At 34.2% G+C, this 129,639-nt stretch overlaps 16 protein-coding genes, 1 long non-coding RNA gene and 1 pseudogene across 44 annotated transcripts; 12 read left to right on the top strand and 6 right to left on the bottom strand.

Annotated features, from left to right (window-relative positions):
* Window positions 1–3,573: 3,573 nt before the first annotated feature.
* LOC108225529 (uncharacterized) lies at window positions 3,574–7,622 on the top strand. Of its 5 annotated transcripts, none has more exons than XM_064081081.1 (6): window positions 3,574–3,725; window positions 3,842–3,901; window positions 4,002–4,085; window positions 4,194–4,343; window positions 4,427–4,621; window positions 4,823–7,622. In XM_064081081.1, the coding sequence occupies exons 2-6, from the start codon at window positions 3,859–3,861 to the stop codon at window positions 7,309–7,311; spliced, it is 2,961 nt and encodes a 986-aa protein (XP_063937151.1). In that variant the 5' UTR covers window positions 3,574–3,725; window positions 3,842–3,858; the 3' UTR covers window positions 7,312–7,622. The 5 variants fall into 5 exon arrangements, with proteins under 5 accessions (XP_063937151.1, XP_017255932.1, XP_017255925.1 ...); XM_017400443.2 differs by having other exon boundaries at window positions 4,002–4,127; window positions 4,239–4,343; XM_017400436.2 differs by having other exon boundaries at window positions 4,002–4,127; window positions 4,215–4,343.
* A 1,332-nt stretch (window positions 7,623–8,954) lies between these two features.
* LOC108225764 (protein LIKE EARLY STARVATION, chloroplastic) lies at window positions 8,955–12,922 on the top strand. Its single transcript, XM_017400718.2, has 4 exons — window positions 8,955–9,466; window positions 10,538–11,190; window positions 11,905–12,095; window positions 12,320–12,922. Exons 1-4 carry the CDS (start codon window positions 9,004–9,006, stop codon window positions 12,693–12,695), a joined length of 1,683 nt encoding a protein of 560 aa, XP_017256207.1. The 5' UTR covers window positions 8,955–9,003; the 3' UTR covers window positions 12,696–12,922.
* Window positions 12,923–14,075: 1,153 nt separating this feature from the next.
* Window positions 14,076–14,612, top strand: LOC135149938 (uncharacterized). The gene has a single exon (XM_064086158.1). The coding sequence runs from the start codon at window positions 14,076–14,078 to the stop codon at window positions 14,610–14,612; it is 537 nt and encodes a 178-aa protein (XP_063942228.1).
* A 6,915-nt stretch (window positions 14,613–21,527) lies between these two features.
* On the bottom strand, window positions 21,528–21,998 carry LOC108221503 (uncharacterized). The gene has a single exon (XM_017395378.1). The coding sequence runs from the start codon at window positions 21,996–21,998 to the stop codon at window positions 21,528–21,530; it is 471 nt and encodes a 156-aa protein (XP_017250867.1).
* Window positions 21,999–24,177: 2,179 nt separating this feature from the next.
* On the top strand, window positions 24,178–29,011 carry LOC108226660 (guanine nucleotide-binding protein subunit gamma 2). 4 transcript variants are annotated; one of them, XR_001807692.2, is made up of 6 exons: window positions 24,182–24,340; window positions 24,427–24,591; window positions 28,155–28,207; window positions 28,304–28,348; window positions 28,483–28,630; window positions 28,741–29,011. XR_001807692.2 is itself a non-coding variant. In XM_017401665.2 (5 exons), the coding sequence occupies exons 2-5, from the start codon at window positions 24,481–24,483 to the stop codon at window positions 28,565–28,567; spliced, it is 294 nt and encodes a 97-aa protein (XP_017257154.1). In that variant the 5' UTR covers window positions 24,178–24,317; window positions 24,427–24,480; the 3' UTR covers window positions 28,568–29,011. The 4 variants fall into 4 exon arrangements, 3 of the variants coding, with proteins under 3 accessions (XP_017257154.1, XP_017257145.1, XP_017257162.1); XM_017401665.2 differs by having other exon boundaries at window positions 24,178–24,317; window positions 28,483–29,011; XM_017401656.2 differs by having other exon boundaries at window positions 28,483–29,011.
* A 6,637-nt stretch (window positions 29,012–35,648) lies between these two features.
* On the top strand, window positions 35,649–37,304 carry LOC108225918 (CBL-interacting serine/threonine-protein kinase 4). Its single transcript, XM_017400874.2, has one exon. It carries the CDS (start codon window positions 35,775–35,777, stop codon window positions 37,077–37,079), a length of 1,305 nt encoding a protein of 434 aa, XP_017256363.1. The 5' UTR covers window positions 35,649–35,774; the 3' UTR covers window positions 37,080–37,304.
* A 2,667-nt stretch (window positions 37,305–39,971) lies between these two features.
* On the top strand, window positions 39,972–42,921 carry LOC108225724 (serine/threonine receptor-like kinase NFP). Its single transcript, XM_017400663.2, has 2 exons — window positions 39,972–41,288; window positions 41,943–42,921. The coding sequence occupies exons 1-2, from the start codon at window positions 40,191–40,193 to the stop codon at window positions 42,675–42,677; spliced, it is 1,833 nt and encodes a 610-aa protein (XP_017256152.1). The 5' UTR covers window positions 39,972–40,190; the 3' UTR covers window positions 42,678–42,921.
* An 893-nt stretch (window positions 42,922–43,814) lies between these two features.
* Window positions 43,815–48,120, top strand: LOC108226726 (uncharacterized; annotated as a pseudogene).
* A 374-nt stretch (window positions 48,121–48,494) lies between these two features.
* Window positions 48,495–52,263, top strand: LOC108221494 (transcription factor UNE12). 2 transcript variants are annotated; one of them, XM_064081046.1, is made up of 8 exons: window positions 48,495–49,014; window positions 49,138–49,230; window positions 50,146–50,265; window positions 50,396–50,461; window positions 51,081–51,146; window positions 51,372–51,449; window positions 51,603–51,840; window positions 52,026–52,263. In XM_064081046.1, the coding sequence occupies exons 1-7, from the start codon at window positions 48,811–48,813 to the stop codon at window positions 51,831–51,833; spliced, it is 858 nt and encodes a 285-aa protein (XP_063937116.1). In that variant the 5' UTR covers window positions 48,495–48,810; the 3' UTR covers window positions 51,834–51,840; window positions 52,026–52,263. The 2 variants fall into 2 exon arrangements, with proteins under 2 accessions (XP_063937116.1, XP_063937114.1); XM_064081044.1 differs by having other exon boundaries at window positions 48,499–49,014; window positions 51,603–52,263.
* A 4,083-nt stretch (window positions 52,264–56,346) lies between these two features.
* Window positions 56,347–73,521, top strand: LOC108225567 (putative ion channel POLLUX-like 2). 7 transcript variants are annotated; one of them, XM_064081022.1, is made up of 25 exons: window positions 56,347–56,578; window positions 57,737–57,789; window positions 58,685–58,770; window positions 60,437–60,729; window positions 61,797–61,868; window positions 62,941–63,016; window positions 63,134–63,232; window positions 63,307–63,461; window positions 63,541–63,645; window positions 64,527–64,613; window positions 65,980–66,064; window positions 66,156–66,303; window positions 67,211–67,287; window positions 68,371–68,451; window positions 69,113–69,307; window positions 69,426–69,539; window positions 70,235–70,327; window positions 70,446–70,572; window positions 70,640–70,716; window positions 71,600–71,647; window positions 71,730–71,799; window positions 71,889–71,962; window positions 72,794–72,904; window positions 72,977–73,090; window positions 73,177–73,521. In XM_064081022.1, the coding sequence occupies exons 1-24, from the start codon at window positions 56,508–56,510 to the stop codon at window positions 73,088–73,090; spliced, it is 2,511 nt and encodes an 836-aa protein (XP_063937092.1). In that variant the 5' UTR covers window positions 56,347–56,507; the 3' UTR covers window positions 73,177–73,521. The 7 variants fall into 7 exon arrangements, with proteins under 7 accessions (XP_063937092.1, XP_063937096.1, XP_017255961.1 ...); XM_064081026.1 differs by having other exon boundaries at window positions 60,446–60,729; window positions 72,977–73,521; XM_017400472.2 differs by having other exon boundaries at window positions 64,533–64,613; window positions 72,977–73,521.
* Window positions 73,522–76,080: 2,559 nt separating this feature from the next.
* LOC108226394 (auxin-responsive protein IAA4) lies at window positions 76,081–77,576 on the bottom strand. Its single transcript, XM_017401346.2, has 4 exons — window positions 77,164–77,576; window positions 76,865–77,064; window positions 76,684–76,783; window positions 76,081–76,568 (listed from the first exon to the last, which is right to left on the bottom strand). Exons 1-4 carry the CDS (start codon window positions 77,370–77,372, stop codon window positions 76,493–76,495), a joined length of 585 nt encoding a protein of 194 aa, XP_017256835.1. The 5' UTR covers window positions 77,373–77,576; the 3' UTR covers window positions 76,081–76,492.
* A 12,541-nt stretch (window positions 77,577–90,117) lies between these two features.
* On the top strand, window positions 90,118–92,526 carry LOC108212357 (auxin-responsive protein IAA7). The gene is made up of 5 exons (XM_017384084.2): window positions 90,118–90,454; window positions 90,826–91,076; window positions 91,870–92,005; window positions 92,105–92,166; window positions 92,269–92,526. The coding sequence occupies exons 1-5, from the start codon at window positions 90,246–90,248 to the stop codon at window positions 92,304–92,306; spliced, it is 696 nt and encodes a 231-aa protein (XP_017239573.1). The 5' UTR covers window positions 90,118–90,245; the 3' UTR covers window positions 92,307–92,526.
* Window positions 92,527–94,100: 1,574 nt separating this feature from the next.
* Window positions 94,101–95,238, top strand: LOC135150864 (uncharacterized). The gene is made up of 2 exons (XR_010289295.1): window positions 94,101–94,258; window positions 94,430–95,238. It is a non-coding gene; the product is annotated as an uncharacterized LOC135150864 (long non-coding RNA).
* A 4,715-nt stretch (window positions 95,239–99,953) lies between these two features.
* LOC108209393 (histone H1) lies at window positions 99,954–100,892 on the top strand. The gene is made up of 2 exons (XM_017380273.2): window positions 99,954–100,145; window positions 100,233–100,892. The coding sequence occupies exons 1-2, from the start codon at window positions 100,044–100,046 to the stop codon at window positions 100,722–100,724; spliced, it is 594 nt and encodes a 197-aa protein (XP_017235762.1). The 5' UTR covers window positions 99,954–100,043; the 3' UTR covers window positions 100,725–100,892.
* A 452-nt stretch (window positions 100,893–101,344) lies between these two features.
* LOC108204764 (uncharacterized) lies at window positions 101,345–108,692 on the bottom strand. 5 transcript variants are annotated; one of them, XM_017374365.2, is made up of 7 exons: window positions 108,442–108,692; window positions 106,402–106,811; window positions 106,106–106,255; window positions 103,219–105,283; window positions 102,378–102,490; window positions 102,161–102,273; window positions 101,345–101,781 (listed from the first exon to the last, which is right to left on the bottom strand). In XM_017374365.2, exons 2-7 carry the CDS (start codon window positions 106,736–106,738, stop codon window positions 101,677–101,679), a joined length of 2,883 nt encoding a protein of 960 aa, XP_017229854.1. In that variant the 5' UTR covers window positions 106,739–106,811; window positions 108,442–108,692; the 3' UTR covers window positions 101,345–101,676. The 5 variants fall into 5 exon arrangements, with proteins under 5 accessions (XP_017229854.1, XP_017229856.1, XP_017229857.1 ...); XM_017374367.2 differs by having other exon boundaries at window positions 103,219–105,271; window positions 108,442–108,691; XM_017374368.2 differs by having other exon boundaries at window positions 106,121–106,255; window positions 108,442–108,691.
* A 3,348-nt stretch (window positions 108,693–112,040) lies between these two features.
* LOC108196689 (uncharacterized) lies at window positions 112,041–116,202 on the bottom strand. The gene is made up of 6 exons (XM_017364093.2): window positions 115,743–116,202; window positions 114,818–114,983; window positions 113,993–114,169; window positions 113,801–113,884; window positions 112,782–112,863; window positions 112,041–112,680 (listed from the first exon to the last, which is right to left on the bottom strand). The coding sequence occupies exons 1-6, from the start codon at window positions 116,117–116,119 to the stop codon at window positions 112,247–112,249; spliced, it is 1,320 nt and encodes a 439-aa protein (XP_017219582.1). The 5' UTR covers window positions 116,120–116,202; the 3' UTR covers window positions 112,041–112,246.
* Window positions 116,203–119,498: 3,296 nt separating this feature from the next.
* On the bottom strand, window positions 119,499–126,004 carry LOC108204790 (hypothetical protein). Of its 10 annotated transcripts, none has more exons than XM_064080969.1 (8): window positions 123,591–126,004; window positions 123,422–123,478; window positions 122,773–123,275; window positions 122,544–122,650; window positions 121,491–121,665; window positions 121,031–121,264; window positions 120,702–120,902; window positions 119,499–120,519 (listed from the first exon to the last, which is right to left on the bottom strand). In XM_064080969.1, the coding sequence occupies exon 1, from the start codon at window positions 125,853–125,855 to the stop codon at window positions 123,999–124,001; it is 1,857 nt and encodes a 618-aa protein (XP_063937039.1). In that variant the 5' UTR covers window positions 125,856–126,004; the 3' UTR covers window positions 119,499–120,519; window positions 120,702–120,902; window positions 121,031–121,264; window positions 121,491–121,665; window positions 122,544–122,650; window positions 122,773–123,275; window positions 123,422–123,478; window positions 123,591–123,998. The 10 variants fall into 10 exon arrangements, with proteins under 10 accessions (XP_063937039.1, XP_063937045.1, XP_017229892.1 ...); XM_064080975.1 differs by having other exon boundaries at window positions 120,793–120,902; XM_017374403.2 differs by having other exon boundaries at window positions 119,499–120,902; window positions 122,773–122,918; window positions 123,243–123,275.
* Window positions 126,005–126,692: 688 nt separating this feature from the next.
* Window positions 126,693–128,337, bottom strand: LOC108197289 (uncharacterized). Its single transcript, XM_017364870.2, has 2 exons — window positions 126,990–128,337; window positions 126,693–126,915 (listed from the first exon to the last, which is right to left on the bottom strand). The coding sequence occupies exons 1-2, from the start codon at window positions 128,268–128,270 to the stop codon at window positions 126,802–126,804; spliced, it is 1,395 nt and encodes a 464-aa protein (XP_017220359.1). The 5' UTR covers window positions 128,271–128,337; the 3' UTR covers window positions 126,693–126,801.
* Window positions 128,338–129,639: the final 1,302 nt, after the last annotated feature.

Genomic DNA, 129,639 nt, shown 5'->3' with positions numbered 1-129,639 from the left:
TTTTTTTCTGAATAAAAATATTATATCAATACTTTTATTCATAAAAAGAAATATTTGAAAGTAACATGTCTAGCTATGTCGTCAAAGTATTTTAAAATGTGTGCGAAAAAGTCATAAGGGCAGATATTGAGTGAGTAACATGTATTAAAAATATATTTTAACATTCTCATTTAAAAATATATATTTGACCTGATTATAAATTAGCTATTTGAAAGATTTAACTATTAAAAATTTATTCAGCTGTTAAATAAAAAGTTTTTCTAATCACATTATTCTATCACCATTTTACTTTCAATAAAATTCGTTAAATCTAAAATATATAAAATAAAATAACAAATATTATAACCGTCCGTGCATTGCAGGGGTTTTAAGCTAGTATACTATTAAAGCCGAACCATTAAAAATTTGGTCAAAACTTGTGCCGAATTATATAATCAATTATCTTTTTTACCTAAAATTATTATATTTTTTATATTTTCTAACTAAAAAAACACAATTTTCTATAAATAATTTTGGACAACATATCAACTACCCTTTTTAACTAAAACACTTTACATTTTTCAGATTTCTAACTAAAAAACCGATTTTCTAAAAATAACCCTGCAACATACATATGAAAAGGATAATATTATTATCATTATTATTCTATTAAAATTGGAATATTAATAATTTTATTGGCCAGTCGAGTTTTATCAGCAGATCAGTATTATTCTACGGGTCTTCTAAATATATAACGTGTTCTAATAAATCTTTTTATTATCAATTAAGTCAAAACATTTAAAAATTCGGTTAATATGATCGGTTTGTATTTTAATTATATACGATAAATTACAAATATTATAAATCACTCGTGCATGGCAAGGGTTTTTATATAAGCAAGTGACCAAATACAAACCAACTCTTAAATACAAATAAAAACTAGTTTCCCTACCACTATTTGTAATCTAATTTATAGTACACTAATCACTGTCTTATACAGTATATAAACAGCGATTTTATTATTCAAAATTGAGAAAATCTACGTATCTAAACTATTGATGATTGATCATAGATGATCAGTTTTAATCTTATGAAGATTTTATACGGTAACAAGCTGTAAGAGAAGTTGTATGATGGTGACCAGTAGTCGTTAGTTTTGGTAAGTTATGATAGCAAGTGTCCATAATTATTGATGATAGTAAGCAATGGTGGTAAGTCATAAAAACGGCTGATAATTGATGATAAGAGGTCCATTATTACGATTCAGGTGAAGGTCATATACGTTGCATATATTCGAGTAGGGTAAATTTTTCTGTACCTATTCGAGATTCGAGAAGGTCTGTCCAGGGTTGGGCCCTGGGATTTGACGGCTCTATTTTCTTTTGAACAACTTATTTATTTTACTATCTTTACAAAATTAATTTCATCACTCAAATAACTAAAATATCAAATTTATTTTTTTTCATATTTGTATTAAATTATAAGTCCCCTATATATAAAATAACTAATAAAAAATTTAAGTTACACATTTATCACAATAAGTCAATATAAATCGATAAATGTTGGACCGTTCCAAAATGATAATATATTTTTCTTGAAAAAATGATCATATTTTATTAGTTACTTTCTTATAAATATAATGAGTTTACAATATACACAATCTTCGTACATACACATTATTATATTAATTAAAATATGTTAAGTATTTTTTGAAAATTATTTTGATAGTTATACTTATTCAAGTATCCCTCGTCTTACTCCAAAACTTATTATCTTTCCCAAAGCTGGTCATTAATCATCGATATCCTTGTACAAAGACAATTTCCGGAGTATTCTCTAGTCCTCTGCATTTTTTTTAAATTTTTTTTTTTGTAAGTAGTCCTCTGCATTTTATTGAATTACATATGTCTTTTTCTCTAGAGAATTTTTAATATAAATATTAAAAATTAAATTTTCGTTTCTAATGATCCTATACTCTGGCTTTATAGCAATGTGGGGTTCAACTTGTCATCGCAATGTATGGCTAAACTTGTGAGTCATTTTCTTAACAATTTATATATTCATTTCTATGTGGGCACTATATGTTGAAAGAAGTGTGGGTGCGGGGACTTCCACCAACTATCATATATTAAATATTTTATGCCCGTTTAAAGATTAAAAAGTATCATGATCATCTGTGATGGTCTTCTTAAAAATATCGGTTGAATCGGACCTGAAATACGTTAAGTCGTGAGATATTTTGTTTAGATGGAATTGTTATATTTGATTGGCTATAGCTTAAAAATAATATATTTTATTACTCTATTATTATTTCAAAATTATCATACATAAGATATATGATTTTAATATGATGTTAAATCTTGTCATAGTCAAATATGATCAGGTTGATTATAATTATAAAAGAATTTTGTACTACTGAAAATATAAAATTTATAAATATTATCTACACATTTTATTTTTACCTTGACATGTCAGATTTTCAGCCGAAGATTTTATAAAATTGTACATGCTCTAAGGGTCCAATTACTTGGCCTTAAAACATGTGTTCTTAGATACCAAATCTTAATTAAAGTTCACTCATATGATGACTAATCCACTCTGCAATAGTTTTATTTTAATAAAAAAAACATGTGTTAACACCACCTTTAGCTCCATGAAATGTTGGATCAAAAACCCATTAAAACTATATCATATTCTTTAAGCATGACACAACTTGGAATTTCAAGAACAACTGTTCCACCTTATTCCCAAAATTAAGGATCAAAAGTAATTGTTTTCTAGCATTGTTGAATAAATCTGCATGCAATTTTTAAGATATAGTTAAAAGATTGTGCTTTTTTCTTTTTGACAAGAAAAAAACTGTGCATTAGATTCCAGTCATTCCACATTTTTATTTGATAAGTTCCTTATGAAGTCATGGTTCCCAAGTCAGTCTTTCCACAATCCAACCTCTAGTCTCTAGACTCTATACTATCTGATATGATCATATCGTTTAACGAAGAACACATGTAAAATATTAAAACTAAAGTCTCATCTTTTTGGAGTGTTTGTGAATGTAGGGGACTTGGTTGTTTGGTTTGGATGTTCTCTTTTGTTTCTGATATTGCATTTTGATACTCCCATGCATCACTGCAACAAAACTTAACTTAGTTGACACTCTCAGTTTTTGCAAGTGAAACACTAAGCTTTATCATCACTTATGTTGGAATTTAGAGTTGTAAAACAAGGTCTAGTATGGCATTGTTACAAAACTTCATAGCCAGAAGGCAAGTGTTCCTGAAAAACGCGACAAGAAGCCGCTTATGTACTCTGTGCAGTTTTAACAAACTTGATCTACTCATTACATAACTAGGAAGCTTAAAAGCAGAATGTTATAAAATGAGCAGTGCAACATAATTATATCAACAGCCTGCATATGGGCTATTTAAATGAACCTGTGTCTCCCACAAGAACACCTTTATTCACTTAGCCACATCTTATCAAGACTCTCATGATCAGCTCATAATAAAGTTCTGATTTTATAAAATTTTTAAAAAGATTAGTTAAAAAAGCTCCATGACCATGAACATACTTTATGGAAAGTGCATTTATTTGTGGCCTGAAATTGAGGATTAGAGTATAAGCACAAGTAAAACCAGGACTCCTATATTAGTCTAGTACTTAATACTCTGGCAATCACATTGAGCTGAAGCTGTATCCAGAAAGTTACATCTACTAGCATGTGTCATGTGTGTATCATCATCATGGTATGGTGCTCCAACTCATTGGCTCATTTTAGTTCCCTAGCTTGTACTGCTTCATATACTCGTGTTTCGTGCGCTCTTAACATAACTTCTGCTTTCACATTTTTTGTTATTTGTAGGATTTGAGTAGTTGAACATGGGAAATGAGATGGGAAACAATAACGTATCAGGGTTGCAAGGTAAGGTTTTGCCAAAATTTTGTTACCAAGTTGAGATGCTGTTTTATCTGAAAATGATCAGAATCGGGTTCTTAACTAATTCGTACTTTGTTGATTGCAGAAGAAGAGAAGGCAAGAACTGAAGAAGATCAAGGGAAGTTTTTGCAGGACGACAATCATGCAGATGAACTCAAGGGAGAAAATGGTACAAAACCAGAGGCTCAAGAAAAAGATCTTCATGGAAATGGTTGGTACATCTACTAATTTAAGCTGGCTTAATATTCTTCTGAATTTATGTATGCATGATATTTAGTTTCTGTGGAGGACACTAAAGGAGAAGACAATACATATCTAATAGGGGAAAGTACAAATTTTCATGGAGTACTTAGTCCTTCTAAGACCCCTTTGGAAGATTTGGCGGTTGAAAAACCATTGGAGGGAAATGAGACTTCAAATGGAAATGGTGAGTAACAGTTATTGTTGCAAAATGCATGGTATTTTAACAGTTTTCTTTGTTCGAATGATGACATCAACTTTTTCAAGCAGAAGAACATGATACAGAGTTCAAGCCTGTTTTTGTGCCTGTGGAAATTCCACCGGATTCAAATGATGCTGATCTTAGGAGTGAAGACCAAGAGTTTGTTTCTTCTGAAATAGCTGATTTTTTGGAGAAGACAAACTTGGATGATAATTTGCTAACAGCTGAGCATGGTAGTAAGAAAGAAATGCTGATTGAAGGAGGTTTGTCAAATAACTTTTTATCTTTGCTGATTCAATCTAATCCAGCAATACCTTAAAACAAGCTAAATTAGATTGGACTCTTTCAGGGCATGCTCAAATAATTAGTATGAAGCATTAATGTGTTGGTCATTATAGTTGCACAAAGTTATCGTAGACCTTAGAATAATATTAGCTTCTTATAATCTGATAAACTTGAAACAGAAGATATTGAGGCAAAGAATCAAATCATAGACTCAAAAGCTGGATCAGGCGAATGGGATCCAAATTCTGATCAACAGGAAGTTGTTCAATCTGAACAAGTGGCAGAGGGCATCACTATACCAGAGTCAGAGAATGGTCACTTTGCAAGCAACAAAGTTACTGACGATATGTATCTGTGTGTTAAACTGGAGAATGGAGATCAAAATGTAGCCACTATAATGGACACGTCGCTAGTGAAAGCCAAGGGAGATGAAGATGAGTTTCAGACGCTACCTTGCAAAGATAAAATTGATGTTATTAATCCTGACGAGATTAATTCTCAAAATGAGCATAATGTTGACCAGTCACCGTTAAACGCATTGCAACCACCACACGAGGCACATGAGTCAACAGCAGAAGCTTCATATCAACAACAAGAGGCCTTGAATTTACCAGTAGAAGGGTCAGATGCACCAATAGACACCATGAACTCCCCACTGGAGACCTTACAGCCACCACTAGAGGCCTTGGAATTACCACAAGAAGCATCACATCCTCAACCACTGGCCTTACCACTACTAATGAAAGCCTCAGACTCGCCACTAGAAGAGTCAGAGGCACCACTAGATGCCTTAAACCCAACAATCAAGACCTTAGAGATACCGCTAGAGGCCTCGGAATCACCACTAGAAGCTTCAGATCCGGAACCACTGGCCTTGGTGTTACTAGTAAAACCCTCAGATCCACTGCTAGAAGCATCAAACTTGCCATCAGAGGCCTCAGAACCACCAAGAGAGACCTCAGAGTCATCAGAAGCCTTGGAGCCTCCAGAAGAGGCCGTAGAATCAAGACTAGAGATTCAAATAGAAGGCTCAAAGTTGCCACTTGAAACTATGGCCACTCCATTAGAAGCCTCAGACACACATCTGGAAGCTTTTCCACAGGCCAGTTTGATAAACTCTTCTCAAGAAGTTTATGAACCGAATAACAAAACAGTAAATGTTACAGAAGCTATACTGATAACTAGTGAGAGGCAAAATGAAGAAACCAAACTTGCTAACAACCAAGCCCAAATTTCTGAAGAGAATGACCAGAAGTTTGAGACTATTGAGTCCGAGACATCTCAATCTGAACAAATGTGTTTTGGGTCTGATTGCGCTGGATATGATAGTGGGAATGCACTTGTTTCAAGTGTTGAGAAGGCTTGTGTACTCATTGAATCTGATGTGCACAATGACGAGCCTCAAGTTGCTCTTCATAATCAGACCCTTAAACCATGTCTCAAAGAACAAGCGGCGATGGAGGAAAGCATGCCTCTCCCTGAAGATAGCATAATAGGGAGCGAGGTAGAAAGTAAAGAAAACCAAGGTGATCATTCTAAAACTGAGTTTTGTGATCAGGAATTGAAAGATTTAAAAACAGATGACTCTCTTGCTTCTGAATTAGAGTTTCTAGCTACTGAGACTGATTCTAAGAAGAGTGCAGAACAAAGCATGCATGAGGCTAATTTTACTAATGGCATTAGGGAGAATTGTCAGCTTGAGGACCTTGATGGAAAATGTAGTGATTATCAAGTTACTTCTGCTGATAAGAGCCTGCAGCTAATATCCAGTGAAGTTGGTGATATAATGTCTGAAATCAAAGCAGTCTCAACTGAATCAAATGCAACAGAGTACAAGCATCATGAAGAACTACCAAGAGAAGAGACTGGTGACGAAGAAAAAGAATCTATAGGAAAGTCTATGTCACCTACCCAGGATTTGCCCCCATATTATCCTGATTCTGAAGCTCTTGAAGACAAAAATGAGTTGATAGTAGACTCAAAATCTGAGATTTCTATCACTGGGGAAAGTTTTCATGCAAGCCCAATTGTTGCAATTATGCAAACTATGACGCCAACTCCTGAACAAGACGCTGAGCAGAATATTCAAGAAACTTCAGTGATGGCAGAAACATCATTACTATTTGATGAGAAAAATATGGGTCAAGTAACAGTTGAAAAGCTCATGACAGAACCAAGTTTAGATAATGCAAGTAACCATGTTGAGTTCAGAAAGTCCCCAAGCTTCCATTTTAATCTCTCAGATGAATCAAAGTGCGAAGAATCTGATCAGACTCCACTACTAAGCAATGACAGTAGTACAGGCAGAAGCTTGAAAACTCGAGATGAAGCCATGATGCATAAGCACAACGCGCAAAGTGGTCACAATGCAGCTGAAGATGAGGTTGCATTAGTTGAAGAGAAGACAATAAGGATGGAAAGAAGCGACTCTGAGAGGCCAAGTGCTCCATTTCTAAGTTTCTTACAAAAACAAGAGAGTGCAGAAATTGTGGTTCCACCAGAAGAAGAGGAGAAGAGGGGTGCAAATAGAAAGACAAAGAAGGATCCCTGGACAGTGATACACAAGACTTTTGCTTTAACTTCACCGCGAGAGAGTAATGGGAAACGCAAGGCTAAGTCTTCTTCAATCTTTTCTACTTGCATTTGCTGTGCAAGTAAAATCACATGAAAGACTTGTGGTTTGGAATATGTGTTTGGGGTTTGGTTCTTGTGAATTCTGTGGTTTGGTTTTGTGTTTGATGAGGGGAGATGGGGTGGTAGAGTAGCAGATTGAGCAGTTCCGGAAAAGAGTCTGATGCTTGTTACCAGTTAAGATTATTCATGTTTGTATTCAGTTTGGTCTATGATTTTGGTCCCCGTACTGTAATCTTATGTTTTCCAAGAAATTGCTACGAGAGAAAATTTGTAATTCGTGATTCAAGAAGTGCTGATTCTTTACTGTATACAGACGAAATTGAAATTTTTTTGGCGCCTCAGTAATTTATTCATCTTATAGCATGATATACTGTAATTAAAATTTGCTTGCATACATATTTCTTTTCTCCCACAAAAAATTGCATGATCCCACGTTACAATTATTATATTGTTGTCCCAGAATACATACTCTCCCCGGCACCTCAATTTTTCACATTGGGACACGGGTCTCGGCACATGGCAAGACTTTCATAAAACTTAAATTATTTTGAATTTTTTATTCTAAACAAAAATTTAATATTTAAACTTTTGTAAAAAAATTTAAAAAAAATTATGAACTTTATAATTTATATGCATCTTAAAATACGTGCCGAGTAGTTGAAAACAAAGGGTTAATTATCAACTGGAACACTTATTCCAGTCCAATGTATCATCCGCATCACTACAAATTTTTTGGTCTCACATAAACCACTCATCAGACTAACGGTTGCATGCCGTTAAATCAAATCAAAATAGATGTTAAATTTAATTTTTTTTTCGTTAAGTTCAAGTTAACCATGATGTTTAACATTACTCCTTTGCTTGTTCTTTTGAAACTTAAGTATTTATGCTTGTCTTTAAATTTTATTTAAATTTTTCAGCTCTTGATTTTTTCAATTCCAATAAAACTAGAAAGTAAATAAATCAAATACAAAAAATAGATTTTCTATTAATAAAACTCGAAAGTAAATATATCAAATACAAAAAAATATGACAAAAATTTTTATATTAATAACACTAGAAAGTAGTATTAAGCTTTTAATTTCAGTACAAGTCCAAAACGGGGAATGAAGTGAAGTGGAATACACAGCCAGCAAAAATAGCTGTTATTTTTTCAACTCAGTTGCTACCGTTAGCTTTTTTAATTTGATTCAACGGAATGCAACTGTTAGTCTGTTGAGTGATTTACATGAGACCAAAATTTTCGCAGTGATGCAGATGATACATTGAGCTGGAATAAGTGATCCAGTTGATAATTAACCCTGAAAACAAATATAAATAAATGAGAGAGACAGTATTATTTTTCACTTTTAATTAGTTAGATTGACTGTACTTGTATGAAATTTAAAAGAATATATATTTAAATGATGGAATCACTTTTATTATAAAAATTCGAAAATGCTTTTTTAATTATTTCAAATATCTAACTTATTCGACACTTCAATTCCTTACTACCTTACCCCAGTATTGACGTGAAAAACCTAACCGTAAATCAATGAACCTAAATTATTTAAACGAATTAATAATAGCGAGATTAATAAGAGTGGCGGAGAAATGAGGTTAGTATGCCGACTTGCAAAAAGTACACCGTCCACGTATGTATGAACCCCATGTGTGGCCCCTGAACACTTTCACTTCTGTAATATTTACTTCACTTGACACAAACTCATAACCTCAAATTACAGAAATGAAAGTTCACATGACAACCCCTCACCCACGCGCCGCCTTCCCTCTCCCACTCGCGCCTCCCCACACGCTCCTTCACTCCAAAACTGCATCAACGTCTTCTTCATGGAGAATCAGGGTCTCCAACGGCAGCGAATCGTATCTCGACATGTGGCGAAAGGCGGTGGAGCGGGAGAGACTGGCCATAAAGTTCAACCACATCAAAACGGCGTCGGATGCGGATGAACAGACGCAGCCGGATGAGGAGGTGTTGGAGAAGAAGAGCAGTGAGTTCGAGAAGCTTCTAGAGGTTTCTAGTGAGGAGAGAGATAGGGTGCAGAGAATGCAGGTGATTGATCGGGCTGCCGCGGCTATTGCGGCTGCTCGGGCTTTACTCAAGGACAATTCTCCACACAAGACGACGTCGTATGGGACTAATGATTTGGAGGATGGGAGTGAGGATCCAATTGGGGATGATCCGGGAGGTATTCACTCTTTCGTACAAGCTTGTTTGTGAAGTTTTGAAGTATTCTTTAAGAGAAAAAATTTGATTCTTTTCTAGGATTTTAATATCATCTATTAATCGTGGTGTTGTTTAAGTGATGACATGATTGTTTTTATGCTTATGAGCCACAAGGGCATTAGAAATTACGAATTGGGGAGGGTGAATCGAAATTGTGACTTATTGTACACATTTCCTCATTCTGTGCTACAAGGGAAGGATCTCGTCAATATTATCATGATTTAATAGCATATGATGTTATTTATACATATATTCCCCATTTATAAAGCTATGCGCAATATATGCATTACGAGTTGTTTGGTTAGATAGTGTCACTTCAGGCAGCTCAGCAGTTGCACATAATTCTGCCTGTTAATTAGTTTCTTATAAGCTTGTCGCTTTTGATAGGTATAGAGTATAGACTATAGAGTGGAAGCAAGTGCCCTGTCAAAAAAATAAGTGATTGTGAGAGTACTAAGAACATTGTTCTTGCTAACTATATTCCAAAAGTTAAGTGATGTACCTTCTGCACATCTGTTGGACAAACATATTTAGTGATACTTAAAAAGCTAGCAAATGTTCGGAACCCTGTTTTGCTAACTTAAATACGGAATATCTCAAATAAAACTACTACCTTTTCCTTCTTTTTTTTTTTGAATTATAATTGGTAAATTACAAGGGGTCAAAACTTGGAAGATGCCGTAGAGGCAGCCAGTATTTATTGTCTTTTAAGACTGTATCTGTGTATATGGTCATAAGATAGGAAGACAAGGTAAAGAATGTGTGTATTTACACCCGTCATTTACGACCAAATTGCAGTTAATAAGAATGATATTCTCTAGTATATAATTTCCTCAGTGTTTACTAGAACTAAGGCCACTGTCATGTCATGTCATGTCAATTATGGTTTTCTGGTGTTACCTATGTTATGCTGGTTGCTGGATAGCGTGACCTGCAGGAACTGAAGATGATTGTTTACCTCTTCCTTTACAGTTCATATATATTATTGTCTCTCTGTAAATAAATTAGTGCCTGATAAATATTACTTTATTAGGTGACCAGAACACAGGCACATTCTTCTCTTCGGGAAATGATGAAAACAGAACGCCAGGTCCAACTTTCTGGTCCTGGATACCTCCAGCTGATGAAGATAGGACTTCTGATGATGAAGGTGATTTGAAGTTGGGTATGAAATCTTCTTCATCTACTAGTCAGGCTAGGCCTGTAATGGAGTTGGAAAGAAGTGCTGATATTCTGTCAATCCCATTTGAAAGTAAACACGAAAACGAACACAACCCTCCCCTTCCTCCTCTTCAGTCACTTATGGAGGTTGAAAAGGTAGAATTTTCTAGCTCAACGCCGGAGACACCTCACTTGGAAGAGGAACGTGAACTGGGTGTTTTCTTTTCAGTACATGCAGCTGAAGCAGCTAAGGCTCTTCATAAGGTGGATGATAAATCACCCCATGGAATTTATCCAGATGGATCAAGGTGGTGGAAAGAGACAGGTACTGAGGTAAGACCTGACGGGGTTGTCTGCAGGTGGACGCTGACTAGGGGAGTCAGTGCTGATAAAGCTGTTGAATGGGAAGAGAAATATTGGGAGGCTGCTGATGATTTTGATTATAAAGAACTTGGGTCAGAGAAATCAGGGCGCGATTCTTCTGGAAATGTTTGGCGTGAATTCTGGAAAGAGACCATGTACAAGGTAGTATGCATTTTTCATAAGCCTAAAGATATTTTTGGACCTTAATGTTTACATGTTTGTACATATAAATTTTAATGTATAATATATATAGGAATTTGAATCATAAGTGATGCTAAATACTCAACACAAGTTGCTCAAGTAAAAGGCTTAAAGTTTGTGTTTTTTGGAAATCTTTTACATGTAAAGATTAAGGCCCATCAGGTCAATAAGCAACGTTAGTTTTTTTTTTTTTGCTAATTCAATAAGCCTCACTAGTGATACTTAAGAAGTTCAAATTTTTTAGTTGCTAAAGTACGAGGCTTAAAGTTTACGTTTTTGGGCATGGGGATTTACATGTACAAAATTACTAATATGTGAGATTAAGGTACATCATTTCGATAAGCTTTTCAGTAAAATTTAGTTGACTAGAGAATGGTATTTGATTAATTGCTTATCCGTATGATGACTATCGCATTCTGAGAAATAGGAATCATGTAAGCATTGAGTATACAGTTCCTCGCCAGTAATTGTGCTAGGACATGTTTTTGACTATTTCAATTCTTCCCAGCAGTGTTTTTAGGGCAGAATTCAATTTCTATAACTGTACATTGCGCTTGTCTTGGGAAAGCATTATAGCAGACTCAGTAAAGGCCTAAAACTTAAGTTCTAAGTTGCAGTTTGATTAGTTATGACTGACGATTTTGCTTATCTGGGTTATCGTTGTTGCTTCTGCAGAAAGATGGATCTGTGCATCTTGAGAAAACTGCCGACAAATGGGGAAAGAATGGTGAAGGGAATGAATGGCAAGAGAAATGGTCTGAATTTTATGGTCCCGCTGGATTAACAGATAAATGGGCCCATAAGTGGTGCAGCATTGACCCAAACACACCACTTGAGGCTGGCCATGCTCATGTTTGGCATGAAAGGTACTTAAAAACCTGCGTGCGGTCACATTCAGTACAACTTGTAACCTTTCATATATTCAGCAAAAAAAAGAGAGAAGAAAGTGCAAATGTGCAATAGTGCAACTGCTAAACCTGCGATAGGTTGCAGCTTCTCAGATGTTGATCAGCAAATTATATTTATTAATATCTAGCATTATCTTTGGTAACTAATTCTTAACAGAAGTGCATGAACCATTTCTTGGCAGGTGGGGGGAGCGATATGATGGACAAGGGGGTAGCATAAAGTACACAGACAAATGGGCTGAAAGATCCGAGGGAGATGGCTGGACAAAGTGGGGTGACAAATGGGATGAACACTTTGATCCAAACGGCCATGGAGTGAAACAGGGAGAGACGTGGTGGGAGGGGAAGTATGGTGAACGCTGGAACCGGACTTGGGGTGAAGGCCATAATGGCTCTGGATGGGTACACAAGTATGGTAAGAGTAGTAGTGGCGAACACTGGGACACTCACGAGCAGCAAGACACATGGTATGAAAGATACCCACATTATGGATTCTACCATTGCTTTGAGAATGCTGTTCAGCTTCGCCAAGTGAGGAAGCCATCTGACTTGCCGTAAGATGTCGTTGCTTGCATGTCCTAGTTAGTGGATCCATCATATGAAATAATGCACTAGTTGTATTCTACATTATAGAAGTATATATACACAGGGAAGGGAATTGCTGGAATGAAATGCCATTGTTCAAGAGTATAGGAGTAGAATGCAGCTTTGCATCTCTTTACATGTGTAATATTACTTGCATAATGGTGTTTATATCAAATAAAAAAATTATATATTCAAAACAAGTGTGCGCCAGTTAAAGTAGGAAGCTACAAAGCTCCCCATCTGTTTGGCTAACAGCGAAGCGGAGTTTTTTTCACCAAAAGTAGGTTTCTACTTTCCTTCAAGTTTGTGCGAAAGATAAAAATATTCTGGGTGGAAGTTTAAAAGGTTAGTTTCTTTTTAACTTGTACTTTTCTAGTTTTCTATCTTCTTTCTTTTGATAACAATCTACTTCTCTGACTATCACCACCCGAAAAATTGTATTAGGAAAAATTGTAAAAAACAGATACACAAGTGTAACACATGTAAGTTTAAATATTTTAAAAAAAAACGTCATTCAAAACATTGAAAAAAATATAAATCATATACAATTTATATCATTTATAATCTATTTTACTTCATTACTTTAAGTCATAAATAACCTTAAAAATATTATAAGTTTGATTATTATTTTTTTTTAGTTTTAAATTAATTTGTTGGACTAAAACTAGTTTAGGTTCTTCTAAAACTTGGCATAGGCCATTCTTTTGTACTGAATCTTCTATACCGATGCCATTCAGAAATTCTGAATCCCTCCCGGGAGTAGCTGCAGACAGTGTGCTAAAACAGTCCACTACACTATCATACCATAAATCCATAATGCATATTGATTAGACATTGTCGCACCATAAAATACTGACAATGCGCCCCGAAAGTCTACATAAAGTATTCGAATTTTTGCCCCGGCCGGCCCATAGTAACTTCTATGATTTAAGTTGTTTATCACGAGCTCAACATTTATCATCAAATGCAAATACTATAACGGTGTACATAGTGCCAAAAATTATATAATATTCAAGTGTCTTAGTCTTACAATGTGGCTTATTGAATCTTTTTTCTTCTCGATTCTCCATTATCTCTTTCACTTGGTCAAACAAGCGATGAAAACCTTGAAATTTTCTATTTTCTCCATAAAGGAAACTTAGTAATTATTATTTCAACAAATGATGATGCAATGATTACAGTAATCCACAAGCTGAAGATGATACAATTGCAATGCAAATATAATGGCAGCTGCAAATATAATGCACACGAGGCAAAAGCCACGTAATAGAAATTAAAGGAAAGGAAATTAAGATTTATTTTTATGAGCATTGGAAATTCGGTGGAGTCCTCATTTCACAAACGTTAAGAACCATGCTGATTGCGACTGGAATATTGAGATTGAATCCCAGAAAGTTGGCTTTTATTGCAGTGCAGAGACAAACAGCTGCCTCTGCCTCCACAAGGCCTCCAAAGAGACTACAGCATGGCTGTTTCGGAGCTTTTCCCACTTCACCGCCCACTAGGCCACCAAGCACCTTGGCGCATGCCCCGAATCTGAATGCATCTCTCGGGCAAGTCTCTGTTTTTGGGGAGCCTGGTAATGGGGGGCTTATTCGGGGCAGTGGAAAGCCTGGGACTCGTGGAGTCCGGGGAGGGAACGCGAAAGGGGGGCTTGTAGGCAGGGGAAAGCCTGGGACTGGAGGAGTCCCCGGGGGAAAGGCGAAAGGGGGGCTTGAAGGCAGGGGAAAGCCTGGGAGTCTTGGAGTCCCCGGGAATGCATATGGAGGACTTGAAGGCAGTGGAAAGGCTGGAGGTAGTCTCGGAGTCCCGGGAAAAACAGGGGGCAGCTTAGGACTCTCTGGGGCAGGGGGAGTAGGAGAGGAAGGCGAGCTTGACTTGTGTTTATGATGCTTATGTTTATGTTTATGTTTATGGTCTGGAGGATTGTTACAATTGCGAGTGCAATTGACTACTAGTGCAAGAAAGAGAAGGTTAAGAAATATGAAAAGAACTTGTGAAAGACTCGGCTTTGAACTCATCTTTCAAAGCCTGTGGATCTGTGATGAGGCGTTTGACAACAAAAATAACCAGAACAGAGGAAGGGGTTAATTATATGGTGATTTTAGCAGAGGTCATGCATGGATATTTATAGCGTGGCTAGGAAAATATAGCGTTAGAAATGCTAAAAAGTTTAAATACAGTAGTGTTGCACTATTATTGCTTAGGGATTTGAGTTGGGATATAAGAATGCATGCATGATAGGGTGTGAGAAGATGAGAGCCGCTTATGTTGATTTATGGTATGTCGTATATTAATGGGGGTTGATTATGTGTTGATAACACAACATATTCAATTTGCCTTCTTTGAAAACTTTTTCTTTTTTTTGAATATCTTGAAATCTAAAAATCTGATCAAATTTAAATATGAAATATGAAATAAAGTATTATTCAAATATAATTATTATGCAAAGATTCCCTCCATCTTAACCACATATTTACATCCTCGGTACCGCTCGACGAATAAATAATGAGTACGGATGACAGGATTTGAACCCATGTCTCGTAAAAGAACTTGGATGTTGATGAATCCTAATTATGGCACCATAGAAATCTATCCAATCGCCATCTTAGGCAGATAGCAGGTTTCGAACCTGCATTACGGATGACAGGATTTGAACCCGTGCCTCGTAAAAGAACTTGGATGTTGATGAATCCTAATTATGGCACCGTAGAAGTCTATCCAATCGCCATCTTAGCGGCATTTCTCTTGAGCAGAAATTAAAAAGAGATGATAGTAAGATCTTTGACGCAAGAAGGAGTTGATGAAATTTATTGAGTATATATCTATCAGAGAAATAAAAAGATTTTTCGATTGTATACAAAGTTTTAAAACAATAAATAGAATAAAATGAAAAATATGAAAAGTGAAAAGAATTTTAAAATATATATTAGAACATATATCGTGAAAAGAAAAGGGTAAAAAAATGACGAATGCGGAGAAGGGAGTAACTACTCTTTGGTTGCTGAATGAAAATAAAATAAAATATACTCCTGTCTTTCCAATCATTGTGTAACTTTACAGGTTATATATATGTCATTAATAAAAAAAATTATCACAGTATTGAATATTTAATTTAATATCAGAAAAGACAGAAGTGTATGGTCGGTATTTACTTGCTGGTAAAGTTCTAACACGTTATATTCCATCAACATTCACAAAACATGGTTATCGTTGAATATTATTTCTTTCTCAAACAATCGTTCAAAACAATATGATCTTTCTGATGTGTGTCCGAAGACACATAATAAGCATCAATTTTTATAATAATAACTTAATTTTAGGAATGATTTTTAATTTTCAGAGCAAAAAAGACATGAAAAGATGAAATTATCCCTCACTGTTTTTTCTTCTTCTGCTGTTGTGTGTATGCACCGGGTCAGTTTTGGATATAGCATTTTCCTAAATTAAACTCTTTCTACCCTAAAATACTTAAAGGAATTTTTTTATTCTATGATAGTTGTCCGTCCCTCAAACTATCATAGCTATAGCTTCCGTTCCCTGACTTTTACTTTTTACCAAACACTTTCATCACTTATAACTTTTAACTAATTTCGAACTTCTACTTAATCTTTTTACTTTAAGCAAAAAAACATTTATTTTAAATTCACCTAAACGGACTCATAATTTTCACTAAAAGATTAGAATATATACAACATCCATGATTTAAATGCCCGAAATTGAAGAAAGATGAATTTGGTTGGTGGCATTGCTTTATTTATTCTATGTAGAAACCTGTGGGCTAGGTGTGACCCTCGGTCCTTTTTCGTGCTAACATCTGCGCTTCTTTCTGTCGCTTTAACTTTTTACATTTGAGATGCAAAAAAATATAAATTTACATATTATTTTTCGAATTTTCTTTTTCCAAATAAAAATATAAATTTTAAATTTTTATTCAGAAAAAAATATTTTAAAAATAATATGTAGGATTATGAATTTTTTACGCCTCAAATTACGTGTAGAAAATCAAAGCGACTCTTATTATGAGATACTAGTTGAGAACCCGCGCGTTGCGGCGGCCTATAAAAAATATATTAATGATTCAAAATTAATATTTATAGAATAAAATAAACTTTCGACGACCTATAAAAATTAAATTATTGATTCAAAATTAATATTTGTAGACTAAATAAATTTTTATGTTATAAGCATCTCGATGCAATACCAATATTAATATTTAAAATTGCAAAATTGGACTATAATTCATGAGTGAAAAAATAAAATAAATTTTTACATGTAATTAACGATATAAAGCACAACAAATCTTAATTTTAGTTATGGTCTTTTATGAAAAGTAATCATGTTCTTCACTGACATTGGCATTAACCTTTCCAAACACGACTTTTTAGACATATACATCACCCCTGCATATACATCGATTGGTTAATAAAACATATAGTAAATCTTACAAGAACATGGGTGTGTAAAAGTTTAAAAGATATTGAAATGCAAGCGGTCTATAACTAATTAACCGCCCTTACTTGCAACAACTTTTTTTTTAATATTGTATAAACAGCCTTCACCTAAAAGGTTTTTGAACCGAGCAAATAGATACTGTGGAAGTGTTGCATTAATAATATTTTCCTGTATACAAAGTAAATCATATAAAAATTAACAACAAACATGTCCGATGAACAAAACAAATATTATAAAAAGATAACCAACAAACATACTTCACTGATAGTTAATTTATTGATATCATCCATCAAGACTATATTCTTCTCTCGTGTTTGGATTTGTCGACTCCCACATAGCGGTCTATAACTACCTTTAATTTTGTGTAAATAACCTTCACTTATCATTGCAGCAGAAGAACGACACCACCGAGTTAGAAATCAAGCAAGAGAACTATCAACAGAGAGAGAGGTAGGATTGTGGTATTGAGAGAGAATATGTTGTGTTTAGATGATCCAAAACCCTACAACCTATAGTGGTATTTATAGGTGCAGAGAGACTTGTGTGCTATTCTTTCCCATAATTAAATAATCTGAAACAAAATCAGATTTAAACTTTCAAGCTGCTATATTCAATAAATAATCTAAAACAAAATCAGATTCTGAAACTTGCTTCTAATATATCTGAAATTAAAAAAGGTAGTTTTAATTTTTGATATTTTTCATCCGAAAATTCCAAAAAATTAGAAAAATAGAGCAGAGCGATGTGAGAGGCGCCACCTATACGCCCCTCGCTTCTCGTTTATATAAGTATATTGATTGATTGATTGACAGGGAGAAGTGTTTTGCTTGGTTTCATCACAACTGTATTTGCTAGAGCGGCCATATATAATGTTTCTTTTTCATTTCCACAAAGATATTACTAACATTTTCTATATAGAAATATTTCTTCCATCTAATATAATTTTACATAATATTTTTTATATTTAATGGGTCGTATTTTCTATATTAATATAATAATATAGATTTTATATGAACATTATTCTTTTTGAACGTCTCAAAAAAATTGAACCTATCATATTTACTATTTTTGAACACTACTTTTCACTATTACATTCACCAACTCTATATTTCATACTCGCTTTTTATTTAATAAACACTATTACACCCACTACCCACTATTTTTCTCCACTATTTTAAATGTATTACTCCCTTCGTCTCAATTTATAAATCCATTTTGTTTTTTCAGAATCAAATTGATTAATTTTTGACCTAACTACTAAAAAATATTTATTTGTTGTTTTACAAAATAAAAATTAAATATTAAAATAGACTTCATTTATCTTTTGATAATATTTTATAATTTTTTTTTCATTATATAATATTCATAAATTTCAGTTAAAATAGAGTCATTTTTATCGATCGAGACTTATATATTGAGATGGATGGAGTATTAAATATTAATAAAACCCATCAACTTTTTCTTAATATCCATGAAAGTCAAACAATCATCATTTTTAGTATCACCAGTTTCGGTGAAAGTCAAACAATCGATATGAGACGAAGGGAGTACTTCATTTATTTTTTGAAACCAAAACAGTTCCATCCCTTTTTCTGCCAGCACAAATACTCCATCCATCTTTTAATTTGCAACTTCTGCTTTTTGACACAGTTTTAAATTTTTTGACCTTAAAAACATCATTTTTAAATTTCCTTTTCCTCAATGAAATTACTCCCTCCGTCCCACCCAATTGTTTACGTTGGGTTTAGGCACGGAGGTTAAGAAATATGTATAAAGTAGTGAAAAAGAGAAAGAAAAGTGGATGAAGTGGTGGGACCTATTGATTTTTAACATATAAAAAAGAGATAGTGGGAGTAAAAGTAGTGTGAAAAGGAAGAAAAAGTGGAAAAGTGGTGGGACCCATTAACTATTTTATGAAAGTTTTGTAATGTAAAGAAATGGATGGGACGTCTAAAAATGGAAACGATAAAGAATCTGATGGGACGGAGGGAGTACAATTTATTTCACAAAAACAATTCAAGCGAAAATAATAATTTTTAGGGAAAATAGATTTTTTTGCCACCTAACTTATTATTTGTTTAGAAACCTACCACTGAACTATAATTTTTTTCTTTTTTGCCACTAATGTTAGGTTCGGATTTTTTTTTGTCACTAACGTTAGGTTTGGATTTGATTATTAACACTATGTTATTCTTTTTAGATTTAATTGCATTTGGCACCCCTTTGATTTCAATATGTTGCACATTGCACCTAATAGTTTTGGAATAAACACTATGCAGCCCCTTACTTTTAACCCGTAGACACTTTGCACCCTTTCCGTTATCTTCTGCCGTTCCCGTTAACTTTTAAAGGGGCATTTTGGGAAATTTTATTATATTTAATTAAAATCAGACTTTTATTAAATTTTCCGACCATCTAAACGATATTTTTCGGAAATCTATTTTTCAGTAGTCTGCAATATAATAGTGATCTGTGTCTATATCTTTATATGTAGTACTCCATATGTGTCCTAGATAGTCTATCTTAGAGGACGAGAGTACAGATTTTTTTTACTCAGAAAGGAAATCTCAAAATTAACTTATGGAACTATATTTATAAAAAGTGGAAACCTTAAAATACGTGACCAGTAGTTGTAAAGAACTATAAAGTCAAGTGATACTATATTTTTGTGGAGTCTTAAAATAATTCATAAAACAAAATTTTTTAGGTTCTTGAAATGCATGTTAAACTCTCGTACTTCAAGGTAAACTAGCTAAGGGACATATAGATGACTGTATATAATGTTATAGACACATATCATATTACCATAATATTGCAGACTATCACTATGTTTTTATAATGCTAAAAAAATAACATATTGTTAATAATCAAATCAAAACATAACGACAAAAAAAATCCAACGTTTTTTTAAAGAAAAAAAACCAACATTAAATTTTAGAGCTTATTGCAGTTTGTAACCCTACACTTTGGCCAATTAGCAAATCAGACCCCACACTTTGAAACGTGACACATTGTAACCCTACACTTTATTTTCCTTTCGGTTTGTAACCCGGACCCACTGTTCCGTTAAAAAACCACGTTACCGTTAAGTGATTAAGGGTTAACAGCTGCAATTTCAGTTTGTAACCCCCTATTACCCCTGTAATTGATGTAGGCCTGATAATTTAACACGTAACACGCTAACACGAAACGAAACGACACGAAAAAAATGGATATGAGTTTTGATTTTTAATACACGAAACACGAAAGTACACGAACATGAAATTACACGATAGATTTCGTGTCGGATATGGGTTTTCATTTTGGGTACACGAAATACACGAAAGTACACGAAATATTTGTATAGAATTTTTAATATATATATGTTATGATATATTATATAAAAAATTGTGTAAAATATATATATATATATATATATATATATATATATATATATATATGTAAATATATATTAGAGATTCGTTAACAAATTTGTAGAAAATTGTATGCAAGCATAAATATATCATTCATATTTAATAAAATTATATAGGAAAATATATATTAAAACTATTTATTGATTAAAATTATATTAATATTTTTATATATAATATACACGAAAAGTACACGAAACGTTTCGGATCGGATACGGGTTTCAGATTAGGTATACGAAATCAATAACGAGCGGATACAGGTATAATAGGGGGTTATAAACTGAAATTGCAGCTGTTAACCCTTAATCACTTAAGGGTAACGTGATTTCCGGGTTACAAACCGAAAGGAAAATAAAGTGTAGGGTTACAATGTGTCACGTTTCAAAGTGTGAGGTCTGATTTGCTAATTGGCCAAAGTGTAGGGTTACAAAGTGCAATAAGGTCTAAATTTTATTCAGAAAAAATAAAATAAAATAATTTTTGAAATTTTTTGGAGTATCAAAATGCGTGTCCAACTCTCGTATTCCAAGGTAAACTACCTAGGACACTACATAAAGATATAAACATATAAACACATATCAGATCGCCATTATATTGCAGACTAACACTATATTTTAATAATACTAAAAAAATAACATAGTGTTAGTAATCAAATCCGAACCTAACGTTAGTGACAAAAAAAAATCCGAACCTAACATTAGTGACAAAAAGGAAAAAAATTATAGTTCAGTGGTAGGTATCTAAACAAATAATAAGTTGGATGGCAAAAAAATCTATTTTCCCTATTTTTTATTAACTTTACAGTCCAGCCAACTCACCTAAATGTATATTTAATTGTTAAAACGGCATTAGAATAAAACACTGGACATCTCCCCGAACTTCTAATTATCAGTACATAGACCTGACTAATGTGCAGCAGTATAACACCAATAAAACGCCATCACATCGTGGGCGTCGGAATATCCGGCGGAGTTCTCTGCGGAGGCTCTACTTCTGGCGGTCCCATTGGAATAACATCCGGATCATTAGGCGGAAAAACATTCGGCGGCGGCGGTCCCAGCGGAATATCAGGTCCAGGAGGCGACGGCATAGGCGGCTTGGGTGCATCAGGGACAGGCGGAGATGGCGTGGGAGGAACTGGAAAATCAGGGCCCGATGGCTCGAGACTTGGCTTGGGAAACTCCTCGGGTGGCACTGGACCGAAGTCTGGGTAGTTTGGAGTTACTGGAAGCTCTGTCGGTGTGTGGGGCTTTATTTCAGGCTTTTTGGGGAACTCTGGTGGTGAGCCTGATTGAATCATCCTGGCTGATGAGGCCATGGGTGCTGTGCGAGCTGTGATGTTTTTGAGGGTGATTTTCGGGGTGTAGGAAGTGAGCTTTACTATGGCGCTTGACATGGCTAGTGTGGACATCTCGAACTTGTGGTAGAGCGCATGTATTTATTATATGGTTTTTGAGGGAATTAAAATGAGAGGAAATGATAGACGAGATAACGAGATAGCGAGATAGGTATCAAATGTTTGCAGGAGCATGCATCGTGACACGTTGCGTTTTGGAGTGGACACCTGTCGGACGTGCATGTAAGGTCTTTTCCTGCTGGCAGGTTTACTCTATTTTTTGAATATAAGACAGTTTTGCTCTCTTATTTTTTATTTTAGCCTGGTTGCAGATACTTGCAATATAATTTTATGGAAGAAAATATTTTTGGTAAATAAATAATTTTATTAATGGAGATCATTGATAGGAATCCAGTCAGAACAAAATTTTCAATTGTCAACGACAATCTAATTATGAAACTGAAAATGAAGTAAAAAATTGTTATTTTGTTTTCAGATCGCTTGATACATAGATCATAATGATATATCAAACAATTGACCTTCACATAAACATCATCGGTTGTCTAACAGAATTACCAATGACATGAACTAATATCACAGTAACAAATGTCTCCTAAATATAAACAACTTTTGTTACGAAACGTGACCTCCATCCCAGAATCAACGCGAGTTTTATATATTTCCAAAGTATTAAATTCTTGTTAGAGTCCAAGAGAAACCACAAACAACCGTAACTAGGGATGGCAGTTTCGGGTAACGGTTCGTATTCGTGTCAGCAATTGGGTCGATTTCGGGTCAAGCTAAAATCACTTAAAATTGAAATTATTAGAAATGAAATTCTAGTTTCGGGTCATGTCGGGTCCAGTTCGTGTCAAAACGAGTGAGTTTCGGATCACTTTCGGGTTCTATCTCAGTAAATCGGGTTACGGGTTCGTGTCAAAAATAAGTGATTTTTGCTTAAAATTAAAAATTGAAATAGATTTTAGATGCAAGTTAAAACTTATAAGTGATTAAAATGTTTATCAATTTTATTCTTCACTACTTCTCTCTTAATTTATTAATTTGTCTTATATGCTCTATTCATTTTATTTCATTCGTTTTCTCTAACTAAATACAATATTAAAATATAAAATTTAAGAGACTGTATGGGTAAGGTTAAAATAAGCGATTTTTGCTTAAAATTAAAAATTGAAATAGATTTTAGATGCAAGTTAAAACTTATAAGTGATTAAAGTGTTTGAGAAAGCAGTAGAATAATATAATCAACTTTTTACGAAAATTTTCATAACTTTTTACACAAAAAATACAAATGAGTAATTTTGACTTTTAAACCTACAAGCGAGGCTTCTAAACTTCTGTCAAACACCTCCTAAGTTTGTCTGATGAGCTCGTCGAAAATACTTCGAGAAGCTGTTCGACTTGCTCAAAGAGTTGTTCTGAAAAATATAATCATAGCCAGAAGAAAAAGGTAGTACAAATATACGTAGACAATGCGCAGGGGCTGTTGGAAGTACCGAAAGCATTACCAAACAATTTGCGTTTGTGTAGCAGGCTGAGGCTACCAGCACCAACTCATGTTCTCCTTGAGTTCACCAGTACCGCGTGCGTGTAACGCGCTACGTTAAAGTATCTGCCGTCCCCTGCTTCCTGACTCAATCCTCCGTATGTCTCGGTCCATTGACTACAACAGTGCAGAGACCAAGCATCTACTACCTACGCGCTCCTTGTTCATTGCTTTTCACGCTACATAAGTCCGAGCAAGTTGGTTGATTATGCGGTGGTTAAGATTTATTTTTAAATTCGGAACACAATTTTTGTGCATAATGCCCAAATTATAAGTTTTTTTTGTGTGAGAACAATTATGAGCCCTTCATATATCCCACAATTATGAGCCCTTCGTATATCCCACATGTGCGATTAAAGATTCAAATAACACTATTTTTTACTGGTACAAAAGCTCACTTTTACGGAATTCCATAAAGTTTACATTGTTTAATAGTTGATGGAAATATCGAAATATTAGGTGAATACTTTTCACTTTTTAGATAAGTATTTCTTTAATTTTTTTATATTTCAAATTTCCAAAAGTAATTTTAAAAATTCCATTTGATATTCTACAGTTATGATTTTATCCATATTTATTTTCTGCCTATTATATTTTAATTTTCTTAAACCTTATATTTTCTGTATATATAAAATATTTGAAAACTAGAAAAACGATTTAAAAACCTTGTACAAAGATCCGGTCCATGCTTGCATCAGTAATTTAGCAGCACTTTTTAATCCTTCTTTCGATTCTCCCACCAAACCAAAGCATAACCAAAGGGGCTTTGAGTAGAAACAAAAGGAATTAGTAGTTAAAGTGGACTTCTCAGCACCAGAACTACTCTCCCGGTGATTACACACACACATTTTATGTACATTTCTCTTCTCCTTTGAGCTCAACTTTATTAATTTCCACTCCGTCCATTCACAATCCTAATTTATTATTATTGTTATTTAGGGTTTCAAAGTAATTGGGGTGAATTAATCTTTGAAATATCTTAGATTTTTACAAATGGATTCTGATGATTCGGAGCAGATGCGATCGGTTGTTACAGATACTAGAGGCAAACATAGAATTCTAGCCGAATTGAAGCGTCTCGAGCAAGAAGCTCGATTTCTTCAGGTCAGTTCATGTTATATTTATACAATTGTAGCAATTGTGTTGTTGCCTGGATGATTTGCTCATGTTTTGTTTACTATTTGGTGATTTCAATTGCTTGTGTTTCGCAATTTGTTGTGATTTTACTGTTTCATTAATTACGGAAGGGTATTGATTTGTAGTAGCTGTTTTCGTGTAAGTTAAAATTGGTGTGTAAGGCTTTGAGATGTTTAGAGGATATTTAGGGGTCGTGGGGAGGTTTAAAATGCTCTGACTAATTCAAAGGCTTCAACTTTTTGTAATTTTCTGTTGTATATGGGGGTGCCCTATTTGGTTTTTAAGTTATGGAATTGAGACTATATATCAGTTACGTGCTTTTCGTGGAAAGAAATGTTAATTTGTTTGGAATTCATTTCTTGCGTTAAAACATGTATTGAATGTTAAACCTAGTCAACAATTACTCGTAGAAAGAGATTATACTGATAACATAGTGATGATACATTGAACTCTCAAGTATTTGATTCTGCTTTTCTTCACTAGTAAATTTAGGCTTACCATAACTTTTGATCATAAGACATTATTAATAGTAGAGAATATGGCTGTAACTAGTAGGGCAAGTCCAATAGTCTGTTATATCCTGTTCTATGTCTATATTACGGAACATAAACTAAACTTCACCACTCCAATGTTTTCTATATCATGTGCTAAAATAGAACAATGTTATAATTTGTGTTGTATTTAGAACAAAAGATAGATGGAGCTATAATTGCTAAGATCATATTACAAAAAGTGAGATGTTTTTTAAATTGACTGGCTTCCATAGATGAGTTTGATCTGATGTGTGATCAGTGTTATCAAAAGCGGGCTTTAAGCGCAGCGAAGCGAAGCGCACCTGTTGGGCTTCGCTTATAAAAAGCCCAGAGCAAATTTAAAAGCCCTGTTTAAGCGCGCTTTTGCTGAAGCGAGAAGCTCATAAAAGCTGTGAAAAAGTGGGCTTTTGTTTAGATATGTATTTTTATTAGATCTGATATGATTTAAACAGCTGGGCTGGTATTTAACCTACTAGGCCTTTTATAACGCCCATTATAAAACAAAATTTTAGATCAAAACCTAGCCGCCTCGTCAAAATCTTCAACATATCCTCAAGAAGACCCTTTCTACTCCTCTCAGAGACACCATTGGTTCTATATTGTTAACTGATATTGATGAAAGTAATGAATGGCTAACCAGAAGGCTGAGAAGAATCTGAGAATGACTACTTATTCGATGAAGAAGATGGCTTAACATATAATGATGTTTATAATTCTTCTGGTGTTAGAGAGCCACTATATACATCAAGGTCACAATCAAGAGCTAAAAATGCAAACAGGAATTCTGGATCTACTTCTAGGCATCTAATTGATGAGATCGAGGATGAGGATGTTCAATATGAGAATGAAGAAGAGGAGATTGAGTTTGCACAGAACAGGAGTGTCGATCTTAGTTCTGATGAGGAGTGGGAGTATATGAGCGAGGAACAAGATGATGGACAAATATAAATTTTATTCCCCGCTTCATATCTTTTAGTAGTATGAAACAATGGTCTAGTTCAATATTTTAGGGCTATAAATATTAAATAGCATGTCTAGTGTTTACACATATGTTAATATATACATATATATTATTTTATATTGTGCGCTTCGTTTACAAAAGCCCGCACTTCGCTTTGCGCTTCGCACTTAAGCTATAGGAGACCCCTCGCGATTCGCTGCACTTTTTGCCTTTGATAACATTGTGTGTGATATAATACTCAATTAAGTTGTTAATCCAATTATGATTGCAAGAATAAAAAGCGATTCAATATAATATCTAAATTAAGGGCTCTTATAAAGGACTTGATTTTATATTTACTTGTGATACTCCTTTGTCACTATAACAAGGCATTACTTGAGAGTAATCTCTCTCTCTCTACATGTGTTTGTGCTGAGCTTGTTATGTAAGAAGCACATACAAATAAGTGTGGGAACTAAGAAAGCTAAAGGGTTTACTAGCTAGTTAGAGAGTTTTGTCATGATTAGGGGTGTCCTTGTACAATGTCCTTTTTTTTTATTAATTAATTAAATGTCCTGGTACAATTTCCCAAAATTATGACATTATTGTATTGCTATCTTGTGGATATTGTGAATATTTGCTTTATTAATCATACAGCCTTGTTATAAGTCACTATTTTTGAAAATACAGGCTATGAAACTTGAAAAGTGCATTGTGTGAGATATCTTACATTATATGGCCTTCCAGTAAGAAGTCTGATTTCACAATCTATTGTTGTTATAAACTTGAAGCTCAAATATAAAAAGCTCAGACAAATTATTAAACACAAAATAAGTTGATTTCCAACGCTATCCACCAAATTATGTTCCTTGCCATGAAGGAAATTTCACACATGCAATTTTCCTGGATTGCATTTTCTGGCTGTAATAGATGGAACATCCCTCTACCAACCACAAAAGGATTCCATAGCTTTAATAAAAACGAAGGTGCCTTGAACCTTTCACAATATTAATCTTATGCCTTTCAGTCTGTGATGTGTCTTTCATAAACAACTAAGAGTCCCCGTGCCTTTGTAACTGAGAGCAGGTTCCTTGAATATGTTATTCAAACAATAAGACCAGTTTCTAATTATCTTGTGTGTCACAACAAAAAAATCCACGCCGACGTTATAATTGAGCACAGCGCTATATATGACAGGTTTGTGAGAAATTAATTGGTTGATCGCATATTAATCCTAAATAAACTTGTCTATTGAAAGTAAATGCTTAAAGCACAAGTGCGTCTTGCATCTATGATCATCCTGAATATAACTACATGGCTGAAGTGAATTAATAATGCCTTATAATGACTTCTACATCTTATAAAGAAGTAGAGGCAAACCAAATACGCGCTGTATTGTTTACTAGAGAGTAGGTAATGGGGAGGGTGAATTTGCTTTCTAAGCCCGCCAGAAATTAGGAGAAATTTAGGAAAGTTTGGAAAATTTTGAGATCAACAAAAAATATAGCATTTTATTATTTTACTAGGTTATATTCCTGTGCTTCTTAAATGATGTTGATTATAGTATTTTTATTTTTGAATTTGATTGATACAGTGAATATGAATCGTAACGTAGAAGTGCATGTAGTGCAGTTCAATTTGTTGGCCTGGAATGGGTATTCTTTTCTTTGTAGACATGAACAACTCATCTATTGCCTTGGGGAACACTATTACTCTTGTTTTAGGCATCGGGTATATAATCCTTAGCTAATACATGTTCAACAATGTGATTATTTTCTCCACAGGCCCTATAATTTCATAATATTAGATAAAATGTCTTTGAATACTTTGAACTGAATGTGTTTTTCCTTTGTTCATTGCCACGAACCGGCAGAAAGCTGAAGCGCAGATTTTTGGATTACTTTACTTTCTTTTTTCCCATTTAATAATTATTCTGCCTTGATTATATCTTCTCTGAAAAGAAGCGGAATTGTTGAAAGTTGTCTCTCAAGTTGTTCTCAAATGGAATTCTGTGCTTATTAGTTTTTTTTGTAACCATTTTTCTTCTGATTAATCAGGAAGAGCTAGATCAGCTTGAGAAGTTGGAGAAAGCCTCTGCTGCATGCAACGAGTAAGTATTAGAAGATTATTACCTTGAAAATTATTTTCTTTATTGTATGATTATATTTCTTAACCTTACTCTGATTTTATTCTGTTTTGGCCTTAGACTGCTGACTATTGTGGAAACAAGCCCTGACCCGTTGCTGCCATTGTAATACTCCACGTGCTTTTATTAATATTTTTGTTTAATATTATAGTCTTGCTTTTTTATCTGTTAGACTTTGCAAATTATACCTGCTCTCTGCTCTTGTTTGTACTGTGTACTAAGTTTTTTTCTTTTTGCAGAACGAAAGGTCCCACTAATCCAACATGGGATCGTTGGTTTGAAAGGCCTCACGATCCATCAGGCTGCAGATGTTGGATATTGTGACTATCTTCTTAATATTAAGTGTGTTGCGTTGGAAGAGGTTTCGGAAATCGGTGTATACAGCATGTGAGTTACACAACCTCTTTTGGCAAAGTTCAAACAGGCTGTTCTACTTGTGCAGAATTTATTTCCTTTTATCATTAGCTAGATCAAGTTTCTCTCTGATTGAAATGCAGAGTTGTGCAGATATGATAACATTCTCCCAGTACATTGACATCCCCTGGTAAATCTCTAGATTATCGAACATTTGAACTTGTGTTGCAGCCTATCAAGTCAATACAAAAATTTAAGTTGGTTACTTTCTTCCTAAAGACCTGGATGATATAGGCAATTTGGTAGAAGTGCATTTTATGATTTGATTTGACTTCAATGTTGGTCTTCCAAGTTCCAAGCTTGTGCCGGCTGGTGTTACATAGCAGAAATTTTTATACTTGTTTGATTATTGCATATTTCCATCAAAACAAAGAAATGTTGCTATTTTGGAATTCTGCGTCTCGTACAAAAGTGCTTACAGGAATCCATACATCTAACATCAAAGCCTACTTGTTTTCCATCTTATTATAATTTTAGTTTCAAACTGGCTCTTTTTTTATGTATTTTTTATTTTTTTAACTCTAGATGAAATATGTCTGCAATTGCCAAAAAGTAGTGATTACTCACTTTAATAATTTAGGTAGTGTATTTTTTTTTGTTTGGTTGATTGTCAAGTCGTGTCTTGTAATCTCATGGAAGCTTAAACGTCTTTATTAAGAACAAAAGGTTAGGGTTTAGGAGATTTAAGAGTACATGATTATGTTTCAAGCTTAGGCCTAACAAGTCACCCCTGGTACGAATTATAATTATAATAAAAATAGAATTTGTACGACTTTCGGCACATCTACCGGGCTATGACTATCACAGCAGGATTATTGGACTTCAATGCAGGCCAAGCTGCATTATTACGCTGAAAACCCAGACCAGATGCAATCTGCCTTGTTTAGTTGCCTTCTCAGATTCTCCCTTCGGCCTTGGAACAGTCCAATTCATACCATAACGAGCTAGTAAAAGTGTTGCCAAATCTACAGATGTTGTGTTCACTTGAACGGAGATGAAATGATATGAGAATTGAATGAAATTTGTATTCTTAAGTGAACGGAATGGAAATGGAATAATCAGGTAATTAAATGAAATTTGTATTCTAAATTAAAATATTTTAAAAAATATATATAATTTTCAGTGCTTTTTTCATTTGGTCTTCAATACAAAAAATTTAAACTATTTTCATAAACTTTCTTTTTTCTCTATTAAATTTACTTATAATTTATCATTCCCATTCCATGTAGCTTTATAATTTTTGCTTCTAACTTCTAAAGATCTTTTTTTAACCCATCGAACTAAGCTGCCCCGCTCCCATCTATGAGTCTATCTCATCAACCCATCAAAACAAGCTGCCCCCGCTCCATATCTATGAGTCATCTCATAGCTTCATACTTTCGATTCTTAAGTCATTATTCATAGCTTAACAAAGATCAAACTCAGAACCCAATACGATACAGTAAAAGACATAGATTATACGTTACCCTGATAAAATGACAAATTAACGACAAAGTCCACTTGCTTAAATATATGAGTAGTTACATTTCACGTCACTGTTTCGATGATATAATGTAGGGGTGTACACAATTTGGTAAAACCGACCAAACCAATCCGAACCGATCATTTTTCGACCAAACCAACCCGAATTTTTTGAACCTGATATGTATTTGATTTAAAAAAATATAAACCCGATTTAATTGGGTTGGTTACGGGTTTGAGTTTTTTTTGCCCGAACCAAACCAACCCGAATAAAAAATAGAATATTTTAAATATTATATATATGCATAGCCCAGCACCTCGAATATATTTTTTTATAAACAAAATTTATTTATTAAAACCATCTCTTAGAAGGGAGTAGCTACGTCAATGACCAAACAACATAGGAACCATTACTGTAACCTATTAGTTTATTACACAGACCCTGCATATTACTACCAGAACAACCTAAGACACATACTGAAACATCCAAGGGGACATCCAAAGATAAAGTTTCTTAACCTGTATATATCATAAAATTTATTATGAAATATTTAAATTATTAGTCGTATATGTTTCAGTTTTACCTAGTAGTCTGATATGATTATACTGGTATGCATAGGAGAGTTGAGCATCTGTTCAAATTTTTTTATATATATTAATAAACCGACTAACCGATCCAAACCGAAACACTACAAATCGGTTTGGTTTTAGGGTTTACACGGTTCGGGTTGGTTTTAAATTTTGATAACCCGATTTAATTGGGTTGGGTTGTTAAATTCCGGTAAACCGGCCAACCCGAACCGTGTACACCCCTAATATAATGGTTAAAAATGCAAAATATCTACGTACATAGCTACTCCCGAGTTTTTAACTAGAGAATAGAATAGAACTCAAAAGAGGATAAAAAAGAGAGGTGATATAAAAATTCAACCGAGATCTTTTATGTGCTCCGGAATTTTTAATTTGGAAGAAATTTTTTTTTCTTTAAGAAAAGATGTATATTGAAATCATAAAACATTGGCTGAATTTTACATCAAATATAAAAAAGTGGTCAAATCATAAATTATAAATCATAAAAGTGGTAAATATAAATTTTACCCTGAATTTTAGTGGCTTATAGGGGTTTTGAGTGTTATGGTGTTATGCTTTTAGGACAAGACTCAGGTGCAACAGTTCAGATCATCCATGGACAGATGCATTGCCGATAGAGGTGAGTCCCATGTGTTAGAAATCATGGGCCAAGGTACAATTTACTTATAGTTCACACAAAATTTTGTCATACACTAAGTCGAGGGTCTCACGGAAACAGCCTCCTTACTCTAAATGAGTAGGAGCATGATCTGCATACATTTTACCTTCCCCAGACCCTGGTCTAAGCGAAATATACCGGGTTTGTTTGGTTTGATTTTATAAAAAAGTGGTCAAATTTTCAAGTTCGTAGATTAATGCTCAGTTTTAATTTTATGAATTTGAAATTATCGTAATCTGATCATTACGATAGCTGATTCACGACGAGGCACAGAGAGATTTGAGATAATTCGAACGTCGTGCAGCATGACTTTAGGATAATTAGATGGGTACGAACACGTATTAAATCCTTCCACTTATCCACTACCTGATATATATATTATCAAAACATCAATATTTTCACATAATAAATATATTTAATATAATTATATATCTAGGACAAAAGATTCGCTGCTCATAATGTCTGCATCTCGTACTGTAATATCCAATTTTCCGATTGCGAGATATAGGAGGGGACCAGAACACTGGCTGGTTTATTTCTTAGTTTTCTTTATTTTGACAAAACTGACAATTTAAATTTTTAGTTGGAAACAAACCCTGGCTATAAACGTACAAATCAATCGCAAGTCATTTTAAAAGCAAGAAATAGTGGGCGAAAGTGACTATATATCTTAATTTGCGGTCCAGAGCACTTGAAAATCTATTAGTGTCTTGTTATTCATCCAATTTGGGGTGAACAATGATGAGGACAGATAAGGAATATACATCATATAAAATTATGGGTTATTATTGGTTGTAAGTTTATCATATGTCATTTTGCATGAAGTATATACTATTCTACCTCATCTTCTCTTATTAATAATACATTTTGTAGAAGGTAAAGTATTATTTCAAGTTACATCATGTCTATTTTTCTAAAGGCTAGATTATAGTTGGCTACTACCCACTGGTTGGTGAAGTTAAAATGAGTGTTGAGGTTGATTAAATATCTTGGATTTTTTGGGGCTCCTTGGGGACCCGTTGATGTCATATTGTGAAGTTTAGAAGGTTTTGTAGCGTTGTCCCGTTGAGATCCGTAGTAGAAAATTTTGATAAATGGTCAGGTTAGTATTAATTAAGTATGAAAATATAACCTTTTTTTAAAAAATTCTCTTATATATTATTCTTAGCTTTTTTTTATATTTAACAAAATACTTAATTTATCAATGAAAACCCTACGGTGGCAAGCGTTACGATTAAGACACGTAAAATTAGGTGTCCAAATATCATATATTAAAATAGAGTAAATTATAAAGTGGTGGGCGTAGCTTTCTAAATATTACACGATGTTGGTTGGAATTTAAAAACTACGTAATGGCGGCCAAAGTTTACTTTCATCTTTTAATAAGGTTTTAATTTTCCTCCGTTAACTTCAAAAAATAAAAGAGCAAACGGCAAAATGGTGGTTGTAGTTTTACAAATTTCGCAAAAATATTGATGGGATTTCCACCACTTTATCATTTATTCTTTTTTTTTTTCTAGAGTTAATGGAGGAAAATTAACGGAAGTTCAAAGCCACCACCATCTTGTAAAAATTTAGAACACTACGGCAACTATTTTATTGTTTAGTCATTAAAATACTGAAAAAGTTGAAAGACGACAATGTGCCTGTTTGGCTTCTGATTTTAAGTATTTCTTTTCTCGAGAAGCCAGCTTCTGCTTTTCTTGACCTATTTGTGTAAAAAGTTCAGAAACACTTAAAATAAGTTGAAAATGTTAGCTTTTATTTCAAGACTTCTATTAATTTTCAAACAATTTAATCACTTATAAGTCTTAATTTGCTTCCAACTTTTACTTATTTTTTTTACTTTAAACAAGAAGAACTTCTTTTAAACTCACTTAAACAGTCTCACTGTCGAGATCATTTTTCGGCTGGCTACTAGCTAGGCTGCTGCCTGGTTGGGTCGAAAATATGTACTCCCTCCGTCTCCCTGAGTAGTATGCATTGAGGGACGGAGACGCGGCACAGACTTTAATGCTCCTATAAAGTGTAGTTGTGTAATTTATTTTTAAAATTTTCTTTTTTTGAATTAAAGTTTGGATGTTATATTTTTATACAGAAAAAGATTCTCTCAAAAATAAGTTACAGAACTATATTTTATAAGAGCATTGAAATGTGTATCGAACAGTTAAAAAGAAACGTGTACAATTAAATGGGACAGAGGAAGTAAGCGAGATGCATGCATCAAATTAGTCGAATAAAAATTACTATTGTAATACGATCCATAACAAATGAGCAAAATGAGCGCAGTACCTTCGGATACTGCGGAAAAGTGAAAACTCACGAATAAATCAGTGTCGACCGAGTATTCTGTCGTGTGAAATCCGTGAATAGAAACAGGAAAAGGCAAGTTAAAATATGTTATCTCATCTAGTTGATGATTATCAAGAGGCGACTAAGTTTGGGTGGCCAACTTGAACAAATATCTTTTTTTGATTTTATGATTACAAATTTCACATCTCTGTTGCTGGTGGACTCATGTTAACTGCTAGCCACTGTTTTCGCCTTTACTGTATTCAACTTTTGTCAATTTTCACGTGTATAAACCCGCATGTCTTTGTCATTATTCTACGTATCTTTTTATCTAGATTCGAATTTTATATATCTCATCACTTATCAGCTAACCCACTGCAAATTAGAATCGTTAGAGCAAGTCCAACAATGTCCTAGTTAGAGCCCCAAATATAATATAAAATATGATGTCCTAGTGATTTAGGACATGGTTATGTAAGTTCAACTCCAACAATGTGCCTTATTTTCAATATATGTTTAATATTTTATTATTAAAGTCTTCCTTTCATCATTAAAACACAATATAAAGTAGAGAGAGAAAGAGGATGGATATAAAATTTTATATTAAAATATTGGATAGGGCAAGGAGAGAGGTGCCTTATTAATAGGGCTTGAAGAGATTGTCCTAGTGATATAAGGCATCACTAGGACACTCTTGGATCAACATTTTTCATCAAGTGCCTTAAATTATAACTTAAGACAAGTTATAGGGCTTCTCTTGGACTTGCTCTTAGTTCTAATATTCCCAAACTACTTTGAGTATAAACTAGAGTAAGTGATAAAGTGATGATCATAAATTTTTCAAAATTTACAAGATGGAGGCTGGTGTTTAAAAATTACATAATGGTGGTCGGAGTTTACTTCTGCCTTTTAATAAGGCGGCGACCGTGAACCTTCGTTAATATTTTCCCGTTAACTCTAAAAAATAAAAGAGTAAATGATAAAATGATGATCGTAGTTTTTTAAATTTTACAAAATGTTGGCCGGATTTTCATTACTTTGTCGTTTATTCTTTTAGTTTTTGGAGTTAACGGAGGAAACTTAACAAAAGTTGACGGCCGCTACCTTATTAAAAGGGTGGAAGTAAACTCCGGATAATTTTTACAGTACAGCCACCATCTTATAAATTTTTGTAAAACAACAGACTTCCTTTTGTCATTTACTCCATAAATTATAAGCAAAAATTAATATCAGTTTTTTTAATTAAACGAGAGAATCCAACTCGAGATCACCTATAGGAGCTGCATACATGACATTTAGATTAAGTTGTAATTACATTTAGATCACGTGAATTGAAACAGAAGCAGCGCCGAAATACGTGAAAGCTGGAGTGTGCATGACTGAAATCAAAATTGTGCACCAAGGAAGCTTCTTGCGGTGATGCAGATAGTGCAGTGTAATGAAATCTTCTTTAATCCGTCTCATTTAATTAATTAACTACCGACTTTACGCTTTACGTGATTAACAAAATATATACATTGATAATAATATATTATAAAATTGGTTGATTAACAATTTACAACGAAACTCCAAAACTCACATTTATACGTATTATATAAGTTAATATTATTATTTTTACCAAGTGCATTGCGTTCATACTTTCCCACACATACGTGATATAATAATAAATTAGAGGCTTTTAATGAATACATGAATATTTTATTTTATTTTGTACGGATACAATTAATTCGGTTTTAAACAAAACGCCTTAGTTACGACAAGTATACATGCGTAACCACGATCATACAAATAATGAAAACGAATTATAGTCCTAGGTTGATTTCAACCGCTAAACAGCAATTAATGATGATACAAAACTAAACTAATTTAAATTAGTCGGTCCGAAAATATAAACTAAGTTTACACCAACACAAAACGAGTAACAAACGTTAGACGACAGTTCGAATCCAACTGGGTCACTGCTATATTCCCCCTTATAAAAACAAACTCACCAGCTTCACATTCTATATTCCATGCACTCCCCCTCCTGTCACTGTATGCATTCATAGAAATATCAGCCTTGTATTATTTACACTACATCGTCAAACTGTTCGCGAACTGCTCGACTCGTAAATCATGAACCGGACTTCTAGTTCTCTTCGAAGAACTAGCAGTAGCAGCGGAAGTGGAGGGATAATTCTCGAAAAATATCAGCTAGGCCAAATTCTCGGACGTGGCAGCTTTGCGAAAGTCTATAGAGCTCAAAATTTGGGAGATAATTCGTCGGTTGCGATTAAAATTATCGAAAAACCGGCGAAATCTGATCCTACCATGGAGAATTTGTTGGTCCGTGAAGTTGCGGCGATGCGGAAGCTTAATGATCATCCAAATATATTAAATCTTCACGAAGTCATGGCTACGAAGTCGAAGATTTATCTGGTGATGGAGCTGGCCGAAGGCGGTGAGCTTTTTGCGCAGATAAGTCGTCGCGGTAAGATGAATGAGAGCGTGGCGCGGAGGTATTTTCAGCAGCTGATATCGGCGTTACGTTTTTGTCATGCTAATGGTGTTGCGCATAGAGATTTGAAGCCGCAGAATTTGTTGCTTGATAAGCAAGGAACGTTGAAGGTTTCGGATTTCGGGCTTTCGGCCTTGCCTGATCAGGCTAAGAATGGATTGTTGTACACGGCTTGTGGGACTCCGGCTTATACAGCTCCTGAGGTTGTTAGGAGAAGCGGTTATGATGGTGCCAAAGCGGATGCTTTTTCGTGTGGGGTAATTTTGTTTGTGTTTTTGTCAGGGTTTTTGCCTTTTGATGATGCTAATTTGGGGAATATGTATAAGAGGATTTATAAGAGGGAGGTTGTGTTTCCTAATTGGATTTCAAAGGGCGCGAGGAACGTGATTTATAAGTTGCTTGATCCGAATCCTAATACGAGGATGACAATGGAGGGGGTGATGAGTACTAATTGGTTTAGCAAGTCGTTGAAGGTGGAGACAGAGGTGGATAAATTGGGGGTTTTGTTGGGTAAGGATTGTAAGAATGATGGGAGTGTTAATGCGTTTGATATAATTATGATGTCGTCGGGGTTGGATTTGTCAGGTCTTTTTGAAGCGGATTTGAGTAAGAAGGAGAGGAGGTTTACTTCTAGAGGTTCGATGAAGGAAATTGAGGAAAGAGTTGGGAGAGTTAGTGAGGAATTGGGGTATAAAATGGAGAAAGGAAAGGGTAGAGAGATGGGGTTGGTGAAAGGGAAGATTATTCTTCTGGTAAGGATTTTGGAGCTGGTAACAAAAATGGGGCTTTTGATGGTGGAAATGGAAGTTATTAGCGACGGTGATGAGGTTGAGAAGGGTTGTGATCAGTTGGAACAGTTTAAGGTCGGACTTGGAGACATAGTTGTTTCTTGGCATAATAATGATGTTGTTGTTAACGGATGAGATATTGCAAGATTAACGTGCTGGAATAGAGGGATCTTGTTAGGGCGGTGACAAATTGGCAGTGATGGTGAGCTCCTGATCTGCATAATTTGACATGTACATATCTTGGTAGCGATGATCAAAGATCTTATCAGTTTTGTGAGCTTAGTTTGATGGTGTAACGCCACATATAGTTTCATGTTGTACATTAAAATTTGTTTATAGTTCAATTCTCTTTGTCTAGAACTGATTGATCTAAATTACTATACGCCATCTATTTCTTACAAGTTTCTGATATTCTGGGTTGCATATATATGAAAAACCGAAGATCTTGGCCTCTTAAGCTTGACAATTTCCATCTTAAATTCATTCAAAAGCTTGCGTGTTACTAAGCCTAAAAACCGAATAACTTTTTTCTGGGCAGAAAGCTATAAACTGGTAAACTGCCAGAGTTTTCTTGCACAAGTTCTAAATTCTGCAGCCTTTGATTACTCTGAAAGGCCAACTTAAGCCAGGAATTTGCTCTTTTCTGCCTAGTGCCTTCGTGTTAAGACTCAAAAAACTGATACCTACAGTTGCTTGTAAAGCACAATTATTATTTTCATTTTCTGGGACAGACTCACAACTTGAAGTTGGACTCCAGTGAACTTGATTCCAGGGGATGCCTCTTTACCAGTGGGCTAAACCAGGAGCAAAATGAAACTGAGTGCCAATAATTTTCAATTGCTCTGAATTATTATTAAAATAGATAATCAGAGAGAATTTAACAGCCTGCCTGCCCACCTCAGCAACAAAATTGCTAACCTACCCAAGTTCAATGATATATGGTTACAAAAATCATAATGCACAACTGGGCATGCACATGCTGGTTTGCTAAGCAAGTCTGTTTTTCATTATACGCAGGAAGATGACCCATGTTGCAGGATTGTCATACCAAGATGCTAATAATGTATAGAGGTCCCTTAGTAAAATATGATAACAGTTTACGAGCAGCATTTTCTCTAACAACTGATGCCACAAAATCTGTATACATTCCTGAATTCAGATTTTAACTTCGACATCATCCTTTCAACAGTTTCCCCTTCGTACGCAGAGCACACTAGACCTCTAGACCCCTTTTTTAGTAATTATTTTGAAATCAGAAGAGGTTTTTACCTGCAAACATGAAAATTCTAATTTGGTCATATGCCTAGTGGGAAACACACACGGCCCAGTAGTGCTGGATGATCAACTCTCTCTGACTATACAATGAATTACAACTTACAAGAGGCTAGTTTAACAAACATTAATCACAGCCTGGGTATGAAATGAAATTCTGATATTAGAAGTTCAGTTATCTCAATAGAACTCAGAAGATCCCGGTGCCAGTATTGGCATTACCCCAGTAATTAGTAATGTGGTTTTCCAGAGAGGCGATATGAGAGATCTTATTCATGAAGAAAGTAGTGTTTGTTTTGTATCCCTCTTCCATTCGCGAGATCATAGACCACAATAATTTCTGTTAATTTTTTCTAGAGAAGCTACAAGCATCTGCAAAAATATCTTGTGATCCGGGAATTGAGGAGGGAAATTGGCAAAGCAATTCCACTGAGTGTAACAGCCCCACCAGCCACTAGTATTGACCCTCCCTTGTGAAAAACTTAATCACACAGTTTCACATGTTTACTTGCCTGTGCTTAACGAATTTGACATGACCAACATGTTTAATAGCCCAGCAGATTGTACTAATCAAACACTATCTTGTGCTTTTCAATAGATTTCAAATGCTTTTAGTCAACAAGTGTAGCTTCTAATGTCGGCTCTGTGTACTGTGATGAAAAAAACTGATCTGTTTTCTAAACTTCACATATGAACTATATGAGCCAAGTGTAAGCCTTGATCAGTCATCCCGTAAAAATACATAGTGTTTTAAGAATGTATTTCGCTGTAGTCAGATTAGACATAAACAAAAATGTGAATATGTGATTCTGCATATTTACAAAAATATATAAATAAATCTCCAGCAGTAGGGCTTCGGTTAGGCTTCAACACAGTATTGCAGGAGGAAAGTTCAGGTTTCGGTCCTCAGTGCTGTTTCAATTTTTATTTCTCCCTTGCAAGGCTTGTAATTTTCTATTGTGATAGTTTTTGTTATTGTCGTTCACTTATGTAAATTACATAACTATGGATCTTAATCACATCTTAGATATTCCTCTGAAGGCCAAGCTCTTAGAAAATCTCAATTGTTCATTTAAGGAATCACACACCTGCTGTGTTTTGGACCTTTTGGTATAGGTTGCAGTATGATGATTAGAAGTCTCTTAAAATATAAATACTTTGATATCTTCAGTTTTACAGAAGATTGAGTTGCACAAAACAATCCTAACAATACTGTGATGTATCCACAGATCTAGTCACCTCTGTAAAGATGTCCCTGACCTTCTCTAGCAAAAAGACCTGCATTTTTAGTCGTCTGTGCAATTCTAATTGGATAATATCACCATTCACGTCCCAGAAATGCAAACCATTGACCAGCAAGATACGACTAAACTGCCAAGAACAAGGTCCCAGCTAGCTTTACATTTCTACCCTATTGCAAGAAAATGACTGCTACTTAGTTGACATAAATAAGTCCTTAAGTAGGGCAGAGGAATATAGCATCACAATTCACAGATATACTCAAATTATAAGGGTGGTCATGAAAAATTATAAGGGACCACCTTTCTTTTTCTTTATAGAAGTTCAACTATTTACACCATACAGCTAATGCATTCATTCATATTATAAGAGCAATGATACAAAGCCTTTAAACTTAAAAGTATGTATGGACGGAAAGGAGTTGATGACTAGTATATATTATGGGGTTTGACTAAGAGCTTGATTTTTTAATGAACAGGTTCCTTTAAACCTCATTTATCATGTCTGAATAAAACCAAGTAAAGATTGGTTCCTTAATGTCAAAAGTTCAGAGCAAAAACGCAGAACATGCAATTCGAAAGCAGCTCCTGAGGTCTAAAGGACACACCTAAACTTCAAATTTCAGAAGTACCTTCATAGGAGGCCTGATACACCAGCTTGATTTACAAATTCATTGATCAAATAGCCTTGTAGGCAGCTCTCAGAGTACTTTCAAGGAACAGAGAGGCGCGAAAAATGAAGAACAGAGTACTCTGCATCTGCCTCACTCTGCTTCTCTTCTTCTGCTGCTGTGATTCGCAGGCTAAAATCGAACCAACCACTTCAGGATACACATGCAATACAAACCAAACTGTTAGTCCATGCCAAACATATGTATATTATCAAGCTATTTCTCCTGATTTTCTTGATTTAGCTTCAATTGCTGATCTTTTCTCCGTAAGCCGGCTAATGATATCAAATCCAAGTAATATATCTTCCCCTTCTTCCCCTTTAATCCCATTCCAGTCACTCTTTATTCCAATTCAGTGTTCTTGTAACACGATTAACACTAGCATGTCCATTTCTTATGCTGGCCTTAGTTATACCATCAAGAAAGGTGACACTTATTACTTAGTTTCAACTAAGAAATTTCAAAATCTCACTGATTACCAATCTGTTGAAGTTGTTAATCCAAGTCTCATCCCAACCAATCTTTCTATTGGTGAAAATGTGATCTTTCCAATCTTCTGCAAGTGTCCGAGAAAAGGCCAATTAGGCAACCAAACAAAATATCTGATCAGCTATGTTTTTCAGCCTTCTGATAACTTTACATCAATAGCTACAAAGTTTGGATCAGACACACAGTCCATAATTGAATTGAATGGCAATAAAATCAAGGTTTTCGACACTGTTTTTGTTCCGGTCTCGCGGCTTCCAATCCTCACACAGCCTGTTGTTGCACCTGTCTCGCCAAGGAATAATGAAAGAAAAGGAAAGGTTAGAGGATTGTCAATAGGGCTAGCAGTTTGTGGCATTTTGCTAATTTTAGTCTGTGGCTTGTGGGGTTATAGAGAGATTTTGATCAGAAAAAACAGAGGAAACTACAATGATGCAGAGAAGTCAAAAATTGGCCAGAAGAAAAAAGCAGTAAAGGTAAATATTATGGCTGATGTTTCAGATTGTCTAGATAAATACAGAGTATTTGGGATTGATGAATTGGTAGAAGCAACTGATGGATTTGATGACAAATGGGTTATTCAAGGATCTGTGTATAAAGGGTGCATCAATGGTGAGTTGTATGCAATCAAGAAGATGAAATGGAATGCTTGTGAAGAACTCAAGATTTTACAGAAGGTAAATCTTTAATACTGCATCAAATGCTAGTAGTTAAACATTTTGGTTCAAGAGATTTCAACCATGTTAACAGGGAGGAGAATCAAATTCTTTTTACTACAAATTGTATTAAAATTTCATTCTCATTCTCGTTTATCGGGTTGAAATCCTATCATCTAAAAAGCGCCGAAGAAATACGCAGATTTTGAAAATTTTATATTTTTAAAGAAAGAAATGTCAGGTAAAAAGTAGTGATGTCTCATACTTGCATAATTTTCAATAATTTAACACATAAAAAAGTGTTTGGCGTGAATGGTGTCAGTCAACCCCCTTAGTATGATATCTATGAATTATTTGTATTTTTCTGCATAAAAAGTTGGGGGTTTACTTTGTTTATTCAATCATAGGCGGCTTCAGATAAAGTAGATAGACACATAATGCATTATTTTTTGATTGTTTGTTTAATTGTTTATGTTTATATAAAGATGAATTCACTAGTGTTGCATAATATCTCAATCACTAATTTGTACTTTAGTACTGGAGTTTAGTTGAGGGAATATTCTCTGGAAACAACTTTGTATATTAAAAGAAGTTGGTTTTGGCATAATGACACTGACCTTAAATTATTGATGGATTTCATATTATACTAAATTGATTGTTGTTCTGATTTTGAAGGTTAATCATGGGAATTTAGTGAAGCTAGAGGGTTTTTGCATAGACCCTGAAGATGCAAATTGTTATTTGATCTATGAATATATTGAAAATGGTTCTCTTCGTTCTTGGTTACACAGCAGCCGCAGCAAAGAACTGAGTTGGAAAATGAGGTTGAGAATCGCGATAGATGTGGCGAATGGACTGCAATACATTCATGAGCATACGCGACCACGGGTTGTGCATAAGGACATCAAAAGTGGTAACATTCTGCTAGATGGAAACATGAGAGGCAAAATCGCGAATTTTGGACTGGCAAAATCCGGGTGCAATGCCATAACAATGCACATTGTGGGCACTCAGGGCTACATTGCACCTGAGTATCTGACAGATGGTGTGGTTTCGACAAAAATGGATGTTTTTTCCTTTGGCGTCGTGTTACTGGAGCTTGTCTCGGGCAGGGAGGCTGTGAATGAAGAAGGGAAGGTTCTGTGGTCGACGATAGATGGTATATTGGAAAGGAGAGGAGGAAAAACAGAGAGATTAAGAGAGTGGATGGATGAGAGTCTTCGTATTGAGGAATCATACACGATGGATAGCGTGGTGAATGTTGTGTCTGTGGCGATTGCTTGTTTGCATAGGGATCCCACGCGGAGGCCTAGCATGGTGGACATTGTTTATGCTTTGTGCAAGAGTGATGATCTGTTTTCGGATCTTTCACAAGATGGATTATCGCCAAGGCTAATTGTTGCTAGATGAGTACTGAAATGAGTTCTGGTGTCGGTATCGAGATCCTTGTCAATAAGGGTTATGTAGGTTGTTAGTATGTAAATTGTAATGGAAACCGAAATGCTGTCAAGTGCATAAAAGAATCCTGTAGGTTTTGATCTTGGTCCTTAAATTTCTTTAAGATTCATGCATGTTGGATTGTTTTATTGTTCAGTTGTACAGATTAGGGGTGTATTGGACTGAGATTTTAAAGCATTTTTTTGCATTCATGAAATCCGAGGGTATTCGATTGAGATTGTTTGAAATCCATTAAAATCCTAAAGGTATTCAATTGGGATTTTAAATTATGCTACAAAATCTGGTGTTATTCAATTGGGATTTTAAATTATGCTTTAAAATCCGATGGTATTCAATTGAGATTTTTTAAAATCCATTAAAATCTGATGGTATTCAAATGCTGATGGATTTTTTTTGCATTTCATAAAATGATGGATTTTATGGCATTCTTCAGTGTATTTTAAGTTTTTTGAAATCCCATCAAAATCAATGGGATTTTGAAGCATTGTTCTTAAATCCTATCAACTCTGCGACATTTTATCAAGAATCCGTACAAAATCAAAATCACATACAATCCATTAAAATCCATAAACTAAAAACAATGCATTAAAATCACAATCGAATACACCCTCGTAATCATTTTAAAATGCAGCAACTAGCAAGTTCTGTTATGAGTGTGATATATTGATAGCTTTTTATTTATAAGCAAATTTCGTACAGAGTAGAGGAGATACGCATATGATGCAGCAGGGAAATAGGCAATAAACATCTTGTTTTTGATGCTCTACTTGACAAGAATTTATTCTCAACCTCTAAATATATATAGCAATCTAACATTATAAAGTCATGTTTGAAATCATATTTCCCGAACAAATATTTAATACATTATTATTTGAAATTGTGATAAAAAAAAAAAAAGCGCGGATCATCCCACAGAACAGACCCGCTGATCCTGGAAATTAACGGCTAGACGCCAGCAAAATTTAAAAGACACCCATGTGAAAATACTGTTTTACCCTTTAGTTCAAAAACCGGCCGTTCCTTGTCTTCCTCGTTTTGAAATTGAAGAAATTAGGTTAAAAGCGGTAGAGGCGATTTGGGTGAGCTTTCTTAATCATCAAGTCCGTTAATGAATACTCTAATAGGATGCTATTCAATGCCCATTTATACACTAATTTCTGTTTGTAAACTGCCCAGTTTCTGCACTTTTCATTTATCTATATATTATTTTTTGCTGAAACATTTTTGATTATACAGATGAGGCTCAAGAGGCAAAAGCGTCACGGCAGGACTCTGAGATTTTTCACTGCTTGTTTTGGATTTGGAGACCCTTTTAAGGTTCTTTGTGATTGCACTTTTATTCATCATCTTGTAGCTCATGATATTAATCCTGTTCATACTGCTCTTTCTAATGTTCTTGGCACTCAAGTTAAGCTTTTTACTACTATTCTGCCTTTTTTTTAATGTTTGAATGTTGGGTTGGTTTTAAATTTTGAGTTTTAGCAATACCCTTTTGTTGGTGATTCGATTTCAGTTGTTTGTCGTTTGATGTGTTCTTGCGGAATTGGGTGGTCTTGGTAATGCTTATAGTAATTCTCTTAGTGCAGCTCGTAATCTTATGCCTGCAAGGTTAGAGCTTAAATTTTATGATATTGCTGTTTTTGCGCGGAAGTGTGCCTTGAAGATGATGGGAAAATACTAGTATTGAGATACAAAGTAATTAATTAATAAATAATTTGTGTATTGGCATTATTGAAGAATGTTTTTGTTGGTTTTACTTGATATTGAAGTTTATATCTAGATGTGACCATGATAAGAGTAAGAGTGCAGTGGATTGCATTACAGAAATTATTGGTGAAATAATGCAGATCACTTCTTTGTTGCTACACAGGATGCTGATATGCGTAATGAACTACAGGAGGTTTGTGCATTTACATTTACATTCTTTCCAAAATGTATGTTGATGATGTTACATGTGAAGCATAGATAGTACCTGGGAACTTGATGATTAAAGGCTGTCATTCCTTTTTTTTTTTTGGAACTGAGCTAGATTTAACAGGGTAAAACAAGTATTCAAAGGTTCTGTTGTTAATTGATATCTCAGTCAACATCTATCTTGGACTGTTATAGATTTTTATTTAAGATAGCCCATAGATCTGATTGCTATACAGTAGACCTGGCAATTTGTGTTGTGTACCGGGACGAACTACGAAGCCAGGACTCAATCTCGAAGGGGGCCAACTCAAAATAATATTAAAACAAATTTTATACAAAAATGAAAATGTAAAGTAACCTACATATAAATCAAAACAACTACCTACCTTCTTTTAAATCCTAAAATTCATATGTTATAGTATCAGTATTAAAAAAAAAGTGCACCAAATCCTATATGTGATAAATTCAATGGTCTGGGGGCCAAATTTTAAATTATATAATTTTAAACAAAAAAATACATATAAAATATAAATATAATAATATTTTGGGTATCAGGGGTGGCCATGACCCCCTTTGGCCCCTGATATGCTCCGTCCCTGTTGTGTACTGTCATGTACTTTTGTGAACGCATCTATGACACAGAATGGGTTCGGGTCCTTCCAAGTCGGTGTTTTTTGTGACACTGAATAGAAAGAATTAGTATATGATTAAACAAATAGATGTATGAAATTAATATATTTATAGATTTATAGATATGTATTTACTATCAAAAATTCATTTGATTTACATATAATTCGTTATATCTTAATAAACATTATTATAAACATATAAATATGTTTATTTCGTGTACTTTGTTGTCCTGTCCTCAGAATAAACCCAAATACATAATAAATTTGGCCATGTACTATCATGTCCATGAAAGGTAAACACAAACACTAGATTATCGTATCACACCATTGTTGGTCTCATATCCAAGGTTATTGTTTCAAGAAAATCATTGCTCGACTAAGACGAATATCGAGAGATATTTGAGTAATACTTGGATAGTGCTCCGTTAGTAAATATATGTCTATTCACTATGGTTGGGAAGATTGATATCAGTCTCTTCATTGTTGTAGTTAATGACAAGTTACTATCTTGTTTGCACTTGTAATATGGGCTACATCACATCTGATATGTTAAACAAAGCTTCCTGCCTATAAGCTATGGATTCCTCAATAGAAAGCAACTAACTGTTTTTTTACATAAAAATTAGTAATAATTATTAACTACAAAGAAGAAAACTTGATTAAAATTATAGTACGATTAGCATTTGCAAGTTTATAGTAAAGGGAATTTAAGTCTATACTCTGTAGGTTTTGGCAACTCGTTTAGTTGGCTAATACATTCTGTTATTTAATAATATTGCTCAAACATTTCTATATCCAGTAACATATACCCGCCTGTATTTTATTCTCTTTCCTGTTCAAATGTAATTATTTTCTCTAACAGGGTAATGCACTTTCAGTGCTGAAACTATCATCTCTTATGTAGTTCAGTGTGCATTCTGAAACTATCACCTCTTATGTAGTTCAGTGCGCATTCTGAATCTGATTTTGTTGAATCTTTTCTGATTGCAGATACCTGGTTTGCCATGATTTCTTGGCCTGCAGAACTTCCTACTCGTTGAGCCATTGTCAAATTCTCAACGCCATTTTGCAAAATCTGCTGAAGAGGAACATTTGCATCTAAAGGACTTGGAGTTGAAAATGTTAAACATGAAAGGGTATAGTAGACTGGTTGCAAAAGAAGAGGATTCCTCTGATATACATTAAGGCATGGACCGTAATTGTATGGGGTCCGAACCAGTTAAGTTATTTGGCGAGAAAAAGAAAGCAGACTTGAGGGATAAAGTTCAGTTCAAGAGAAAAAAAAGCCAAGGTTACATCCTGTTTTTAAATCTGGCCTTGCTTTTACTCTATTATTTTTTGTTTTGAATTTTGATTGTTGTTTACTCTGGTCATAGTTCATTTGACATATGTAAATAACCCACTGTTATTCGAAATTCCAAATAACCTCCTAATATGACACTTCATGTCTTCACCAGTGTGATACCTGGTTTGTTGACAGTGAAGTACATTGTATACTCTGCCCAAAAGAGTGAACATACTTGGTGATTAGTATACTCAGGGATCTACATCTTTATATCTTCCTTTGCAAGTGCTAGCTGATAACTCCACAATTTGATTAAGATATTGTTTTCAATTTGATCATTTTTCTGATTACTTTCTTGTACTTGCCAGGGTCCTAACCCACTCTCATGTAAGAAAAAGAAGACTAAAGGGAACCAGAATAATGCTCCAAAAAAGGTGAATGTTTATGAATTTGTAAAGTGCATAATAGAAACTTTGTTGCTCAGAATATAAAATTATATTGGTTATATAGGAGACTAAAATAATATTCCTTTAGAACAAATAAAAATAATCTGTCTGTGGTGGTTCAGTTTTTGCCCATTGGGGCGTTGGTTATCATCTGGCTAAGACTCATTGGACTGGTGTCTCTTATAATCTCTACAAAGTAACAACCCCCCCCCCCCCCCCCCCCACCCCCCACCCCCCCCCCAATCATATTATAAATGTGTGTTTTGTTAAAGTTTTTTTCAGAAACGAATTAAAGTATCAATGTTGATATATGGGATTGAGGTATATTATTCTATAGTTGGCTACAGTTTGATTCTTAGGTTTAAGTGTGTGTGTGTGTGTGTGTGTGTATTTTTGTGTGTTGGGGGTTTAAAGGATTAGTTTTACTTTATGTTTTCGGGATCAGGGTGGTAATTCATCTTGTTACATTCTTAATTTTTCAAAATTTTAGACTATCAATATGTAGCTCTCTTTGTTGATAAAAAGGTCATGTTCCGGAACAGTCATATAACAATTAGTTTGAGTCGTCAGATTGAGAATTCAACAGCCATAATTATATAAAAAAAAATTCAAATTTACCAGCACTAGTTAATCGGTGGAACATGGGCTGTGCTTTATTCTGCTTATAGGATGAAATTACCAAAATTTCATTAAAATACTAGTTTATGTTTCACTGTTTTCTGCAAATGGTATCACAATGTCTCTTTTTGCCCTTCATGGATACTGACTGTAAATCTTGTTTAAATTGTTTTCTTCTTTCACAGTTTGAATAACTTGTATTTCAAGTTGCTTAATAGGAATGTGACGCATTAGATTATGTATTTAGAAGAGTCTTAGCAACCACCAAGTATGAAGATTGTGGAGCTGGAGATAGGTCTGGCTATCTTGAAGAGGGGCTTGCAAGCTAAAGAGAATCCTGCTAGTACAGTATTGTAATTTCTGAAATTGCTTTATTTTATTTACATGGTATCACAACCGTTCCATTAGTCTAGTATACTAATCACATTTTGATAATTTCATCATGTATTGATAGCAAGTGCTACCGTGATTTTTTTTAATTCTATTACAAATTTGATTTCTAATTACGGTCGATAATTGATTTAAGATTTATTATTAGTTTTTTGATTAAGCTTATTGGAAGATCGATCCAATGATTTAGAAATTAATTGTCAATTTGTGACAATCAATTGTCAGATAAATTCTCATTTTCTGACAGTCAGTTGTATGATAAAATTGTAATCGAGTACACATGAATTTATGATATTATATACTATGTTTGTCCTGTGTCTAATAATAAATTGGTGCAGGGAAAGTTGATGAAAAATAATGTGAAAAACCTGTGTTATTCTGTCTTATCAACAAAGTAGTCCCAAAAAGCAATCTTTCATAGAAAATGAATAAAACTTTAAAGCAACCACTAGAAATTCAACTCAACAACTTCTTCTTCATCTGTGTTCAAATGTCTTGTTCCATAACAAAGTAGAATAAACAACTTGAAAAAGTCAAGCAAAATGACAAAACATGACTATACTATGATACTATCATAACTCTCTTTTTCATTTTCATACTCCCAACCAAATCATCACCTTCTTGAAATTACATTCTTTTTTGTAACGCACGCCTGTAACTAATCAACTCACATAATCATATATACTAACACTTTATCTTTCCTCATTCTTCAAGATTTTCAAAACCCACCAAAACCCATTTGCAATTTCTCTGTTGGGTAAGTTTTATTTTCCGGCGAGTTGCCGGAATAAGTGAATTCCGGCATGGCAAATAATCCGGCAGAAGGGTACCCGGATGATTTTCTTGAGCAAATTCTTGCGATTCCGGCGTATAGTGGCTTGGCCGGAAATGATGGGAGTTCGTCGGATAATTCTCAGTTGACTGCCGCCGGTCAGCTTGGCTCCGGCGCCGGTGTGATACAGCAGCCGTTTTTTCCATTGGGTTTGAGCTTGGATAATGGCCAGCATGTTAGTTTGTTTTAATTTATTACTTGACATTTTTGCCCTTGAGGTTTTTATAGATTTTGGTTTTTCTTTATTAGTTGAATTTTTTGATAAAACAGGGCTTATGAATTTTGTTTGATTATGCAGGAAAGAGTGTCAGTAAACATGGGGAGTTTGTTTCCGGCGTTTGAACATTTACAGCCTCAGTCTATTCGTCATACGGTTCCTCAGATACATCAGGTTAATGCGAAAAAAGTTTAATGAGATAAATTTAGAAGAGGTTTATGCATGTTCAGTTCGAGTTTGGTCATTGTTACATTTCATAATATATAAGATTTTTAAGTAATTCCCGGGAGCAGGAATGAATTCGAACCAATGACCTTGTCATGGGGTAAGAGGGAGGGAAGGGAAATAGTAACTGGGTCTTCGTTGTCCCTCATGCTTGAAGGTTATACTTATGCTCTTATGGTGAATTCTCAAATAAGTTAGTATTTGTTGTTGGAATTTATCTTAGTTAGATTAGTATAGTTTACTTTCTCCCTTGATGCCAAAAAACATCGTTGCATCAACGTTTGCGAGGTTCTCTGCTAAGCAACCTTAACTCTTTACGAGGTGTGTCTCAATGCACAACGTTATAGTTGGGAAGAGTCTGTGCATATTTGCATAATTTCAGGTACCTTAGAATTAAAGATGCTAGTTATTGATATCCAGTGGACTCGCTCTGGCGCTCCATGATTTTCATGCTAAATAGTTCGAAAGTAAAGTGCAAAAGGTCCAACTCTCTGCTTAAAGCAATTAATAGTGCAACTTTGACACAAATCAATAGTTGATTTGGAGCATACATCCCAACTAAATAGACATGTGGCAAAGAAGTATAATGGAAAATATATAGTTTGAACAGACCTGGGCTTATGTGTTCATTTTCTCAGATCTTGGTTCAAAAACATGTGTGAGCATTTTGTATTTTTGCAGCACAAATATTTGGAGAATATTTCAAAATTGAGTGCTACTCTGATGTTGTTGCATCTCAAATTCAATTTGGTAGTTGTAAACAAAAATGAAACACAAGGAAACATGTACCCAAGGGATCATAGTGTTTCATTTCATTGGTTTTACTGAGGCCATTTCTAATTCGGTAGCAATTAATCTATGCAGGCTTTTCAAGGCCAAACAACGACAAGCACAGCAGTCACTGTGCCACACCCTCCCAACATGCGTCCAAGAGTACGTGCTCGGCGAGGACAAGCGACGGATCCCCATAGTATTGCTGAACGGGTACTCTTGAGTAAATATAAGCAATCAATTCATAACTCAGAATTTCTATCTTTTTCACTTTAGATAGACCTGCAAAAACCTCTTGTTTAAATTACCACGGTATAGTAAAATCTGAATTGTTCTCCCCCAGTTACGTAGAGAAAGAATTGCAGAGCGGATGAGGGCCTTGCAGGATCTTGTTCCCAGCTGTAACAAGGTACACACCTGTTACTTTTTTTTTTCCTGTTGATATGTTTGCGAGCATTTTTGAATGGTTCTGCACCTTCACTGTATTACTTCATGCACGTGCCAGTATATGAGATCATACTTCATTTTTTCCGCAAAAGGTAACAGTCTTCATTATTATTATTTCCACATTGATGCAACTCAGATACTGTCTTCTATAATATTTTTTCTTAATACCTCCAAACTTGAAATATGGGATCTGATAATCTTCGTTAGGATGATGTAATAATCTTAAGCAAGAAGCATGACATTCAGATCCTTGACATCTAATCTATATCGACTAAATTTGGTTACGGAAAGGCTGCAAAACTGCCATGCTGGTCTATAAAATTGAGTAACTAAATACATGCTTCTACCTCACGGATACAAATCATACATTGATTTTATTAACTTGGCGGAAGCTGTTGGCCTTGGTTTATCTAGTTTTCATCTCACAAGCTTTAAGTTGTTATATGCTGAATACATAATTTTGCTAATAGCATCCTTATTTTTGTTCTTTTGGAAGTGACTAAAAAATAAGTAGAATTGAATCGCAGCTGTTTTCAGACTCCATTTTGTATATGTTGCTGACTCATTAATTATATTCCCAGACTGATAAGGCTGCAATGCTTGATGAAATTTTGGACTATGTAAAGTTCTTGAGACTTCAAGTGAAGGTAAAATACTTTTTCGATCTTATTAAAACAAATTAAGTATATTATGAATGTGACTGTAGTCATCATCAATCACCAAACACCCAAGTCTTGTAAATTGTTGTTTTTGTTTTGTATATGGAACTCTTTCTTATTTTGCGCCACCTTTAGTTGTTTTTTAGCATCTTTTTTTACCTAAGATGTTAAGCTGTGGTTTGAAGGCTGAATATATATGTTCTTACCGGACAGGTTCTGAGCATGAGTAGGTTGGGTGGAGCTGGTGCTGTGGCACAACTTGTAGCTGACATTCCACTGCAGTCAGTAGAGGTAACATCTTTTTACATTTTTCAGCTAAGTTGAGCAGCTAAGATATCTTGTTAAACACTCCATACAACAAATAGCTTTATATCCGTCATAAAGTTATGTCCGTCAGAAAGTTATTTCTCCTATATGTATACTCTCTTCTTTTTACATGTAAAGGGAGGCATAACTGAAACTGGAAGGAACCAGCCTATCTGGGAGAACTGGTCGAACGACGACACAGAACAAGAAGTAGCTAAGCTCATGGAGGAAGATGTTGGGGCAGCCATGCAATTTCTCCAATCAAAAGCATTGTGTATTATGCCTATATCACTTGCTGCACTAATATATCCTACAAACCAACCAGACATCTCAACACTTGTGAAACCTGAACCACCTGCACCGTCATAGACATCAAGTAAGTTGCACGTGCCTATGACAACTCCCAGAACCCTTGCATCTCTCACTTTCTCATATAATCATATTCTTAAGCAGTATCTGTCTTTCCTCATCGAAGTGCGTCAGTCAAACTAAACGCCATGGTTTTTTTTACTTTTCCTGTTTGTTTTAACTGTGCGATCTTTTTAATTTCTATAAAACAAGCCCTGATGTCATATCTTGAAGAACCAAAATTTATGCATGATACTACCTCAACACTGCTCTACTCTCAAGGGACTGATATGTTCAAGTCTTCAAGATGTGCAATGCTGCCTCCTTTGTTAGGTGAATCTTTGTAATTTGTCTTCTGGGATACTGTAATCTAGATGGAACAATATATGTGTGTAAAGTTATTATAGTAAAATGCTTTAAATGGATAATGAAAGGTGTCTTTTTCGACAAAGTAGCTACAGGAAGATGTTTGTGCTTTAATTGTAGCAGTAGTTAGTGGGATATGTTTGTTGAAAGTAACTTGTGATTTGCTTATGAATAATGATGGATTATCCGATCGAAAGTCCTTCTGCCGAGTAGTAAAGCACTATCCCTTTGGCGGAATTTGGAGGTGTTTAAAACTTGTGGAAGTGTGTACTGAGGCAGACCCTAAAAACTTCCTCCCAGGGAATGCTATATAAATTGTAAAATAAGCCTCAATCCAGAATACAAGGGTTTAAACACCTCTAAGACACTGCAAATAATAAGAAATGGAAAAGAAGATTAGACAATATAAATCTACACTTCATTGTTTTTGTCTACACTTCCACAACAGCACAGGCTTGGCAAAGGTGTAGTAAAATCAATACAATTTTGGATCTAGTTTCAACTGGATTACCTTACTGTCCTTTGTTTCACCAAACGATACCTGGAGTTGTAGTGCTCAGCGAAGGATAGTTCATACACGGGCTATGTTACTGAAATTCAGCTGAACACTTTATGTTACTTAAACTCGTGTTCAACACAGGTATTGGACTTGTCAATATTTCAAAAATACATATATTTAGTTTGAAATAAGTGTCCATGTTCAGAGACGGAGCTAGAGTGGGGCAATGGGATACTTGTCCCCACTTATTTCTATATATGTAGTATTTTCATCAATTTCAATAATTTTACAGTTGACGTGTCTAATTTTTTTTCCCCCTTACAGGCTACAATCACTAATTTCTAGCTCCTTTTTTGTCCATACTCATATCCAAATGGTGATTGTTCGACACAGGAACCAAATATCGATGTCCCACACAGGAAGTCGAAACAATTTGAACTCATAATAATAAGAAAAAAAGATCTTCAGTTTCATGATGACATGCAGTTGCATGAGCTTTCACAATTTCACAATTTCACAATTCATCAACAAATATTTTTAATTTTCATATATTTGCATCCATCTTTTTTTAATTATAAGTGATGCAGTATTTGTATGTATCTCTCAAAGGAGATAAACTAATGGCGTTTCAACATCAGCTTAGATGGGGGCGCATTAGTAGTGTTCAAGTCTTCATTGCCTGTGAAATGATTGCTTCTCAATAAGACAATGAAAATTGCCCCCATGGCATTAAACTATTCTGCTGGTAGGCTCATATTAGGTAAGATACTATTACTACACTTTTGCTAAAAAAAGGTGTAAACTTTTGTACATTTACTATCAAGTATCAACACTGAATCCAGCACACTGCTTATAAAAGCGCCCCTTAGCATGTTGATCCATTTTACTGGGTATACACCGAAACTCTTGTCGAATCTGGTAACTATAGATATAAATAGTACTTCTATAAATCAAAACAGGAGCTGCTCAATATTATCATGTTCCACCTATACTTGTCCCCCAGATGAAACGATCTCTGAATGTAAGTCAGTGATCTCCGAATACATGTTATCATCATCCCCCAACTGAAACGATCTCCGAATATAAGTTAGTGATCTCCGAATACATGTTAGACGTAGTAGACTTTGATGGGATGGAACGAAAAATTATAGAATGAAGAGGTTTGGTTAGAAAAAAGGTTTATAATGTTTTTATTTAATTAGTTCATTTTAAATTATTTATATTAAAAATCTAACACATATATTTCGGTAGAAATGTTCATTTCACTTCATCATTATATTTTCTTACAATCTTCATCTTAGAAAATTTAGACTCGATCATCACTATTTTCATAACTCTCTTCTTTCTTGATAAAACTTCTTCATAATTTTTCTTTTCGCTTTCTCTTCCTCTCACTCCATATAAGGGAACGCATACCTAATGTTTAAATAAAAACTTCTGTACTACCCTTCCCTGTTCGAAAAGGTCTTTTTTAGTATTTAAAAAATTATATATATATTTAATTAAAATTTAATAAATCCTACTAATATATGTGTGTGTGTCAAATATTCAAAAACGACTCAAATATTAAATTATTTCATATTATAAAAAATTATAATATAAAATAATTTAATATAACGCCAGCACACACCTATATACCTACTCCAGGATAAACTTTATTAGAATATTAACTATATATTAGAATTAAAAAAAATTCTAAATCAAATCGAAATCGAGATATAACATGTATAGTATGCGAATTAATCGGTGGAGAAAATCATATTTCGAAAAAACACGCCGATCAACGGAAAAAAATAAATTAAAAGTAGAAAGGATCTGAGATCATGAGTGAGAGAGTGGATTTGACTACTAAGAGGCTGTTATATTAAATTTAATTTAGGGGCCGTTTGGCTGGACTTAAAAAGAAGTGACTTATTGCTTAAAATAAAGAAGTGGATTAAAAGTGATAAGTTGGTTTAAACTTATAAGCTATTACAAGTTTTTGGATACCGTGACTTATAAGTTTTATAAGTGTTTGGATAACTTAACTTATAAGTTAATATAATTTCGCAGATTTGTAATATAATTATTTGATATTTACGAAATAAATTGAGAAAAGTTAATGAAAATATTAGATCAAATTAATATTTATCTTATATAAAAATATGGTTTTTGGTATGTTTTGTCTCTCATTTTGTTATAAGTTTCATTTATTTATTTCTTAAGATTATATTAAAAATATAATTGAGGAATGAATGAAAAGATTTAACCAAATTTCGGTTATTAACTTATTCAATATCAATAACTTAAATAAGTGAAATTATGATTTGAAATGACTAAGATGTCTCATATTTAACTATTTAAATGATCCATAAGTGTGTTTAAAAATTTATATAAATATTAATATATAATATTGATATATTTGAGTATTTCATAAAATTGAAGACAAAAGTATAAAATAAAAAAAATTCTTACTTTCAATCACCCCATATTTGGATGGAGATAACATGAAATAACACCAGGAAGAAAAAATAAACAAAAGGAGGAAGCAATGGGGAGGAAGCTAAAGAAGCAGAAGTTGAGGTCCAAAAAAAGCCGGATTTTGTAGCTTTTTTTCTCTGACTTTTATTACTCTTTTTAAGTGCTTCCAATGTCAGAGCAGAAAAAGTGGATGTGGGCTTCCAGACTTTTAAGCCCAGAAACCTTATTGCCAAACGCCCACATAGTGTCTAGATTAAATTTGTATTTATACTCTAATTTAGTTTGTATTTAAGCAATTGTCTATATATCTATACTATATTATTAAGGATAAATATTCAAAAATTTGACCGTTGGTTTGTAGTTCGGTATAGTGGATGATATTTCTTGGATCACTATAATTAAACCGATGAGAACTGTATATTTACTAAAATGCTACGTTACTAAAATACACTTGTGCATTACATAGATTAAGCTAAACATGCAAATGCCAAAATTTAGTCGTTCATTTGTAATCTAGTACAATGCGGATCACTTAAATTAAATTAGTAAAAGTAGTCAAATTGAATTGTTGATATTTCACTTGATGCTACTAAAAATTTAAGGTTCGACTCTTATCAACAAAATATTAAAAATATTAAAATTTATAATTTATTTTTAAAATTTTTCTTTCTTATATAATATTTAAATACTAAACTTTTATCCATAATAGTATTAAAAATAGTTTATGAAATTATATGTTGTCAGAGTTTTCAAATGCTTGCTGCTTCTGTCCCAACTCCCACGGGCTAAACTACCTTAGGATGGAGGAAATATCAGTTGTGAGATTTTGTGAATTTTTTTTTTGAATATAATATTCGTAAAAGCTATCACACTTTGAAACTAAGATAATAAAATCTTGATAAGAAAATTCTTACAGGAAAAAAGCAAAATGTAGAATACAACAAATGAAATAAAAGATCCACGACTACGAATAAAATCGAACATGAATTAATACAGAAATTTATTATCGAATATGGTGGTATCAATTCAAATCGATACCATTTGGATCCCTTGACTTTGACCGGCCAATTCCACGCAAGATATAAAAAAAAATCCAAGGAGAACACCTAAGAGCTGTGGACCTGCGAGGAGGCGAGCACTACGTTAGGTAGAAGAAGGAATAAAATACATAAGCAGCACGTGAGTCTTGCAAACTTCGAGCCTTCTACACGTACTGTGCTAATAATAACTCCCAGCTCTCACTGTCCTCACTGATTATTTAAATACGGACAACTACGAAACTCCATTCACTCAGATCAAAAATACACAATCACACCCAGAGAGATAACTATAGAGATAGAGAGATCGTCGAGAGAGATTAGTATTTTGAAATGCTTCGTTTGAATCACACCTCTCGGCCATGGTCTTCACCTATTCCTACTCAAATTTATCCTTCCCGCAGGTAATCAATTTAGCTAACATATGTACACATGTTCTGTATGTATATGTTCACACACGAATAAAACACTATATTATCAAGTTTTTCTTGAGATTTTATTGCGGAAATTCTTCCTCATTGCGTTCAATATTCGATAAAGCTTCGACATATACATTTTCATTTGTAGATTAATAATCAAATGTTTGAGTTTCTATTGGTACAATGGTACTTGATAACTATAGATGCGCTATGTGCTGTGATTGTGAAAATAACTATGAAATTTCAATTGTATAACGCTGTCTTACGCATCAAGTCATACTTAGTAGGCTCTTTGCTGCTGTAATTCGATGCCTTCCTGCATTACTATTAAGTAGTATATTATGTAACGAGTCATGTTATACAGTTCATCACTTGATTTTATTCATATAATCTTTAAATTTAAGACTCTGAAAACGCGATGTTCTTCGAATCCAATTATTATGATCAGTGAAGTAAATATAATACGGTCGACATATATTGCAGCTTTCTTATTGCGTTTTATGTTCTGTATTATTTTACAAATCAAGGAGGAATGAGAGGAATAAATGTTTGGCACTAAGGCTAAGTATTTGATTTTGATGCAGTCTTTCTCTTGCTAAGTATTAAACGATTTGGAAATATTGAACTGCTCACTACCCCGGTCTATATCATTACCAACTTCGGATATCGTCTTTCTTATACTGTTTATAATAGCTATTGATTAGGAGTTAGTAGGAAATGATTACTGTGTTCAAGTTACTAATATATAGTTCAAGTCCAGGTAGATACACTATCTTTAAAGAGTTTTGTTCCACATGATTTGATTGAACCGTGTAAGTATGTAACCTCGTCTGGCACCTCTTACTTATACAACACAACTAGACAAAAGGTCAAGATAGAAAAAATGAAGACATTTACACAACCTTAACTCCTTAAGTCTAAAGTGTTCATCGCTATAACATTTCAAGACTTCTTCTATCCAAAATATGTTTACATTTGAACATTAAATCACTGATCATGTTTGAATTGTGGATATTTGCTCTACATTATGAAGTCATCTATTTCATCTCTTTTGTGTATTCATAGCCTTCAAGATCCAACACTACTGAATATATACACCACATATATCTTTTAAATTACATTCTAATGCTACAAAATTTTCAGAGAGTCAATGTCATGTCCATGTTGGTGGAAACAGACATCAGCTATACATGCAAGTAAGTCAGATGAATTTGATGAAATTTCTCTCCTTTTAAAGTAAGAATGTGTTATATAATATGGAAGCATTTATGTTTCAATTAATTGGTATTTTTTTGTCCCCTAATATTTAAGATTTAGACACGTGTGAGGAAAATATAGGCGAGGTCGACATTTTTTAGTATATTTGTCTAGATAGGCCGTCTGGCAGTTGTAGAGGTAATACAGACTTCACCAGCTGGCAAATAGGTAGCTACAAAGAATTGAATTGTGTCTAATAAGTTTAAAGATGAGGAACCTATCTTCTTTCACAAATAAGGGGTTCTATTAATAAAATTACATATATGATTGTGCTTCACCTATTTTTATGAGAAGGCAACAATTATTTATGTCTGGCAATTCAGAGGGTTCAAGTATAAGCATCTGCACTAGGTATCTGAAAGGCTAAATGTTATACAATCTGTTTGTCTCTAATATTTATTGTTGAGGCACTTGCTTATTTGGACTTACCTATTCCTATACTAGTGCCAGACATATGTTTAGTCGATCTAATGCCACTTATCGAACTTTGACCAAATTAACTTTTAGGTTGGGGGTTATTTCCATCCTGCCGGGAATTGCTTCTTATGACAGAAGCATGCAGCTTATTGTTAATGTGTTTTTGTTACTAAAAAATCTTAAATAATATTGTTGGGTGATACATATTTTATGAAATGTATGCCACGGTAATTTAATGCATATTTTGGAGTTTTCACTTATATTAATTGAGTATGTATATGTGTGTGGGTGATTTTAAGTAACTGCGCAGTTCCATTTATGTGAATCACTTTGTATCCTCTTTCTCTGACAGATAATAACCATAATTGGTTCTCTCACTTACATTTCTTTTATAAATTTTGAATACTCTTTTATCAGGGAAGTGGGAAGAAAATTCTTGTATGGTGTGGGACAAAGCAAATAACAATAAGATCTTGAAGGTGGATCTCAAAAGTCGTCTTCAGGTATACTTTATTTAAGAAGCAGAGCACAATGCAATGATATTGATTCAAATAAGTAGTAGTTGTGATAAATTTATTATGTTTTAAAGTGAAATTTTTCATTGAACTTTGTTTTGGTTTCTTACTCATATTTTAAGCTTCGGGATTGTGGATATGTGTGGGTCATTCCTTTTGATTGGGGTGTTTTTTGTTCAATGTGTTTATTTTGGCACATACATTTCCTACTTTAGGAAGTTTTAAGCAAAACATATTAGCATAGTTTATCTCCCAGTTCTGTTTTTCTTTGTTAAGAAATCTGTAGTGATGTTAAGAGCGGTATGGGAAGTTATTGATGTTAGTGGACATTGATCTGAAAAAACACATAATGATAAGTAACTCTAATAATGAAAGCAAAAGATGCAAATAGCTCAGCTGAAAGATCACAAATGTACTAGTGCAGTGCACTTTGTGTAAATCTGTAAATTATCCATATTCTCTTTCATGTTAGTATTAGCTCTGTCAAAATTGATCCTGATTGTACCTGCACATGCAAACATGCACACATACCTAGCAAATTTATTTTTTTTCATTTTAAAATAAAGCAAACGTTACATTATCTATACTATTTTATTAAAGCCAAAACATTTAAGTTTGGTCGGTCAGTCGGTATTTAGGCCTACGGCATCCTTAATTAAAACATATTTAAACATTCTCATTGAAACATATCTTTCGGGCCATTTTTTTTAGATTTTTGACGAGCTTAACTATTAAGATATTTGGGCCTACGGAACTCCTTGATTAAAACATATCTAAACATTCTCATCAAAACATATCTCTTCATACCACTTTTTAATTAGATTTTTGATAGGCTTAACTATTAAAGTATTTGGGCGTACGGGCCTTTCTAATTATGATATATTCTAATTGATCTTTTTATTATAATTAAAAAAAATTTAATCGTTCTCATCGAAATATATCTATCCAGACCAATTTTTAATTAGCTTTTTGACGGGCTTAATTACCTACGAGCCTATTTAATATGTAATGTAACATATTCTAATGGATTTTTTTTTATTATAATTAAAACATATTTAAACATTCTCAGCGAAACATATCTCTTCGAGCCAATTTTTAATTAACTTTTTGACGGCCTTAGAACTTATTCATCATGTTAAATGAAAAAATTATTTAACACAACCAATAAAATTATATTTACCCAAACACGTTTATTAATTATTTAATAATCTTTCTAATTAAAAAAAACTCATGTTTCGGCAAAAAAAAAAAAAAACTCATGTTATTCTAATATAATTTTTTCACAATAAAATTAAATATTTTAATATATATTATAAAATAACAAAGATTATAAGTCACCCGTGCATGACATATGATAATTTTGGTTGCGCAAATGGTCAGGCAATATGCCACTGATAAATATATCGGATTGGCTTAGACACTAATTATCTATTACATTTCAGTTTTGATCATTTAATGGTTAGCTTTTACAAGAACTTCTTAAGCTTATAGAAAGATAAACTATCAGAGCAACTGTAAGGGTGCCCATCAACATCTTTAGCTTCCTCTGTCTCTCTATTGGAAATTGCTTTGTCTATGCAGAAAGTATTAGTAGAATATGCGATTATGATTTTTACTGACCACCGAGTCTGAATATAATAATATTACATTACAGCATGTGCAGGGTAAAGATAAACTTATGATGTCGTATCTGTCATGCTATTCCCTGGGTAGAATGACACAACAAATATCCAGCAATGCAGTGTTTAATATGCTTAAAGACATACTACTCTTTGTGATTCGGACGTCTGCAGCTACAAGCTCTCCTTTTGCTTGTATATCAAACTCCCTGAATAAGCCAACACCTCTTAAGTTGGATATAATTCTGCCTTCAATACGAGATATTAGATGGAATTTTGCACGATTATTGTATTTGTTCAACATACGGCTTGAGAGAAATGTCGCGACGTAAGTCTTTCCTCACTGCAATTATTTTCTTCAATATGCTCCTGGTACAAAGTTTGAGTAAATATGTAGTGATAACAGTAAAACACATTTATATTTGGTGTACCTACTATAATGATTTGTTGATGTAAGGTGCTCAAAGTATTTATCAGCCTGGAATGTCTAGATAACTTGCCATACAAACTTTGCTATATCAGCACAAAACTTGAGCGAACGTGTCACTGATACCTATATGCTCGAGTTTCTGTTACTAGCAGTTGCTATAAATGTCAATACATGTCGGCTTGGATGTATTAACTGTTCCTGCATCTAGGAGTCATGGGAAGTTGGTAATGAAAGACCTTTTTTCACAAGAATTTATAGTTTTGCCTGCCGATTTTTATTCATCAGTGATTACCTAAAACTTAGGTCTACAGATTACATAAGTGAGATCAAAGTCAAATTTCAATGATCTTAAGGAACTCTTAAGTTTAGTTTGTGTTGGCATGGTATGGATGTCGGAAGGGAATGACATCTGTGTTGAAAATTAGAAGTGGAAGAGGACGATGAAAGAAAAACTTGAATAAATTGGGGAAAGTAAATTAATGTCACTTTGTTAATCTATTAATGATACGATTTTCCGAAGGATATGGGTCGGAGAATGGAATGGGCATTGACTCAATAATTAAAAGTGCAGATTAGATTTATAGAATGCAACTATCAGTGAAATGATTATTATGCATAATCTTGAATTATCTTCCATGCAAACTCCATCTAACATTTTTAGAGTAATATGTATGGTAGCATAAAGTGAGTAGTCTCATCATCTGCATTATAGCTGTGATACGCCCCAAGTGGCATGCAATATCAATTTGACGTTTATGTGCACTGTGGCTAACTACAGTAGGCATATGAGAATAATGATATTAGGAAACTTTAGTGCAATTACAATTTATTTTACTGTATTCAGCTATAAATTTATGCCCCTCTGTTATTATAGAAAATTCGTAATAATACTATATGTGTATTTAGATAATAGTTAATTATACTATTCGCTTTTGGGACTAATCTCATTCAAAACTCTTATACAGGTTTTTAGTGGTGCTTCTTGTAGCATGCTTTTCATTTGTTATGATTGGAGGTCTTCTCTTCTATAACTTCAGGTGACCTACTTTATAAGATCGTCAAATTTGTAGCTGCAGTAATTTTAACCTAGGCGCTGCTTAATCTTTACATGTTTATGATTTTTATTTATTGACTAATTTTGTAAACAATCCTACTGGCCATTTGTCACATCATGTGACTTGCAGTTTATCATGCCTGAACAGAAGGAATCTTTACTTTGATGAATTTTGTTGTGTGGCACAATTATCTGTACCTTCTTTATAAGAGCATATTTAGTTACATATTTCTATCAAAGAAACTGTCAAAAGTTTAGTTGGCATATCGTGTTCATTTCTCCCTTTTTAGACTTTGGCCATATTGAATTATGATGGTCCATCTAACATACTAGGATGGTACTATGATTAGTTTAGAAGATTCATGTTGCACAGTAATTTCTCTATAATTCAGCCATGATGGAGCTTTAAAACAAATTAATCCATCTTCGGGCTAAGCAAATGAAAGAGAATTGTTACTGAATGTTGTTTTGTGCCTATTCCAAATTCCAAATTGAAAAGATGGACACTGCTGAGGCATTAGACATCTTAACTACCCTCGAAAGGCTAATAAGATAAACCAGAGATCATTGACCAAAGCCAGACATAACCACGCCTATAGTCACCAATATTCTAGTTCTAACATAGCCATATGTGTTGAATATAGTAAATGATTTAGTCAAACCTCCTGCCAAACACCTTTAAGGTTTGGCGAAAGTTGGTCATATAATATAACATGATATCAGAGCTCAATATTTATGGAGGGGTCGTTCTTTTACCAATTTCTGTGATTTGATTGTTTGTCTGTCTGTGCAGTGAAAGGGGAAGTGTTGAATATAGTTTATGATCCAATTAAGGTCTCCTCCAGCCTGCCTCACCTAGATCAGTCATGTTTCCCTGAGCTGAATAAAAGCATATAGTTGTACCTTTGCATACTATGATATGCATCTTAGCTTATTATCTAGAATCCTCTTTTAACTTTGTTGTTTCACCTTTAGATTAGTTTTTCATTTTCTTGGTGTTTTGCTTATTATACATATATGCTGATTTTGGAGATGTTTACTATGGAGCATTGCAGGGGTAGTACACAGTCTCTAGAGGACTGCTTTTGGGAGGCTTGGGCATGCCTTATTTCTTCCTCTACTCATCTACGAGTGTAATATTGCTCTGCTCATTTACCTCATCTACAAAATTTGATTCACTATGTATATTATAATGATGATGCATCAACTAGTCACCTCCTTACGAAATGTTAATCACATATACTGCAGCAAAGAACACGCGTTGAGCGTGTAATTGGCTTCATTCTTGCTATATGGGGGATCCTTTTTTATTCTCGCCTGTTGAGCACGATGACAGAACAGTTCAGAGTAAGTACTTAAAAGCCACTGAACTGATAAAGTTTATGTGCTGCATGACATAACTGTATATGGTCTTTGGACAGCACAATATGCAAAAGCTTAGAGAAGGAGCACAAATGCAAGTTCTGGAAACTGATCATATTATCATTTGTGGAGTTAACAGTCATCTGACCTTCATATTAAAACAGCTAAATAAGTATCATGAGTTTGCTGTTCGATTAGGTACTGCGACGGCTAGGTAACTGCCCACAAGTTGTTTACATATATAGTTTATAATATATTGCCTACATCCATTACATCCTGCATGTATCACACAGGAGGCAACGGATTCTTCTTTTGTCTGATCTCCCTAGAAAACAAGTGGATAAAATTGCAGAGAACATTGGTAAAGATCTCAATCACATTGACATCCTTACAAAGAGGTAGTTATGTTCACCTCTTCTTCTATTTTCCCCATAATTCTCATGCAGGAATATTATACTCTCTCTTTTAGGAACAAAATGTTACCTGGTTTACTGATACAAATTTTATTTGGAAAAAGTAGTATCAGTACTCCCACACGAACTCCAGTAAACATTGTATACCCTGAAGTAGAGTTATTTTCTTAGAGGGTCTGCTACACTACAATTTCCAAGCATGCAAGACCTACTTAGACAACAGTTGTTTTGGCCATGTTTGTTGCATAAAGTATATATTTATTATTTTGATAAAGATGAGGTTATTTTGTTTCATCTTTTCAGGAAATGTTACAACTAGACTGATAGTTCTTTGGTTGTGACTGAGATGTTCTTAAGCTTGCTTTTGATCTTGTGTTTATGCACGACCCTTTGTTTTAGTCTGTTGTAGAGGCCTCACTGCGAGTTTCTGATATAGAATAATCTCTTCGATTATCAGGAGGCTCGGGGACTTTTTGTGTCATGTTTGCTTGTGAGCCACATTCTACACCCCATGTAATGTTTATGATGGATAAACAATAGGATATTATACACCAAAAATTTGTTCGAGCTAGCCACGAAAGTGATTTGATAAAGTAGCTTGTTGACTATTGAGAATATGCAGAATGTTATATGAGTTCAGAAATTTATGTCAGACCTGCTTATACATTCTGCTGATTTGTGGTTACATCAGGGTTGACTAATATAGCAGGAGTATCCTTTTTATTATTAGACTTCTGCATGAGAGGTCTTCATGTTTTTTCAGATTTGTCCTAACTAATTATTGCCAAGCAAATAAAGAAATATATGAATTCTGGTTTAAAGGGTTGCTTTAACTTTTATTCTTTTAATATGTTTCACCTTGACAGCTGCAGTCTGAGCATGACAATATCATTTGAAAGAGCAGCAGCCAATAAGGCACGTGCCATTATTATATTGCCAACAAAGGGGGATAGGTAATTTTTTGTTAATACTTTATTTTCTGATCTTGTTATGTCTTCACTCTTACTGCTTTGATTTTGGGTTTTTTTGGTAGCTGAATCACATACACAAGAGAAAAGATATTAGCAGAACAAAGGCCCTATAATGAAATCAATGATAATATTGTTGATATAATTAAATAATGTAGGTATATTAGTTTCCAGTGATCCTTGCACTTGCTCTAATATTCTATACCTGCAAAATCATATGTCTTTCAAATTGTTGAGCATATGAAAGGTCAAAAGTTAACTTGTAGGACTTGGCTTCTTGTGAGTACGACATCTTCATTTCCAAATTAACTATTGTCCTCTTTGGCTGTCCTTTTTGACTATATTTGAATTGCTTGTTAGTTTCTGTTTTGCCTTTAAAATATGTCAATAGATTTTACATTGCAGTTGCAGTAATTTGTCTTCTTTGTGAGGCTTACCACACAATTCTTAGTAAGCATTATTGGTATAACCTTGAGTTTGTTGTATATATGTTTTTGTAAAAAAAAGTTAGGATGCATTATCATATATTGAGATATCAACCTAACTAGTTTTGGCATTCTAGAAGATTATCTTCCAGAAGAATCTTCTCCATTCAAGGTTGTTGCTGAAAAATTTTGATCTGTCTGTTACATCAAAAGGCAACATGGTTATTGTCAGATATAGTCCACTGGCATTAAAACCAGACTTATAAATATTATTCTCTTTATCATATTATTGCTCATGAGTGCAACCTTTGCCACCCCTTATTCTACTAATTTATACACAGAGAAAGTTCAAAACCATTATGTGTCATAATGCACGAGTCGGGGATTTAAATTTAAAACTAGTGGCATAACAGAAACCCAAGTTCTAATGAAAGCACCATAGCTAATAGCCTCATATATCAACTGTTCTCAGAGTATCAGTCAGTATGGTGTACCTATAATTAGTAAACTATTCTCCACACATTGTTTTTGGTCCTACTTATGTATTGATGATTGGTTCTGAGTCCTACACAGTTAAGGATGTCTCTAGATCGATTATTGATCATTATTGTGCATTCAGCTGTAAAGATGCACATAATTATGTGGATCTTAGAAATGGAGAAGCACTTGGAATAACTCTCCATATTAATTAGCACAAACTTTTTTTGTCTGGAAATAGGATGCTTCTATGACGTCTACCGATTGCCAGCGACAGTTTGATAACAAATAACATATAAACATTTAGCTGCAGAAAATCGATATATAACAAGGTGTTAAGAAATGAATTTATTTATGGTTACTCAATTTGATAGACTTCTAAAGATACAAAACCTTTGCTTTGAATATCTATTTAACCACTTTTCACCTGTCACCTTTCAAAATATTAGGTATGGAATTGATACGGATGCATTTCTATCTGTGCTTGCCCTTCAACCCCTTCCAGATATGGGTTCTGTCCCTGCCATTGTTGAGGTATGTTACAACTTGCGGCGTTAATTATGTTAATGCATGACAAGGTTTCCTGCATGTATGCTTTAGCTTAATTTACCCCTGCCACTTGCAGGTCTCGAGTTCCAATACATGTGAACTCTTAAAAACGATATCAGGATTAAAGGTCGAGCCTGTGGAAAATGTTGCTTCCAAATTATTTGTTCAGTGCTCTCGGCAGAAGGGACTGATAAAAATTTACAGACACTTGCTTAACTATCGAAGTATGGTTTATTTTTACTTATTAATCTTAAGTCTTGAAGTTAAACAGTTAAGTAGTTCCTCAATAATGTATCACTTATCAGTTGGGTGTCCGTTGTAATAGTGTGATGTTTTAAATTGTTTTCTTGGTTAATTATATCACTTAATGTTTTCAATTAATATCACTTACTGTTTGTTTGTTTAATTATTAATTGTTTCCAATATAAATTCTTTTACTAGCCTTGTAAATGCGTCCACGCATTTCAGCTGTCAAGCATTCTGAATTTGTTCATGTTCTTATAGCCTATATAGTACATCTATAGTTGGAGCACTGAGAAGCATTCACTGTGAGACAGATTTTACGTTAACTAGATCTGTTTTCTTTTCTGTTTCAGACATTTTGTTACTTTGTGTATGTTGCTGTACCTTTAACTTTGTGTTTTGTTCATAATGCAGTATTAAAGAAAACATTTTCTGTATCCATCTTTCTAGTGTGAAGTCCACTAGCATCTGAATCTCTATCACTAGATTGAGTAGTTTACGACGTAGTTTTTCCCCTTAAAAACTGGTCTATGCAAATGATTCTTAAGTTTATCTTCTGTTCATAATTGCAAAATATATAGTCCAGATAAAGCACTGTTTTAAATTTATGAAGCCTCATTATTAAATGCCTTACATGAGCATGCCACCAAAGCTGTATTGTGCCCATAACTCATGAACTAGATATCTACCTCAAATAGTCTAATCTCAGTGGTTTTGATAGCTTTACTCCGTCATAATATATATAACGTGTATGGTAGTTGGAAAATGATCATCTTTCCACTCCCTGCCTTTCACATTTTGGGTTGAGATCTTCCCTTTCACCCTTCTATTATTTTATTTTAATAATATTGTGTGGAACTCTAAAAGTTTCTTGTTTTTGTCTTGCAGAAAATGTATTCAATCTTTACAATTTTACTAACCTAACAGGGTTGAAGTACAAGCAAATACGGCGTGGATTTCAAGAGGTGAGACTTGACCTTTTCTTTGTTAAGCTAATGTAGAAAAAAGTGTGAAAAGACAAAGACGGTTGTGACATTCACAAGAAAAATTGAAAATTCACTTTTTTCATATCAGAATCTTGGTGTTCAACAAATCTAACCCATATATGCAGCAAAGAGCAGATAAATAGCAATCAAAAATATTAAAAAGCACAAAAGTAGCATACACGTTGAAAATAATCCACCACCTTGGTATGTTGTAACTCGAAAGAACTGTACTACCACCAAGCTAAAAGTGGGGTGTTAATGAAGTAAGAGGTAAAGGTCTCCTAATTGGGTATTAGCGGATACTCCCTCCATCCCAATTTAGATGATCCTTTTGCTAATTTCACACATATTAAGAAGTTTTAAATAATTGTACATCTTTCTATCTTTACCCATATTTATTATGTTGACTTGCTATAATATTAGATGGTGCATTGGAAATGACAAATAAGAAGGGGTAATTTTAGAAGATTGTTGGTAAATATACATTGTATGAAGAGTGGATCAACTACTCTGGGATAATTTTATTTTCCAAAAGGGTCATCTAAATTGGGATGGAGTGAGTAATTTGGTTTATAGTAGCAATACTTGTTAAGTGACCACTTTTCCTAAAACCTTAAGCTTTTAGGAAAAGACTTTTTACGAGGATCATTATCTTAATTACTACTCTATTCTCTTGAGACTCCTTTATTGAAGTTCACTACAGTTGGGGCCTGTAGCCTGCTATTGTTTGTATTTTGAGCAAGAAAGTAATCTGTATGCTTTTAGAGTTCTTAAACCAAGCTCTACTGAATATAGGAGAGAGTTGACTGATTTAGCCAAGTTCTTTCTGACGTATACAAGTTATTGTAGTATTGGACCCACTGATTTCACATCATTGAGCCGGGCTGAGTGACAATACCCTTAACTTCACTTCTGGAACTGTCTGACATTGTGAATACCATATTGCATCTACCTTAATATTACCAGTTTTATTCTGGTCTTCAGTTTAGTATTACCAATGTATCCTCGTATGTCCTGTTTCATTTTTCCTTCTTTCATCTCGTCTCTTTTGTCATTTTCCAGGCAGTTGTATGTGGTATTTATCGAAGAGGAAAAGTAGATTTCCACCCAAATGATGATGAAGTTCTAGAGCAAGATGACAAAGTATGTCATATTTTGATTATACTTTTTATGCTTTCATTCGTAAAGAATCCACCGAGCAAAATCAAAAATTCATTTTATCCAGAATAATTATCTTTTGTGACTCTCCTGGACTAAAGATTTGTTTTTGTTATAATTTATTTGCAGTCTTTATGTATGACTGTGGCACCAATCTGTACTTGCTCTTCCTTCTGTTCTGACTCTAAAAATGGATTGTACGTAATTACAAAAAAATATATAATTGCTGAACAAAACTTTGCTAGATGTATTAAGAGTATAAACTTGCACTATCACTGGAAAGTTGAAGTAACAAAATCTAGTAGGTCGTTCTTGAGATATGAGTTTGTTCTTAGGTAAGAGCCATAGATAAATAGTTTACTTTGTTGGTCTATGGCTTTTAGAAAAATATATTGTCATTGTTAACTGTCGAGTATAATTTTACTTTACCACTAGCCATAGTAAAAGAAGGTTACTTTTAAGTTTTACCCATAGCTAATGCGGTGCATGTGATGCTTCATTCTAGTCAACAATTTTAATTCAATGAATGAAGCTTTGATGCTGATATTTTAATACTGCCAAATAGATCTTCAGTTATTTATGTCTCTTCTTGATTTCTATTAATAGCTTCACTGCTTCAGATTGCTCTTCTACTTGTTATTTCTAGGTATTGTTCATTGCACCTATTCCTGGAAAGAAAAAACCATATTTAGCATCTCCAGACGTTATCAGTGAAGATGTCAGTGGCATTCATAATCTTGTACAAGTGAATAAGAATGTTGAATCCCTAAGTTTCGCCCAACATATGGAAAAGCTGCGGTTTGAGAATATAGTCAAACGGCCCAAAAAATCAGGTTCAAAGGTATTCCTTGACCTGGGAATAGTTTTATATTACTTCTAGTGGACAAATAAGTTCCATTTTTTACGTCGAGTTTTCAGTATCACTGTTATGTTTTCATTTTTGCTTTCTATTAATGTAGGCTTCAGACTGGACAGTAGGACCCAAAGAATGGATCCTAATGGTTGGATGGCGACCTGATGTTGTGGAAATGATTAATGAGTATGACAATTATCTTGGACCCGGCAGTGTGTTGGTATATTCCAGTTATACTTGCAAGATCTTGATACTCTATAAATCTAGGTTTCCTAGCATTAGCCTCTTCTTCTGGATTTTGCATGTTGAGATCCTTTTAAACCATTTTTACTTTTTAGCCCATGCAACTTATGATACTCTGTTGTCTTTTCTACCTTTCGATACAAATTTCTCTAATTAAATTAAAAATGAAGTTCAGAATGTTGTTAAATGCTTCAACATTGACAGTTTTATAGTACTTTCACGGTGATTCACCAATTCATATAAAACTGTAGAACAGAAACAATATTTGATCTATTGACCATATACCTGAATTGTTTGATGAGGTGATGTAGCATGGAGATTTGCTATAAAGGCCACTGAAGTGGCAGCTTGACACTCCAGACCTCTTTCTGCAAAATTATTATTAACATATCTGAATAATTGGATAAGCACTCGTATACGATTATTGATTTCTTTGCTATATTAAAGCATTTATGTGATTTCTTCATTTAATCTTCACAATCAACTTTATTTAAATCATCGGTTCCAATCTTAACATTCTTTTCCACAAAAGGATAACAATCCCGGCTTGAGAAAATATATAAGAATTAACAGATGAAAGCTTGTGCACTAAACTTAACAATAAAAACTAATATCAAATGGTATATACTATATATCTCTTTTTAGACAAACTTTTCCCTCTTATATGTGCAGGAGATATTATCGGATGTGCCAATAGAAGATAGAAATAGGGCCAGAGACCTTGCTGGTCAAGGCAAGCTAAAAAATGTGAAGGTTTTCCACAGGGTACAGTTCAGCTCATTGCATTTAGCATCTACAGTCTATGCTTCTTGTAATTTTTCAAATATACATCAATACATGTTGGTAATCAATTAACCTGTTCCCCGTCATATATGTACTGCAGATTGGAAACCCAATGGATTACACCACTTTAAAAGAAACCATAACAAATATTCACAAGCCATCCACGAAAGGTGGAGATATTCCATTTTCTATTGTCGTGATTTCTGACAGAGAGTGGCTACTTGGAGGTAATGAAAATGACACTTCATTTAGTTTAAGCAAGCACAGTTTAATTATTAACTTTTCTTTATTCAGATCCGTCCAGAGCAGATAAGCATTCGGCATACTCTCTACTTCTAGCTGAAAGTATCTGTAACAAACTTGGTGTAAAGGTGAGTGAATTATTTTTCAGCATCGATTGGGTAAATTATGTTATGGGTTGTGGCCTTCTCGAAGGTCGAACATGGTGCACAAGTTTCCTCCATCATGAGTCATGATGTTGCCCTCATTTTTATAGAAAGCCTGTTTCCAGGGTTTTGACCCTGTGGACCTAGCGGGAATCAATGGAAACCTGACCATCACGCTTACCTTATTAATATCGTATCAATTATTTTTATTTATAATGTCTGTGTTTCATATTTTATTTGTCCTATGCTAATGTTCTTTCGCAAAAGCTATAGCCTTAGATATTAGAGGCAATATATTATAATTAAATATTACTCCCTCCATCCCAAATTTAAATGACCTTTTTTGAGAAAATTTTTATCCCAAATTAGTTGAGCCTCTCTCAGTTCAATGTAAATTTATCAACAATCTTCTAAAATTCCCCCTTCTTATTTGTTATTTTCAATGCACTATCTATCTAATCTAATACTACAAAAGGTCAATACAATAAATATGGGTAGAGATGGAAAAATGCACAATCATTACTCCTTAATATGTGTGAAATTAGCAAAGGGGTCACTTAAATTGGGATGTAGGGAGTATCTCTCTAATTAGGCTGTTTGAATATATTTGAATTAATTAGGCTGTGCAAACAAATGTGGGTCACAGAACAGATTCTTCTTTTTCTTTTTGCAATATACTTGAGAGTGCTTCCTTATTTTATTGCTTCACAAGAATGTGATATATCCTTAAATTAAAATAGTTTTATAATTTTCAAATAGCATTTTCCATGGAAAATTAAAATATTAATTAGTTTTTTGTACAGGCATTGCCTAGGGACAAAATTATTGTTATGTCTCTTGAGTTGGGAATTAACCATTTGGATTGCAGGTCCAGAATCTAGTAGCTGAAATTGTTGATTCAAAACTTGGAAAACAAGTAATCTTTCCTTTATATGTACTCGTCGATTGGGTGTATACATGCCAATATTCATTTTGACCAAATTGTGCTAATTATACAGATTACAAGAATTAAGCCATCCCTAACTTATATTGCAGCAGAGGAAGTAATGAGCCTTGTAACTGCTCAAGGTTTGTTGTTACACTTTTGTTTGTCCCAAGTAGTATTTCTAATTATATAGATTTACGGTCTCAATATTTGTTTTTATTTATGTTGACAGTGGCAGAAAACAGCGATTTAAATGAGGTCTGGAAGGATATTCTGAATGCAGATGGTGATGAAATATATGTGAAGGTAACACTGATTCTTGCTTTCTGCTTTCGTTTTTTCAACATAGAATTTCGGAGATCTAGGCAGGAGGCAGTTGTCAATAGAAGCCAATACTTGCCACTTTGTCACCTTATGAAAGATGAAGGATTTGCTTTTCTTTTGTGCTAGTTTATCAACCATTAAGTGCATCTTTCTGAGAATTTTTGGTTGTTGGGTGATGGAAAATTTCAAAAATATTTGAAAGAACGAAAATCGGTTGTCTTTTTAATGAACTGTAGAGGTTACTATACGGCTGCTGGTTGATGTACAACCTTTCTTGAAAATAATTATCATATCACATGTCAATATGTATACAACCTATACCTTTAAAGCTACTTGTTTACATTATTACCACATAATTATTTCCTACCAATGATAAATAATAAAAGATGAAGCCAAAACTCGGTCATTCCTTTGCACGTGAAGATAGTGGATCACTTTATCACACATTGTTCAGCTCCATAATTTGGAATTTCACTTACGATCCTATATATTTTATTCATGTCAAAGTTTGTCTTAGGGTAGAGATCATCCCATAAAAGTTAGTAAAAAAAATTACATCATGACCCAAAAATTGATAAAATGGACAAATTAAGCAGTATGTCCAGATTTTTCACCATATAATTAATATCTATCACGTGTCCCGTACTTCTGCCAGTATCAATATACTCTCAACTTCTCCCTAGCTTATTGAAACTCTGTGGAAGGACTAATCTGCAACATAGATATTAAAAATTCTGGGGACTTGAGTTGAAATTAAGCCCTAAAAGCTGGCTAACCAGTTTGACATTTTCTTGTTTGTATCTTCTCTGGCAGGACGTTGGCCTATACATGAAGGAGGGGGAGAATCCATCGTTTGCTGAACTCTCTGAAAGAGCGCATTTACGAAGAGAGGTCGCTATCGGTTACGTGAAAAATAATAATAAGGTACATTTCATTTAATCAGTCTCTCTCAGCTTGATATTTACAGGAAATCTCTTATACCCGGCTCCGATGCAGGTCATAAATCCAGTCTCCAAGTTGGAACCCCTCTCACTTGAACTAAATGATTCACTAATTGTAATATCGGAGCTGGAAGGAGTACAGCCTCTGCCTTTGGGATCTGAGAGTTAGGTATCTTCACAAGTGCTTGATGCTTCTCTGTGTTCTGCCTGGGAACACGTTGTTTCCTTAAATGTGTGCTAAAGTGTGACGAGCAGGTCGAGCAGGTTCGATATCGCAAAATCGATATTACGTGAACTGGATATAATCGCAAGATAATATCGATACACTTGCATGGAAGTATCTGTAGACCAAGGAGTGAGATATGGCCTCTTGAAGATTCGAACAGGATTCCCTTTTTCACTTGGCAACGTTTTGGCCCTCCCGTCTTGTAGAGGCAGAATGCAAAGTGTGAGATATTCTTAGTTAACTTCGTTTTCCTCTGATAATTCATAAGGTGTTTTCGGATTTGGTTTTTTACCAGAATGCAGTGCACGAGGGCAAACATGTTGTAATCGTTATGATCAATAATCAACAAAATGAAAATCAAATTACTTTGTCTCTCTACATTGCAAATATTCCTTTTTTTATGCTCAAGCAGCCAAGTATATTGATTACGGTTAATATGGTTTGATTTGTTTACTGCTGAAATGATTTATAAGGCTAGGCTTCAGTTGGACACTAAAAAACCTTCGGCGACTAGCAATACGTACTTCTTTTTACCAAAATGACTGAACAAGTCTGAACTTCAATTAAGAGAGAAGCACTATTGAGCATGTCCAAAACCAGCATGGCTCGGCCCAAAGCCAATAATATTATACTATTCAAAAGTTTTGGCTCTCTTAGCTAATCCAACAATTAATATTAGAGCTTAATGTTATAACGGCCAGTCAGATAGCGGAGTGGACTTCCATGATCGTTACAGGAGAGCTAGATTATATACTAGGTGGCAGTATCGACGGATGTCAAGCCCAACGTGTGAAGGGGAGATTGTTTGGAGTTGTCCATTGGAGAGGGCAAATAACTTGAATTAAGTGGTGAGATAACTCCACTGGGAGATTGTTTGGAGTTGTCCATTGGAGAAGGCAAATAACTTGAATATAAGTGGTGAGATAACTCCACTAATATGAGTCTTTTGAGATGTGTTTAAAAAATAAATCCGTTTGGACTTGGCCCGGACAATATTGTACTATTGGCTAGTTTAGTCAATAATGATGTCGAAGCTGCATAAGTTGAGCTCTTTGATACTCCCTCCGATTCAATTTACATCTTCACTTTAAGAATAATTTTTTTTCAATTTAGTTGTCCACTTCAACTTTCATTTCAATGTAAAATTATATTTCTAAAGTCAATTCTACTTCACATATCTCGTATTTATATTTTCAGGATCAACCTCGTTCCACGTATTATGATCATTTAATGCAATTAATTTATAAACATTCACTTTGCTAAACTATGTGATTTTTTGAAAGTGGATATTTATTTTGAAATGGAGGGAGTATTAACTAAGCCAGATAATTCTGGTAACTATACATTCTGAATCTAATATATGCTTCGAATGGACAATGCTGTGATATTTCTTATGTGATTACACTGTGTCTCGGAATTTGGAATGCCTTACGAAAGATGTAAAGCTTTCAGTTACCTGCTAGTCAGCCAGTGAAGCAGAACCAACTGATCAGATGTCGTTAAAAAACATGTAAATACTTTGTCTGATACATTATCAGAGTCTCTAAACTTCAGCTAGATGTTTCTCATGCTGAATCTAATCACTTGGCTAATATTGTGATTCTGTAAATGAGTATTCAAAGTCAATATGGTTATGATTAGAGCTTTAGAACTAGATCACTCACTGATTTTGATCAATGTCCTGATTACTTTAGGTGATGAAGAGCATCTGTCAGGTGCAAACCTTTCAACAAGATAACGCGCATCCAGGAACCTGCTGCGAAGTCAATACTCGATTAAGTACTCTCTGAATTCCCATATATGTAAGTAGTTGTTGCTTTTTAAGGTCTTACTGTAATGTTTGTTAATATTCACCTGCTCGTGTTCGTATGACTAATCCTTATTAGTCGAAGGTGGAATCAGAGGAGATAAGTTGATGTGCCATTTAAAATATCAAACAGCTCTGCTGTCTAATACTCCAGTTGCTTACTTTAAAGCAACTCTACAGTATTTAGTATGCAAAGGGAACCTTTTAGAATATAATACGACTCGTATAAAGGTAATCGTGACAAAAGATGAAGATAGATGCAACTTGCAAGATTACATTCTTGAAATAATGATTCTGCACTGGATGAAAAGTGATTAAATCCTCGTTTATATATGAGATTAGGATCTCCTCTGCTTCCACCTTCGCGTAAAAAAGATTAGTCAGAGATTTGCTTTGCTGCACAGGGCTCCAAAACAATCATCACTTTCCAAATGGATATTCACTGAGATATGATGCAAAGCACAAAAATAATATATACACTGCTCAATAAGAATCTCTTACTTTTATTACTGAAATTATTTGGCAGATCTTCGTTCACGCGCACCACAACTAGCAGGACTTATTAACTAAACAAAACTTCTGATACCCCTATCCCGAAAACCATTAACGTAAAAAAAAACTGTAACAAATGTTGCCAGCACTTCAAGCAACACAGTTATATTTCTCCGTCCATCCCTTTCGTTTTTTTTTTCAGTCTGAGGGATACATTCTCATATGTGGCTTCTAATAAGTTTAGATCTTTGGTACAGAAACTTGCCAAGTAGTGATTGATACCTGATATTGTTCTTGCCTGCTGCTTATTAATACTGACCATCAACTCTGCCCAACTTCACGTGTCATGTTCATCTTTGCTGTAATTTAGTCGGCTAGTCCTATCTCAAGCAACAGCTGGTAGAGTTAATTGTTCATCCTAGCATTGTGTTAGGGCGAGGCTTATTTACGAGTTCTGTACATGGTTTAGTGACAACAAAAACTTTTTTCCCTCTGGTAGGATTTTTTAGTGTCTGCTTAACTCTTTTGCTTAGACAGTCTTATCATTTAATGGCATGTAGATAAAATTACCCCCTGCAGAATCTTTGCGTGTAGATATTATCAAAAGCATTTTTTATAAGGCACATCCTTAGCATTACAGGGCTTATGAAATCATTTAGTGACACAGAGCTTATGAAACAAATTACAGCAAGGTAGAAGAAGAATTCTGAAAGGAAATTCTAATTACTACGATTTGAAGTCTAGAACACTTGGCGTACATTGGATGTGAAATCCATTATGTGGCTAGATCATATTATTATAAACAAGAACATTGTAAAACCTCAAAACCAGTAGTGATCTTCCTGCCAGGCTGCCACATATATTAGTAACTTTAACTGTTACATTAAGCTTTCACTTCCCACTTTCCCAATCGATGCCTAGATATATGGCTAGTTCAGAGTCGGGCAGTGTAAATCAAAGTTCTTCGAAAACCCAAGCCTTAAGATTGACTCTTTTTAAGAGAGATCTCCTCCACTTGTCCATTAGTTTGCTATGGTTTCAGGTTTTCAGACACCACAACCCAATCCTCTAGCTTCTGATCCTTTCATGATTCTGAGTCTTTTGCAAGATGACATAAACATACTGCAAAATGTGAAAACAAGCATAGATAAGTATATAAGGTTTTAGATAACAGGTGAAACGTATACATAAAACATGAACCACGAAAACAGTACATAGACAGGAATGGCGAACTTACTCCCATGGAACATCTCCAACCAGCATCCAGTCGCCATCTTTGTCTTCATAAGTAGGTGCATATTCTGATCCTTTGTAACCTTCCCTCTCAGAGTAGTAACCTATATCATAATGCTAGATTAGAAACAAACTAAGCCTGAAAATATAAAGTATACAATGTCAAGTCAAGTTCATATTCTTACCTATGGAGAGTTTGAACATGCTCTCCAAAGCCCTTAAGAGATCGGCATATCCATTATAAACCTTCAAATCTATCTTTCTCAGGTAAGGTGCTCCATCCATGCTTACTTTCACATAAATACCAAACTCTGCCTCAGCCTTTTTTGGTGGAAAGTTATTTTTCCTATAGGATCTGATTGGCGGCCATCCAACTATCTGCGCTCTGCAATTTTACAAGCACAATTAATTTGCTAATTTTCAGTAGAAAAATAAGAAATATAACATAAAATACCAGATACAACTATATAGGGTAGTAACTTACTTAGCAGCAGGTGCAGCCTCATGATCACCGTGTTTGGCATCAGAATTAGCCTCTGATTCGTTGTCTTCTGTAGACTTTGGCGCTGCTCGTTTGTTGTTTTTAAAGCTAAAGATTGTTTCCTTTTCAGTTTCATCCCTCCCTGGCAAACCCAACCTAAGTTCAGTAGCCTTAAGATTGAGACCTTCCTCCTGAATATTGATGCTTTCCATTAGTTACAGTTTTTCGCGAAAACAAAAAAGCAGCAGCAAGGACTAGAGTACTTTTTTCTTTATAACAGATCTTCTTCACTTTCAGATGAACAGATTGATGACTACTATAAATTTCCTTCAAGAATTCTGTGAAAATATTTTGTACAAGATAGGGTGGAACAAACGGCTCTGGCAGAAGCTAAGAGAAGTTTTTGTTGTTAATACAAAAGAAAGGGTCTTATTCTATGTCTATTATATACAAGTGTAAAGAAGAATAAAGGGTCATCCGGTTGGTATGGGACAAGGACCTCAATTTCCAGACTCTCCTATTATTATTATTTTCGTATTTTTTTTATAATCTTTGTTCCTGTTAAGCGAGATGCAATCATGATTTATCATATCATGTCGAATCAGTATAATCCTATTATAGTATGAACTAAATATTGATATTGTTTGGAAAGTATTTCCTGGAATTTTTCTAAATATTACAGTTTACGGGTTCCATATACTTGCATGTACTCCATATGGGGCGGGACATTGCATTCAGGATCTGGTTCCCAGCTGCCCCGCCCCATTAAAAAACTAAGAAGGAAATAGATATGTATAACAAGAGTAAGGATTTGTAATGATAATATCGACGTTGGACAAAGGCAAGCAAAGCTGTCAGGTAGCAGTAGCAGCGCCTTCAAGGCAAGTGCTCCTACATTAAGGGGACAAGAGCTAGACAAGCTCGACCACCCATATGCAACAACACTTCAGGCCTTGAAGGTCTTAGAGTGAAACCAAGGGTTTAAATTTTAAAGAGATGAAAGAATCTAGTTGCATTGCTTGTGAATTTAAGGGGTCCCCTTTGGTTTTGGGTATGGGCAGATCATGTACATGTGGGACTAGGTCTTCTGGCAGAATTTAAATTTATACAAATGAAAGTTCATGGTAGCTGCATTTGTTCTCAGAAAGAAAAGGTAATGAAAATAGGGAGAGCCAATTAGCCACATTTCCGCGATACATGTGCCTTGACACGTATCCAAAAATCGCTCTTAATCTTCATTGTCACTTCATATAAACATTCAAATTACCCGACAGATACAATCACATATTTCCAGTATGAGTAAAACTTTAAATTATCAATTATTATATGACCACTACTATATCAAGGTTGGATGTGACCATTACCAAGTAAAAGATGCCATTTCCACATAATATTATTGCTGGAAACATGCACCACGTATCATGTTTGTTTGAATGTTCACGTATTCACCACCTGGAATTTGTTATAGTAAGATATAAAGTTCTGATGCCCTCTGTTATGCACTACTGCAGCTGCAGCATGCTAATTTTGTAAACATCTTTCACTATTGTAATTTAATCCAGTCTGAATTCATAATTACAGTTAAAAGTTTAAGTGCATGAATTTGGAGGCTGCCGGCATTGTTCTCTACAACAAAAACAATCATGTTTTAAATAAAATCTACAATCTATAACTTCTAAACATTTTTCATCAATATCATGCATAACATGAATTATAGATATCATATAAAAATCCTATCTTATTTATCAAAATAAATCATACTATTTAAACAGATTGGCTCACCGGAGTCACTGATCTCTGCTATGCCCTTTTATGACCTCCCGTCTAACAGGCTCTGCAACCAGGTTGCTCGACAGATATCCACCATCTCTGCTTTAAATGATATAACTTATGATGACAAATAGATAATATTTGTATATGATATCTTATTGATGAACATGTTTTTCTGCTGTAGATTGTAGGAGAAGAGGTTTAGTTTGCCATAAGAAGAGTAAGTGTAGAGAAATTTAAGATGTATTTCAAGAACTGATAATTTTCAATGTTACAATAAGAGCATCTCCAACCATACAAAGCCTCTGGCTAAAAAATGAGTTGGCATTCCAAAATTAAAAAATATAACCAACGTCCTGATAAAATAGCACTCCAACCACGTGAACCTGTTGTCTATAATTTTAGCCAACCTCTTATGGATGACTAAATTTGTCGAACCTCTACAGGTCTGTAAGAAATCTGTAGGAAAATTGCACATCATTTATTACCATATTAAATTGATATATTCTATTTTAACAATCTAAAATATTAATAACATACTATTTTTAAATTATAACCGACCAATATAGCCAATACCAGTGAAGCAAAATGTATTACAGGTTCAGCAAATTTTACATAATATCTTACAGGTCCAATTTAGCCAACAATTATAGCCAACACCGTTGGAGATGCTCTAAGATCTCTTATATAGAGATCCCGGTTTTTTTTACAACCATACAATAGCCTTTCAATAATGTATTACAATAATGATACATGAATTATTTTCTGAGTGCAGTCTTTTCTATCTTTTTTAGATTCTTGCTGTCTTCACTTTCTTCAAAAGCTTCCAGATTTCCTGTCAACTCATATCTTCTCATATCTGCTTAAACTTTTCCTGCCACATTCTCTTATCCGCTACTGATTTTCTTGTTCCTTTGCCATATCTTTTGCTTCTGCACTGATTTTTTTTTTTTTTTTTTTTTTTTTTGAATTTGGAGGCTGCCGGCATTGTTCTCTACCTAATCACATGGAAATCATGTAAGTAAACTTTCTTGTTCTTGTTCTTGACATTTTATACTCAGAGCAGTTGTAGAACTCGATACATTGCTCAAATACATTTGATTCTCGAACTTGACAATCTTTCTTATTCCAGCATTATGAACTGTACCATAAGATGCATGAATGAATGCATAAAAAGCAGTTTAAATGTTAAAAACAGTCCAAAAAATTGATAGTTTTGATAGTACTTGTGTTGAAGCTCAAAAACTGGTCACTTAAGTTAACGACCATTTTAAACGCCAAATGGTTTGCACATGTACACGACTATCTGTGCTTGAAGCAGATCAAACCAACATAGAATTAGGGGTTAAATGGCGTTTTGGTCACTGAACTGACCTCTAACTTTCACTTGGGTCATCGTACTCAAAAAGCTGTCAGTCAACTGATTATACTGATAAAAAATTTCAAACAGGTCACTACCCGTTAGCAACGTTAAAACATGGACGGAAAGATGAATAAGCAGCTGATGTGGCTTGTTTTCAGCGATGTGGCAGTTTGAAACGTGGCAATCGGGTCATATGACCGTTGCACACTTGCACCCACCCATTTAAAACCAATACACCCGTTTCTTTTCTCCAGTCTCCATTCACCTTCATCTTTTATCTCCTTTGCATCTTTATCCTCAAAATTAGGGTTCATGTCTACATCCAAAAGTTCCTCAGCCTCAAACGCCTCTGTTAACAATTCATTGAACTCTCCGATTCCCATCTTCGCCATTTGATTCCTCACAGCAACTCTCCGATTCAACATTCACAACATCATTAGCTCCACCTCCTTTACTAACTTCGTCTTCAACATCGTTTGGTCGAGTAACACGAACCTCAATACCCGATCGAGTCCGCACCATGCTTGCAATTAGGGTTTAAATGAGTTAATTTGGGGTTAATTTGGGTGAGAGTGAAATGATATGAACTGGGGAGATCGGGGGTTTTATTCCTTCGGTCGGGTTATCAATTGGGTGGGTTTATTGCTTGGGTCGGGTCAGTAGTTGGGTGGTTTTAATAATGGACGGGTTAACCCGCTGATGTGGCACCACATGTGTTGCTATTTAACAGAAGTCCGTCTAAAGTCAAAGGAACTTAACGGCGGTGAAATTTTTATTGTGTTTGATGATCTATTTGAATATCTTTACTAGTAAAGTGACCTGACTGACAGCTTTTTGAGTACGATGACCCAAGTGAAAGTTAGAGGTCAGTTCAGTGACCAAAACGCCATTTAACCCATAGAATTAGATAAAATAAACAGTAAACTTTGTCATATCTTGTTCCTTAGTCTGAACCATCTCACCACTAGGGTCCCAAATATTATCAACATCAGGGTCCATCCAGGCTATGCGTGCGTTGGCTCTAAAATCAGCAAGCCAGATAAATATTTTGTTTTAAATTATTGCTCGACACCCAATTAGATGTGTAGGCTCCGACCCTGGCAACTCGATGGCAGAACATGTTAAGTGACCAGTTCATCTAAAACCTGAAGTTGTTAGAGAACAACTTTTTCCAGGGTCATTATATATTCTACAACACACTTTCAAGGTATTTAAGTTTCTTATAGTGTGATTACAGTATTACATTTAATGACAGTGTGGAATCAAATGAAATGATTCAAAGTGATTTAATATTTTGCGCTGCTGGAGTATGATAGGTATATACTGTACAGCATACATTAGAGTAATATGATACCTGTTTCTGTCTGTTCTTGGTAGTACAATTCTCTGTATTAATAACAGCATCTCTCTCTCGAGATTAAATACATATAAACTATGAGGGCATCTATAGTATAGTTCGACAAGTCTTGAAGCATGGGACATTATAATAATTGCGATAGCTCCATCTAATCTGTTTCATGATCACATTTCTGATACTAGTTCTTGATACTCGGAGATTTGTACCTCGGGTCTAGCTAGCCCAACTAAAACTTTCAAACTAGTTCTTAATACTCGGAGATTTGTACCTCAAGTCTAGCTAGCGCCACTAATAAAGCTTTCAAACTAGTTGTTGATACTCGGAGATTTGTACCTCAAGTCTAGCTAGCGCCTCTAAAAAAGTTCCAAGCTGGTTTCCTTTATAAATTTACTTAATTTGTGAACTTAGGAAAAGATAATTACGCTATATATTGCTGTGATACATGATATGAACCTTTATAAGAAAGACGAGATTAGAGAAGAAGGCGATGAAAACTGTCAGAAGGTTGTACTGAATTCTATCAGGACTAGTACTTTTACGGTTTTACCAACAGGAGAACTTGGTAATACACTGTCTTAATAAACACATTTTAGTTTACAAGATTGTTAGCAATTCATGATACCTGTGGCTGTGTTTGGACCAATCAAAGGTAATCAAACAGCAGAGCTTGATAGGTACAAGACACGAAACATTCAAAGTTCTGAGAAAAGCTGTGGTGAATGATCGAAGGCCGTGGGGACAATGAAAGGTATGAGAACTATATGTAGACGCAATGACAGTGCTACTCAATGAATCGACGGCTTGAGTACTATTAGATTTTTACGCAATGCTTGTGGTGCTTGAGCAGCGATCGTGCTTGAGTACTGCATATTCAAAAGTAAGAATCGACATGACCCCATTAGTGAAGTGGATGGTGATCAACAAGAGTTTCCTTTCACTTCTCTTGTTTCGTAAAACAAAGATTATGTAAAAGCTGCGGCACACATCAGTGTGATCGTATCCGTATAATTTTCTTGACATATTTCCTTTCCTAGCACGAATGTTGTGTAGTCATTTTCTGAGGGTGGATAAAAGTTTATTCCAGTTAGGTGCTGGTTTGGACATATGATAACGGTGATCTGAGGATCGACAGGAGCTAATGTGTGTGTGTGCACGCGCACAATTTTCCTAGGTTCCATCTCTGTTCACAATTTTGGAACAGAACAGAGTATAATACACCAGTAAAATCAGTCTGCTGCGTCATGGCTAAACACTGAACAGAGATTTAGCAAAAAAAAAACATTGAATAGAGAAGATGGCTCTGACCTACCATTTTGCAATTCAAAACGCTAGATCAGATCTAAACACGACATCTAGAAATCAAAACGTTGGATTATACGGCATTAATAAAGTGTATTTTGGATCATTTCTCCCAACTTTGTTGTTTTGGACATTAATTGCGGAAATTGTGAGATATGGGGCCTTTTCTCCGTGTAAAATCAGTCTGCCGTGTCATGGCTAAACAACGTTCAGTCACAAGATTCAAGGGATCATAACGCACATTTTTCGAGTGGCGACTGATGATATTGTCCCTTGACCACTCATTAATCATATATAATTTGTGAACACATGTCTGTGGAGACTGTCGAAGCTGGTATCATCAGAAGTGCAGGCCGTGTACTAATGGTGTTTATACTCAAACCCTTTTTCACCTCCGTTTATTATGGTATTGGTAGCTTTTGATTAAGCATTTGTTATTATTAGATGAAATCCAACAATTTATCATCTAAGCATGCATTGTTTAGTACAAATGCAACATAATCATCTTCCAAGGCCTTGACAGAAGATCACCGTCCAGCTAAAACTGTACGATCAATCGATCCAGCTCATTAAATCCAGTTGTCAGTATATATAATCATGGAACATAATCGTCCATATATAATGAAACACTGAGCACAGCAAGTGTAAATTATACTCAGTATGAGGAATCCGCCATTAGGTAAATTTTCTTTACCAAAATGCATGCATCATCTTCTTTCTTCTTTCGATCAAGAAACTTTATCATCTAACCGAAATAACAAATATATTAAACATCAAGCCCGCAATTTACTGTAAAGACGACGCGTTGATACTTTTAGATTAAAGGCGCCTTGATTGAAATCATAGTCGATAGGAAGTAGGGTCTGAAATTGAGCCCTCGAGACTCAGATACGAAGCTAGCTAAAAAAGATTCTAGTTTGTAAGATGAGACAGATAGTTACATGTAAAGGGTCCCAGACCAGCCTCATATATCATGACTCATGAGTAATACAGAACTGATAAACCAAAAGAGATAAAGAGGGATTATATATGTACTGTCTTGTGTACCACAATATTCTAAAGCACTCGCACAATTGGTTCTCTATCATGTGATATGTCATCCTGTGTGTAACATCTTGATTATAACAGAATTCTTATTTTTCTCTTGCTAAACTTTTAAAGGACGGATATTGCTCAAGTTATGAACAAATCCCAAATGCTGTGTACAGCGGAGAATTTCTGGATCCGTCACTGTGTACAGATGATTATCTTGCACGCAGATAAGCTTGTATATATTTACATTGTCACACCACATCACAGGTGAACTCAGCCGGCGCTGATGAGTAAAGATTATTAATGAGAGATGAGACAGTCTTTCGATTCAGAGATTCAGACACCATAGGTCATATCCTATGATCTATTATTGTCAAATGTGGATCGCTAGCTACTAGCTACCTGATTCAGAAATTCATGAGCTAGAGCTAGCTACTTGATTATACAGACCTTGTACCGGAAATTGCTAAGGGTCCCCTTATGGTCTAACGGACTGGAGGAGGCGAACGTGTTCGCGTTTATGTCCTGGCAATTGGCGCACATCAAGTACTCAACTCCCAAGCAGCTGCATGTTGCTGGTCTCGTCATTATTGGTCCGGTTTAGAAGTTAGAGTTTTGAACCGTATCAAATGTTTGACCACGCAAGTATAATGCGAGTGTTTGGTAGTCATCGGAATAAAATGGTTTTTCGAATTCAAAAAGCTAATTTTTAAATAGTTATTTAAAAGAGTTTTTGGATTAGAGGATTGACATGAGTCTAGTTCAAATATAAAAAACTAATCAAGTTATTATTTATTTAGAGCATCTCCAACATCAAAAACTTTTAACTAAAATTGTCTAGATACTATCTAGATAACATTTAGATGGCACTCATAGAGAATGTCTAAAAATTATACAACTCCAATCCTTCATCCCCTTAACAAAAATATAGTCAACCCCTATATTTGTCGAAAATTGAGCCCTTAGGTATAATTTTACACAAATATATATAATTATAAATAATCTCATTGGAGTATATACATGTCCTCCTAACAAAAAATTTACATAATTAATTTAGTCAATCATTATACATATTCTCCTCGGAGATGCTCTTACCAAACATTTGGACACTAACACAATCCAATAAGGAGGGTAGTGAAGTACAAATTTATAAGATCTAAATTAACATAAATAAACAAGGATTTGTCCCGTCCGAGTTTTAGTATTTTATTGAATTCTTCACTTTTGGTCAAAAAATTCAATCACATAGTTAAAAAAAAATCCTACTTCGATCACCTAGTCAAAATTAATTAATTCAATCTGCTAACCGGTAATTGGTGGAACAAATATGCAAGATTACATTGTATATGTGCCTGTATTCCAAATATTTGTACCAGCTCATTAGCACGGGACAGATTTGTATTTACATTATTCATAAATACATAATTAATTTTAGTTGTATATAAATCGTAGAGTTTGGCTCCTTAAAAACTAATTTTTTTGAAGTATTTGAAGATCATATTCAACCTCCTTAGATTAAAACTAGTGAATAAAGCCGCGCTTCGCGGCGGCATTATAAATTCGGTAAAAATTCTGATACGAATTAATATTATGATAGCATAAAAATTATTTTGAGTCATGTTCCGGTTAAACATATCACTGATAAAAAATATTATGATTAGTATAAAAATTTGTGATTAGTATAAAAATTTGTTTAAGTGGCCCTCTTATCAGACAAAATACTAATGAAAAATTAGTTTTAGTCGCCCTACCGTCAAATACAATACAAATAAAAAATTAATATAATTATGATAAAGTTAAAGATTATAATTGGATAAAAATTAATTTAAGTCATGGTCCCGTTTTAATAAAAAAAATACATTATAACTTAGGTAAAAAATTGTTTTAACCGTTTTCCCGTCAAACATAATACTAATAATTTTTTATTATTATTTAGATAAAAATTAATTTGGGCCGCCCTCCCCTCAAACACAATACTAATTAAGAATTATTTTTTATAAATTTTAACACGAATTAATATTATAATTGCATAAAAATTATTTTGAGTCATGTTCCCGTTAAACATATCATTAATAAAAAATATTATAATTAATATAAACATTTGTTTAAGACTTTAAGTGGCCCTCCTGTCAAACACAATACTAATAAAAAAAAATTTTAACCCGCTATCCCATCAAAGAAAATATTAATCAATAATTATTATAATTATGATAAAATTAAAAATAATAATATAGATAAAAATTAGTTTGAGCCGCTCTATTGTCAAACACAATACTAATAAGAAAACATTATAATATAGATATTAGTTTGAGTCGCCCTACCGTCAAACACAATATTAATAAAAAATTATAATAATTATGGTAAAGTTAAAGATTATAATTGGACAAAATTTATTTTAAGCTGTGAAATCGTTTTAATAAAAAAAATATTATAACTTAGATAAAAAATTATTTTAGCTTTTAGCTATTATTTTTCTTTAAGATTCCTATTGAAAATATATTTTATAGATTTTAGCTATTATAACTTTTGAAAATAAGAATTGTACTTTTTTAATAATTCATATATTAATATATAATTAACAATAAGAATTGTATTACCTTTATGATTCCTAAATAAGAAGAAGAATTGTATTACTTTTGGAACTCAATAGAAAAAGAATTGTATTATCTTTAGAATTCTTAAACATGAATTTTTGAATTATAATTATATTTTCCATCCGAAATTCAAGAAAAATCAGAAGACTGAATCGAACAATTCTAGAGACGCATGCATCCTCCTTTATATATATATATGATATATATATGACAAGAATGGACGGTAGATTACTCCGTAGATACGAAGGACATGTGAATAATATTTTTAAATTAAAAATAATTAGATAATTACACTATATATTGTATTCTAGCAATCGTATACATACAAAACACAACCCCTTTTACACATTAAATTGACAATTACAAGTCAACTGTCTTTCTAAAATCTCTCCCATAAATTAAATTAAAAAGCTTCAGAGTTAAATACAGTGTTGAAGAATAAGCGCAGAACTACAAGAGAAGGGCTTCAAGAACTGTCCACAACTTGCATGATATTGGTTGGAGAACAACAATGAGTTTAAGTTTGTTTAAAGACCCTCCTATTTTTATTCTCAAATGGTCGAAAATGTGACCAAAATGTTATTTTCGAAGTGGGAGCATAAAATCATATCCTTTCGGTGCTATTTAAAAATGTTTTTTCTCAACATATCCTGAGCCCTTGCTATGAACTACAAGAGAATGAATCCCAATAAAGCTTAATTGTTGTATGTATCGTAAGTAAGGATAATTTTTACTTTGTACATAAAAAGATGATATCTTGGATTTGGTTGCTGTTACCGAACATACTTATTCCATTCCAATTTAAAAAAATATTTGCGTATTTTACGCATATGAAATAATATTAAATAATTAAATTACTTGTAATTTTTTCATATATTTGCCAATATTTATTTTATTAACTTAAAAAAATATTATTTTGGAAATAACAAATAAATAAATAATTTTAAAAGATTCCCTGTAACTAGATTTGAAAGAAGTAAATGATAAACTAATTTGAGAGAATATTTTTTTGTAAACAGAGCATCTAAATTGAGATGACAGTAGCATGATGTATAGAAGATTATGAATAAAACAGGATCCACAAATTCCGAAAGATAAAGTTTATACATTCTTTTTAGGTTGTGGATACTATTATATATATGTAAAGGTTTGGTGTGTGTGGGCTTGTTTACGGATACACTAATATCTGTGGAGCATTTTCAATAGTATTGGTTATAATTGTTCGTTAAATTGAACATGTAAAAAATTATATAAATTTGTTGTAGCCGCAAGATATTTGTGTTTATGATGATATTGGCTATATCGGTTAACTATGATTTAAAATTAATAGGTTATTATTATTTTAAATTGTTAAAATAGAATATATCACTTTAATTCTTACTACAGATTATTTGGAGGACCGTAGGTAATCATCCATAATATTATAGATAAGGTGTGAGGATGTTTGGAATATGATATTTTCAAGGCGCAGAGATTATTAAGTATCTCAATGTCTATATAAATGAAATCTTTCTCAGGAACTTTTGAGAACTCTGATAAATTTTTAAATCCCGTTTTCTACGAATATTTACTGAACACCTTTTACTTAAGGTTCGTATAGTTTAATTTTTATCATATATAAATTTGGATTCGGTATCATTTATGTGAATATAATTAATATTAAGGTCAGACTGAATCGAATATGATCCCTGACGTAACTTGAAAATATGATCATGTAGGATTAACAAAAAGTATAAAACCACCATCCATCAAATAATGACCACAATAGTACTATTGTTCATACGACATGAAATGCAAGTATCTACTCTTCAGTCTTCACTACTATTCCACGCAGAACTCATCTCATATGTCTTTTTAATCTACCTACAAATTGACATCTCATCCTATATTAAGATTTTAACTCATCTCATATGTCTTTTTCCTTTGGAACAACAGTTGTCTTATATGTATGTCCTTAATGTCCTAACAGCAGATAACTCACTGTAATTTTACATGCTTTGACTATTTCTTAATATGATTCAGATTTCGGATTTTGACTATCATAGAGTGAATCATCATATATAATAATAAGTGATCACTAAAATTTAAGGTGGAGACGGTTTGGGAATAATAAAATAGGGAGCCTGTTGGATTAAATTAATGATGAAATAAGAGAGGTAGGGAAGGAGACTTAGCTCGGCTGCATTATGACAATGTTAAAAGCACCAAATAATCAGTGTATCTTGCATTCATTCACTCATGTGTCCATATGCAAAGTCGGAAGCTTTCGGAGCTTCCCGGAAGAATCTTATACATTTCTTTATCTTTGGGTTTATATTTATTCTACTTGTACGACTTAAATTCAATTCGGCTTGTATAATGTATATAGCAAATGGCATGGTCATACTTGCAGTATTCTGTTCCCTCCAACATCCTACCGACCCCCTGGTTTAGAGGGATCGCATGAGAGTCATAAGGTGAGCAGTTTGGGAAACTAGAACATATTCACATTCATATTACATCTAGGGGTTCAGAATATTCAGAATACACGAATCGTATGATAATATCACACATTTAAATAGAAAAGGTGACGAACGTGAAAAATTTTAAGATAGAAATTATTTTTTCGTTGAATGATACTTGAGCACCTCTTTATATACATTAAAAACTTAGGATGGGTGCATAATATTTTTTTTTCCGCTGAACGTATGTTACTAACATTATGTCACGGACCCTGGACCAATAAGAAAGCGGAAATGAGGCAATAACGAATGTGTCCATAGTTTGAGCTATTTATAACGATCAAAAATACGAAGATTAATGAAAAAGTGACCAAAATGGTCCGTTCTTCTCCAGCAAAATTTACAAAAACATGACGACTATGAAAAAGTGATCAAAATGGTCTGTTCTTCTCTCTGCGAAATTTACATAATTAGTGACGATGAAAACAGCATAATATGTAACTTGCGGATATAGGTTGAGCTTGAAGCTCTTAAGCCTATGTTCACGGTCACGGTAATGGCTGTTTTATTTCTTCTGCAAATTAATAAATTAACATAAAAGGATTATAATTCGATCCTTGAACATGACTGGCCATGTTTCAACATGTAATAATTAAATAATTATTCTGTGCAGATTATTTAGATGGAGTATTGGTTAGGAGCAGTATTAATGATAATCGTTACTTTATTGGACCACAAGTCCATTAATTTCATCTCATTATGCCATTCGATTCCCCACGTCTAGTTTTTTTTCATAGTTGCTAAATACACTTCAAATTTACTTTCCTGTTTCCCTGCGTTTTTATTAATAAATTCATCCACTAGCTAAATAAAAGAGGCTGCACATAGTTTGTGCTATTTATGCTAGTAATGCAACTAGCTTTCGCCAAATTATAAAGGCAATAATATATTGTAGCCAGTAACATGGGGTTTCATCTTCTGGGATCAAGGGACCAAGTACCTCCACGTGTCAACATTATGGGCGTTGGAACTTGATTGCAGAATGCAACCATTGGTATATATGCCTATCATACTCTATACATTGCTCCCCCGTTTGTCCCCTCTCTCCCTCTCTCTCTCTCAATCTCTCTCTTAATCTCTCTCTCTTTTTATTTACATATCTTTGGAAGGAAAGGAAAGAAAGGAAGTTATCAGGATATAATTAGTGATTTTGGAGGCAAGAAAGAGTGATGTTGAAGACAGAGCTGTGCCTTGGCTTGCCTGGAGGATGTGAAGCTGGAGAGATTATCAAGACAACTGGAAAGAGAGGATTTTCTGAGACTGTTGAGCTCAAACTCAACCTTCAATCTGATGCTTCACCTCAAGATCTCAAACATGACAAGCCCAAGAACTCAACTATGGAGAAGAATAAAGATCAAGTGATTAAGCCTCCAGCCAAGTATGTAGTTATATTATATTGTTTCCAAACTTAACATATACATATCACGCACAAATATACCACCATGCATGCTCATCTATTTCAAATAGCTAAACGAATTTTCTAGTGCGTTTATGAGCACTAAAAATCATTTTTTAGTCAGATGATGGATTTTTATTGGTTCTCACTTCATTAATAATGATGATCTCTCTATGCATAAATATCTACGTCAATTAAAATCTTACATCTAAGTAAAAAGTACCAGTAGTTGTTAATGTGTGAGCGCATACTAGAAAGACCCATATTTAAAATAATCTGGCCCCTCGGTTCCGTCACTGCTTGATGGTACAAGTGAATTTCGTTTTTTGATATGTTCGACTAAATATCTTCAGGGCACAAGTGGTAGGTTGGCCACCGGTGAGATCTTACCGGAAAAATGTGATGGCGGTACAGAAGAGCACAACTGAAGAAAAGAGTCCTGAGACGAAGGTGGCGTCGGCCGGAAGTATTAGCACAGGAGCTGCATTTGTGAAGGTTTCCATGGATGGCGCGCCTTATCTTCGCAAGGTGGACTTGAAGGTGTACAAGAGCTACCAAGAACTCTCTGATGCACTGGCCAAAATGTTCAGTTCCTTTACCATGAGTGAGTCTTTCTTATTTGCTACTATTTACTTGTATTCCATGTCATTTTCAGTGATAAATTTTTTATTATTACACACTCTTAGTAATTTTAATAAAATACTCAGTATCACAGGATTATAATTCTACTATTCTAGTACTATTATCTTATGTCCTTCAAATTTTACAGCATTATTATCACATAAATCTCTATTTTGATCATCTCTCGAGTTTATTCACATAAAACTTAATATCTAGCTAAAAAATATAGGGTATCCTAAGAAGTGTGATCAAATATTTTTTCTAAATCTAGTTAATAAAATATGATTGATTCCACTCATATTAATAATAATGTGATTCCATGTATGCACATAAATTATTTGATTAAAATTAACTATATGTGAAAAAAATTTGTAAACAAAATTTGTAATACGCAGCATTTTCGAAGATTAATCATAATCTCTTGAAACAATTAAACATGGACCTCCTGTCATAACTGGGCATCGTAATATTCCACAAACAGCATCTAGCTGATTTGGATAATCTCATTAATATTCGTATGCTATAGGTATCTATATTTTTGTTAGCACTTCATTTCTTTTGTCATTTTTTGTCTGACTGCATCCAAAAGGGAACAGCATTTTACATATCTTATGGGCTGTGGATCTTAGGATGAATACAAAAGGCTTATTGGTTGAACACTAGCAGTACCCATTCAGCATAAAAATAGTAATCAATAACTAACACTATAATTAAGTTTTAATCATGTAATTAGTTAAAAACTCATACTGTATACTTAAGTCTACATTGCAATTCAGGTAATTACGGATCACAAGGAATGATCGATTTCATGAATGAGAGCAGAGTTATGGATCTCCTCAACAGCTCTGAGTATGTGCCTAGCTATGAAGACAAGGATGGCGACTGGATGCTTGTCGGCGATGTCCCTTGGGAGTAAGTACCGTTTATTAATTTACTCACATTGTTCTTGATCAAAGCCCTCGTTAATTCCTTTGATTATAACTAATCAATCATATGTAATTATGCATGTAGGATGTTTGTTGATTCATGCAAGCGTCTGCGTATAATGAAAGGATCAGAAGCAATCGTACTTGGTATGTTCCTAATATCCTCATTCCATTACACTTTGCATTTGTGTATACAGTGGTCTTCGCAGAACTCAACCTTATACGGACTAATTTATGAATATTTCATAGCACCAAGAGCCATGGAGAAATGCAAGAGAAGGTGCTGAAAAACAAAGCAATTAAGCAAGCCAAAAGTGACCTGCTTTGAAGTTGATTAATATTATTGATGAAGCAAGTAGCAAACATGGATCTATAAAGCAGGATTGTTGTTTGAATGTGTCTGTTATTTCAAGTTTGACAGTATATACATATATTATTATAAAGTTTGGGACATTTTTAATGGACAAGAAGCAATAAACTTTCCAATTGTCTGCCTTGTTTATTAGTTATTACTAATGGCTTGCTGTAGCTGAATAATCCACCATCTTTGTTGTTGTTTGGTCATTATGTCCTCTCTGTCATAGTTGTTGCCTTAAGTTTTTCATTCTTAATAAGTGTGTTTCTTTTACAAGATTCTCCATATCATGTATTTGATTTGATTATTAATTAATTAATTAATTTGTATTTAATTGATTTGTTAATGGAAAGCTAGTGAATGAGGGAGCAAAGCCATGTGAATGTTGATGGGCAGGGATGGCAAAATAAACCGATCCGACGGATATCCGATCCGAAACCCGAATTTTTGGATAATCCGAACCCGATTTTTTGGATTTGGATTTGGATTTGGATTTGATTTTTGTACCCGAAAATTTTTGGATTTGGATTTGGATATAGCTATATCCGATCCGATATCCGATCCGAAATCCGATATCCGATCCAAATCCGATCCGAACCCGAAACCCGAAAAATACCCGGTATCCGAAACCCGATCCGAACCCGATCCAAACCCGAAACCCGCAAAAACCCGAAAAAGCCCGGATATAGACATAGATATGTATTGAAGTGTTAGAGTACGAAATTGGATAAAATAAAATCTAGTTATTCAAAATTTAATTTTTTTACTTTACAATATTTGTAAATATTTGACAACCTAAAAATTATATTTTACAACATAATCTTCTAATCAAAACATAGAATAATTATTTATTTATTTATATGAATTAGAGTGCACTATATTCCGCAATATAACTAATAAACAAAACAAGAACCTTCATACTTGTTAAAATTGAAAGATATTATTGATTAACTGATAATTACATTCAATACAACTTATATATTTTTGATTAAACTAGAAAAAATAAATCGTACCCCAATACTCCGGTATGTTACTGTACTCTATAAAACTTAACCAATAAGGCAATATAAAACTTAACCAATAAGGCAATAACCATATATACGTGTTTTTTTTTTATATATCATATATTCATATGAAATGTTGTTGATTAGATTCAAATTACAAACCATGAAATTTTGTATATGTTCTTAGTATAGTAATACACATGTCCAACTTATAATAATATCAGTGGGACTCGAATTAATTTGTATAATTGTACTAGTTTAAAACTAATGTTCGATTATTATAATTTATACTAGTTTAAAACTCGTATTATGAACTGTCTCCATTAATATTTATTATTATTTTTATTATTATACAAATATTTAATTTATTATAATACAAATATTATATTATAGAATAATTATTATCATACTCCCTCCGTCTCATAATTCTTGGCTTGTTTGACTTTTTATGATCAAATTGACCGAATTTTGACTACAAATTACATGTATTTCTCTTGTAATTTTAATTGTGATATAACAAGCCAGAAATTATGAGACATAAAGAGTATTATTATTATTATTATTATTATTATTATTATTATTATACAAATATTTAATTTATCATGTTATTATTAATTTATAATTTATGAATTATATATTTTTATCTTTTTTATTTTAATAACCTAAAAAGTAAAAACTAACCAATAATCCAAATAGTCCCAAATGGGCCAAATCCACACAGGAGCTCGTTATTCGCTAGTCGCTACGTTGCCTCTTTCAAAATCAAAACTAGGGTTAGAGGCTTAGAGCTGCGGCGCCCCCAAACCCCATTATCACACCAAGAATCCAAGATCTGGAGTATCACCGAGAATCACCGAATCAGAATTAAATCTATTTGCTGGTAAGTTTCTATCTTCGGTAAATTTTATGTATAATCAGTTGATTCGTTTGTAATGAAAACCTAGTATATGCGATTTAAATTCAATCAATCATATAAAACCTAGAATAGCATTATTATTCTTCCCTATTTGATTGTTTCGGTTGATTAATACTTGCTATATACTGTACGCAGTCATGTCGACTTCACAATCGGCTCCTAACTCTCAGACGGCTCCTAATTCTCAGTCCATTCCAGAACAACAATCTGAACCATCTTCAACACTGGAGCTACAATCAAATTATTAATTTAATTTTGTTTTTTCGGATTTTCGGGTATCGGATTTCGGGTTTCGGGTTTTGGTTATCGGATTTCAGTTATATCCAAATCAAATCCAAATAAAATCGGGTTTCGGGTATACCCGAATCCGATCCGAAATCCGTTGGATCGGATTTGGATATCAGTTTTCGGGTAATTTTCGGGTTCGGATCGGGTTCGGGTACAGTATAAAATTTCGGGTTTGGATATGGATATAGTCATATCCGATCCAATCCGACCCGATTGCCATCCCTATTGATGGGTGTATTCATTCATCACCATATATTTATGGACACAGAATCTGTGTACATATGTACAGATATACAGGTATTATTTAATGGTGGTGACAGATGAATGTAGCTAAGAGGTTCTTGAATAAAGAGAATTAATGGGGTTTGGAATTGTTTAGTGGGTGAAGAGTGGTCAGAAGCACATGCATGTCGATCCCCATATGCTTGTGTTGGGTAGGACTTGAGACTAGTTGGGAGTAGAAACATTATATTATGAGACAGATGATTCACAATCTCACATGCTCATTCATCTTTTTTGAAACAGCACTGGCTCCATCTCCAGCACCCAGTGACACATTTATGAAATATGTAGGTCATGTATATGCAAAATCTACAGCTCTTCTTTTTAATTTTAGAACAGTGATTTAAGAATTTATGAAATATGTAGGTCATGTATATGCAAAATCTACAGCTCTTCTTTTTAATTTTAGAACAGTGATTTAAGAAAAATTGACTTAAAGTTGAGAATATATATTTGTGCACTAAAATAGTGATTTGGAATATTTTTTTTAAATAGAAAATCAATTCAACAATAAAAAAGCATACGACATCTACAAAAATCATCGTGTCAAGCATACATAAAACCGAAACAATCGCTGATTAATTTATTCTTCCTGGAATCACGCGATTTGTTGAAGATGAGATATTTATAAGTACTCTTTTCCAGCATTTTCAATACTGTATCTCCATATCCTACAGATGAAATACAACACTTTAAAATGTTCAGCAGTTAGTGTACTACCGTCAAATAAAGCGTAACGGCATTATATTAAATTGTAATTAACATGGTTAATCAGTTTCTCATCAGCTTATATATACTATATTTTAAAATTTTATTATCTCTCTTTTACTATTTTTTTTAATTATTCATTAAATTATTTATGAGATATTCACCCTCATCTCCTTCCTTCACCATCTTCCTCACTCAGCTTCACCTTCAATGACCGCCGCCGGTGGCCACCATCGTCCAGTCAAATACCGGCGACACCCAATGCTTGCATAACCACCATGGCTGGACTCGTAGAGGCCCGATCTGTACATCCGCCAAGACGGATTTAATAAACTCGGCCTCTACCCCATTTTCCGGCCAAAATCTGGCGACCTCCACCCTCACTTCTCTCTTTCTTCTCCTTCGTTCATCGCTTCCTTCTCTCTAGTTTCTCTCCATCCTCGCCTCTCCCTCTCTCCAGTTCTCACCGTCTCTCTCCCTCGCTGCCTACACACAAAAACAATACACTATTCAATTTACACAGCCCCCAGGAAAAACCTTTCCTCTCCATACTTGCTCCGGCGCCACTGCAACAGCAGCGAAATCACCTCCGCCGCCGGACATCACAGCCGTGACGGCGTTTCGCTACTCCGGCCACCTCCTGTTGTCAACACCCTACGACCCCAACTCACTTCCCCCATTCAATCCATCAGAAATTAAGCAACTTCCCAAACTCCTAAATTATGTTGTTTGCGGCCATTTTAGAAGAAAAGTGGGGTTAGGGTTCAGGGGCGGACCTATATGGTCACCGCCGGGTGCCGGGGAACTCACTTGATTCCGGCTTTAAGCATGTATAAAGAGTGGTTTTAAGCAAAAAATTCACATAATACTATAGAAGAACCCACTCAAATTTTTCTAGGAACCCGCCTCATAGAAATTGTAATCAAATGTCTTCTAAATAGGCAGAAATAAAAATAAAAAATGCTTTTAAGAAGTCAAAGTTACGGATAAAATTTAATAAATAATTTTCAAAAGATAAAAACACCTAGAAAAAATTTCTAAAACACAATACATTTTTCATATATTAAATTTCATGCTTTTTTTTATCATTATCATATTTATTTTTTATTTTAATATTTATATAAGGAACCCACTAACAAATATTTCTGGGTCCGCCACTGTCAGGGTTTGTATGTTGGGAGAGGAGTGTAGAAATGTTCTGGGTAGAGAAAGCCTTTAAAGAAGATAAAAGAGCCGTTGAAATAATAATTTTCGTAGCTACCCTAATTAATCTCACGGCGTCAGTGTTAATCTGACGGTGGTACACTCACTCCATAAAATTCGAAAGTACAATACCACAGGTGTGGGATTTGAAACTACAATATTGCAAATGCTGTATAGGCCAAAGTACAAGTACACATAGTGCACTTTTCTCTAATTGCAATTACTTAACACTTTTATCACTAAATCAAAAATCACTCTCACAAACAAAGGAGAGAAATAATCAAAACTCTCACCAAGGAGAGAAATAACCTATCTCTCACCAAGGAGAGGCTAAACCAAACTAATTATAATAAAGATAAATAAACCTTAGAACTGTAGCGAAATCATAGAAACAATAGAATTCGGATTGAAGATCCACAGACTTGAAACAGAGAAGAAAGTATTCAATTGGGATTGTTTTAAATCCACTAAATATTGGGGCATTCAATTCGGATTTTAAATTATGCTACAAAATCTGGTGGTATTCAATCAGGATTGTAAATGATGCTTTAAGATCTGATGGTATTGAATTGAGATTGTTTAAAATCCATTAATATCTGATGATATTCAAATGTTGATGGATTTTGTGGGATTTCTCAATATATTTTAAGTTTTTGAAAACCCCATCAAAATTCATGAGATTTGAAGCATTGTGCTTAAATTCTAAAGAATCTATATCAACTTTACGACATTTTATCAAAAATCCGCACAAAATTAAAATCACATACAATCTATTAAAATTTATAGATAAAAAAATCCATAGATAAAAAAATCTATTAAATTTCCAATCGAATACACCCTCTTAGAATGATCATTTATTTGTTGATTGATATAAATTAATAATCTAAATTTAAATATGTAAATCCAGTTGTATCATTTCAACCTCATTCCATGACGTGAACGACGCATTATAGATTTGTATTTCTCCAACCTTAAGATTTCGTTATAATATCACCTCTCAAGCTATGCTATACTAAAATTTTATGATAATATCACCTTTTGACCAAATCTCGCGTGAAACCATTATATTAAAATTTCATAACGATAGACAACAAAATTCACAGCTGAAAACAAATCTACACAAGAACATCAGGGTCACATAATGATAGATAAAAATCTCCTTTATCTTTTATTATAATACCTGAGTCCACCACATTATCAGTTAACTAATCAGATTAAAAGAATTATTTTAGTAGCAATCAGAAATCATTCTTAAATTTTAGACCAATTATATTCATTCTCCAACTTTTTTTACCACCGTATGCAGTTAACCAATCAGAAAATATAAATTATTTCAGAAACAATGTCCACCAATCAGAAAATATAAATTATTTCAGAAACAATGTCATTCCTAAAATTTAGACCAATCAGATTTATTCTCTAACTTTTCATCTACCACTGGTTAACCAATCACAAAATAAGAATTATTTTAGACCCAATCAGAAGTCATTCTTCATATATACAATAGAAAAAAAATTCATATATAAATTTACATAACTGTTGACAATAATATAATTTTATATGTACATTTTTAATCCTCTTATTAGTTTTCAATATTTCATATTATAAAAATAAATTAATTTAGATCAACATCAGTGCAAATTGAGGAATTAGTTTTATATAAAACTTAGATAATTCATTTTGGTCCGAAACCGGGAGCAGAATTGCATTCCATGATCTCTAAACGATAGTCGATCCTCATATAATATTTGATTGAAAAAAAATTATGGTTATTTCATTTCATATAACACGAGAGTGTTGATCAGAGTATTTAAGAAATAATATTATTTTCTTAAAAAAATTATACCTATATTATATAATAAAATTATATAAATAATAAAATAATATATACTTGAATTTGTATATCAATTTATAAATATACAATATTTTTATTTTATAAAAATAATCATTCGGTGTGCATAGGAGTAAAACACTAGTTTATTTATAATTTTGGCTAAATACCGCGAGTAGAGCCACATTTACGGAAGAACGTAAATGTGTCACGAGTCACAACTCAAAGTCCAGTCCACAAAGCTTTTTTCCAACCAGAGATTTGGCCCAACAGGCTTGTTTCTATTTAATATTTTATATGACACATGTTGAATAATTTTATAAAATATAATTTCTGTTCACACACTAATTACCATTTATAATTTATAATTTTTTAATTGAGCATGTCTCAAATATCACGTCATGAAAATATGATCCCAAATATTTTTATAAATTACATCATGTAGCATTTATATTGATCTAGCACCTTCAGCCCAAGCCCGTAAGTAAAACTCCTGCAAATCCTAAAAACCCTAATACGATATTACTGTACATGTTAGTTCATGACATGACTTTACCTTATCTAATGTTTTGAAACCTAAATCATATGATACATGATTTAAACAAGACATCATCTAACTTTTTATTATCATAAATCTAACCACATATAATTAAAGCAATATTCAGATCATATTTCACGATTGTAATATTTGAGATATTTCAATATCAAATTGTGACGTTTATGATATTTTTGTGACATACTTGGATGATATTTTTTTGTGGACAAAAATTTCTTTTACAATCTCTCTTTACTTAGAAAATGTGTATTTTGATTTATTTAGCAAGGAAATGTTCAATCAATTTCTAATAGAAAAATAAAAAATATCATAATTATATGGCTAAAGTTTCAATAATACACCGAGACTTACATTTATAACCAATTTTCTAGTTAATTGTGAAGTTCAACTTACCGTATATACTTAATCAAGTCAAATTTTTTATTATTAATAATAGAAATAATTCCTTAACCATAAAACAAGCTATAATTAAGTAATAGTAGTAGGCATTTAAAACCTTAAAGATAACCTACCAGGCCATGAAACTTACAAAGAAATCCACAAAATTACAAAAACACAGTTCCAAATTCATCCCGCCACAAAAACACACAAAAGCCCAAACCAAAACCACTCTCATTCAAACCTCAGAACCTATCGATCCGTGTGACATCCCCACACCCATCCACACCCGTCGATCTCATCAAATCTGACGGCCCACACACCCACCCCAAAACAAAGACTCGATCCGCGTCAAAACATTTCCACCAATCACAGCCCGTCTCTCTCGTATATATATCCTCCCCATTTCAATCTCCACTCATCACAATCTTCAAACTACAGTTATTCACATCTCTCCAAACTAAAAACACACATCAAAAATCTCTATATTCATTTCTTCCTTAATGGCCCCTGCAGCAGTAGCGAAACCGAAGGCTCCTAAAGTTGCTAAAGAGAAGAAAGCAGCTGTTGTCAAGAAGCCCCGGGCTCATCCTCCTTATGCTGATGTATGTAAATTCATAAACAATTGTTGTAACTGCTTATGTGCTTGATATATATTCATTTTTTTATTCTGATTTTTTCTCGATTTGTAGATGATTAAGGAGGCAATTGCATCGCTCAAGGAGAGAACTGGTTCGAGCCAATATGCAATCACGAAGTTCATCGAAGACAAACAGAAGGACTTATCGCCGATGTTCAAGAAGCACATTAGCCTTCAATTGAAGAAACTCGTAGCTTCTGGAAGCCTCACCAAGGTCAAATCGTCGTTCAAGCTCTCGGCTCCGGTTAAAGCGCCTGTTGCCGTTAAAAAGGCGGCGGTAGAGAAGAAGACTGTCGCTGCCAAGCCGAAGAAAGCGGTGGCTGCTAAGCCGAAGAAGGCGGTTGCTGCGAAGCCGAAGAAAGTGGTGGCTGCTAAGCCGAAGAGTGTTGTGAAGCCGAAGGCCAAGGCGGTGGAGAAGAAGCCGAAGGCTGCGAAAGCGAGTGCGTTGGGGAAGAGGAAGGCGGTGGAGAAGGCAGCGCCGGCTAAGAAGGCGGTGAAGAAGGTGAAGAGTTTGAAGTCTCCGGCTAAGAAGGCCAAGAAATAAGGGAGAGCTTTGTTAGTTTTATGTTTGAGTTAAGGTTGAAGGGGTAGTATTGTAATATATATGATATAGTAGCAGGAGGCTTGGGTTTTCATAGTTTTTATTTTATTTAGATTTTATTAGGTATTATGGATTTTACTTGAATTAATTTAATATGGAGTTGTTTGAATATTTAAGTTCCTTATTCATTTGCTTTGATGAACTTGGGGGTTAATGTCAATACAATGCTCACCTTGGTAGGTAGTGGTACATGCTACCTGCAATTTGGATTGTCTAGCTAAGCTTGTGTATTTAGGAGGTGTTTGGTCAATGATAATTATGAGTTGTGTATTTAGGAGGTGTTTGGTCAATGATAATTATGAGTTGTGTATTTAAGAGGTGTTTGTTCAATGATAATTATGAGTCTAATTAACGAGAATCGGAACTGTCACAATTTAAACTGTCTCCTTAAATTTTCAAGTGAACGTCAAGTTTCCGGATAAATGATGGTGTAGCAAAAAATCGTTCTAAAAATATTGAACATACAATTTTGAGGGGCCTCAGTTAACACTTAACACTGGATCCCTCATATCTCGTGACTAATTTGACTCGGACGCTGTGGGTTTGAATTGTACAAGTGCAAGTAAGTTCAGAAGTTCAATTGTATTCAGTACTGACTATCAAAAAATAATGAGTACATATTACCTTCCAAACCTATGCATAAATTGACAATCAAGGTTGCCATTAGTCTAAATGATGTACAAACTCAAACAATAGCTTTTACAACTTCAAATAAATACTGATGAACAAACAGCGAACGTATTTCCACATGTTTAAATATATATATGTGTGTATATAAACTGTGATATCTGACATGTATACTAGTCACAAACTTCAGCTACCAGGAACCTAATTTACAGAACCGAACCCAAGGAATAATCATAGTTGTACGAATGTGAAGTATATACCAAGAGATCTACAATCCTAGCTTCTGTTTCTCTTCAAATTTTAATCTTAAATCATCTAAGGCTGGTATCTTTGCATTTTGTGCAATCGCGTTCCACCACGTCAGAAGCTCATCCTGTATAGTGAAATTCTAGTTAGAGCTCATATCAGAGTTTCGTATTAACAGAGAGTAGTTGTGCTTCTGAAATACTCGTCAATGCATTGCCAAACTTAAAGTTGGAGTGATAAGATTGGAAATACAATTGTTCGCTTGATCTCTTGATTTATTGACGATCAATAAAGTTCCTACCCCAGAAACACGACAGTCTATAAAGTTAGTTTTGTTTTTTGCTAATTAAATTGAGCAGTTTTAAAGGTAAATATAAGCCTATATCATTCTACACACTATCAGTATGTTAAACTCATCCTAAGTCCTAACTTCAGTGATTCAAGTACCAGCAGTAGAGGAGATTCTTAAATGGTTTAGAAATACTCGAAGACACATATCTATTTACCTCTGAAAAGTCTTGGTTTGAAATGTACTGGCTTTCAACAGAGCATCTGATATCCCCAACACAGACAAAGATGGATCTTTCAGAGCTTTTCAACATCATTTCTCTATGCAATTCTGCAAATGAGTAATGTGACATGGATAATGGAATCGAACAAAACAAAAAAACTCAAGAATGAGGAATGGATTAATACAACTTAGAAATACTTTGGAACTATTACCATTAATGCATGCAACATAGTACCCTGTGCCACCCAGTTTAGTGTCCCACTTCCTAAGCCGCAACCTCAAGAAAAATCCATTCAGATGTACAAGTGATTTCGAATTCATCCATCTGAACCATTATCATCAAAACAGTGCATACCATATCATCAGGAAAGCAATGAATTTTGACTAGTAACATACAGATTGTACATTGTTATGCTAAACAATCTTTTGAATTATCCCCATTGCCAATACACTTGGTACACATTATTACATTACCTTCTGTCTATTTTTCTATTACTAGCATGCAACTGAAAAAGAAATGAATAACCACGACAGGGACCAGAAGGAAAAAATAATATCACATTGCAAAAACTAATCAGAATTTAGTACTAGGGTTTGTTAAAAAAAAAAGAACACAAGAAGGAAGTACAGGGTTTTCAATAGAAGATAGCATGTTCAATCTAGTACTATGTATTCAGACAACTTGTACATCCTCTTAAGCGTGTCCATGTAACTGAGCCAGGTCATGGCTTACTCAATGATGTAAATTTGCAAAAAGCAACTACCAGAAAGGGCTGAATATTTATCATTCACGGGTCTGTGTAAGTATATTAAGTAGTCCTTATTTGCAAATGAAGCATGCATGTAACTCTAATCGTCCTCTTATATCCTCTTTTAAGTCAAGAGGATACCATACTGACAAGTCAACAATCTACTATAAGTTAGGCGCAAAGGGTCTCGAGGCATTTAGCAGTTAAAAAAGTGAGAGGTCTTTAGGCACATGAACGGCTTGACTATTTTTTACAAGTTCAAGCAATTATATTTTGTGATAGAAGGAAAGAAGTTTCTGCTTACTTAAGGATATCCGTACGAGACAACCGAAGCTTCCTAACAGCTTCAAATATGTTTAATGCATCACCAGTAATGGGTTTACTAGAAGATTTGCAGAGCGGAGCGAATTGAATTTCTTTCACCACAAGCTGTTTGTGACCTGATGTATTGTCGTTTTGAACACCATCACGAGAAGACACCCTTCTTTCTGAGCCCAATGTTTTGGAAACTTTTACACTTGAAGTGCTATGGTCACTAGGGACTTTGCAGTGATTCTCCTTCGCGAATAAAATACTAGGAAATGGTTCACCGCTCTTATAAAGCTGAATTGTATTAGTGGTCTGATAATTTTGTACGGGAGCATTTTTATCTGATTGTTGTCTACTTGAAGATGCAGCTGAACAAGATATGGCCAAATGCCCTAGCTGAAGACATCTTATGCACCAATGAGCAGATCCTTTTGCTGCAGCATGTGCACTAACATTTCTCAAAAGGTCCACTAACTCAGGTTTTTTGACCTTCGAGCAACTCACTAAACCATGCCCACTTTGTCCACAATAAAGGCATGTAACACTGAAGGGTGTTGGATCATCTTGTGTAACTGAAGGTATACTCTTGAGGACTTCCAGTCTCCTAGCAAATGCAGAAGCTATTGGTTCTAAACTCTTAAATGTTGGGGGTGGTGAATTCATCTTACGCAAAGGCTTCCCATGGTCATGTTCAATAACCCTGTTGACGCCAATAGGAGCCTCAACATTGGTAGGACATATAAATTTATTCTTACCCACAGCATTCATGGGATTGTCAGCAAAGCTTTCTGCGGCCTCTGAATTTTTCAGACTGAAGTTAGAATTTACGGGATTCAAAGGAATATGTTTTCCGAGTCCAGAGGAGTCTTCTAGCTTAACTTTTGCATCGTTGCAATGGTCCAAATCTAATGCTGGAAGAGGAGTCCTGGATGAAAACCGAGTTATCCACAAGCTTCGAGAAAGATCACTTTCTGGAAATGTGTTCCGTATCACTTGGCTTTCGGATGGTATATGCAAAGATTCGTCCTTGTTACTCACAGCTTTTTGTTTATCCAGCCAAGTATCAGTAGATCTTAGTGATTCTTCTTTGTTGCTGCATGTTAGTCTGGTTGAATTATACTTCTCTATTGATTTTGTCTTCGAGGTCTCTGGAGTAGAATCATTATTCGCACATAGAGCCCGGGGTTGGGATGAAGTCTGAATTGATAGATCTCCACCATTTCCCTCGGATGTATGGGGGTCTGAATCATTAATATCGATAAGAAGCTTATTGCAAGATTCATCATTCTCTTTGTAGAATGATATCGGCATTACATTAATAAATGATTTTTGAGACCCCATACTTTCTTTAGTACCTGACACTGTAGGATTGGGGTAAGGTCTTCTCTCGGTGTCTATTGTCTTTGGGCAATAAAGGGACCGGAACATGGACTGAAAACCCATGTGTCCACTTCCAGGATCTTGGATTTTACTGCAAGCTTGATTTTGCTGATCATAACAATTATGCCTATTACTGGGATGACTGAGTCTAAGAGGAAGAGGACCCTCATCTTGGTTTACTTTGGCTAAGCCCTTCACCATGTTCGATATCCAGTTCACAAAAGAACTATCTGGTTTTATTGAAGATGTCAAAGCAGGAGCCTCTTGTAGACTTTTGATTCTTTTGCTACCAACAACCAACTGGTTTTCAAAATTTTCCCGTTTCTTTCCTTTCGAAGAAAAAGTGTTGCTATTAGAACTTTCCACGCTGTCATGGCTATCATCTTCACTTTTGGATATATTTTCATTAATATTCTTACCAAACAATGTCACTTTTTTGCTCTCAACTCGAGATCCCTTTTCGCTCTGTCCACATGCATTGTTCTCAATCGCATGTTGTACTTCATTGTCAGCTGAGGACTCGATCTTTACTATTTCTGCATTTCCCAAGCCATGTGCCTCTATGCCCAACATTTGGTTACCACTAGCAACATCTCCAATTCTAGTGCTAGTTACATCTTTGGGATTTTTTTCCAGCCGCGGCAGAACATCTTCTGCAATTCTTTGACCTGCAGGGGAATCTATAAACTATGATGCTTGACAGAAACAAGTTAAAGAACAGAGTAAATATAGTCAGTCCCATTCCCCAAATTACATGACTTTCCCGATATATATATTGTTCGGCAGTAAATGACCCAAATGACTAGCAAAAGTAATAGCTTAACTGGTTCAAATTTTTAGTGGTTCAATTAAAAAACATGTTTTTTTGTTTAAAAGTGTATCTCTTATTATATAAATGATTTTTGCAAGTATGTCAAACATGTAAGGATATCTATATTATTTCGTTTCTATGCCATTTTTCAGGAAACAGAAAAACAAAATTAAATCAATATATGTAACAGAATATGTAGCATTTTACAATATTTATAGCTTACAAGACTAACCAAAATGTATGATGTGAAGGTTTCACAAAAAAAAAAAATTACTTATCTACATTAGAAATGTGTTTTTATAAGGGAGGTGATCTATGTTATCCATGAAAACACTTAAAGAACCAACTTGTCAATTTAATCAACCAGAATAATATAAAAGCTTGAATATAGTATTCAAGGTCAGATAGTATTGCCGTTGCTCTGCTTACCGGAGGATGAGGGTTTAAATCTTGTCAAAGACAAGATTGGGGGGGGGGGGGGGGGGTGTTTAAATATCAAAGAAAAATACTATTCAATTTTATATAATTTGAAAATAACCCACCTGAAATTAAACTGTTCAATTACGAATAAAATAAATAAATAAATTTGTTCATTCAAACCAGAAATCTATGTCGTCAGTTTGAAACAGCTATTTCAAGTCAATTATCGTATGAGTCACAATAGATAAAAGTGGATAACAACGAGGCAAACCTGAATCAGTTTTACCTCTTATTGCTACGTCTTCAGATTGGACATCATTTTGACAGCATAAAGCTTGCTCTTTGTAGTTGCATTCCTGTTTCTTAGTGAAATGCACCACCCTTTCTTCTAGAACAGGGTTCCCTTCCACCATGTCAGCGCCTGGTAAAATAGTAAGTTCCTTAGCAATTAAGGTACAAAGATTCAAACCTCAACGTTTAACAAGAAGACCTGTAAAGAAGAAGAACATAATGGAAAAGCTAAAACTATTTGTCATGCAGTACAAATTTTAGGAAGAGGTATCCTGCCTGAGTGGTGTGCTCGGCTCGATGCAAAGAGCGGACCAGCTTCACTATTAACTGTGAGTTCAACATGTAATTTAGTTACATTCCGGTCACCAATGGACTTGTTGTCACTAGTCCCTCTGGATCTCATGCTGGGTGTAGGTGACTGAATCATATTGCTTGGTCCTGCATACCACGGGCAAGAAGGTATATTCTCAGTCCTGTGTTCCACAAGAGTCGTATCAACCCTCGAATCTGCATTTACACCTGCACCTGGACTGATTTTCATCCTTGTTCTCACGGATGGATTGGGATAACTCAAATGGAGCCCCAATTTCATATCTCTATTGTCCTCAGTCATAATTTGCAGAATATAGCTTCATGACACAGTCCAAAAATTCCCGAAGAAGATGAGCCAGTCTTCGAGATGAGGCCTAAGCAAAAACGTTCAGAAGCTATGAGTATTGTTTCTAGATCTCTTCATCAATAGTCAAATATCATAATATGTCAAACAGATCAATAACTTGGCGTAACTTATCTATAGAATTTCTAAGAGCAAGTCCAAGAGTGTCGCCTTATAAATATTATAAAAAATGGTGTCCTAGTAGTTTAGGACATCATTTTTGTACATTCACTCCAACAAGAATCCTTATCCACAAGCCCTATTATTAAAATATTAATATATTTGAATTGTAAACGTGGAAACTGGAAAGAGAGGGAACGACAATATATTTATTATTAATAATGAAAATGAGGCTCAAGTAGGGCAACCTTAAAAATAAGGCAGATGAAAGATGTCCTAGCAATTTAAGGCATTTCTAGGATACTGTTGGAGCTTTTATTTTTGTCAATTACCCTAAATTTTGATTAAGGTCACCAAATAAGGCACCTGTTGGACTTGCTCTAACGATGTATAGTTGTGAAGCTGTATACATACATATTTTAAAATTTAAAGTCACCATACCAAATTTATTTAATACAACAGATTCCTGCACATATAAAAACGATTAAGCATATTGGGCTGATAAGTCCTTCACTTTACATAGAATGTTATATTCCGTAATGTCTATTGAATAATTCTTTTGACCTTTTCGAACAAAATTTCTGATACTTCGAATTGCTCTTTAATATAACAAAGACCCTTCCAACAACGGGATATATGATAATGATATACCTAATCTTTATGTATACGATTTTGTAGTCACGTTTCTATTTTCCAGCAATTTTGGTCGGAAAAAGATGATTTGACAATCACTTGAACATTAAGGCTGAACACCTAATTTAACATCAATGGAGAAATAGAGGTCAATTTCAAAATGGACAACCAGCCTTTATATTACAATATCAATACTAAACTCAAACTGGTTGCCTACACTTTGCTTCTTATTATAACTAGCTCTTTGAAAGAGAATAATGTCCACATTATGCATATATAACCATTGCTGCTTTCCTTGAGAAGCACCTTAGAAGTCGGGCCGGATTATGCGTCAAGAAGGAAAAGGTCTCATCCACACAGGTGGCAAGGAAACTTCATATCATTGAGTTGCTAATAACTCTTTCAAAATCTTGAGATGCAATACGAGAGCCTTTTGGCTCAAAGTATTAGCAAAAATGCTCCTTTCTCCTAGTGATCCACTCTTTAAGTCCACAAATGTTTTTTAGGGACAGACTGAGGAGGCCAATTAACATTTAAGTACACTAAACATATTAAAGCCCCAAAGACAGGTTTAGAAGATTAGAAACTAAAGACATGTGCTTGCAACTGGACAGATTAATATCAGTTTTTTCCACCAATCTACAATTTTCATAATAGCTATCCCACTTCACAAATATGTCACAAACACCATATCAATAAGTGAAAGCTAAACAATCAAAAAAAATCCAATAATTACACATGGGCAGCTGATGAAATAAACAAAATTCAGCATAAAATCATTAACTTTACAAATCAACAATTCCCTATTAATCAAAAAGCAAGAAAATGGGAAGCTAAACAAGAGAAAAAAACACCCATTTGATATTAATAAAACTATAAGCAAGAAGATGATTAGTATATGCACTAACCTTTAAAGAAGTTTGTAGTTCAAGTACAGTAAAAGTACCCACAAAACAACATGTACTAGTACGATTATAATTAGATTCTGGTGAAGAAAAGAAAGGAGCTTGGAGGCATTTACACAAACATTACAGCAGCTGAGTGGAGACTTTTGTGGACTTCACATCAACTTCTATTTTGTTCAAGTGGTTAAGACTCTGCCACGTTCACTCCGGTTAAGTTAACACACTCAACATCAACATGCCACTCATTTTTATCTGTAGAGTTTTTAATTGATGCACTCCATCCGTTCTGAACAATCGATTCGTAAAACTTTCCAAAAATAGTAGTATTTCTATAATGTAAAAATCAATGTTATTACTCCCTCCGTTCCACTACATTCTTTACCGTTTTCTTTTTTGACGTCCCATTCATTTTTTAATATTATAAAACATATTTAAAATAATTAATGAGACCACCATCTTCCCACTTTTCTTTCTTTTTTACATTACTTTTACTCCATCATCTCTCTTTTATATATTAAAAATCAATGAGTCCCACCACCTCACTCACTTTTCTTTCTCTTTTCCATTACTTTATACATATTTTTTAACCTCCGTGCCCAACCCCAATCTAAAAAATTAGGTGAGACAGAGGGAGTATTTCATCCATTTTCTTTAAATCGTAGTTTATTTTGGAAACAGGACTTGGCACATATTTTAAAATTTATATAAATATAATTTTATAAATTATTTTAAATTTTTTCTTTTTATTGAATAAAAACTTGATATTTAAATATTTTTTAAATATAATCCGTGAAATTATATTTTTTTATGCAACTTAAAATGCGCATCGTAAAAATATTGTAAATAAATGAAATGGACGAAATGAATGTTAATTTTATATTTATAGAAAATTTGTTTTATATAAAATATATTAACTTATAAGTTTGATTATCAAATATTCAGCTCAATTATAAATTTTATTATTCAAACACTTGAGTAATTTCTAAATTGAGATTTACTTACCACTTATAAGAGCATATCCAACTGGAAAAGCAAAACTGTTAGCTAAAACAGGATTAGTTAAAAAATTATTGAATCGGCAAAGAATTATGATATTAATTCTAATCATGAGTTATACTTAAAATATTAATTTTAATTAGCTATATTCACTTTCAGTGATTTATTTAAAGTCAAGCAAACGTGTCCATAAATTCTTTCATTCTTAGTTTGGACTGATCGATGGTTAAACTATACAGTTCTCCGTTCTCGGCTTGTTAAGTCACGTACATACTTTTGTATTAATAACATTAAAGTGCTTGTGTCTTCTTGTACTCAGCATCAAGTGGTTGCTTGACAAATGAACAACTTGTATAAATGATAGAAACCAGGTCCACTCTTGTACTGATAATAACAACCACTCATCATACAAGACTGAAATCGTATGGAACCGGTACATCATTTCAATGTGACCATGCACCTAAAACTAATGAAGTGATAGTGGCCGGAAATATAAGAAAACGTTTGGTTTGATTTGATTTTCGGTTAATCAACTTTATTAAAGGAAATCAAACTCAAATTCATGTGTTAGACATTTGGATTAATAATTTTATTATATAAAATATGAATCTTATTTATTTTTAACGGAAAAATCATTCGTTTCATATTTTTGTAGGATACTCATTTCCTTAGACAGATGAATTTATTATCGTCCATCAAAGATTTCTGCTTGTAATATACTCTCTCCGTCCCGGTAAGTTCTATACATATGGGGTGTGGCACGAAGGTTGAGAAAAATTTGTAGTTGAGTGAAGTAAAGTACTGGTAAAAGTGGCTGAAGTGGTGGGATCAACTAATACTTGATGTATAAAGTGGATGTAGTGTTGAGTTAAGTGCTAGGACCAATTAATATTTTATGTATAAAATAGATGTGATGGGAGAAAGTAGTGAGCGTAGTTGAAATTTTATATTATAAAATTTTACAATTTTTGAAATGTATAAAATTGATAATATATCTCAAAAAATAAACCGTAAAGAAATGAACGGTTCGAAGGGATATATACAAAGTGTTTATTCATGGCTCAATAGAGACAACAGACAAGACATGAGACACAAGCCGTGTATTGTTCAACTACTTAAAAGAGGGTTCCTTTCATAATAAAGGCTCTGATCAGATTTGGGTAGAGGGAGAGATCATTGGTGATTATGACTCGTGGCTTCACTGCTAGTGGTCTGTTTATTTATGATTGGTTAAGTGTTCTCATCAATAACCGAACTTGCCTCTTCAATGTCGCACCATAAAATTGTTATTTCAGCTTGACTTCCAAAGATCCGTCTTAACATTTTCGGTTGGATGTATCTGGAGGTATATTCAATTGTATTTTATTGGATTAATAATAATATATAAATTTTAATGGATTTTCTTCCATTCATGTAGATTGGAATTTACATGTATACCATATGTTTGATTATGTAATTTGTGAACATATGATGCACAAAATTGAAGCATTTAAGCTCAAACTCGAATTTAACTCCACAATTATTGAGTCCAGTCCAATAGAATCGATCTTATTTGAGTTTTTGCATCTATCATTGATCAATATATCAAACTCGAAGATAACTCTGTAATGATCGAATCAAAACTCAACAAAACCTAAGGGCTGTTTGTAGGATCCAAAAAAAATGACTTAAAGGGATGAATTAAAAATGAGAAGTTGGTTTAGATTTATAAGTTATTATAAGTGTGTGGATATGTGACTTATAATTTTTTTTTAAGTGTTTGGATAACTTAACTTATAAGTTGGTACAGTTTTGTAATTTTGTAATATAATAATTTATTTCTTTTAAAAAATAAACTATAATAATATATAACTTACAAGAATTCAACAACGTTACAAGAGTTATTATTATCTGGGTGTTTTTACCTTTACAAAGCTCCCCCTTTTTATGGACGTCGATCACTTAAAACTCATCAATTGTGACCGTACTCTTTTGCTTGTTTTAAGCCTCTGCCAATTGACCTCAATAGGTAAAACTTAAAAACCACAAGCATACATAAAAAATCAAAAAGACCCTGCGTCGGCGACGCAGAAATGATTGAACAAGTAGGCCGCTGAAAAGCAAATCTAGCTGAGTTCGTTATTTGTCAGAAAGAAGCTGAAGCTGAGTCCCAAAAAAATCTAGATTTCGTATCTTTTTTTAGATTGTTTTTTATTTTTATTAAGTGCTTCAAATCATTTGCCAAACGGACTTAAAAAAAGAAGAAGTGGACTTCTAGGCTTTTAAACCTAGAAATTCTATTCCCAGGCACCCATTGAGATTTTGTATCCGTCAGCACCTCCGGAAAAACAACTGAGATAGTAATAAAAAACAAGATTTCTACCTTCATCAACTTCATATATGAAAAGGATGATCATCAACGTGTGTTATAAAGAACATGCTCATCTTTTAGTCAACCCATGTTTAAAGCTTAAAACTTGTGACTTGTCGGCTCTGCTTGTTGTATATTGGTGGTTCTGACCTAGCTGTGATTTTACTGATTTCGAGCTGTTTAGTCTAGGGTTCAATGGGATTATCAACACTCTTGTGGAGACTATTTCATCCACAACAAATAACTTAATACTATGGAACAAATCAACTCAGCCTTTTAGTAACTCATTCCAGGCTACACAGGTCCATTATGTGCTAATTTAACATACATAACAGTGTTTTTGGTTCAGTTTGATCTTCTCAGCTACCTAGATGCACAGTATAACATACATTACAGAAGACATTCTTTCCGATACAGCAGGGAAGATACAAACTCTTCACTGTCTCATCGATTCCCAGCTTGTCACATGCGAGCAATTCTTTTTCCAGCTCCGACTAGAAAGGTTTTACTGATCAGTCCTCGATGAAGTCCATATGCAAGTGCCACAGTTCCAGCAATAACTAACAGTTTCCAATCTATTGCATTCTGCTCTCTGCCCTGAACATTTAAAGCACCACTTGTCTCGTTGTCTCCACAGATCAACTCTGATAACAAATCAGCATTTTCTTCGGGATTAATCTCTGTAGTGTTTCTTGCTACTAATGCGCTTCTGGATATCGGTGCTTCAGATTTCCTAGCTAGCTGGTATGCTCTGAAGCCACCATTCATCTTCTTAACAGTTCCCCACATCCCATGGCGAACACCCAGTTTTGCAACATCCTTCGGAATTCCCATATCCTCATAATGTACAAGAGTCACCTCACATGCAGTCTTTTCATCTGATTTGTGGGATTGCACTGCATAGAAATGGTAGATGTACTAATTATAATCTATCACATTAATAGACAAATTATATTCTTTATAGAGGTACTGCAAGAGGCTGCAGAATACTGCTTACCAGGCTTGATAACCCAGCTTGAAAAGTAAGTATCGACACGCCTAGGCTTGTTACGCCTCAGCAATGCTGGATATTGAACCGTCTGCAGCAATGGACCGAATAAAAATAACAGATGGATCATAATTTGATTTATATGCAACGTAACTGTTAAAAAAGTAAAGATAGTTCCATCTACTTTGGTCTTATCTCTAAAAAAGATTTAAGATAAGCTGCAATAACAGATGCCCAATGTGTTAGAATATGATCCTGGTAAGCCCTCCTCCTAACACCTTGAGGTTTAAGGAGAGTTGGTCACTTAACATGGTATCAGAGCTTAGGCTCGCGGGAGACTCGAGTTTGACTCCCTGTGACCCCCAATATTCTCAGAATTTATTAAGGACGCGAAGGCAATGTTATGCCCCAAAAGATGGGCGCCCGTGATCCACTCTCGACCCATAAATGGGCTTTCGAGTGAGGGGAAATGTTAGAATATCATCCTGGTAAGCCCTCCTCCTAACACCTTGACGTTTAAGGAGAGTTGGTCACTTAACACAATGTACCACCTTCCCAAAATGTTAGCCTCCTGATATTTGTTCCCGCAATGACAAGATGAAGTAATCAAGATGTACAAATTGCATTAAATATAATAATAGGCGAATTTCGAATACAGAAAATAAGTTACACAACACAGAGGAGGTTGGGCTTATTTGATGTTAACAGAAATTATCTGGTGCACCAGAAGTGAGGAAGGATCTATTCCTAGTTAATTTTGCACCTCCAACCCAATTTATCCAGGCCAAACAATATACTTTGGTCTTTTCTATAAACAATTTGTAACAATAAAGTCAGTTTCTAAATTTCACAAATAAAAATTATAGAGAAATAAGTATGTTAGCAAAAAAATTATATTATCAAGCGGCTTAATAGTTAAAAGTATTATACTGAAAAAGAACTTCTATTATGCTGCTGAAAAAAATACCTGAGACTCTGAGAGGTAACCAACAAACTAGATATTGTGGCAAAGACAACATACTAAGTACCTTGGTCACACAATAAAATGTCTTCCCAGCTTCCCATATTCTTCGACCAATGACGTATTCCCGATCACTGCAAAAAAATGGAAACTGTATACAGGAATAAGAAGCTGCAAAATCAATTCAGAAATTGGTAACCGGTGAAGTATTAGTGACACTGCTAATAGGAGTATTAAGGAGGAGCAAAACTTTAGTTACTTTTTTTATCCAGTGGACAATTGTTGTTCCTGTATTAGGGCATTCCTCAACCATCTTGAAGTACGCCAGCATAGGATCCCATTTAGGTCGAAATTCATCATCCCAGAAGAAATCTCTAAGTATCTCTGGAGTCGCATCCTCAAGCAAAGTTTTGCTTTTGTAAATTACAGGACCCGTCTGATAAACATACATTCAATTAGTTACATCTATTCATGCAAAAAAATAAGGTTATCATTCAACTTTTAATGTTCCAGGTGGTTTTCTACTCTTATATATGGTGTGCGAGGAATGATTGTTTTCATCAAGCTATTTATCCTGTTTCCCTTCAATCATAGCAGGTCATTGAGTTTGGAGGAATAGTAGGGAAGGCTTTTTGTGTCTCCTTGGTTCTAGAAAGATGCGTCAAGGGTACTTCCATGTGCTGGACTCAAAACAATAGCTGTATATTAGTCCAGTCCTCTTCAGTCTAACAGAGGAACTAGAATTTATAAACAATCGTCTCTAAAGTTCATGGAGGTGCTGTTAAAATATTATTGGTTTCCCAGATGATTTGGACCTCAAAATAATCTTTTAATTTTCAAAAGTTCTCCGGGGCTGAAGTGTGAATTCCACTTAAACCATTATAGATGAATACTAGATGAATACTCTTGGATTCACTACTGTTTTTGTTATGTTGTGACTATAAGTAATCACTAATTGGCAAGTTTATTCAATTATCAGATACTCATTATCGAGATTGTCTACAATAGTTACATCCCTATTACCAGAGAATTTCTCCAGATTAATTACTAAGAAAAATAAAGAATAAAACTTAACAGGACTTACCTCTGGATCATGGAACCAGGCTTGATATGCCATGTTTGATGTGGAACGATCCATCAGATGTTGCCAATTCATCTGCCCACCTTTTCCATTTATAATATGCAAAAGGTGTTCTAAATCATTCTCATCAACAGCAACATTTTCTCTACTCGAGGCACCAGTGGTGATCCTACACAAGAACAGAAAAAATGGTGGATATTAAACCATAATTCGTTTCTCTGGTTATGGTCAGCTAAAGATATTTAAGTAATCACACAACAGATGCCTCATGCCTCCACTAAGGCTTTAACCCTTGCCCTGTCTTTACCAAGAGGAGAGGGCTTATGATGCAAAGTTCAAAATCATTAAATTTATTATGTAAACATAAAAAATTATTATTATGGGAAGACAATGAAGGTAAGAGAATAGAGCCCAAGTATAGTCCCCCGAAAGACTGAAAAAATGACTATCCTGTCCACAGGCAATTTCACCAGTAAGAAATGGAGGGTAAACTAAAAAACTTTAAGAGTTGCAAACATTTTCTGGACACCATAAAAAAATTAATTTGTTGTTATTCTATTTCTCAAAACTTAAAACTCAACTCTTAAATTATCACACAGGACATAAACTTCAATCAAGTTGAAGACTCGAAGTATAAATTAATCATAACAAATCTGATATCAAACATATATCAGATATGCAATTACTTTCTTCTTTCCCGAGTGAGTGAGAATCAAACTCAGACTCGGAACAAGAGAGTGCTAGACTTTCCCATCAATCTCCGACATGCAATCACTTAATTAACCGTAAAAATAGAAAACCTAACACATACCAAATCAACACATGCAAACTAATAAATCAATCATAACAAAACACGAAAGTATTATCCGCCTAAAATACAAACTGGTGGCCGAACTTTATCCGTTTTTGCTAATGTCCGGAAACTCACCTCATCGCGGCATGAGTAGTCTCCCCGGACTCATCCCAATCGCCAGCCAGAGCATCAACCCAGTCCATGAGCTCCTGAAGCTGAGAACTAGACCAAAACCTGGTGGCAAGTGAGACAACGGAGAGAGCAGTGAAGGCAATCCAAAGCCTACGAGGTATAAGAGCTGTAAGTGATGGAAAGTTCCAGAAGAGTTTAAACTTGCGGCGAATGGCTACATAAACCAAAGTGGTCCAGCTAGGACTCCAGTCCCAATCAATCATGAGCCCGATCAATGTAGCTGCCCATAGAGGAACTGAGCATATTATTATGTCCAGCACTACATGCATTATCGCTGGCTTTTTCACAAAATTTATCACGTTTTTTATGTAACTCGACATTTTTATTATTTTTTGATGTTGATCTCTCTCGGGGTGTGATGTTCTTGTGTTGGGAGAGAGATGGGGGAGGATGAATTTGGAGAGAGAGAGGGGGAGGATGGTGATCAGGAGAGAGAGGGGGCTGTAGGGCTGTGACGTGGCGAAGCGCGTGAGGCGTGAGGGGAGGAGATGGCGGGTGAGGAAACGCGCGGGGAGAGTGTGGAGTTTTTGTTGGTGGTTTGGGACGTGAAGAGGACGCGGATAGTGAGAGAGTTGGGGGGATGGGAGAAAGTGGATAAGGGTCAAATGTTGTAGAAAGTAGTTGAACGTGATATGCATACTGATTCAGCATAAAACATCTGCTGTTTGCTTCAGCGTTCCTGTGATCTTTTACGTTACAAAAATAAAATTTGAGAGACCAACTCCGAACTCCCTTGCAGTGCAGTTCACGCGGATCTATTATAAATTGTTTTCGGATGTGATATTTATAAATTTTTTAAGTTGGTTATACAAAATAAAAAATATGTAGATATATATTTGCTTGTGTATCTACGAATAAAATTGTACGAGTATACTATAAATTAGATTCGACTAGACCAAATATATCTCATCATATCTTCGATTTTTATTATAAAGAATCTGGTGTTCAAATTTAAAAAGAGATATAAGAGCATCTCCAACACTATTGATTAAAAATGATGAACTAAAACCCGAATTTATAAAATATTATATAAAATTCATTGAACCCCGTATAAATGGTCGAAAATAAGTGACAAAAATAAGGTTGGGTCCCGGACAAAAATGGCTAAAATAAATGGAAACTGAATACAAATTGCTCGAAAGTAAAGTAGGACAATAATTATAGAACATGAATAACATTAACACGTAAAAGTTGCCAATCATGGATCAAAGTACCAGTTGTTCACTAATCCTGACTACTACACTATACAAATTATAGTTGTGTCATATTCAACAAGTAGCTGTTTTTTTTTTTTTTTTTACAATAACAAATAGCTGTTTTTGATATAGTGGTTATCGCTAGGATCCTGAAAGTTGATATAGCGAGGGAGAGATTAGAATGACTGATTCTTTAACTCCTTTACTTATAGCAATGATATTTAGGTGCAAAGAGCCGAGTGCCAACTATCAGTAGGAGAGAATTTAGATTTCATCACATCATACATCACTTATATCGTATCCAAACTTATTCAGATACACATTTCAAACATACGCCGAATAACTAAGCCAAACATATCAGGCGCATTCCGCTCAAAGAGTACGTTTGGGGAAAGTAAGAAGGTACTTTGCAAGTTTGCTTGAATACTTCCTTCTTTGACACCAAAGCTGAATGAGATACAGTAGATAAACTAAATAGGCAATTTCAGAATAGAGGACTCAAGGGCATTCAATACAAACTAGTATGCTTGCCCGCTTCGCAAGGGCAGGCATTATTCTTTCGGGAAAAAATTCTTTTATAGATTTGATGTGTTGATATTAATATTTACGTTTATATGTAATATATGTACCCGTGTTTTTTTTTTCTATTTACATACATCTACACTAATCTCCTTATATACTCTCCTTTTTTTTAAACATAACCATCTTCTCTCTCATATTCGACTGTTTTTTCTCTCATTTTCGAACGATTTTACCAAATCTCATACCTATATATCTCTATTGTTTAGTGAAGAATTATGACTATATTTTACTTTACAATTGAACTTTTAAATAGTTTTTTTTTAAAAAGGAGAAGATCATTTAATTTAATTGTACTAAAAAAAGTAGGTAAGATTAAATATGATTAAAATGCCTGTAATTAGATTTTAATTTTGGAGAAATTTACGACTTTAAAAGAATAAAATGATAATCGTTTTTTTATTAACAATTATTAATGAAAAATTTTAGTTGAACCAGTATGAGCAAAGTAGTATGGAATTTTTCTGCGATAAATTTTTGATTCAATTTTATTTGTTTTGTAATTGATTATATATATATATGCGCGTGCGCGCGCCCCCCCCCCCCCCCCACACACACAGATATATATATATATATATGTGTGTGCGCGCGCGCGCATATATATATATAATCAATTACAAAACAAATATATATTACTCGCTCTATCTCATATTATGTATATTATGTGTCTTATTTTGACTATTTAATAGTCAAATTAACTAAATTTTGACCACAAAGTACATATATTACCAACTTAAAAATATTAGGAAACTTATTTCATTAGAAAATATATCTAGTTCCCTTTAAAATCCATTTTTCAGATTTTTAAAATAATTAATAAATTTTCTTCAATTAACGGTCAAAATTTGATCAAATTGACTATCTAATAATAAAAAAAAAGACACATAATATCATAGGAGGAGAGTGTTAAAAGAAAGCAATATAGATATTATATCGATAATGACTCTTAATATCACTTGTAATCTAAAGCTAACATATTATTCGAGTTGAAAACATAATCCTCTCGTATTTGGTTATTTTGTTTCTTGCATCTTTATGAAGATATGTTTGTAACTATATGACGTTCTTATTTTGCTCGATTTGCCGGATGGACATTAATCGTAATACGCAATTTTTTTGAATTATAAATTAGTTTATTCAAAAAAGATAAAATTTTCATAATACTTGTTTAATAAAAAATATAATTTTAAAGAAGTTGTTCAAACTATTGAATTTCTACTTAGGACATCTATAGTACATTAATTTACTTGCCAAAATTTTTTTAATTAAATAAATTTGTTATACAATTTCTTGCATATCGACATGAATAACATAATTTACTAATTTTATTCTCACAAAACGAATTTTGAACTTGCTACATATGACTACTAAGATACTGTTATCCATAAAAGGAAGCAAAGTCTAAAATATTATTTTCTATAAAATGAAGCATATTTTATTTTTCTTATATCAAAGATGCAAATAATGATCATAAATTTTCTATGTAATATATTCTATTGTGTTTAATTTTTTTAAATAAATTATTCCCTTCATCCCTATTTATTTACTATTTCTTTCACTACTTGACAAATATCTTAAAACGTGAGACCAGCTAATATTTAATATATAAAGTAAGTACATAAAAAAAATTAACAAAAGCAATTAATTTTTTATATAAAATATAGAATTTTATAATATCCGATAACTTTTAAAATATAAATAACTAAGAGAGAAAGCCTGAAAAAAAGGTTTAGATTGTTTTGGTTGGTTTATTCAATACACCATTTTGCAAAATATAATTTAATAATCTTGATATTTAATAATAATATGATTTAATAATCTTAATATTATGATAATTTAAGTTTTTCACTTTATCCGGCCAACTCATTCTGATATTCTACATTCTGATATTATGAGAATAAAGCTACATTTCCACGCACAGTCATAATAGCCATAGCAATTCCAAATTTACTATTTTCCAGAAACGTCAGTGCTAGTCCCAAAGTAAACAAACAAATAGTCTTTCGGATCATGATCACATAAAGCAGGGCTTTCTCCCTATTTTATCAATGAGAATATAGCTACCAATATGAATGTTGTTTTCTGTGAACCCCACAGCATCCGTTGCAGCAAGAAGCCTGGTCTTATCTGATATCCCAGCATCCTGAAATAATATAGGGCTGTAGTACACAGTCCAATCTGTTGAAAACACTAAATTCCACAACCTGGTTAATAGCATTCTTAAAACTCCAGGGTAAGGATGTAGCAGTCACGCCAAACAGCTTTTTCTTCATACTGTTCAGCATTTCCATGCCCTGTTGCTTCTCTTTCACTTTCAATTGTTTTTAAAAGCACTAATCTTGCATCATCGATAAGATGTTTCATTACCAACCACGTAGGTGACTCAGGGATAAAGAAGAGAGCACAACCAATAATAGTTGAGGGAAGAATTCTAACAACAATCATGACCCTCTAATTTATGTGGACATGTAATCCTGAAAATACATAGTTTGAGACATAACCAAGATAGATTTCCAAATTTATAAAAAATTTCAAGGAAGGAGGTTAGAGAGCTTCTCGCAACTGCAGGTGCTATCTCACACATATAAACCGGGGCAATCATGACTCCGAAGCGTATCCCTACCCCAGCAAAAAGCTATACAACTATTTGAATAAGTCTGCTAGTAGTAGTCTTATGCACAACAGAAACTTCAAATAAAGATTTTAAATGAAGATTATATCTAATACATGCCAAAACATATAAATGAAAAAAATACCATTCCCTGTATAAATGAAGTCCTACCATACCATTTAAATGAAACTAAATATTATGTCTTCCTATTGTATCACACATTTGGTGAGCAAAATGATATATTAACGGAAAACAAAAAATTATGAGTGGAAGCAAACCATTCTCCAGCCTTTTTCACACATATGATGTAAAATAACCTCGTACAATATTAAATCTGTAAAAGAAACAAAAACATATCTCAGGGTTTTTATCAAAAACATGGAAGACATGCTAATTAAATTCGATAATACAAAGTAATCATATATGTGAATCTAAATTTATGGAACATAAAACAATATGCACTACCAAATTTGATCTGCCACAAAATAAAAGCCAATAAAAGAGAACAAAACTTACACCTCGTAATTTTATAGAAGAAGGTATAAAGGAAGAAGGTGGAATTAGAAGATAATCTTAGTTCTGCTATAGAATTAATGAAGTGTCTTGCATCAAAAACTCTATTGCTTGCTATGTAGCTTGTATGTCTTCTGTCGAGTTTGTTGCAGGTTCATACCACAAACTATCAAATGCTATCTCTACTGATCCATGTCAACTTCCCTGTTAACGAATAAGATGTAGTTTTACAAATTTCTACCATACTACTAAATATTAAAGCACATAAAAGTTAGATAGCCAGAATTGTGATGATCCACAAAGGAATGCACTAAGCAACATGTATTGTCTACCTTGTATTTTTTTTCCTGTAAATATCCATGGCAGCTGAATGAGCAAGAAGATCATTGTGACCAACTATGTAAGGTTCTGTCGCAGAGTTTCTGGCCCTGAAGAATAAGTGAAGAAGAATTATTTAGTAGGCATACCATATGAGGTACCGTATTCACCCCAACCGCTTTTAACTGCTATGCAATCATCTCCAGAGACTATGTACGTGTCCTCAAATCTTGTATTTGTGCAAGAATCTGCACAGGGACATTAAAGATAGGGTACTTAGGAAAGCAAAATGTGCTGATCCTGAGGCTACGAACAGGTTTTTTTTCTAGTAACCCGGATTTACTCCATCTGTATTTGGTGATGTTACTGGTGCTAATATTATAATTCCTTGGATGATGATATTGCTGCAAAATACGTATTAAGAACATGTGACTTGGAAGAAAGTTTTGAGTGTGATTTGAAAATGCAAGTTACCTGCTATAAACAGGATGAACATTCCATGAGGTGGAGTTGAGAAATGTAAGATTCCAAATCTGGATATTATCACAATGCATGATCTCAAGAAGGTGAGGCCGCATATATTTGAGCTTTTTCCTGTGAAATTGTTGCCACCAGAGAGCACCCTGACCGTCGATTGTGCCACTGTCACCTGATTTCATATTAGCATCAACATAGATGTTACACCTCTGACATTCGGATAATGTAAGATACTGAGTTTTCTTAATTCTAAGGTATCTATTGTTGGATATGAAGATCATTAAATATTCAAACTTCTATTTGTTTATTCGTTCTGACTTTATACTAAGTGTTCTGGAAAATCAAATTTGAATCCACAAATTAAGCAGAAAATGGATATAGGAGAGACTATAGAACTCGATTAATTATGAATCCACCTAAAATATTAAAAATCTAACAAATAAGTACTACAAATAAATACACATTCACCATGTTTGTAGGTAGAAACATTTAAAAAAGGCACAAACCCATCAACACACACACATGTGGAATCATGGCTGTTAACCATAAAAGAATCATTCCCTGTTAATTTAACAAAACATATTATGTGAGAACACTATTTCACTACTATGACAGAAAAGAGCAAGAAACTGAAATGCATATACTCAAATTGCTCTTATTGTATCATTTATCTACACGGAAGAAGGATATAAGTATTCCCTTGGCATGATTTAATATTCAGTTAGGCGATTAATCTATAGGAATATTAATTCCCGCATAAAATTTGTCGAGAGAATTCCAAGATAGGCTAGTGATACTGGTATCTCCTTCCCCTTCTCCCTTGTTGGGTCATGAGTTAAAATCATCATTAAGGGGCAGGGTCCTCTTCAAGAACCCTGTTTGCCTTTCTGAAAAGAAAATCACATAAGTTTTCAAGATTTAAATCAACTCACATTTCCTCAAGTCTTTGTTCTTAGTGGACTGATGGATACATATCAGGAACAACAGTTGAACTCATATGCATTCACACTTTAAAGACTACTAAAGAGTAAAGAATGAATATACTCATACATAAAAGCCAACATTTGCAGCAAACTCCTGCTATCTTGAGAGTTGTGACCAATTGTGTCTGTGGTGTTCTCTTAATTATGAAAAGTTCCTGTCTATTTCTTCATTTGCTGCATTTCATTTTCAGTAACATCATTAATATTTCACCACCCAAAACCAAAAAGACTGAAACTTTGAACCAAAACTCACAAACCCATCAACACACACACATGTATTAAATAATGTAGCATACCTATAATGAATGGCATAGTAATTAGGCCACCCTTTTTCCTCATCTGGGGTTCATCTTGTTTTTGGAGCTGATACGTAATCTTCTGATCTGTAGACATCTCCATGAAGGTTTTGTTTCCCTAGCTCAAGGGAAATTCACAACATTCACTTGCAAAGAGAAGAGATTACAGAGTGAGTGAGTGTGTATTTGTATGGTAAATCTTGTCTTTGGTAGCTCAATGTGGGGGGAGGCATGGGGAAAATGGATATAGGAGAGACTATAGAACTCGATTAATTATGAATCCACCTAAAATATTAAAAATCTAACAAATAAGTAATACAAATAATTACACTTAGGTAGAAACATTTAAAAAAAGGCACATCATAACATAAGATTAACTTAGAATACATATGGATTTCTTAAAATTGTCCGATTAATAACTATAGTAGACAATAAGTTCTGAAAAGTAACAGAGAGAGAGATATCATTACCTGCCTATAACAGTCAAATGTATAACACACAACCTACAAAATAAAAACAGAATTAAGTTCAAATATATATATAATGGAAATTCAAGATCTAAAATTTTTTTGACACATTTTATCAAACACTTAGTGAGACAAAAAGAAGCAAGCCACATATATGAATTTAATTCGAGGACAAAACTTACATTTGTGAGGATAAAATCCACGGGCACAGATCTAAACGAAAAATATTTCTCCGAGCTCTACATAAACAAAAAGGATTAATCCACTATAGCCGAAAGGCGAGAAAGTCGTGAGTATTTGCTATGAAGTATTGTTGACTCAGTTAATGCAAAAAGAAAGCAAGCAATTAACCTGATTATTCTCCATCAAATCAGAAAAACGGGAAGAGGCGAGATGCTCAGTGGAAAGACGATGCGCAGAGGATGAGAAAACGACCGAGCAAAACGTCGCGCAGCTGCAGGAGTTACTTAACCTAATTGAAATGTCGAGCACCAGTTTTGAAGAGAAGATTTTTGAATTTAGGAGATTTGGAAGAAGATAAGTGGTAAGGAGGAAGCCACGTGGCCAGTGGCCGTATAAATGTAAATACGAAATTTGTAGAGGGACAAAGTAGACATTTCGTAGCAAAAATGGTAGTAGGATTTATAAAGTAGAGAGAAGTAGCATTATACATGTGTACAGAGAATGCAGATCAACTATAACATTATAATTTTTAGAACCAAAGTACGCGTAATTATGAAATTATCCTCAATCGATCAATCAATCATATAAAACTAGTTTCTGATAGTCATCGCCAGAAATGGCTGCCTGCATAACAGTTTCAGGATTCATATGCCCTCCTTTGAAAAAGATAGTCAGCAAGTTCTTTGAAAACCCACTAAGCAGAGCTACACCATTTTGCGTGGCTTTAACTGGTGTTGCAGAAGACTCCCTGAGATTCCAAAACACAATTTCAGGCACTTTTTCATACCCCTTTTCTCTGAATTTTCTCTGAATCACCATGTAATCAGTCTCCCATGGATGCCAACTTGCCTGATTAAACTCCATATCACTAAAAACAAACACCCTCTTTATCATTTGCTCTTCGCTCAGATTTGAAGCAAGCGCAACCTGCAGTATCTGATCAAAAACCTTCTGAAAATTAGTATTCATACCCCATTTCATTCCCTTAACAAATTGACACTTCTCCCGGAGATTGCTTCCTTTAATCATTTGAAGCTCCGGGTCAGAGCTAAACGTAATTATCTGTCCTTTCCACGGATCATCACTTAGCTCAGAAACTAATAAACCAAGGGCCACAGAAACTTCCATTGGTGTACCTACCATACTTCCTGAGACATCACTAACCGCAATACAATTCGTAAATTGGCCTTTCTTCAACATATCATCCACCATTTGTTTCCACTGCAGCTCTGCCACAGCCTCTTGTCCATCACTATGACCAGCCAAACAAGACCTGATTATATCATGTGGAAGCAATGCCCCGGCTGCAATCTTTGCTTTCCCTTGCTTCACGTCTTCAAGATACTGGCTAAACCTTTCTTTATCGTGATCCATGAAAATATCAGTGTAGGTCTTCATAGCTACAGAAGCAACTCTTTTGTAAGGAAGAGTGCTCCACTTCCTTGCACTCATATAAACCTCAGGCAACTTGAGCGCCTCATGAAGCGGAACAAGCACTTGCTTCCTCAACCTGTCTCTAACTGCAAGCACATACTGATCATCCCCAATCCCTTCATACTCAGAGTAAACCTCCTGCGGAAATAGTTTCTTTGCAATTCTAGCACAAATTAAAGTGTACCTATCATATGACGAATCAATCGTGGGACACCACTTCCCAGCCAGACTAATATTATTAGTCTTTCCCAAATTCAACCACTCCATATCCGCCTTGAGTAAATCAGCAAAAAGAGTTGAAACACTTTCATGAAAGAACTGATAATTCATATCATTAGTGTACATATCCATAGCTTTCTTGGCCTTTGCAGCATGTTTCTCCTTCCTCAACTGACTAGCCCTTTTTTTATCTTCCATCATCTTGGTCTTATTGTCCTCGATCCGTACTTCTTTTGATATCAAGTTCCTGACCAGTTTTTTCTCTGCACTCCTAATATCTTTTTCCTTTTTGTTTCTTGAATCCAGCTTAAAATGAACATCCTTACGAACACCTTCTATACCCCTGCCTCTCGAATTCTTCTTTGCTCTCCATTCCTGTTTAAGTATGGCTCTTGCATCAGGACCTTGAATTAGCCTAAACAAGATCTCCAAAAAATCTTTAAAGTAACCAAACGAGGCAAAAACATGAGCATTGCCTGCTAAAGTTTTGGGATGATGTTTATGCAGCCAAAGCGCTGCACTGTAAAACCCTTCTTTATCAGACTTCCCAGTACCTCTAATGCCTCGAAGATTGCAGATGAGCTTAAGAGTGGTGAGGGGATCATGAGACCACGAGGCTTCAAGACGTTGGAGCAGCTGACTCGATGGTGTGCTGGGGACGACATGGAAGAAGAAGTCGAGGCATGGATTGCCAGAAGACAAGTAAGTGGCTGAGTTGTTCTCAGTCACCCCCATCATTGGTTGGTTAAATCCTGATTTCAGCGCATTAATGAAATCCATGGCAGAAATGCTCTGTAGGACTTGGATGTGGATTCAACAGGGAGAGTTTGAGGCCTAATGTAGATCTGATCAGAGGGGTTGACTTAGATGAAATGCAACAGATTCTATAAATACACAACATCTATACTTGGAGACCAAGTATTTTGGACTGCAATGACATTAAACTACTGAGGCGTTGTTAACCAAGTAACCATGTTGTTTCGTTTTAGCATAAAAAAATATTGCTGATGATATATTGACTTTGATTTGTCTTTAATTCTAAATTCAACTTAACTTATGCTGGTTAACTTAATCCGGTGTCAAGACCAAAGCGTAGAGCCTTGCTATCCACATAAACGAGATCAGTGGCGAAATCAGGATCTTAAACATCCCAGGGCTAAATGATGTTTATGTTCATAATGACTAAGGATGGAAATATTTTATTTACCAACTACTCTTAGGGTCTGTTTGGGAGTGCTGTTAAAAATTGCTGTGCTGTCAGAAAAAGTGCTGGTAAAAGAAGTGCTGTTGTAGAAATCAGATAACTGTTTGGTAATTTTTTGATATTTACTTATTTTGAGTTATAATATAAAAAAAATAATGTTTTTGGTGAGGTTTTATAATGAAATTTATAACAGCATTCTGCAAAAGCTGAAAAGCAGCTTTTTCCAAAAGCATGGGAGGACCTGCTTTTTCTAACCGCAGCTTTTCAGCTAAAAGCTGCTGTTCAGAAAAGCTGCTTTTCGATTTACCAAACAGTTTTTCACCTGCTTTTCAGCAAAAAGCTGCTGTTGCTGTCTGCAACAGCAACCCCAAACAGTACCTTAATCTACCAGGGTTGAAGTAAATTTTCTGCACTAATATTTAACAGATACTGAAGTAGTCATAGTTTTATTGATAGAGAATTGGTTACAGTACAAGTTTTCCCAACTACACAGCATACATCACAAACCAACCTCCCAAAATTTTAAAGCTCCTCGTTTCTAGTGTTATCTTTTGTATTACCAACAAAAGATGCATACTCTTTGATTATGGATTCATAAACTTGAATGCCTTTCAAGTACTCGTCCTTGTTCAGAAACTGCAGAATGAAAAGACGAATATTAGGCACTTGAGATCTGATCTCTAAAACAAAGTTAGTGGTTGAAACACTACCTCATTGTGATCATGAAGGAGAATGGGAGTGTTTGCTATTGGAGAAAAGCCAATTGCTGGTAAGCCTCGATCCCTGTAGTAACGAGCATCGGTTGAGGCAGGGGCGATTTCTGGCTTTCCAAGTTTTCCTCCAGCTTTACTGATGGCTTCGACTAGTAGTGACCACCAAGGATTTGATTCATCAGTGGCTGTGATGACAGGTTTTCCAAACTTGTCGTACACAGAAACCTTCTGCTTGAATTCAAATGACATGTTACGCGATCTGGGAGCCCATTCTTCAGCAATTCGTGCTTCCAACGATGCCTCATCAATAGTAGGTGGCACTCTAATGTCAAAACCAGCCTCTGCCTCGGATGGCTGCATATTCATGACATAACCATCTTCAGACTGAGTACCCGCTTTCAGATAAACTGTATTCACCGAAACAATTTCACTTTCAGCCATCAACCCGGCCTTAACCAAGTCAAATTGAGCATCTCTAAACCTTGTAATACTCTCAATGCTCTTCATCAAGTTCCCAATTGCAGTATTGTCATAAAGCTTAGCACCATGTCCAGGAGCTCCACTAGCCTTGATCACCAACCACCACGGAGTCCTCTCAGCATAAAAAACCCGATAGTACTCATCAGGTGATGCCCCGCCCTCATCCACCACAACCCCAACATTCATCTTCTCAAATATAAACGAATCCACAAATCTCTTTGCACCATCATTCCCCCCTACCTCCTCATCAGGCACATACGACAAGTACACATCACGCATTGGCTCAAATCCAGATCTCCTCAGCCTCCGAATCGCCTCCAAGTACTGCAACCCCACACACTTCATATCTTGAGTCCCTCTCCCATAAATATTCCCATCCTCATCATCCAAGACGGCCTCAAAAGGCGGATAAGTCCACTTATCCTCCTCCGCGGGGACAACGTCTGTATGAGAATTCAGCATCACAGAAGCAAGTGCAGGGTCTTTTCCAGGCCATTTCAGGAGAATCAGAGGCTTGCCCTCCACAAACTCAATTATCTGTGATTCCAACGATAAAGACTTCGCCTCGGAAAGTATGAAATCGGCTGCCTCATAGTAATTGGGATTCGGTTGCGCAGTCTTTGTTTGCAAGTACTTCTGGAACCTCGAAATGATCACCGAATCTTCATCAACCTTTGCATCACTTATTACTTGTCGCTTGTTATTGCAGGAGCAGAAAAAGAAGCACAAGACGAACAAGAGTACTAGTGAAGCACCGTACAAATGCTGGACTTGTTTTTTTCTCAAAATCTCCATCATCACTCGGGGAGGCTAATTTTTGTAAGTTTGTTTAAAACTGGCGATGGACATAGCAAATTGCTCCTCATATTCTTTATATACATAAACGTTCTTTTTAGAATTTATTACGAATACTGATATTTGAATATTTTATTGTAATATGCACTTAATGTTTCTGCTTTTCGGAATAAGAAAATATTTAGACAAGATGGTAAGGTAATTTGTATGGTACATTTGTGCGTTTCATTTTAAAAACATAAAAATATGCGGAATATTTTAACATCTTTTGCTAATATTCTGTCATTCAAATTTCTATTACTCTCTCCTCCGTCTCATTTTAGTTGTCACATTTAGTATTGTGCCGGTCAAATTGACCAAAGTTTGACTGAAATTCACTAATATTTTATCAATTGAAAAAATAAGAAAAATATGTCACCGAAAATAATTTTTAATCTACTTTAAGATGTAATTTCCAGTTTTTTAAAATGATGAAAAATAACTTATAATCTTTTGTCAAAAGTTAGTCAATTTGATCAATAAAAATAGAGATATGACAACTAAAATGGGACAAACGGAGTAATTAATTGGCAAGCATATATCCTGACAAAAGAATCCATTTGGTCATGCTTCAGATATTGGAAGTTGCATTTTTAAACGGTTAAGAGTGTCAATAAAGAATATGATATCTTAGAAGATATTTATTTCAAAATAGATTTGATATTAATATGGTGTCTTCATTTCGTTTTTATTCCGTCAGGAGTGTCCTCATTTCGTTTTTGTCTTTAACTTTAACTTCACGTATGTTGTGCAAGTAAAATATAACTTAAATTATAATAAAACATATTATGATTCGAATGATGTTTTACAAACATCATTATTTTATTAAAAAATTTGCGGATCTAGTATATTTTACGAGTAATACATTGTAAAATATATTATTTTATAAAACATGTTCATTTTGCAGAACATACATGTTCATGTTGCATAACATACATATTGTACTTGTAAATTTATGAGATTTGTACAATTTTAATGAAGTATATTTATCAAACATGTTTTGAAAATAACACGTTTAACAGTATATTTTAAGCTATATTTTACTTGCAGAATATATATGGACTCCAAGACTCTAATGAAATGGGGACTCCATACAACTTAACTCTTGATAGTTAATATTAAAATAATAGTATGTTGGATGAAATTTGATTATATTATCATATTTTGATATATTTATTTAAATTATTATTATTTGGATATAAAACTTTCTATAATTAAGATTTGACCATATTTTAAATTTTAATTTCACTAAAAAAATTTATTCTCAAATACATGCAAAATACGAATTTATTAATTATTCTCAAATACATGTCATGATATAAATTTATTTCAT

The sequence above is a fragment of the Daucus carota genome, chromosome 1 (assembly GCF_001625215.2).
Source record: "Daucus carota subsp. sativus chromosome 1, DH1 v3.0, whole genome shotgun sequence".
NCBI classification, from domain to species: Eukaryota; Viridiplantae; Streptophyta; class Magnoliopsida; order Apiales; family Apiaceae; genus Daucus; species Daucus carota.
This window is presented reverse-complemented; position numbering and strand designations above follow the sequence as displayed.

Excerpts from the sequence above, each read along its gene's own strand:
- LOC108225529 (XM_017400422.2), top strand. The coding sequence starts at position 3,859 with ATGGGAAATGAGATGGGAAACAATAACGTATCAGGGTTGCAAG. Across the intron at positions 3,902-4,001 it reads TAACGTATCAGGGTTGCAAG|AAGAAGAGAAGGCAAGAACT; the intron begins GTAAGGTTTTGC and ends TGTTGATTGCAG. Across the intron at positions 4,128-4,193 it reads AAAAGATCTTCATGGAAATG|TTTCTGTGGAGGACACTAAA; the intron begins GTTGGTACATCT and ends CATGATATTTAG.
- LOC108225764 (XM_017400718.2), top strand. The coding sequence starts at position 9,004 with ATGAAAGTTCACATGACAACCCCTCACCCACGCGCCGCCTTCCCTCTC. Across the intron at positions 9,467-10,537 it reads AATTGGGGATGATCCGGGAG|GTGACCAGAACACAGGCACA; the intron begins GTATTCACTCTT and ends TTACTTTATTAG. Across the intron at positions 11,191-11,904 it reads GGAAAGAGACCATGTACAAG|AAAGATGGATCTGTGCATCT; the intron begins GTAGTATGCATT and ends TTGCTTCTGCAG.
- LOC135149938 (XM_064086158.1), top strand. The coding sequence starts at position 14,076 with ATGCTGATTGCGACTGGAATATTGAGATTGAATCCCAGAAAGTTGGCT.
- LOC108221503 (XM_017395378.1), bottom strand. The coding sequence starts at position 21,998 with ATGTCCACACTAGCCATGTCAAGCGCCATAGTAAAGCTCACTTCCTAC.
- LOC108226660 (XM_017401665.2), top strand. The coding sequence starts at position 24,481 with ATGGATTCTGATGATTCGGAGCAGATGCGATCGGTTGTTACAGATACT. Across the intron at positions 24,592-28,154 it reads AAGAAGCTCGATTTCTTCAG|GAAGAGCTAGATCAGCTTGA; the intron begins GTCAGTTCATGT and ends CTGATTAATCAG. Across the intron at positions 28,349-28,482 it reads CCTGACCCGTTGCTGCCATT|AACGAAAGGTCCCACTAATC; the intron begins GTAATACTCCAC and ends TTCTTTTTGCAG.
- LOC108225918 (XM_017400874.2), top strand. The coding sequence starts at position 35,775 with ATGAACCGGACTTCTAGTTCTCTTCGAAGAACTAGCAGTAGCAGCGGA.
- LOC108225724 (XM_017400663.2), top strand. The coding sequence starts at position 40,191 with ATGAAGAACAGAGTACTCTGCATCTGCCTCACTCTGCTTCTCTTCTTC. Across the intron at positions 41,289-41,942 it reads AACTCAAGATTTTACAGAAG|GTTAATCATGGGAATTTAGT; the intron begins GTAAATCTTTAA and ends CTGATTTTGAAG.
- LOC108221494 (XM_064081046.1), top strand. The coding sequence starts at position 48,811 with ATGGCAAATAATCCGGCAGAAGGGTACCCGGATGATTTTCTTGAGCAA. Across the intron at positions 49,231-50,145 it reads CGGTTCCTCAGATACATCAG|GCTTTTCAAGGCCAAACAAC; the intron begins GTTAATGCGAAA and ends TAATCTATGCAG. Across the intron at positions 50,462-51,080 it reads TTGTTCCCAGCTGTAACAAG|ACTGATAAGGCTGCAATGCT; the intron begins GTACACACCTGT and ends TTATATTCCCAG.
- LOC108225567 (XM_064081022.1), top strand. The coding sequence starts at position 56,508 with ATGCTTCGTTTGAATCACACCTCTCGGCCATGGTCTTCACCTATTCCT. Across the intron at positions 66,065-66,155 it reads CTGTCCCTGCCATTGTTGAG|GTCTCGAGTTCCAATACATG; the intron begins GTATGTTACAAC and ends TGCCACTTGCAG. Across the intron at positions 72,905-72,976 it reads ACGTGAAAAATAATAATAAG|GTCATAAATCCAGTCTCCAA; the intron begins GTACATTTCATT and ends GCTCCGATGCAG.
- LOC108226394 (XM_017401346.2), bottom strand. The coding sequence starts at position 77,372 with ATGGAAAGCATCAATATTCAGGAGGAAGGTCTCAATCTTAAGGCTACT. Across the intron at positions 77,065-77,163 it reads GAGGCTGCACCTGCTGCTAA|AGCGCAGATAGTTGGATGGC; the intron begins GTAAGTTACTAC and ends GTAAAATTGCAG. Across the intron at positions 76,784-76,864 it reads CATGTTCAAACTCTCCATAG|GTTACTACTCTGAGAGGGAA; the intron begins GTAAGAATATGA and ends ATTATGATATAG.
- LOC108212357 (XM_017384084.2), top strand. The coding sequence starts at position 90,246 with ATGTTGAAGACAGAGCTGTGCCTTGGCTTGCCTGGAGGATGTGAAGCT. Across the intron at positions 90,455-90,825 it reads GTGATTAAGCCTCCAGCCAA|GGCACAAGTGGTAGGTTGGC; the intron begins GTATGTAGTTAT and ends AAATATCTTCAG. Across the intron at positions 92,006-92,104 it reads GTCGGCGATGTCCCTTGGGA|GATGTTTGTTGATTCATGCA; the intron begins GTAAGTACCGTT and ends TTATGCATGTAG.
- LOC108209393 (XM_017380273.2), top strand. The coding sequence starts at position 100,044 with ATGGCCCCTGCAGCAGTAGCGAAACCGAAGGCTCCTAAAGTTGCTAAA. Across the intron at positions 100,146-100,232 it reads CTCATCCTCCTTATGCTGAT|ATGATTAAGGAGGCAATTGC; the intron begins GTATGTAAATTC and ends CTCGATTTGTAG.
- LOC108204764 (XM_017374365.2), bottom strand. The coding sequence starts at position 106,738 with ATGACTGAGGACAATAGAGATATGAAATTGGGGCTCCATTTGAGTTAT. Across the intron at positions 102,491-103,218 it reads TCTCGTACGGATATCCTTAA|ATGGATGAATTCGAAATCAC; the intron begins GTAAGCAGAAAC and ends ATAATGGTTCAG. Across the intron at positions 101,782-102,160 it reads CAAACCAAGACTTTTCAGAG|GATGAGCTTCTGACGTGGTG; the intron begins GTAAATAGATAT and ends TTCACTATACAG.
- LOC108196689 (XM_017364093.2), bottom strand. The coding sequence starts at position 116,119 with ATGTCGAGTTACATAAAAAACGTGATAAATTTTGTGAAAAAGCCAGCG. Across the intron at positions 113,885-113,992 it reads TTGTCCACTGGATAAAAAAA|TTTCCATTTTTTTGCAGTGA; the intron begins GTAACTAAAGTT and ends TCCTGTATACAG. Across the intron at positions 112,681-112,781 it reads AAGCTGGGTTATCAAGCCTG|TGCAATCCCACAAATCAGAT; the intron begins GTAAGCAGTATT and ends ATTTCTATGCAG.
- LOC108204790 (XM_064080966.1), bottom strand. The coding sequence starts at position 125,855 with ATGGATTTCATTAATGCGCTGAAATCAGGATTTAACCAACCAATGATG.
- LOC108197289 (XM_017364870.2), bottom strand. The coding sequence starts at position 128,270 with ATGATGGAGATTTTGAGAAAAAAACAAGTCCAGCATTTGTACGGTGCT. Across the intron at positions 126,916-126,989 it reads TCCTTCATGATCACAATGAG|TTTCTGAACAAGGACGAGTA; the intron begins GTAGTGTTTCAA and ends TTCATTCTGCAG.